The sequence below is a fragment of the Oryctolagus cuniculus genome, chromosome 7 (assembly GCF_051225735.1).
Source record: "Oryctolagus cuniculus isolate XC-2025 breed Fujian yellow rabbit chromosome 7, ASM5122573v1, whole genome shotgun sequence".
Lineage (NCBI taxonomy): Eukaryota > Metazoa > Chordata > Mammalia > Lagomorpha > Leporidae > Oryctolagus > Oryctolagus cuniculus.
Window position 1 is genome coordinate 117,462,108 of NC_142873.1, and position 144,179 is coordinate 117,606,286.

Genomic DNA, 144,179 nt, shown 5'->3' on the forward strand with positions numbered 1-144,179 from the left:
CATAGGATAACTTAGCTCCATGAGGGATTCCTCCCTCCCACGGTGCAGAATTCTGTCTGGCACGTGATATATACTCTCAACAAAAACTGGTACATAAATTAATATGCTCTTGTATTGCCCTGCCCTGTGCTGTCCCTTCATAGCACTTATATTTTATTATTAATATTTAGGAGAGAGAGAGAGAGCGAACTCTCATCTGTGGGCTCACTTCCCAAATGCCTACAACATCCAGGGCTGGGTCATGCCTGGAGCCAGGAACAAGGAACCAGGAGCCACATTCTAGGTCTCCCACATGAGAGTCAGGGTCTCAGGCAGTTCAGCCATCACTGCTGCCTCCCAGGGGGCTGCGTTGGCAAGAAGCTGGACCCAGGAGGCAGAGCCAGGAATTGAATCCAGGTACTCTGATATGGGATGTGGGCCTCTTAATATCCCATAATATTTGCTTAAGAGGCAGAGAGACAGAGGTATACAGGCAGCGCAGATCCACTGATTCACTCCTCAAGTGCCCATAATGGCTGGGTGTGGGCCAGGCCAAAGCCAGGAGCCAGGAACTCAATCCAGGTCTCCCACATGGGTGGCAGGGACCCAACCACTTGAGCCACCACCTGCTGCCTCCCAGAGTCTGCACTGGCAGGAAGCTGGAATTGGGAACTGCACCTGTGACTGGAACCCAAGCACTCTTATATGGGATGAAGGCATCTTAGCTTGCATCTTAACTGCTAAGTCAAATGTCCACCTTGTAATTTTTAATTCTGTAGTTATTAATGTCTGCCTCTGCTTCCCCAACCGCTGGACTCTAACTCCATGAACGCAAGAACTCTGCCTTGTATTTGTGTTCTTGGCATTTAGCGGTGCCCTGAATATAGTAGGCCCTTAACAAGTATTAGCTGGATAGGATTAAATGAAGGACATAGAGAGGCCGTGCATCATCCAAGGGGTGTGGTTTTCAAGTGCGTTTCCAGGTTCAGGGGAGCACGCTCTACCACATTCACTGACACTTCTGCCTTTCCCCACCAGTCTTCCCTTGGGCTGGGTGAGGCATTTACAACATCCTTGGGAGATTGTCTTGGCCTCCACATGCTCACAGTCTGGTGGAAGAGGCAGATATTGGGAGTGGGAGTAGCAGTTCTGTGTAACCAGCACTGTAACCAGAGGCAGGAGCCCAGTTCTGTGCAAGAATCCAGCCAGGCCTCAAAGGGGTCCTGGGGCAAAAATATGGAAGTCTGGATAGGAGGAAGCCCTAGAGCCAAGGCCTAGAATGTGAAAGGACAAGGCTCCTTGGAGGAGGAGCCATCAGGCTCTGCTGGGGGCTTGGGGGGAGGGTGGGGCTGGAGGTGAGGCTGGGAAGGTGGGGTGGTCCTCAGGGGGTCACTGCTGGAGGCCCTTCTGTGAAAGGAGCCAGAGAGCAGGTTGTCATTCTTATCAAGCTGCGACTCAGCTTTTGTCCCTAGCCTGGGCCCAGCTCCTTTGATCCCCAGCAAGGCCATTGTTTGTCCAGTCCCAGTCTCTCAGCTTCATGGGAGAAAATGTGGTCTTTGTTCTGCCGAGACTTTTATCCAAGTCCTGCCCTGGTGGGGCCGAGCTGGGAGCGAGCTGGGAGGGGCTCCACGGAGGACCCAGTCCCTGGCAGCCGAGGGACAAGGGCAGCCCCTGTCTCCTTCCCTCCGCCTTGCGTGGGTAGCACAAAGCGCTCAGAAATCCTCTTGCTCGGGACAAATCACGCTGTGTTGGGGGCGGGAAAGGAATTATGGGCAAACAGTTTCAGCTTCTCTATTTGCAAAAAAACTGCCTTTGTTAACATTTCCAGCTGATCATCCTATAAATCAAATGCAGCAGCGAGGCCTGGTAAAAACCTGTCTTTGAATCTTAGCTCAATCAACCAGCGGCTGACTCACCTTAAGCATAGTGTTTTACTTCTCTGCATCTCATCGCCATTTTTTAAAATATGGAAAATGATGTTTACTTCACAGCATTGCCATGAGGTTGATTGATTGATGGATTCATTCGTTCAATAGCGATCCCTTAAGCACCTCTCTGGGTCAGGCACTGTGGTAAGTGTTAAAGAAACACTGGAGAAGGGGATTGTCTTGGTGTGTCCTTCTGTGAAGCTTACCGGGAAAGAAAAGCATCACACACTACTTGCAAATGTGAGTACTTTAGGAAGAAACAGATCACTAAGGGAGCGTGTAGCAGGACTTCCTTGAGTCTGGGGTTGGGGGAGGGGGCTCAGCCCAGGGGTCCCTGAAAAAGTGATGCTTATGCCGAGATTGGAAAGAAAGACATTCAAGGAGACAGAGCCCTGCATGGGAGGCAGTCAGTGAATTCTGGTGCCTGGCCCCTTCTGCCTTGTGGATCAGCAGCACCTACAGATCTGCAGGGCTTTAAGAAACTGCCAGCCCCCTCCAGGAAACTTACTCTGCTGAAATGCAGTTGTGGCTGGGAGCTGCTTCCAGGGGCCTGGAAATGGATGAAGACGCACACAAGGCAAGGAACGCGGGGCCAGCTGTGTCGTTTGCTGCGTGCAGTAATGAGAAGTGCTGGGGCTGTTCTTCTCTGGAGCTGAACTCTTGGCCCAGCTCACCGGGCTGCAGGGGAAGGGGGAGTCGCCCCAGACTTCAGCGCTTTGTAAGGGGAAAACAAATGGGTCTGTAACTCGATCCAGGCAGCCAGGGGAGGCTGCTGGAGCTGTGAGGATGAAGAATAGCTTTTCACAGGCTGTTGTGGGGAGGAGGCAGCCTCTTTCTCTCAGGGGAGGGGATGTGCAGAGCAGAGCAGAGTGCTCCCAGCCTGGACAGGTGGATGGCACAGCTCTGGGCATGTTTGGGCTGCACTGGTTACCTGTACCAAGACTTGCCATGGGCCAGGGATGTTTCCAGAAGGCATCAGAGTTAGTCCTAGCAGCAACCCTATCTGATGAGGGGGAGGCGGGACTTTAACCCCCGTTTTGCAGGTGAGAAAGCTAAGGCACAAGGAAGTTGAGCAACTTGTCGGAGGCCACGCGGTGGTGATGGTGAAGGTGGGCTCTGTAGCCAGTCCTGTGTGACTTCAAATGCAAGTGTGCTCTTCCCACAAGATCATGCTGGGAAGCATTTTTTTCAGAGCGCATCTCCAGCTGAATTTTCTACATAGGTAATGATCACAAGAGTCCCTTTTATGGCATTTTACCAAGCACCAGTGCAGGTGCCATCTCATGGGGCTTCATGGCACCTGCCCTCTGGAGTGACGTGTTCTTATCCTTGGATTAGAGATGAGGAACTGGAAGTGAAGCCAATGGGTCCCTAATGGCACACAGCAAGGAAGCCAGGGAGCTGGGGGAGGTGCCGGTCCCCTGTACTTCCCACCATTGTCTCCAGGCCCAGGTGGGCTCCGTGGCCTCTGCTGGAATCTAGACCATCTTCTGCTCCCTGAATGTAAAGGCCCAAGTGCAAACAGTTTGCTTTTCCAACTAGCTCAGAGCCTTTCCTTTGGTTCTGAAGCTAGATAAAAGCAGCTGGCAAAATCCCCTTTACTGGGGCCCCTCTTTCTGAGAAAGGGATGGGAGGGCCATGTGTCTTTTTCACTGGGGCTCCCACAGAGTGCTGTGTGTACTGTGAAACATGTGCCGCTGGTGTTTGCCAGAGTGCCTTCACCTGTGACCTTGCGTGCACAGCTGGGAGCCCCTTCTGCAGGAGCCCTGGCCGGGTGGATAGAGCCACACCTACCTGGACAGGCCCCTCCCTTACTGGCTGACTCCCCAAGGCAGAGCTGGGCACTCTCGCCTTGCTCCTCTGCTAGAGTCCTTGCCCTACCGTCTTCATTCTTGGCAAAGCATGGTGGAGGTGGGACTCAAAATAGACGTGCCTGAGGTCAAACCTGAAACAGAGATAGCATGTGCTGCATACAAAGCAGTGTGGTCGGTGAGAGAATGTCTCTGCCCGGCAGGTGCACTGTGATGTCTGTTGGAGGAAAGAGCTGGCACACTGTGATAGGGACAGTTGCACTGAGTGTGCGTGGTTTCAGGTTCGTCCTTTCCCTTCTTAGGAGGTCACATTGTCAGGGCCACGGTTCTCGAACTTGAGTACGCATTAACGTCACTTGGAGGGCTTGGTAAAGCACACAGGTGGGCCCCACCTTCTGTTCCTGATTCCAGAGGCTAAGCAGTGGGAGTTGATGTGATACTATTGGCCTAGGGCCACACTTTGGTAAGTGCTGGTCTGCAGGAAGAGAGATGGGAGAGAGGGAGAATAGGAAATGAGAGTATACTGTGCTCAGAGTCACCTGTGGAAAACTGAAACATGCGATTAACAAGCTCCGCCGCCCCCAGGGCTTTCCACCCCAGGATCAGCACTCAGCAGCTCCACCTGGCCTGCAAGGCCCTTCTCAGTCAGGCCGTGTCTCCTGTTCGGGGTTTACAGCCTCCACTCTCCTCCTGGACTCCACGCTCTCACGACACCGGCTTCCCCCTTTCACCTGGACCAACTTTGTCCTCTCTACTGAACCTGGAAAACTCCTCCTTGTCCGACAACACCCACCAACTGCCGCCTCCTTTCAGAAGTCTCTCCTGGTAGTCCCAGATAAAGTTTCATCTTCCTTCCCTGCACTGCGAGAGCAATGGGCTTGTCTCTCTACACCTGCTTCATCCTGCCACACGGCCACTGTCCCTTGCTTCCGTTAGCCTGCAATCTTCTTGAGAATGGAGATTTGAATCTTGTCTGTCATTCTATCCCAGGGTCTAGCTTGGTGCCTGACTCATAGCAGGCACTGGATAAATGCTGGACTAAAGGGACTGGTGCACCTGTTATAGGCTGTTATAGGCTGTTATAGGCTGTGGAGGGCAGGGTAGTATATGGTAGATCATTCAGGCATCTGCCTTTGGTAGACACTAGGCTGGGTGCTGGGGATAAAACTTTGAAAAAGTGTGTGTGTGGCCGGGGACAAGTCCTGGGTCTCCCACAGTTTCCTGTCTGATGAGGAGAAAGGCATGCACTGGTTCATTTCAGCAGTGACAAATCAGTAAAGGGGAAACACAGGGAGTGCACTGCAGGGGGTTGGAGGAAGGGACAAGAGAGATGACATCTGAACCGAGGCCTGAAAGCTAAAGACGGGGAAAGTGAACCGGAGCACGGCCCATTTGGGGAACTGAAATAGTCCTGTTAGAGAGCACAGATGCAGGGGCCTTGACTGGGGTGAGAAAGTGAGGCCCGATGGGAGCAGATGAGGGAGGGGCAGAGGGAGGGCCCTCGGTGAGGGCTGGTGCAGGGGAAGTGAGAGACAAGGTGGTCCTTGCTGAACAGGTGAGAAAGCACCAGAATAGACAAAAAAGAAAAAAAGAAAAAGAAGAGAGAGCCAGATGGTCTCATGGCAGGTCCAGACTGAAGACACGGTGAGAGCATCCTCAGGAGGGCCTTGGACAAGCAGGTGCAGGGTGGGGAGGGTATGGATGTGAAAGGAAGAAGGGAAGAGCCTAGGGTACAGGGGACCTGAAAGCAAGCGTGGAGGCGGTGCTGAGAGTGGCCTGGAGGTGAGGCTGGCCTGACAGGACTTGATGGACAGAAACAGCTTCCTTCATCAGCAGCCTGGACTTTGTAACCCACCGACGCCTGCAAGCCCAGGCGCTCGGCCCACACAGGACTGCCAGGGCCGGGGTCCCCTCCCCGTTTCCCAGCAGGAAAGCAGCGCAGGCAGTCATGGGAATTAGAGGAGGGAGGTCATAGGCCCACAGGTTTGGCGCTTTGTTCCCTGTGAGGGGCTTGACCTTTCCCTTGCTTTTCAAACTCCCTGCCAGTGACTTCGGGGACAGACAATGCAGCCCACTCCCTGCCAGGCGTTTGTGGTTTCTCTCTCACCTGTTTTTTTTTTTTCTTTCTTTCTGAGTCGGTGCTTATAACCATCAACACAGAAACCCCTCTTAAGTCACTCACCCGTGGCTGAGTCCTCTTCCAGGCTCCCTGCAATGCACCAGCCTGGCCCAGCAGCCACCTGGGAAGTCGGGAGGGCTAAAGCTCCCAGTGTGTGGGGCCTGCCGGACATGTCCATACAAGACCTCTCACAGAAACCTTCCTGCCAACAGCTGGGGACCTTTGTAGAGGACGCTGATGCTCGCTGAGCCCTGCCTGAGCTCACATGCTTGGGTGACAGGCAGGGCTGCAGGCCCAGATCTGTCTGACTTCAAGTGAGCAGAATGAACAGTACTCATCTGCAGGAATTGCTTAGAGAGCAGAACCTCTTCCTGAGGATCCGTGTTGGGTGGGAAGATGATTCCAGAACGTGATGTACCCTCTGTGGTCACACTAGTTTCCAGCTTCCTCTGCCTGCAAACTCCTGTTCATTTTTTTTTTTTAAGATGTATTTGATTACAGAGAGAGGGGGAGTGGGAGAGAGAGGAGATGTTCCACCTGCTGGTTTATGCCCCAAATGGCCACAATAGCTAGGTCTGGGCCAGGCTGCAGCCAGGAGCCAGGAGCTGCTTCTGGGTTTCCCAGGCAGGTGCAGGGGCCCAAGCACTTGGGCCATTTTCCGCTGCTTTCCCAGAAGCATTGACAGGGAGCTGAATCAGAAGTGGAGCAGCAAGGTCTCAAACCGGCGCCCATCTGGCAGGCGGTGGCTAAACCCCGTACCCCACAACACCGGCTCCTCTGTTCATCCTTGAGCATCCTGCTGATGCCTTGAAGGATCCCTGCCTGTGTCAGTGCTCCTCTTCCAACCGCCCATCTCTTTGTACTTTTCCTTTGTGGAGAATTGATCACAAGCTCTTACCACCAATCTCCCAAGGTTTTCCCTTGGCTTTTCAACGGACTACAAACTGCAGAGGCAGGGTATTTGTGAATCTCTGGATCCATGATGCCTGCCACAGCCCTTGGCAGACAGAAAGTGCCTCTGTGGATTCCTGTTGAATAAAAGAACGAACAAAAGAAAGAATCTTCTCTTGGATTGATTAATTTCACTGCAGTTGTTCTGGTGGTCCTACCCTTTGTGTTAGCTCTGAGGAGACTCAGAAAGGAGAAGGGAGAGGCCCAGAGTCCCAGAGGCAGCCAGATGAAAGTCCACTGTCCTGCCACACTTTGTAATGGTTAGCTTCCTGGACTGTTTATCCAGAACTCGTTTTACTTATAACCATGGGCCCTGGAATTGCAAGAGAGACTGCTGGCTGCCTATCTGTGTCCTTTCTCTTCTTCATACTTACTAATTCAGATGAGTTGGAGGTTGTCAGATGCACTCTTTAAAAGTGTGTTTTCCAGACTCCTTAGAAGCAAGCTGTGGCTACTGTGACCAAGGTTTCGAGTTATGAGGGTACTTCTAAAAGTTTGTAGAAAAACAGAATGAAGAGGTAAGTTTATTGTGGAGAAAAACATGAAATGTATGCTGTTTTTTCATAGTACTGATTTTTCATGAACTTTTTGAAGACCCACCGTATGTGTGGATCTCAAGAACTTGTGGGGTGACATGCGAGGGAAAGCTTTTAAGAAAGGGGATGGGCCAGCGCCGTGGCTCACTAGGCTAATCCTCTGCCTTGCGGCGCTGGCACACCGGGTTCTAGTCCCGGTCAGGGCACCGGATTCTGTCCTGGTTGCCCCTCTTCCAGGCCAGCTCTCTGCTGTGTCCCGGGAGTGCAGTGGAGGATGGCCCAAGTGCTTGGGCCCTGCACCCCATGGGAGACCAGGATAAGCACCTGGCTCCTGCCATCGGATCAACGCGGTATGCCGGCCGCAGCGAGCGTACAATGGCTGCGGCAGCCATTGGAGGGTGAACCAATGGCAAAGGAAGACCTTTCTCTCTTTCTCTCTCTCTCACTGTCCACTCTGCCTGTCAAAATAAATAAATAAATAAATAAAAATAAAAAAAAAGAAAGGGGATGAAGTATGGCAGATACGTCTTCTTTAAAAGGTTTTATTCATTTATTTGAGAAGCAGAGTTACATGTACACACGCATACACATATGCACGCATGTGCACACACACACACACACACACAGGTCTTCCATCCACTGGTTCACTCCCCAAATGGCCACAACTGCTGGAGCTGGGCTGATCTGAAGCCAGGAGTCAGGAGCTTCTTCCGGGTCTCCCACGTGGCTGCAGGGGCCCAAGCACTTGGACCACTTTCCACTGCTTTCCCAGGCCATAAGCAGGGAGCTAGGTGAGAAGAGTAGCTGGGACACAAACTGGCACCCATATGGGATGCTCGCACCACAGTCGGAGGCTTAGTCTGCTATGCCACAGTGCTGCCCTCCAAGCATTTTTTTTTTTAACTTTTCCCTCTTCCCTTTAGAGTAGGGGATATGATAAGATGACACTGTTGGCCGGCGCTGCGGCTCACTAGGCTAATCCTCTGCCTGTGGCGCCGTCACCCTGGGTTCTAGTCCTGGTTGGGGCGCCAGTTCTGTCCCGGTTGCTCCTCTTCCAGTCCAGCTCTCTGCTGTGGCCCGGGAAGGCAGTGAAGAATGGCCCAGGTGCTTTGGGCCCTGCACCCGCATGGAAGACCAGGAGGAAGCACCTTGCTCCTGGCTTCGGATTGGCGTAGTGCGCTGGCAGCAGCGGCCATTTTGGGGGAGTGAACCAATGGAAGGAAGACCTTTCTCTCTGTCTCTCTCTCACTGTCTATACCTCTCTGTCTCTCTCTCACTGTCTAACTCTGCCTGGCCAAAAAAAAAAAAAAAAAATGACACCGTTGTGAAAGTAAGGTTGGACTGAGCTAACCTTGCAAGTGGACATGTCCTGAGGGTGGAGGGATGGAGATAGAAGGGATTCGGCTTTCAGAAGCCCTAGATAGCTCACTTCTAGACTTTGTAAATGAGAAGAAATGATGACTTGTGTCTTGTTTACATCACTCTCATTGGTTTCTGTTTATTTATCAGAAGGTACAGGAAGGAAAGCAAGTGATCATTAGCCCAGGGCCCGGCAGACTAGGATATGTTTAGAAACACAGTCCCAAGCGTTGCCAGGAGTGCGGTCTGGCCGGTGGGGTGTCCTGCAGGTCAGAAAATGACTCAGGGCTGTGGAGTTCCTGCTTCATCAGCACCACCCAGCACCCAGCTCCACCCAGCGGGAGCAGGACAGAGCCTGCAGACGGGCTGGGAGGAGGGGTGGAGGATGCTGGTGTCTCTGTTCTTTCCATGATGACCTGAGACCTCAGTCTGAGCTCGCTCAGTGCATGTGGGGGTTACGTGGACCTTAGAGAACCCAGAGTGTATTACACACCCAGAGTTCCTCACAGGAGTTGTTGTTTATATTTTTTCTTGTCTTTTTTTTTAAGATCAGAACACCAATTTTATTTTATTTTATATTTTTTTCTGATGACAGCTCCTTTTCTCTTTCCCTAGTTTGTTTAGGTCAGAGCATGTGGTGACTCTTGCCCCTGACCCTGTATCCATTATGAAACATAAGGGGTGCATCTGGGAAAGATTTCTTTATTCTTAGGAAGAATCCCAGAACACTCACCTCTTCTTGCCTTTGGGGCATTACTGAGTGAGGATGTTAAGTCTGGGGCCATGGGAACCATTTTGCTACCATTAAAAATTCGTAGTTGGGAATGGGTTTGGTGCAGAGGTTCAGGTGCCGCTTGGGACACCTGCTTCCCACACTGGAGTGTCTGAGTTTGAGTCCCAGCGCTGTTCCCAATCCCAGCTCCCTGCTAACGTGCACCTGGGAAGCATCAGGTGATGGCTTAAGTAGTTGGGTCCTTGCTACCTTTGTGGAGACCTTGGTTGAGTTCTTGGATCTTAGCCCTGGCCGTTTGAGGTGGGGACTTAGGGAATGAACCAGCAGATGAAAATCTCTGTCTTTGTCTCAGACTGTCTGCCTTTCAAATAAATAAAATAAATAAAAAGAAAAGAAAATCACATAGAGACTGACTTGTGGCCCTGACACCTTTGAGACACTGGAATGCTCATTCTGGGCTCCTTACACCTGGAATTCTTGCTATAAAATAATAGATATTGTTGTTGATTATCCCTTCTCCCCTTTTTCCTTGCAGCCATATGTATCCTAACTTAAGCAGGACCTAAGCAGTTAATACATAGGGAAAATGATCTGCCCAAGGTCACACTGCAGATTCAACAGCAACAACCTGGAATCCTTCTCCCCAGTCTTCCTCAACAATAATGGGAGAAATTTTCTGTGCAGTACAGAGGGTCACCAAGTGACAGTCCACGTGTGTTTGTGCTGAATGGAGGCCACTTCAGTTGTTCTTCCCTGTTGTCTCCATCCGTTTGGGTTGCTATATCAAAATGCTGTGGACGGTCATTTATAAATAATAGACAATGATGGCTCACAGTCCTGGGGGCTGGGACATCTAAGACCCAGCCAGGCACCAGCAGATTCAAGGTCTTCCTGCTGAGTCTGTGCAGGGTGGGAAAAGCCTCTATGTTAGGGGACTTAATTCCACTCATGAAGGCTCCACTTGCGAGACTTTGTTACCCCCTAGACGCCCACCTGCTGACACCACTGCACTGGGGGTTAAGTTTTACATGTACATTGATGGGGGAGAGGGATATTCAGACGAAAGCACCTTTCATTCTAGATGGAGAATCAGAGAAAGGGGGTCAAGTCCAGTTCTACCACAATGAGCAGCATCCCTCTTGAAGACAAAGGAGTTCCTGCTCCTCAGAGGAGCAGTGCCCACTGCAGTAGATGTAGCATTTGACGATGCTGGCATTTGGTGGGTTTCAGATTCATGATGTCATTCAACTCTCACTACAATGTGGGGTGGCCTGGGCAAGGCTTATCATTCCCATTTTTCAAATGAAGACATTGGGGATCAGAGGGGCCAAGTGAACCACCTGAGGAAGAGTCAGCCTTGAGACTGAGGTGTGAGAAGGTTAAGTTCCAGCCTGGATTAGACAACACCAGTGTCATTGCTTTTGACAGTTTACACAGCCCTTCCTCCGTCCATGGTCCAAGTGAAGACCCCCAGTGACTCTGTGAGGTATGCTAAGTGGGAGCTGCTGTCTCCAGTCTGCCGATGAAGAGGTAGAGATTTGGACAGGTGCAGGTATGCTAAGGGTCACAGAGCCAACAAGCCGTCAGCTTCCCATGACTCCATAGCGTTTTCTGTACTCATTCTCAGTATGAATTTCGGAGCCTGTGGTGGGCAGGGCAGATATGGCCATGTCTGGGTAAGCAAATGTGTCACAGACAGGGAGCGACTAGGTGATTTGGTTGAGATGATGGCAAAAATAAGAATTGAGGGGGCTAGCACTGTGGCTTAGCAGGCAAAGCTGCTGCTTGCAGTGCCAGCATCCCATATGGGCACCAGTTCAACTGCTGGCTGCTCCACTTCCAATTCAGCTCTCTGCTGTGGCCTGAGAAAGTAGCAGAGGATGTCTCAAGTCCTTGGGCCCCTGCACCTGCATGGGAGACCTGGGAGAAGCTCCTGGCTCCTGTTTTCACATTTGCCCAGTTCTGGCCATTGAGGACATTTAGGGAATGAGCCAGTGGATGGAAGACCTCTCTGTTTCCTTGCTTCTGCCTTTCTGTAACTCTGCCTTTCAAATAAATAAATGCATCTTTTAAAAAAAATGGAATTGGGGCACATCAATTCCTTGTCATTGCTCCTGCTCTTTCCTCTTCCTGTTTCCACAGCCATAAGTGAACTGTGTCACCTCTCATCATATAATCCCAAAACTTCTTGTCTCTCTCAGAAATATGCCTATCTTAAGCATCGCTCTACCTCATTGCCTAACACAGTGTCTGGTACATTTGTTAGTTGAATGAATGTGTCTATGAATTCCAACCCTGTATTTATTGATGACCAACCAGCTTGTAGAAACTGGGAGGGAGGGAGAAGGGCAGACTTAGCTGTGGGACATCCTAAGCATGGTTTAGACCTGAGCCACTCTCGGAGCTCCATTTCCAACCCTAGCAGGACATGGAATAGGCTTTTCTGTCAACGTAGCCGAAAGGCTATTCTTTCATTCTATTCCTTCATGCACTTACTCAAGCCACTAATATTTTCACTCAAGCAACAAACAGCCCAAGTGTTGGGCCGTGGGGATAACAAGAGAGGGAGAGTTCCTGTCTAAGAGTTTCCTATAGTCTAGTAGTGCCACGTTAATAGACAGATATCAAGACAATGAGACAGATGATGAGCGCAGGAGTCAGCACAGTGTATCACAGGAGTAAATGAGGGACACCTGAACCAGTCTGGGGCTTAGGGAATATTTCATACATAAGTACATACATAAGTTTCATACAGCTGCCACTCATTCAGAGCAGTCAGTGCCAAGGGCTGTGCTGAGCTTCCTACATTCATTAACCAGTTCACTTCTTTTTTTTTTTTTTAACTTTTATTTAATGAATATAAATTTCCAAAGTACAACTTATGGATTACAATGGCTTCCCCCCCCATAACGTCCCTCCCACCCGCAACCCTCCCCTTTCCCACTCCCTCTCCCCTTCCATTCACATCAAGATTCATTTTCGATCCTCTTTATATACAGAAGATCAGTTTAGCATACATTAAGTAAAGATTTCAACAGTTTGCTCCCACACAGAAACAGAAAGTGAACAATACTGTTTGAGTACTAGTTCTAGCATTAAATCTCAATGTACAGCACACTAAGGACAAAGATCCTACATGAGGAGTAAGTGCACAGTGACTCCTGTTGTTGACTTAACAAATTGACACTCTTGTTTATGGCATCAGTAATCACCCTAGGCTCTTGTCATGAGCTGCCAAGGCTATGGAAGCCCCCTGAGTTCACTGACTCTGATCATTTTTAGACAAGGCCATGGTCAAAGTGGAAGTTCTCTCCTCCCTTCAGAGAAAGGTACCTCCTTCTTTGATGACCCGTTCTTTCCACTGGGATCTCACTTGCAGAGATCTTTCATTTAGGGTTTTTTTTTTTTTTTTTTTTTTTTTTTTTTTTTTTCCAGACCCATAGAATGGCAGATGTCCTAAACAGCACTCTGGCCTCAGAATCAGCCCTTAAGGCATGCGGATCCAGCTGAAAAGCCCATGAGAGTATTTCAGGCATGGAAAGCCAAGACACTCTGGAAAAAAAAAAAAAAAAAAAAAAAAAAAAAAAAACAGTTCACTTCTTACAACACATCTGTGGAGGTGTTGTCATTTCCATCTTACAGATGAGCAAACTGAGGCTGCGAGATGGAAGTCACTTTCCAAGGCCACAGAGCTCATGTGTGCTGGTGATGAGGTTTGCCTCTGGTGCCTGGGCTCCTGGTAACCCTGCTGCTTGCCTGCATGCCTGCCTGCCAACAACCTCCCGTGCTAGTAAGCTTACACTTGAGTTGCATGTTATTTGTTTATTTTTAAAAAGATTTATGTATTTGAAAGGCAAAGTGACACACACACACACACAGAAAGAGAGGAGAGAAACAGAGACAGAGAGAGAGAGAGAGAGGAATCTTCCTTTTGCTGATTCACCCCTCAAATGCCTGCAATAGCCACAGCTAGGCCAGACCAAAGCCTGGAGCCCAGAACTCCTTCTGGATCTCCCACATGGGTGGCAGGGGCTCAAGCACTTGCACTATTATCTGCTGTCTCCAAACATGCATTAGCAGGAAGCAGGATTGGAAGCATGGAGTAGCTGGGACCCAAACCAGGTACTCCAATAGGGAGCTGCAGCTTACCTTGCTATGCCATGGCCCACCCCTTGAATTGCCTTTTAAGGTTAAGTATGAGTCAACCAGGCGAACTGGCTGTTGCCAGATGGTGATGGGAGGAATCACACAGTGTGAGGGTATGGTTTAGAGTATGGGTACGGATAATCCAGATGAAAGGGGATGGCCTGGGGAGACGCATGGGTTGCAAACAGCATGTTATGTCTAGGTGCAAGCGAATAGAAGGCAGGCGCTTCTCAGGCAACTCGTTGGAGAGATTCTACATGGGATCCTTCTCTCAGCACCAGCAGCCCCACAGCAGCCATCACCCAGAATGGCTGGTTGAGTCATCAAACATCACACAGGAAAGTCCTGGTGACAAGAAAGGCCATAGCTGGGTTTTTTGGTGAGTTTTGTGGAGTTTCTGGCCAGGTGAGAGGAGTGAGAGTGTGGGCCTGCCAGTGGCCCAGTGGGCTGCCCTGCCTGGATTAACTGCTGCTGTTGGGGGAGGGGCTTTGCTTTCTTTCTCTCCCTTTCCCATCTTTCTTCTTGTCTCACATAGACCCACTGAATACCGAGTATGTATCTGCTTTGGGGCATACTGATAGATGGCCTGGCTGAAGACCAGAGAGGCTGCGAGGTTACAGAATGCTTTTGGGTGGTTGTGCATGCCCAGGAATGCACGTGTGGCCAGGTGTAGGCATGCAGTGATAAGTACTAGAGAACCCCTGTGATGGCGGAACCCAGTGGAGTTAGAGGAGAGGATTGAAATGGTGGGACATGCCGAGTGCTGTGGGCCACAGAGGGAGACGAAGAACTGGGGAACCCACAGACGTGTCTCAACTTTTGAGCCAGGCCAGGCCTTATCCCCGAAACAGTCGCATTCAGGTATCACCCACAGGCTCTGCAAGGAAACCACATTTTGATTTCTTATCTTCATGAAACCCATACACTGAGCTGTTTTTCTTTTCTTTTCTTCTTCTTTTTTTTTAATATTTATTTATATATTTGAAAGGCAGAGTTACAGAGGCAGAAGCAGAGAGAGAGAGAGAGAGAGAGAGAGAGAAAGTCTTCCATCCACTGGTTCACTTCCCAAATGGCCATAATAGCCAGAGCTGGGCTGATCTAAAACCAGGAGCCAGAAGCTTCTTCTGGGTCTCCCACGTGGGTGCAGGGGCCCACGGACTTGGACCATCGTCCACTGCTTTCCCAGGCCACAGCAGAGAGCTGGATCGGAAGTGGAGCAGCTGGGACTTTAACCAGTGTCTATGTGGGATGCTGGCACTGTAAGCGGAGGCTTTACCCGCTACAACACAGCACTAGCCCCTGAGCTCTGTTTTTCTGTTGGGGGAACTGAGGTCCATAGAAGCAAAGCGACTCACCCAAGGTCACACAGCTGGCAGTGCTGGGGCAAAGCCAGGGCTTTTGCTTCATAACCTTTTCTGAGAGAGGCCATCGCCTCTACAAATAGCACAAGGGACAGAGCGCCAAGTGCCCTGTACCCGGGCACCATCCACTTTTATCTCTTTCATTGGACCAACGCCCAGAAAGTGTCATATTTGTGTGTCACATCTGCTCAGGCTGTGGGTGATCTGTGGGCTCAGGATTAATCCCATAGGAGGATTTAGTAACACAGGTTGCCTGGCCTCTCTGTGGGAGAGTGGGTTAATCCCCCAAACTCCCTGTTGTTCTTGCTCCATCCCTTAGTCATGCTGATCACTAATCACTCGGGGTGGGGCTCTGAGCCCCATTTTGGGGTCTTTGAAAGTGAATGGCAGCAGTCACCCTGAAGCAGTCCCCGAAGATGCGCTGAGTTTTGCAGCTTTGGTGGCGCACGGGGCAAAGCTGCCTTGTCCCAGGCAGTGAAGCATGCAAAAGTGGGTGGGGACTCTTTGAAGCCTTTGCAAGAAAAGGGAAGGAAAGGGCACGGCCCCGGGCCGAGTTAGCACCGGAGCTAGATGTTTGACACACATCTGAGAGCAAGCACTCACCCCCAGATGGGCCGCAGGCCTCTGCAGGCCTCCGAGGGCCAGACTCAATGATCCCGTCACCTCCTTGTCAATTTCCCTGCTGGAGCAGCCAGCTCCTTCAAATGGCACAGGTCAAAGTACGGCGTGCAGCCCACCTGCGTCCTGTTCCTCCCGCCTTGCTGATGAGAGGGAGGCGGCTCTGAGAGGTCAAGCAAGGTCACAGAATTGGTCATTGTGCAGCAGAGACTTTCCTTTAGGTCTTGTGCTTCTGGGGGGGGGCGGCATGTGGGACCAGGGGGGGGTGCATTTTCAGGGCCCTGGATCCTAGGGAGGAAGATGGAGTCATGGGAGTGGGGAGGTTCACACCTGACACAATGTGACTGTGTGCAGAAGGTGTGAAACCCCAGGGGGATGCGTGGAGGGTGTAGAGGCTCCTCTGCCCAGCGCTGTGCTCTGAAAGCCGCCTCTCAGAGCCACGCCTGGGCCCCTAATCTTCCCACAGCAACCAGGCAGCTCCCAGCTCGAGGGCAGAGGCCGCTCCACATGACCCCTTCTCTCATGAAGCTGCCTCTTTCACAACTGTGGCGTCCCAGCCCCAGCCATCGAAAGCCACTGCACCAGGAAAGCAATGGTTCTCACGGCCGGGGAGATGCTGCCACTCAGTTTAATTTGGTATAATTATAAGTTCTCTCAATATGTTTTATTGTGAGCATTGCTGTCTCAGCAAAAAAATGTTTGAGTCTAGAAAGTTTTTTTCTTACTGAAAAAAAAAGGTATTTGTTTTTCAAGTTTATTTATTTATTTTTTATTGTCGCCCTAAGCCTGGTTTTTTCCCACACACTTCAGTGAGAGGCGCATCCTGGGGTGGCTTTTTCTCTTTCTCCAGTGGATGCTTTGGGGGAAGAGGGAAGCCTAAATTACATAGTGTGATTCAGAGGCTGCGAAGTTCAGGTCAAGGGAGAGGGAGGCGGGAGCCTCTCTGAAGTGGAGATGACCTCAGCCTCCCTGAGCCAAGCTGTCCCTGGCCAGGGGCACCAGCACACACGCTGTGCCCTGAAAGCTCCCTGCACCACTGGCTTTGGAGTCTGCCACCCGCCAGCTGTGCGACATTGGACAAAGGATGGAACCTTGCCCTTTCCAGCAGCCCAGTTTGCTTCCCAAACTGAGGTTCAGGTATTCCTGGAAGGAGCATGTCACTGGGGGGAGGGTATAAATTTACCAATCAACAAAGACGACCTTGCTAATAAATACCAGTTTTATCCAAACATTAATGATGATGGGGTGTGTGTGTGTGTGTACTTCGGCAACAATAACATAATATTTCTATTAAAATGGACGTAGCTGTGCTCATGAATTCTAAGGCTGATGGGGACTTTGAAGCCATGAGTGTTTGTCATGACATGCTTTTGTCCATACATTCTCTCTTGATTCTTAACCATTCTCCCTGTTTGCCTGTTTAAAGATAGTTTAACAGTTTTCTTTTTTGATACAATTTGTTGAACTATTTACTTAGTATAATCTTCTGTGTATAAAGTTAATTGAAAATAGATTTTAGTAAAAAATAAGACTGGGAATAGGAGAGGGAGGAGGAGGAGTGGTGGGAATGTGGGTGGGAGGGCAGATACGGTGAGAAGAATCACTATGTTCCTAAAGTTGTATTTATGAAATGCATGAAGTTTGTATTCCTTAAATAAAAGGTTTCTTTGGGGGAAAAAATAAAGGTAGTTCAAAAGAAAAATGTGACCGGCACTAGAGATGATATCCCTTTCATAATGTAATGATTAAATAGAAATGCATTCTTAAAATCATTCAAATTTGGTAAGGAAGTATTTGATACAACACCAAATGCATAATTCATGCAACAAAAAGCTGGCTGTACTTGGTTTGTAGAACATATGCTCAAAAGTTCGAATGGTGCAGAGACGATGTACATGGCCCCTAAATAAGGATAACATGCCAATTCATGAAGTGTTACACAGTTTTAACAGAAGGAAAAAATCCTGGAAGATAAGATTATGGATATTTTTGCCACAAAGACATGTTAAATGCTTGAGGAGATAGATATATTTATTCTGATTGAACATTATACAATGTATACATAAAACAAAAACAGCACATGGCACTCCATAAATGTGTCCAATTTTTATGTCTTTTTAAAAATATTTATCCTAAAGTACAAATAAAATTGTCAATAAAAATATCACACACAAAATTGATGCTAAAATTCATATGGAAACACAGATGCCTTATAGCTAAATCAATCTTAAGCAACAAAAACAAAGTCAGGGGCATCACAATAGCAGATTTCAAGATCTATTATAGGGCAGTTATTATCAAAACAACCTGGTACTGGCACAAAAATAGACATGTAGTACAGCAGAATAGAATAGAAACCTCAGAAATTCATCCACACGTATACAACCAGCTAATCTTGATTTAGCTTAATAGCTAAAATCACTCCCTGGAGAAAGGACAGTCATTTCAACAAATTGTGTTGGGAAAATTGGATATATGTATGAAGAAATGTGAAAGACTCCTATCTTAAATATTTTATGAAAATCAATTCACAATGGGTCAAGGATCTAAATCTACAACATGATACCCTAAAATTATTAGAGGAAGACTTTGGGAAAACTGCAAGATGTTGGCACAGGCAAAGACTTCTTGGATAAGACCCTAGAAGCATAGGCAATAAAAGCAAAAATAGACAAATGGGATTACCTCAATCAAGAAGCTTCTGCATAGCAAAGGAAACACTCAGCAAAGAAAAGAGTCAACCAATAGAATGGGAGAAAATATTTGCAAACTATGCATCTGACAAAGGATTAATAGTCAGCATCTATAAAAAGCTTAAGAAACTCAACAGCAACAAAGTAAACAATCCAGCCAAGAAATGGGCAAAGGACAGGAACAGGCATTTTTCAAAAGATGAAATCCAGATGGTTTACAGACACATGAAAAAAATGATCAGGATCACTAGCAATCAGGGAAATACAAATAAAAACCATAATAAGGTTTTACCTCACTCCCATGATAGAATGGCTATCATCCAAAAATAAAAAAATAATAAATGCAGGCAAGGATGTGGGGAAAAAGGTACCCTAATCCATTGCTAGTGGGAATATAAACTAGTACAACTATTATGGAAGACAGTATGGAGGTTCCTCAGAAATCTGAAAATAGATCTACCATATGACCTAGCCATCTACTCCTGGAAATTTGTCTAAAAGAAATGAAATCAACATATAATTAAGAAAGTTATTGGGGGGCTGGTGCTGTGGCACAGTGGGTTAATGCCCTGGCCTGAAGCACTGGCATCCTATATGGGCGCCAGTTCAAGACTGGCTGCTCCACTTCCAATCTAGCTCTTTGCTATGGCCTGGGACAGCAGTGGAGGATGGCCCAAGTCCTTGAGCCCCTGCACCTGCGAGGGAGACCTGGAAGAAGCTCCCAGCTCCTGGCTTTGGATGGGTGCAGCCCCGGCCATTGCGGCCATTTGGGGAGTGAACCAGTGGATGGAAGACCTTTCCTTCTGTCTCTCCCTCTTACTGTCTGTAACTCTACCTCTCAAATAAATAAATAAATCTTTTAAAAAAGAGTTATTGGTATCCCCAACATTTATTCCAGCTCAATTCACAATAGCTGAGATATGGAATCAACACAGATATCCATCAACTGATGATGGATAAAGAAAATGTGATATATATACACAATGGAATACTACTCAGTGGTAGAAAAAAATTGAAATCCTGTCTTTAGCAACAAAATGGATGCAGTTTGAGACCATTTTGTTTAGTGAAATAAGCCAGTCCCATATGTTTTCTCTGATATGTGGTAGTTAATTTAGAATACAAAAAAAGTATAAAATGAAATTGACATCTTATGATTTGATTATTGTTTATAACCCTTGTCTCTATTCCTATGGAACAGTGGTCTTTCTATTGTTTACCTGTTGAACATTATGGGTAGTGGTGCATTAAGCATGTGGTTATAAAGCAAATTGAAATTACGTTATTGCAAAAAATTAAAGGAAAAATAGAAAAAAGAAAAGAGGGAAGGTTGAGGGAGGGATGGAAGTATAGTTATCTTTGAATTGTGTTTATGAAATACATGAAATACATTTTGTTTATATTAATAAAAATTAACCAAAATAAAAACAGACAAAATAACAAGAAATATACTAAGAAAAAATAATTAATAAAAAGGTAAAACCTTCTGCTCTGTGAATGACACAGTGAAAATAGTTCAAAGACAAGCCACAGAGTGAAAGTATTTGTACAAGATATGTCTGGTAAAGCAGTTATGTACAACATATATGAAGAACATGTAAAACTGAACAAGAAGAAAACAACAACCCAAATAGAAAGCGAGCAACTGCCCTAATCAAACACTTCAGTGAGATGTGCAGAAGGCAAATAATTACTTGAAAAGATGACTCACATAAGTTGTCATTAGGGAAATACAATCAAAACAACAATGAGACATCACTACATGCCTATTTGTAGAACCAAAAGCCCAAGCACTGACAACACTAAATGCTGACAGAATGCAGAGCCATAGTCATGGTTGATGGGAATGCAAAAAGGATTTTAGAAGGCAGCATGGCAATTTCTTAAAAAACTAAACATGATGTTACTACATGACTCAGCAATTGCTGTCCTACATGCTTGGAAAACTAAGTCCAAATAAAAAGTTGCACACTGATGTTTATTGCAACTTTATTTTCATAATTTCCAAAAACACGAAAAAGATTCCCTTCAATTAGTGAATGGATGAGCAAATTTTGGTACCCTGAAATACTGTTTTATGTTTTAAAAATAAGGAGCTATCAAACTATAAAAAGATGTGAATGGATCTTAAGTGCTTGTCACTAAATGAAAGAAGCCAATTTGAAAGGCTACCTACTAGATGATTCTAACTATATGCCCTTGTAGAAAAGGCAAAACTGTATCAACAGTAAAAAGACCAGTGATTCCCAAATTCAAAGGGTGGATTGAATAGGTGAAGAATAGGGTTGTCTTTGGAGTGGTGAACTTCTGTATGATGCTGTAATTTTGTATATAGCACAATATGCATTTATGAAAATGCATAGACTTTTACAGCACAGAGTGAACCTTCCTGTATTCAAACTAAGAAATATATGTATTATAAAAACACACAAATATAATTTAGAAGGTCAAGGAATCCAAGGATGGAATACATATGTGACAAAACCATCTAATTGTATTACAAATGTATGAAACGCCACAGTGAAGGAAATGCTGCAAAACATTGTTGATCTAAGTAACTTTGGGAATGAATGGGTCTATAAAATTCAAGGCAAAACAAGCCATGTTTAAATACTGTGTCCTAGTTGAAATATTGTTTCCCACAGGGATACGGGTTAGCAATTCTGACATTGCTATATAGATAGCTGGACCTGAACAATGAATGGCTGATGAGAGCCAGGTTTTGTACTCTTGGAGTGGGAGTGTATGGCTAAACCAGAGGAGGAAGCTAGAATGTTCCATGTCGTAATGGATTAGAGTTGGAGAGCTCGTATGAGCCACATTTAGCTTAGACAGACACAGATGTGTCCATTTGGACATTTTATAGATATCTGTGTGTGTACAAGTTAGCACACATGCATCTGTTTCCTTGCTCTGTCAGTTGAGACAGCCTAGAAGCAAGCAATGACATTTCAGTAACATCAAACAGACCCGCTTTCCAGATCGTGACTTGATTCCATCCTGCAACAAGGGAAGCAGCAATCTTTAGAGAAATGGCTGAATCCATGCCTGCAGCAAGACATTCATAAAGATGAGCCAAGAACATTTTCATAGTACCAGCAAATAAAAAATCTCTCAAAATACCCAAAACTAAAACAACGCAAGGGATACGTCAAGGTGATGCAGGAATCAATTAAAAGATCTCTCTATGGTCAAAGCTAGAAAAATTTGAATGACAAAATAAACAAGGCAATAATGGATTATAACACAAAGTGTAACATAAATATCCATGAGTTTGTATGATAAAAATCCATAACTGAAGAAACCCAAGGGGGAGAATATCCAAATTTTCCATGCCACAGAGTTCTAGTGGTGTAGGTGTTCCTCAAGGAGAGGGAGCGCTCCTTACTTGGGGCTGGGCATAGCGATCGCCCTCCAAAGTACATAGCAAGAAAAGAGGGGGAAATAGAGTGACTTTGCAGTGCAGAAATCTGAAAACACTACCTCTGCCAGGTGGCCAAGGTCCACATCCACAGTAGTAGGTCATGCTGATCGGACGTCCTCTCCACGGACACGTGAGCCAATGGCACCACCCTCAACCCCAGACTATCCAACTGTGAGAAGAACATCAAAGCCTGACCGAGAGACATTCAACAAAATGCCTGCCAAGGTCGTAAAAGACAAGGACAGGCTTGAGCAACTGTCCAGCTCACAGGGGCCTGAAGAAGCTTGATGGGATTCTGGAAGAGAAAAAGAACATTAGGTAAGAGCTGAGGGTGCCTGTGCAAAGTATACACATTGTTAATAATACACCAACGTTGGCTCACTAAAGGGGACGAGGGCACAGCCGGCATGGACACAGGTAATATTTTCAGAGGCTGGATGTGACATATCCAGGAAGCCTGTACTACCCTGGCTACTTCTCTGTGAGTCTAAAACATTCTAAACTAGGAACTTAGTATTTAAAAATGAGATAACACAGTAAAAACCACTTGATGAGTAGTTGATATTAAATGCAGATAAATGATAATGCAATTAAGAAATTTCTATTCACTCAAATCCCCTACAAGGTAAGCGCTCAGAGCAACTCCTCATAAGGCCTGTTCCCTTAGCAGCTGAATTCCAAGGGCATGGATACTGTGTTGCCAAAGTCTCAGAGAAGGGGCACCATTATTCTTCAAGAGACAAAGAACATTTTTCCCTTCTGAAAGGGAGGAGGAAAGCAGAGTAAAACAAGACAGAACATGTACTGAAAATGAACTAGATGCTAAGTTCCATTTATCTGTTCTAAATGCTTTACCTCATTGAATCTTCCAACATGCCTCAAAGCACTGTTCCCACAAGTGGTCGAAATAGAGGCAAAAATGAGACCCAGAGGAGTCAAATGACCCATGCGGCAGGTGCAGCCAAGCAGTGGGGAGGGGTAGAAAAGGGAGCTTGCAGCAGGATCTGAATACAGGAGCCTTGGCTCCAGAGCCATAGCCCCGAGACTACTTGCTGGCAGGTAGGTTGGTGCCCAGTAATGATCCTAAACTCCGGGGATGCTCAGTGTGAGCATATTGTGTGTGTGTGTGTGTGTGTGTGTGTGTGTGTAAACCAGGAAAGGGAATAAGTTTTTTCATTGGTGATGGTGCACATAGAGAGATGGTGGGTGGAAGAGCCAGAGACAGAATAAGTCTTTGAGAACTAGACATCATGTGGACAGCAAAATACTGCCAGAGAGGAGGCATGTGTCCCAGTTTTCTACTGCACTGCTGAGGGACTGTGGCTCAGCCCACTTTACTGTATTTTTTTATGAAGAACCAGAAGAGAGGAGTTGATGGGCCCCAAACTCAGGGAACTTATAAATGCTTAAGGAGATGGAAATGGTGATCACTACACAGTGCATGCAGGAATCAAATGATCACACTGCCCCCATAAATATGGATAATGTTATGTCAACAGGGAGAGGCACAGCAAGAATGAGAGGAAGAGAAGGATCATGGGAGGACTTTGGGCTACAAAGGCAGTGAGAGTTTGTGAAGCTTCCTCAGATCTCCAGGCTCACGACGGAGGGGTGGGGTGTGGCCCTGGGCAGACAATGGAGAACCTTATTATTATTCCCACTTGTCAGCGCCTTCCTGCCCCCCTACCTGCTCACTCCCCACTCAGATACCCTAGCAGCTCCTTCAATCCGGGCCACTTCCTCAGGGGAAACAGGATGTCTTCAACAGGCGTGGGCCAGGTCCCTGGGGGCTGGGGTGGGAAGGGGCTGCCTCATTGGTTAACACGGAGCTAGGTACCAGAGAGGAAGTGGTGTTTCCGGCTGGCGAGGAAGCTGCCATTTCCTCCTCCAGCAGGAAGTGGCCTTGGCTATTCTCAGCAGCCCGAAGCCATGTGGAGCAGTGGGAATCGCAGCCTGGCAGTGTCTCTGCTTTGCCTCCTGCCGGTTAACAATCTCCAAGTCAAAATAAACCGGCTCCTTGGGTCCCCCGGGCATGGTTAAGGTAATAATTGAGAGCGAGAGAGAAGCCAGAGGCCTGGCTGTAGCACAAAGGCACGGGGAAACTTTTTGAAGTAGCAGGCTAGGATTGGCTGCTGGGGCCTCATGAAAACTGTATAATTGAAGCATTGTGAAGACAAACAAACCAGGAGATCTTGTGATGGTTTCTCAAGCAGCCAGTCTCCACCTTGCAAGAATCTGGGCTGACATGGGCAGGGGGGATTGTTGATACTTTTAGCATATGTGTAGGGAAGTGTGGGAGAAGTGTGGGATTTGGTAGAAAGGAGCATGCAGGAGGGATCAGAGAGATAGCGCTCTAACCTGAACCTCTGCGGCAGGCTGTCTTGAGGGGCTTCCGCATGATCAATGCTGCTGTCCTCATGTCTCAATGGCCTGGAAGCAAGACCTGCCCAGCTGACCTCACACAGTTCCTCTGACATCAACTTGGATGCCTTCTGGGCCTTTGTCTTCTCATGCCCACTGGTTCCAGGGCCTGGAGGGTGCACTCCCTGCATCTGTCCTGAAAATGCAGCAAAACGAGAAAGTTTGCAATTGCATAACAAAGACATGAGCTGTTTTCCGCTGTGACAAGGACTGTGACAGAAGTGAGAGTGGTTGGAGGAAGTTGGAACCACAGCAGGTGGGGTTGGGGGCTTCCCTGAGGAGCTCACGTTTGAATGGGACCAACCCATGAGACTGCCGCCTAAGGGGACAGCCTCTGAGTGGGAGGAGGCTTGTTCTTTTATTTAATGTCTGTTGGCCGGTGGATTCTCTGACATGTGGGATGTGGTCATAAATAAGGCAGTCCAAGCCCGTCTTCTCATGGGGGTAATATTTTGCAGGAAGGAACAGCGAAAAGTAAGTGACTAATAAATTCAAGCATTGATAAGTACTCTGTAGAGAATTAAGACAAAGGTCGGTCGTGAGTAGAGTTACTAGGTGATCAGGCAGAGGAAAAGGCAGTGCAGCGGGCCTGAGGCAGGAAGGAAAGAGCAGGTCAGATAAACACAAGGGGTAAACTGTTCTTCTGACCCACGGCGGGGTGTGCCCCACGCCCTACCTGCCACCCCACTGTTCCCATCCATTGCTGCCCAAATCGCAGTGGCTCAGAGGCCCCTCGCCCTTGGTGGAATTCCAGCCCCTTCCACTGGGTGTCTGGTGGTCACACATATGGCTGGACATACAGCCGACCTACCGAGGCTCCATGACAATGGTCTTCACGGTGATGGCCTCCATGAAAGCCTTGGTGTGGAAGCAGGTGGACAAGGCTGATGTCTAGCACAATGTAGCCGACGTCAGAGAAGTGGCTGCATCAGCTGATGGAACAGCACAGCTGAGGACCCCCTGCTGTCTGGAGGTGGATAACTCCCCGGAAAGAGTCCTGGGGTCACTCATTCCAAAAAATTGAAAAATTCCCAGAATTCCTGCTGTCTGCTAAAAAAAATGAATATCTAGCAGGGCCAATGAAAAACTAGCCCTCACCTCCAGCATCCATTGGTCTCTGCATTTAGTGGGCCTTTGCTACCAAGGTGAAGTGTCTGGATACGACTCCAAGTGCACCGGGAGGTGTCTCAGTCACCCGGAGACTTTCCGTGGCAAGTTCTAGTGAAGGCAACCCAGGCCGGCGTGCTCAATGGCAAGGGTTTATTGGTTCACCGTGACTGCGAGTTTGGAAGGTGGGAGGCTTCAGGTGTGGGCCGGTCAGGGCTCCCTGTCATTCCCCTGGCTCTGTCTTCCTCCTAGAGGCAGGTGCCTTCCTCTTGCTAGTTTCCCTCAAGGTCATAAGGTGGCTGCCATCAGGCACTGAGTCTGTGCTTTCTCACTCCTATTCCTGGGAGGAGAGAGGGACAGCATTATCCCCACAACCTCAAAATTCCACCCGAGCTTCCCACATCCCAGTGGCGGCTCTCCACACCCATCCAACCTCTGTGACCAAGGAAGAACACAAGCTCTGCTCCAATAGCACAGCCGGGATCAGCTTCTGTGGCTTGCCTTTGCAGCAAGGGTGGCTCCTACCCAAACTGCCAGACTGTGGGTGGCAGTGTGGATGTGGGAAAGTAGCAATGACGCCCATTACAAGAAGAGGGACTGATAGAGTTGCAGTTCCATTTCTCAAGATCGCACCAGCTGAAGACTAGGCTGAAAGAGGGCATGAGAGAAAGAAGGTAGGACCATTTGGAGCTACTCCAGGGAGTGACAATGGTGTCTAGGCCTGGGAGCGAGGCAGGGAAGTCAGAGCAAAAGGGACAGATTTGAATCCTGTCTCTGACCTTGGCAGCTGAGTGGCAATGGCAAGTCCCTTACTTCCCCACATTACCACTTGCAGATCTGTAATGCACTCGTATACAGTCTTAGCTGTCAGGAATAGAGTAGATACATGAAATGTATTGACCACGGTGTACGTCTTAGCCCGTTGGACAAGCCCCTTCCAGTGCTGGATCCTCGTGACTCTAGGAAGGAGTGCCTGTGCAGCATGTGAGAACTCTTCCTATCACAGGTGGAACCTTTCAAAATGGGAAACACTTATGCCATAGTGGCTATGAGACTTCTTTGTTCCCAGGGGATTTTTGTCCCTGGGCCCATCAGTCAATGTCCACACGTTGAGCAGCCCAGGGGGTGGTTTGTCATGCTCTTAGTCCACAAATATTGACAGAAGAACAAGGGTTGGCTTAATGAACTTACATGACACAAACCTGTTTGCTAAGTTTCCAGGAATTTCTTTGTGAACCATGTGGCAGTGTATTGTTGTCATTCTCCCTGTACCCCGACTGGAGTCTCAAGCCCAGGAAAACCCCCTGCTTATCACTTCATTCCAAAATGATTTCACCAAAATCAATGGGTTGAGTGTTTTCCCTGAGGTTAATAAGTTTGTACAGTTACAAATAGCACTTCAGCCTGCATGGAGATGCGGATTTCTGGTAGAAAGTGAGTCCACATCAAATAGAGGGGACATGGTGCATGTTCTGGGCATTGGGGAAGTGGGTGGGTAGGAGTGGCCACTGCTTTGATTTTTTTGTTAGATTTCAGCTTGGATGTTGGGAATCCTTGAATTTACAAATGAGACTTCCTGGGCTTAATCTCTCTGCTATTTATTACAGTGAGATTGTTCACTCACTCAACAGTCCAGACACAGATGAGAACTAGAGAAACTACCCCTAAGACATTACTGTCTAGTGATGGACACAGGGAAATGGACGGGAACAGGGTGTGAAGTGAGAGCAGAGAGGGGCACTGAGTCCAGTCTTGCTTGGGCTGGAGGATATTACGGACTATTTACCAGAAGAAGCAGCGAGCTTCCTCCTGGAGGCATTAGGAAGGAAGACGTGTCCTCCTGCAAGAGAAGGTGAGAGATGGCAGAGATGGTGTTCCGGGTAGAAGTTCCCAGAATGTTCTGGAAGCCCAAAGTCCAGGGTGTGTGCCAGGGAGCTGTCTGGGGCAGATAAGGCTGAGTGGTGAGCGGGTGCTGGATAATGACGGTCCTGGAAACCACTCCGAAGGACCAGGAGGAACCATGGAAGGGCGTGAGGCAGGGGAAAGGCACCCACCTTGTGTGTCCTGTAGCACTTTCCGCTGCTGTGTGAAGAATGGGCAGAAAGGAGTAAGAAGGAAGCGGGGATGAAGGAGGTCAGCACATACCATCAGTGAGAGATGATGGCGGCCTGGATGGAGGCAGTGGGTTGCTGAGAAGTATCTGGGATGTGATTACTTGATCTCCAAGACAGAATGGAATCTTATGTACCAGGTCATGATTTGTTTCCTTTTCTTTTTCATAGCATCCCTTGGAGGTAGGTATAGCTCAACAGGTTAAGTAACCGCAGGTCTATCTTCCCCAAACCCAAAACTAGTAGTGTCCAGTTTTCAACCCTAGAGCATGCCATTTTCTTACGTCAAATATAATGAGTTATTGCTCATCATATTTAAACTAACAACTAGAGACGTCTTAGCAATTCTGAGCAATTAAAGTGGAGAGAGAAATGCAGAGGGAAGCCTATGACTGGTACTCGTAGCTTTCAGGATTACCATCAACTTGTACCTCCTTCTGTCAAAACCCTAGACAGCATCCTCTCTGCAGTTTTAAGATTTATTGATTTGCAGAGAGGGAGGGAAAGACACACACACACACACACCACACACACACACACACACAGAGAGAGAGAGAGAGAGAGAGAGAGAGAGAGAGAGAGAGAGAGATCTTCCATTCACTGACTGATTCACTTCCTGAATGGTCATAATGGCTGGGCTGGGGCTGGACCAAACTAAAACCATAAGACCCAGATTCCATCTTGGTTTCCCATGTGGGGGAAAATGTGTGGCCATTTTCTGCTGCTTTCTCAGGCACATTAGCAGGGAGGTGGCTCAGAAGTGGAGCAGCCAGGAGTTGAACTGGTGCATATGGCTTGTTGGTGTCATAGGGCAGCATCTCCTTTGTATGTATTCAATGGAGGTCTTGGTTCTCTGGGTTCTTTTGCAAAAATTACATGTTCGTCCTAGCCTGGCTTTAATCATCACAACCTGGGGTCCTCATCAGACTCTCTGCCCTGTCTCAAACCAGTGCTTAAAGGACACTCTTTCCCTTAGAAGAAATGGTGCAATTTTCCTAAACATGGGTCATTTCCCCCTGGCAAAAATGTCAGTCCCAAACTGTCATTTAACAAGCTGTAGCCGTCTGAAGAAAGGCTGTTGACATGAGCACCTTTTTCCTTTTTTATAGTTCTGTGAACCTCCCCTCCCACGATATTCCTCGTGCTTTATTTACTGCAGCTTTGGGTTTATTTTGGGATGAACTTTCCTGAAGCTGAATCTTAGGATGTGATTCTTATCCCAGTCACATCCTGGGGAGTTGTTTTGTGACTTGTTTGAATGCTCCTGGCACCGAGGAAGAGGCAGGGGCCGGAGGATGTCAAGTCTTGTGTGCAGGGGGCCAACAGAGATGACAAACATGAGTTTGGGTGGAAATAGTCCCCAAAGCAACCCCCGCTGGTACCCACAGGGCTCAAGCTAATCCAGCTCAGACTTTATCAATGATCTGTTCCGGGGACTGATATGTCTCATGGTTTCCAACAGCAGAGTGATTTGTGATTATTAGCTGTTCAGACATCTGATGATTAAAACTGCCAGTGCTGGGGATTTTCTTGTTTCAGGAAATTTTGGTTGGGAGGCAAACTGGAAGCTTACCAACAGGCAGACATGAAGGCGAGGAAGTCCAGACGGGGGCCGGAACGGGACTGTGGGAATGGAACAGAGGCAGCAGAAGTGGAGCGCTTCCATGTCAGATAACCCCGAGTGGGAACCCTGCTACCTAAGCCCAGTTTCTTCACTGGCAAACTTGAGGTGATGAGACTTTAATTAGACAGTGTCACATGGGTAGAGACAGTGGAGGGTCTTGGTTCAAGTTCCTCTCCCTTTCCTCTAGGTGGGAAGTGAATTGAGGGTTGGTCTGATCTGGGGGATGCGTGGTTGTCAGTGACCTGCTGAGACCATGAGGAGGAATTCTGGGCCCTGGCTCTGACTCCTAGTGATGGGGGAGAGCTTGTGGAGGTCGTACACAGCCACATGAGGCTGTGGTTCTCAAAGTGTGGTCTGAGGGCCCCTTTTGAGGGGGTCAATTTCAGAGGTCCATGAGGTCAAAATCATTTTTGTAACACTGTTCCTTGTCCTCTTCAGTGGATGAAGTTTTAACTGATGGCGCAAAAGCAGCAGTGGGTACCGGTGCCAGTCCATTAGTCTGAACCAAGGTGGTGCTGCCAGACCATAGGAGTTAGTGTATTATTCACTAAAACATGTGCCCAGTTTTAAAAACAAAAAGCCTGTTTCACATAAGAATGTCCATGACGGGAGTCAGCATTGTGACATAGTAGGTTAAACCTCCACCTGTGGTGTTGGCATCCCATATGGGTGTCGGTTAGTGTCCTGGTGCTCCACTTCCAATTCCAGCTTTCTGCTATGGCCTGGGAAAGTCGTAGAAGATGGCCCAATTACTTGGGTCCCTACACCTGCATAGGAGACCAAGAAGAAGCTCCTGGCTCCCGGCTTCGGATCAGCTCAGCTTCAGCCATTGCTGGAGTGAACAAGTGGAAGAAATACCTTTCCCTCTGTCTCTCCCTCTCTCTGTCTGTAACTCTGCCTCTCAAATAATTGATAAATAAATCTTTTAAAAAAAGAATGTACACAATGAAAAAGTAAAATGATTAAAATTATTATATTTCTATCTTTTTAATGATGTGTGTGGCAAAATGGGAAGTTGCTGTAGCATCTTTGCTGCCTACCAAAATCCGATGGGCATCTTGAGGAAGAGTACTGCCACAACCGACCGAGCTAGGAGTTCTGCTGGCCAGGGTTTTTCCTGAAGGTCATTTTCCTTTGGAAAAAAAGAACTGACAAGACATTGTGGTTGTTCAGCCTTCGTATATATATTCGTGTGTGTGTATGTGTGTGTGTGTGTGTGTGTATGTGTATGTCTTCCTGTCTTTCTAGCTGTCTCTACCTTCAATGATGAAGGCAAGGCTGTCACTTCAAGGAAAAAACTGGACAATACTTGCAGCCAGTAATCAAGTAGGAGTGTTGAAACGACAAACTGGAAAACTTGTGTCCTCCGCTGGAAGCTGCGGTCTATGAGTTGTTTCTGTTGCTACAGCAAATGACCTCAGATGGGCCACACCAATGTACTTCTCCCAGCTCTGGAGGCTGAGACGTCCTGGGTCAAGATGGCGGCATGCTTGGTGTCGGGCGAGGGCTGCTCTCCGCTTCCGAGGTGGCACCTTGACCGTGGTGTCGTCACCCGAGGAAGGGGAGGGGTGACAGAGTGCAGGAGGCCTCCTCCAGCTCTTTCTTCAAGGCTCTAATTCCTTTCACGATGCAGAGCCCTCATGATGGGATCATCTCTTAAAGTCCCAGCCACTCAATAGGATTGGAAATTAAGTTTCAGTATGAATTTTGGCGGGGACTCATTCAAATCACCGCAGCTGGTTTCAGATCCCACAGTGCAGTGTGCCTTTAAGAAGCCATTACTTGTTAACTTCTGTTGTACTGTCAAAGACGAACATCAGCAACTATGTGAGTAGGTATTAGAATTCTCCTGTCTTGTCCAAGTCATTGTCTGCAGAGACCAGATTTCTGCACATACTTCAACCAGATAATGTGTAACCATAGACTGGATGCATTGGAGATATGAGAATCCATTTTGTTTGCTAGTAAGTAAGATACTAAAGAAACTTGTAAATACATAAACAATGCCATCCTCACTTTTTTAAGGTTTATTTAATTTATTTGAAAAGTTAGAGTTACAGATAGATGGGGGAGGGGAAGGGAGGAAGAGAGAGGGAGGGGGAGGGAGGGAGGGAGAGAGAAAGAGAAAGAGAAAGAGAAAGAGAAAGAGAGAGAGAGAGAGAGAGAGAGAGAGAGAGAGAATCTTCCATCTGCTGGTGAAATGGCTGCAATGGCCAGGCCAAAGCCAGGAGTCAGGAGCTTCTTCCTGTCTCCCACGTGGGAGCAGCGGTCCAAGCACTTAGGCCATCTTCTGCTGCTTTCCCAGGCACATTAACAGGGAGTTTGATCAGAAGTGGAGCAGCAGGGACTCAAACTGGTGCCCACATGGGACGCTGGTATCACAGGTGGAGGACTTAACCGCTGTGCACAATGCCAGCCTCATTTATTGTTATACACACTTTTTCCATGAAGAATGTTATTTAGATTAACATGTGGTAGATTTATTATTGCTATTTTTAAACTTAAAAAATAAAAATTCTGAAAAGTTCTAAATTTTAATCTCTAATATGGCAAGTATCACAAAATATGATCCCAAGAAACACAAGCAATAGCTCTTTGGAGTCCTCAGTCATTTTCAAGAAAGTAAAAAAATCCTTGATTCAAATCTTGGTTCTGTGATTTGCCAACTGTGCTACCTAAGACAAGTTATGCAACTCTGTTGTGCCTCAGTTTCTTCACTTGTAACACAGAGGTCATTTTAGTCAATCTCATAAAGGTAGGCTGTGAGAATTAAGTGAAGTTTAACATATGTAAAGAGGATAAATAGTCCTGACACGTTAACAAGTGCTATATTGGTATTATGACAATTATAGTTGTTACAACACAGTAATATAGCCTAAGAATCCATCTTTCTGTTTTTTTTTTTTTTTTTTTTTTTTTTTTTCTCTACCAGGCTATGACATATCCAGAGTAGGATTTGTCCTTGACTCATTTCTGTCTCCTACCACAAAGTGTAGCACCCCGGAGCCAGTCACAGAACTTGGTGGCTAGCATTGTGGTGTAACTGGTGACGTTACTGCCTGCAATGCTGGTATCCCATAGGAGAACAGATTCAAGTCCCAAATGCACCACTTCCAATCCAGCTCCCTGCTGATGGCTTTGGAAAAATCATGGAAGATGGCCCAAGTATGGGCCCCTACACCTACTTGGGAGACCCTGATCAAACTCTGGGCTTCTGGCTTCAACCTGGTCCAGTCCTAGCTGCTACGTTGAACTGAGGAGTGAACCAACGGATGGAAGATCTCTCTCCATCTCTGTTACTCCTTCTCTGAACCTGATTTCCAAATAAACAAATAAATAAATCTTTGAAAAAAATTTAGTGAATGAATGAGTGAGAAACAGGGAGAAGGTAGAGCACATTCCAGCCAAATCCTTGATAGAAGAGTGAAGACGCTCAAGTCCGAAATGCGAAGAGTGAGACTGTAAATGGGTGCCCAGGGCGGAAGCAGGGAGGAGCAGCCAACAGAAACTAGACTGAGGTAGGAACAGGTAAGGGTGAGGGAGGAGCATCCCAGGAGTTTGCACTGAATTCTGGTGTGAGGTCTCCATGTGGTGCTGTCTGGTGCCTGGCAAGCAGTGTGTCAGGTTGTATGAAGACACAGGGTGGAGACCGGCCCCACCTGCTGGTGGGGCTGAGTAAAACAGTCTTCCTGATTGTGGGACTTTCTGGTCAGCCCCCGGCTGAGTGGGGTTGGGGAGATCAGAGATCAGGAATTAAGGCTGCAGCATTAACAACAAGGCTCTCCTTATTTTTCAGATCTACGTTTCACTTGATTAGGTGTATGTCTGACCATCTTGTCCTTGTGAATTGTTATTCTGAGGTATTTTTGGACATCCAGGAAGGAAGGGAAAAAAATGGCATTCAGTGTCTGCTGTGCGCCAGGCACTTTATTTATGCTTCCCCACTGGAACCTCACTGCCTCCCTGTGAGCAAGGCACTGTGATCTCCACTCTGGACAGGAGAAAACTGAGGCATGGGAACCCAATAGCGTTTCCATGATTAATCTGTGGCCTAGACAGGATTTGAACCCTCATCTGTGTGATCACCAAGTCTGTACCTTTTGAAAAAGCAGATATTACGTTTCATTATACAATTTCTACATATTGATGGTTTACAATTGAGAAACTACTGATAAACAAGTTTTACAAGTTACTTATAAATTCCATCATTTAGATATAGAAACTATGATTATATGGTATGTTTTTTCAGGTAATTTTTTCCATGTATGAGCTTATAACCATCCTTTTTATTTAATGATATATTGTAAGTATCTTTTTGAATCTGTGAATATATTTATATACATTTTATTATATGAACATGCTGGTTGTCTAACCAATCTCTGTTGTTAATTTTTTAATTTGTATCTAGATTTTCACTAATGTTAAAAAGAATGCTGCAGTAAACAACCTTGCCACTTCATCTCTTTGTGTATCTTTACTTCTATAAGATAAATTCCAGGAGATGGAATTGGAGATTTAACATACATTTTGGCTTTAAAGACGTTACAATATGCAATATTGCCAAATTGCCCCCAGGAGACTTGTGAAAATTTTAATTCCCACCAGCAGAGTGGTGAATATTCCCATTACTTTGCATCATGAACAACAAGTGAGGATGGATTTTAGTAAATCTAGAAAAGAAAAAAGATCTTTGCCAGTTGGATAGCCAAGCACACGATATTTGTTTTAGTAAATTTGTGTTCTTTCAATTCCACCTTCCAGCTTCTTGATCCAGGTTGAAGAATGCTCTGCAGCAGACTATGGCACATGCTCACATGTTAGCTGCCCAAGGAGATCCTGTGCCCTGTCTGAGCTGGCTGGGTGGGAGTGGCCAGGGGGTCCCATAGGAGGCAGATACGGGTCTGGGTTTGGTTGGGCAGTGGGACAGTTGGATGGTAACCATCAGGGTGCTGGGCATCCCCCTGCCACAGTAGGCTTTCTCACAGGGAACTGTGAGGTTATTCTAGACAAACAGCAGGTGCCACAAAGTCTGCCAGGGCCAGTGAGGCCTCTGGTGAGAGGGAGGTGTGGGTGGATGGATCTGGCAGTGGAGCTGGGACTCAGGGCCGGACACCTGGGCTGGAGGATGCTCAAGAAACCGAAGGCTGTCCCAGGGTTCAAGCTGTTCACTTGCGTATCCAGGTTGCAGCTCTTGACTTCTCCAATGCCACAGGCAGCCCATGCTCTCCCTGAAGGCAGATCTGTTGGGAAAGCTACATGCAAAATGCAAGGTTCTGGGGTGAGCACAAACGGGAACCATCAGAGATGAGTGTATGAAATGCTCAATGACATCCGAATGAAACATTTCGATTATCCCATCGTAGGGACAGTCCTACCAGTGAGGCTATAAATACTGCAAGTTGTTTGGGTAAATCTTCTCCATGTGCAGTGCTCCTGGGTTTGACTCTGTGGCTTTCCCCCTTTTCAACTGAAATGATTCATCAATTTTCCTGTAGTGTGACTCAACTTTCCTTGGAAATGCTAACATAGTCATGGAAGTGAATTCAGGTTATTCTTCCTGGGAGCCCTGCTGGATTCTTCCTATCTCTGTCTGACCCACTGTTTTCAAAGGTCCACTCTGTGTGCGACCTTGGCCTTTCAACTTCCAAGTTTGTGGCTGATTTCTAAAGTACACTCTGTGTGCGACCTTGGCCTTCTAACTTCCAAGTTTGTGGCTGATTTCTCTGGTCCGGAACTTTGTGTTCCTTTCCTGCCCCAACTACAGGTGTTTGGGTTGGCTAGGGTTCCAGGCTCTAGAAGAAGAAAGCTTAGTTGGGAGGGAGGGGGGAACTATGGAGATGGGACTGAAAATCTCAGCAGAGAGGCACAGGGACAAATGCAGACGAGACCTCTCTGACAGGTCCTGAGCCATGGCCTGGCAGAAGCTCTGTGTGTAACTTCCCTGAAATGAAGACCATCCTTGGAGTGGCCCCAGCAGGCTGACTTACTTGTTCCTGTGAGTTCCAGCTGCCCACATCAGATTCCTCCACGGCCCTAAATAGTGAAATTTGGGTGCCATGGGAGAGGGTAGTGGTTGCAACTGCAAGAATGAGAGGGCTTTGAAGGCATGGGGGTGATGGAATGTAAGGATGGAAACCAGCCATTGGCCAAGCAGCGCTTACTCCAACTGCCTGTCTACACTTAGGGATGGGGGCATCAGGGAGCTATTCTGTGAATTATGTATTGACTTATCCTCTACTTGGATCACAAAGTATTTGAAGACAGCTGATTTTTCAGGACTTGAAAGAGCAAGACAAAATGCACTTCAAGAAAAACTATGCAGCAAAGAGGAGATAAAGTTAGGAAAGAAGGAAAAAGCTACGGGCAGATGAGGTAAGGACACATTCCAGCGATGTCAACTGGTCAGTTATATGTGTCACCAGGGAGCTACAAATGTGATCTGCTTTTTCAAGAAGTTATGAACAAAAAGGGAATGTACCAAACCCATTCTTCTAAGCGCAGCCCACAGGTTTCATCTCCTCTTCTAGCAATCAGGGGGTGAAACAAATACTTTCAGATACAAAAATCACTTCTCACCTCCAGAACCTGGGTTCAGTAAAGGCAGAGATTGATGCCTCTCCTTCTTCTATTTTTTTTTTTTTAAAGATTTGCTTATTTGTTTGAAAGGGAGAATTACACAGAGAGAAGGAGAGGCAGAGAGAGAAAGAAGTCTTCCATCCACTGGTTCACTCCTCAGATGGCTGCAATGGCTGGAGCTGGGCTGATTCAAAGCCAGGAGCCACGAGCTTCTTTCCAGTCTCCCACGTGGGTACAGGGGCCTAAGGACTTGGGCCATCTTCTACTGCTTTCCCAGACCATAGCAGAGAGAAGATTGGAAGTGGAACAGCAGAGACTCGAACTGGTGTCCATATGGGATGCTGGTGCTTCAGGCTGTGGCTTTGCCTGCTATGCCACAGTACTGGCCCCGATGCCCCTTCTTATTTCACTTTAGAATCCTGAGTCTTGGGAGATGTGATTTGGGATTTGATAGAACTGGGCTCTGTCAAAGTTCTGCAGGTAGAACTGCACTCACTGCAAGTCCTATCCAGTAGCTGAATGACCTCAGACAGCTGCTGAGAAGATTCAAGTGAGACTTGCTCTCCTTTGGGTGGATGAGGAGCCTGGTGGTCAAGTCACAATTTATCTGCCCTCTACTTGCTAACTCATGGCAGATTTGTATCTTCCTGACTTCACGGACTCCTGGCAGAGGAGGCTCAGAAAAGTTCAACGACTTGTCAAGGATCCATCGCCAGTTGCAAGAACTGAAACTTCTGGTTTCATAGTCCCTGCTGTTTCGCCCTCACAGAGTAACTTCCCCCAACACCATCATTCCAGCTGTCAGCCAGAGAAGTCTCCCTTTATAAAGGCTTATATATTAGCAGAAATATTACCGCGTTGAGGAGACAAGTGCTTGTTTGTCCTTGGTGTGACTGAGCTTTGCTTCCTATGACCCTTTCTGGGCAATTTGAGCCTGGAGGAGAGAAGTGAGGGGGGTCTGTGGCGAGGGGGCCACTGCACCGATGCCTCACACAGCACTGAACCCTTCTGCAGAGTGCACTCAACGATCCTGGCTTTGCTGGACAGCAGAGGATTCCCTCCCACGTGGAAGAAAACTTAGAAGTAGCAAGCTTTCCATGAGGCATTCTAGAATGAAGGCAAGTGGGAACAGAAGCTAGACGGACTCCAGGAGACCTCATTGTTGTGGAACGTGGAAGAGGAAGTGGGTGTCAGACCACCAGGCCTTGGGCAGTAAGACAGGGGTGGGCTTGGTGCTAGGGTGGCCTCCGTGGGGAGTCAGGTTCCTTTGCAAGCGGACGTTTACTTGTCCTCAGGATCTCTTGGGATTGTCTGGGAGTGCAGGTTCAGACTAGAAAAACATCTCCCTGGCTGCAGGCGTGCAGTGGTTCCTTGTTGTTTCCCACTTGTGCAGCCAGGGCAGGTCCGGTTTTCAAGGCTCTCAGCCACGCAGGCACTGATGTGGGAGGGAGCTTGAGCAGCAGATTCTAGCAAGTCAGGGGATGAATTGGGCAAGGTCCAGGGCCATGGAGGGGGCTGAAAACCTGACTATTTTTTTCTCACAGATGAGAGCTGAAATCAACAGGATTGGGTTCCAACCAGGAGCACCTCAAGTGTGACACTGACCACGTAGTCCATTGTTGCCACCAGCACTGGCAGTGACCATGGGTGTTGGGAAGGTGCTCAGTGACTGGGACACACAGAAAGGAAGAGGTAGCCCCTGTTTTCAGGGATCTGGTGGTCTTGGGATGGTGATGGAGATCTACCAAGACCAGTGGGCAGGGCCTGGTCCTACAGGGCCTGTGTGCAGGATGAAGCGCTGGTGCTTCACCGTGTAGGTGATGGAAAGCCATGGAAGGTTCTCGGCAGGCAAGCAGCGAGGTCTCTGGCTGCTTTGGAGGGATGAGCCTGCAAGCAAGGAGAACCCAGGTTTCAGAACCATTTGAGGATCGAAGCAATGTACACAATGTAGGCAATTCTGGAAGCACTGGCTAACAATTAACCTAAGGAGAACCTGTATTGACTCTTTGCTCAACTCTTGATGAAATATAGAGACGTTTTCAAAGGTTTGTGAAAAACACCAATTATGAAAAGCCATGCTTGAATTTCAAAATACTTTGCACCCAAAAGAGTTTACCTTCTTTAAAATTTTGATGTAGTTCCCTGTTAATCCTTTGAAACGTAGAGAATGAAAGAGACAGAGAAACAAGTAGGGAAACAGATGGAAAAAGAGAGATCTCTTCCATCACTGACTGATTCACACCCCAAATGGCTGCAACGGCCATGGCTGGGCCAAGCTGAAGCCAGGAGCCTGGAACTCCATCCAAGTCTCCCACATGGGAGGCAAGGACTCAAGTGCTTGAGCTGCTCTCTAGGGGGCATATTAGCAGGAAGTTGAAATCAGCAAAACAAGGATTCAACTTGGGCGCTGTGGGTGTCCTGAATGGCATCTTAACTGCTACACCAACACCTGCCTCCATACTGATCTTCCAATTTCATTCTTCCACAAGCTTTGGAAGTTCCCTTATATCCATGTCTCTCTCGAACCTGCATAATCTCTTCTCAGTCATCACCAGATTCTCTCCACCAGCCTACTCCTAGTGTGGCGTTCACGTGGTCTTTCTCCCCAGCCGGGAAGGCTATGGGTTCTACCCTTACCAGCGAGGGTGCCTTCCAGCTCCTTCCAAGTTTCTCTAAGATTTCCCCCTCAGCCCTCCACCCTCTCTTCCTATTTGCAGGGGTGGGTGGCCTTCTAGGCAAATAACCCAAGGGAGGATGGGGCTGCTGAGGGTGTGAGGCTTCTGGGGCACAGCCACACTGGGAGACACGTTTATGCAAACAAGATCAGGCTGGGAGGAGAGACCCAGAATGTTGTTAGCTGCAAAGGGACCTCCATATCTGTAGCTGGAGGAAGGTGTAGAACATCAAGTTCATTAGGCAAGTTGGGGGTGGTGGAAGGATGTGAACGGAATATGGGCAGTGAAGTCCAGATCTAGGAGGCCAAGAGTGAGGTGGAGTGAGGCTGGAGGAAGAGATAAGCACAAATAGTTCAGGACTCACTGCACCAACATCCAGATTGTGCTGTGAGCTCCTTTCTTGTGGTTCCACTTACTAGGTTCAGGCACCATGGCCTAATGGAAATACCCAGGGCATTGTGGGAAATTATACATTTGGATATGAATAGAGCTCTATGCGTTTTACACAAAGATGGAAGCAAAAGGAAGGAATGAAAGAAAAATAGATGTTTAGCAAAAAGGAGAAAAGGGGCCAGTGGATTTAGTGCTCACTGGTGTTAGTAGGTTCTAGTACCTGGGAGCATGCAGCTCTTACACAGCTCTCATGTAAAACCCCTACCCACATGCAATAGGCATGGTAATGGGGGTAACAGTAAGTACATGTCTGACAGAGTGAGACCCAGGAAGGAAGCACCAGAGGGGGTGTTGCAACAATATGTAAATTTGATGAAACCAGCCAGCTTGAAGCTTCTAAAGGACTATGTGTTTCCTTGATGGTGCAGGAGTTTCCATCTAAGTATATCAGTGTAGGCTGTGACTGTCTCCTTAGCTTTTTGCGTGGATTCGAGGGTGGGTTTCTAAGGGTGAGAACTCTGTCCAGCCAATGGTTTTTAACCTGAACTGGGGTGGTGGTGGTTATGGCTGCCTTGACTACTCTCTTTGCCTCTTGCAATCACCAAGGCTGATTGAGACCACTCCCGAGCTTCTGTAATTGGGCAGATTCACATTGTTTATAAAGGGCACACCATGACCCAGGGGCCACCATGAAGACTGGGGAGGTGTTCCCTGTCATTAAAATAATTACACGGGAGGCCATTAGACTTAGGTGGCTCTGGTGCCCGGGTTTCTAGGTAAGCAAACTGAAATCTAAGTCAAAATTAAAAAAAAAAAAAAAAGAAGTTATGGTTAGCCAACCACAGGCAGCTTACTGGACTATAGTTACATTGTGTTCAATTTCCTACCAGGATGGGGTAAATAGACAATTGCTTAAACTTTAACCAATCAAAATATTTCTTTGCTTTGCCTCCACATTCACTCCATGAAAGCCTTGTCTTCCTGTTCCTTTCTACAGAGCTTCCCAACCCTTGGTGTTCTAGCCATGGACACCATTTACTCAAACTTCCCAGTATTTTAGGCACCTCACTTTTTCTTTTAACACTATACAAGGTTGCCCACCTATGGGGTGTAAGCCATCCACAATCAACTTTTGGAGATATGTAGGAGGGGCTACCTTCCACTAATTCAAGTTCAAGCACCATGCACACCAGTGGGGGCCTCATTCTGGCCAACAGCTAAACCTCACCTGTGGTATTCACAACCGCTCTCTGCTACAGCAGTCTCATGTTCCAGACAGCTATGGAAGGATTATGTTCCCAGCTCCAGTGGAGGCGATGCAAAGACAAATGGTCCAACTGACTTACCTGGGGTGGCTTCTTGGTGTGTCAGGACCAGAGGTTGTATTCACAGAGGTGTCATCGTAAGTTCAATGTTCTTTCCACTGCACTTCCCCCCATCATGGTTTTCTCTCCAGACTCTCATTATGGGAGCAAGAAAACTGTGATTCAGAGGGGCTGCTAGGCTTCTATTCTAAGATAGGCCCAGGACAGGGACCTCAGCTCAGCTGCACACAGAGCAGCATCTGTTGGAAAGGCCTTCTTCTTGGCAACGCAGTACTGTACCTTGGCTAGCATCTGTGTGGGAAGTTCTCACTGAATGTCTAACCCCATCTTTCTCAAGTTCAGTCTCAACTCGAGGCTTTTCCATTGAAGATGAGTAAGGTGGTAGGGTGGGGGTGGGGTAGGTGGGTTTGCAAAACATTAATGAATGTCATCTGTGTTTTTTCCCTGACCCAGCTTGGCCAACTGCACTGGGTTGAAATTCCACATTCCATTGTCCTCCTTCTAAGAAAACAGAACTGACTCTATTTAGCCCTAGGAATGGTCTGGGTAGACTGGCTTGGGAGAATTTGCAAACCAGATGAATTCACTGTTTACCATATCTCCTCTCGTCAAAAGCAAAATATTTCTGAAGGCCATTAGCAGTATGTTCTAAAAGGTTTCCCAGCCTTTATTCACCTGCATTGTGGTCAGTTTGATGATCAGTAGAACTTTCTTACTCATTTGTATATGTATCTTTAGGTACTCCAGCCATAGCAGTCAGCTATTTGGTTACTACTCAATTTCTTTCTCCATCTACCACCCTTCTTTGTCAATCTGGATGGTCACCATAGGACTCTGGTAGCCATTTACAGCATGCCATACACATCAGTATTCTGTTAACAGATGACTAGACCAGGAATGTGCAGCAAATTCAAGTCAGTCTCTTGGAATTGGAACTGGGATACCGAGAGAGTCTTGGTAATTTGTTCAGCCATTGACTCTGAAAGGAACAACCTTCGAGGATACTGCTAGTCTTGTTGGTTATTACTGGAGAGGAGGGAAGCTTCTGAAGCAAATGTGAGCAGAGGGAGAAGAATTAAGCAAGTTTCAGAGAGAAACAGGTGAAAGACAGAGCCAGAGACCTATCTCTGCCTCCAGACCTATTAGAAACCCCATTAGGACCCTTTCTTTGAGTTTCAGAGCCTGCCCCTATATCATTGTCATACAGTGCTCCCTTTTGCTCAACATATTTCTAGTTGGTTCCTATTAACTGCAATTCATAGTCCTTTATGGCACTTTATCCAAATGGTTCTCAAAGTGTGACACCAGCACAAGCATCGTCACTGTCACCGAGGAACTTGTTAGAAACACAGATTCTCCTTTCCAACTCAGATCTCCTGAATCAGAAAATATGAGGGTGAGGAAAAGAAAGCCTCCAGATATTTTTAAATTTGAGAACCACTGATCTGGTCATCTTAATAGTGGGTGGGAAGAGCGTGGGCAGGCCTGGATTTGAACCATGGATCCATGAATGAATGACGTGACTCTGAGCAAATCACATCACCACTGGGGATTCAGCTTTTTCAGCGGTAGAATGAAGGAGAGACATTTACTTCATGTGGCAGCTGGAAGGAAAGCCCACGCCCCAGGCACTTACAAACCATCAGTTTTGTTTTTGTCTCTGTAGACCCTGTTCTGACAAATAGAAGAAAAATGGCATTGACTCAAGTCATTCGTTAAGGGGGCACAATCTTGGTTTTTGACAAACAACCCATTATCTTACTGAAGAGGTTACTGTTCAGAGTTCACCCTGATCAGCACACCTAGACATCAGCCTCCTGGGACCAGGCTCCCGACGTGGTCATGGGGAAGTTGTGAGTACAATAAATCTAAGCTCATTTTGATCATTCGTGTTGTAGTGATAGATTGTCTGGACCATTCTAGAGTAGAATGAAGAAGTCCACTAGGTCATCTTTGGGGAAGAAAAGTACAGGTTTCCATGTATTCATTTTCATTCACAAACTCATCCATTCATTTGTCTACTTATCTTGTGTTCATTCATGAATCATTCATTCATCCACCCAATACTTATTGAACTACTTCTTGTGTGGATACCATGCTAGATACTGTGAATCTATAGATATGATCCTCCATGATTTCCCTCCCTTCGCTGCCAAATGTTCACAAATAATAGCATGAGTGCAGACACAGAGATAGGATGTGGTCTGGGCATGAGGAGATTCCAGTTAGAACATTTATTGTTTGGAGCAAAAGGCAGACAGTAGGAAGTATGAAGCAGGAGAATCAAGGCTGGTAACAGAATGAGAAAGCTAAAAGACAACATCTGCTTTGGTTTCGAGAGCATACCGTTCTGTAATTAACAGCAGCGGATGTTTTGCAAGGACCTCCCAGTTCTCTGGGGCACCAGGGGGCTGACCCCGGATGGATGGCCCTCCAGGTAGACACATTTGCCAAATACTGTTCATGCTGGTCATACTCTGCAAGGGGAGGGCTGGCTAGCTCTCACTGAGAAGGAATCCTTGTGTCTGCCCCTGCTTGACAGCTGAATCAACGCAACCCCAAGTCAACTCCTTCTGGTATCCAGAAAGCCTGGCTATTTTCTGTATGAATCTCCACCCAGTCCTTGGCGTTTATTCACTGGAACTTCCAGTTACGTGCAAGATGGGGCGAAAACATTGAACCTCTCCCCAGACGGCTCTTCAGGAAATTGGTTCAATTGGATGCTTCCTCAGACGTGTCCTTTAGGGAAGTCTGGGGCCACTATTTCAAACGCACAAGAGATGGGGATGGCCTGGGAGAGAAGACAGCTACCTAACGAGTTAAGTGTTCAGTCTTGCCTCTTATATAAAGGGTGGCTTTTCTGTTTGCTTCAATTACAAACTCCCTTAATGAGAGTCAAACTGTGACTTTCTTCTTCCCAGACCTTATATAAGAAGAGCAGAAATAATGAGTAACACATTGCATGGAGTCGATAACACCCTTAACCTCCCTTGACCCTTGCCACTGCACTGCAGAAGTTAGTAACACTTCACTCCCATTGAATAGATGAGATGAGGTTCGTCTCATTCAAGTGTCTGGACTCCTTTTTAACCCCAGCTTCCTGTCTGTAGATTTTATGCTTATTCCACTGAAGCAGGCTTTTTTCAAGGAAAACCATTGTTCCCAATACACACGACCAGGAGACACTTCCCAGGAGAACTTGGAAATGTGGAGACAAGATTATCCTCAAAGAGTTAAAGTTTAAGATAGACACAAGAGGATTAGTGAGGAGACAGGATGGCTCGCAGGACTCCGAGAGTCAGCTGATCTTAATCCAAGCCCAGATCTTAAATATATTTGAAGAGGGAAGGAGGGAAATTGAGGTGCTTTGTCCGTGCTGTGTGCTAGGGGTCACATGAGGTTATCTTAATTGGGTGCTGTTAGATGGTTGATTCTGCTAACTCCTCTTGTGCTGATCCTTAGCTCACCTGGCAACTTGCAGAGTGATGTGCCATCCAAAGCAGGGTGGCCAGCAGAGAGAAAATGTCCTGGCTGAGCTAGTGTGAGCCTTCCACTTCCATGTGATGGTAGCTTCCTACTCTCACTGTACGGTAACGTACGAGTAACACAGCTTCTAGGAGATCAGCCCTTCGTGTGCAGAAGAGAGGGGTCAGCTCCGGAAGGGGAGTACGGGGGATAATCAAACCAGGTTTCTCAGCTCCTGGAGCTGTAGGATCAATCCCAAAGTTGTGCAAACTCAGCAAGGAAGGAAATAAACCAGTGTGCTGGAAGGCCCCTTGAAGACTGAGTCATCTACAGCTTTCTGTGGCAGTGTGTTTTCTCCGCCTTGCAGACGCGAGGCTGAATCAGAGCTCACTGCGGTTCCTAGAGCCTTGGCCTCGTTCTTGTAAGAGGCCAGTGGTGTGGGTGCATCCATGCCTTACGTCAATTCCCGTCCACAGTCATTTGCCGAGTGCCCACACCGTGCAGGCCTGTTACTTAGGAAGGTGATGAGGCAGGCATGGCGAGTGAGACACTGTCCCTCCAATTCAAGTGCCCAATCTAGCAAGAGCCAGGCTGCATGTTAAGCTCTTTTAATGATTTCAGAGGTTGCCTGAGCTCCTTGCATCCACCAGCCAATAGTGTACGAAATGCTTTATCATTTCACATATTTTTCACAACGAACTTCTGAGCTGATGAAAACGAGGAGTCTTGGAAAGTTACATAGTTTGCTCCGTTTCACAGAGCTAGTAAATGACAGAATACAGATTCAACCCCTGAGACTTAAGCTGCTGGAAACACTATCATTGAGGTTCTAAATAGGTGCCTGAAATAATTCGCCTGGTAATTTCCACTCATTACCTAGCTTTGCCCTGGAGGGTGCATCAAAATGAGAAAGCTTGGGCAATTTGGAGACCAGTGACTTCCTCTTTGGTATAAAAGTGAGTGGAATGAATGAATGAATTCATTAACTTAACAAATCCCAATCTGGAGTTCTAATCAGAATTGACAAAGAAGGTCTAAGGACCATTTTCAGAACCAAAATTGTACCTTTTATCTCAGATAATGCTGCACACACCAGATAAACTTGGCTAGGATTTTATGAGCCGGGTTGTAGTTATATGAGGTTTTCCACTATTCTTTGTGAGCTCTGATTGACCATCACTGACAGTTCATTGACCTTCAATACACATGTGTTGAGGACTTATCTCCTACATGTATGGCAATGAACTTTGTTCTAGGCATAGGGAGACAAACAAGACACTCTTCCTCTTTTAAGCAACTTACCGGCTAGGGAAGGAGACACACTTGAAGACGCATTTCAAACCATCTTCTTTCCAAGTACAACAGAAGTATGTTCTCAATGGAAACGATTCAGTCTGGAGGCATTTGTTTGGCGGGTGTAGAGAGCTGCTGAAGGATTTTATGCTGGGGACTCGTGTAAGAGGATTGGCATCTACAAAGCTCTTCCTGGCCCCGGGTGGAGGCTGGGAGACCAGCACGGAGGCCACTGGTGGTTTTCAGCCAGAGATGGGGAGGCCTGAAGCAGGACAGAGGGTGTGTCTGAGAGGTGAGTGGGAGGAAAAGTCCTTGTCACTTTTTCTCAAGAATGGGGAAAATAAGTGACTTTGACTTAAGAAGGGCCTTGCTCCACAAACCCTTTCACAAGCTGGTCTCCTGGAAAGGGCCCTGGGGCACAGCTAAGCAAACAACCATCCTTCCCGGGCAGGGCACCCCACCAGGTGAGTGGTTTGCCATATTTCCGATTCCAGGAACTGGCTGGAATAACACTTATGCAATGGGAATGCATGAGGCCCACCTCCAGGAGCCTGGCTCGCGGAGGACTTGGCAAGACTGGAGTCTTGTGTGGAGTGGCAAGTCCTGCCGTTCTGCTTCAAGTGCGCTTCCCTTGGATGGCTTCGGGGAAGGCAGAACAGGCTGTGTGGAAGGCTGCATGGGCTGTGCTGGTGGCTGCTGGCAGGGACGAGTGGGGGACGTGCAGGCAGAGACGTGATCACGCTTCCCGGGCACTTCTGTGGTGGGAAGCTGTGCTGTCCTTCTCAGGCAGTGGGTAGAGTCAGGGCCTAGGAGCTCAAACAAGTGGCTAAGTGACCCTGGACAGGTCACTTAACCTCTTTGAGCCTGTGTCCTTGCATGTAAAATGAGGGCATGCATAGCACTTCCTTCCTAGAGTTGTTACAAGTCTAATTCATGATGTATAAAAGTTGCTAGTACTTTACCCAGCACCTTGTAGAAAGTCAATAAGTGGGGGCTGGTGCTGTGGTGCAGCAGGTTAACGCCCTGACCTGAAGTGCCAGCATCCCATATGGGTGCCGGTTCAAGTCCCCACTGCTTCACTTCTGATCCAGCTCTCTGCAATGCCTGGGAAAGCAGTAGAAGATGGCCCAAGTCCTTGGGCCCCTGCACCCACGTGGGAGACCTGGAAGAAGCTCCTGGCTTCAGATCAGCCCAGCTCCAGCCATTGCAGCCATCTGAGGAGTGAACCAGTAAATGGAAGACCTCTCTTTCTGCTTCTCCTTCTTTCTCTGTGTAACTTTAATTTTAAAGTAAATAAATACATCTTTAAAAAAAAAGAAAGTCAGTAAATGATAGTTACTGGTTGAAGGGTCATGGATTTCTAATAAATATAGCCCCCAGCAGGTTGAGGAGATGAAGCGGAGGCAGAAGCAAACCTGTAAAGCAAAGGGCAGGTACAGAATCATTTTACTGTAATAAAGGGACACTCACTTTGTGCTTCCAGAGGGCTAGGGGGAATGTAGCTTCTGAACGTTTGCAAAACAAATACATGCAGATCAAACCCTTCTCAAAGCCTCAAGGAGGCTTTGTAGTTACTGGCATCTCAGAGGTGGTCTTTTCATAAAGGTGATGCTGCTACTGTATTATAATTCACACTACTATCTCACCAGGGGATCTCAGAGGGAAGAGAAAATTAATTGTATCATCAGTAACCATTTGAATATTCCTGTCTTTTTTTTTTTAAGATTTACTTATTTATTTGAAAGTCAGAGTATCAGAGAGATAGAGAGATCTTCCATCCTCTGGTTCACTCCCCAGATGGCTACAACGGCCAAGGGTGGACCAGGCTGAAACCAGGAGCCAGGAGGTCCACCTGGGTCTCCTTCATGGGTGCAGGGGCCCAACCTCCTGGGTCATCTTCTGCTGCTTTCCCCAGGGCATCAACAGGGAGCTAGATTGGAAGTGAAGCAGCCTGGGCGCAAACCAGCGCCCATATGGGATGCCATCATTACAGCCAATTGCTTTAACCCACTATGCCAAAACACCAGGCTCTCTAATTTTTGTTTATATTTATTTATTTGAAAGGCAGAGTGACAGAGAGAGAGAGAGAGAAAGAGATAGAGAAAGAGATAGAGTTAGAGATAGAGATAGAGATAAAGAGAGAGAGAGAGAGAGGAATAGACACAGAGAGAGAGAGAGACAGTTCTTCCATCTGCTAATTCACTCCCCAAATGGCAGCAATGGCTAGGCTTTGCCAGACCAAAGCCAGGAACCAGGAGCTTCTTCCAGGTCTTCCATCCTCTGCTTTCTTCCCAGGCATATTAGCAATGAGCTGGATTGGAAGCGGAGCAGCTGGGACTCAAACTGGCATCCATAAAGGATTCTGGCATCCCACATTGGTGACTTTTACCTGCTATGCCACAATGCCAGTGCCTCTCTTATTTTTTTTAAAAGATTTCATTTATTTTTATCTTAAATTAGATTTCTTTTATTTATTTTTAATCTGTAATATTTGTTAAATTTCAATTATTTTCTTTTAAAATTTTTGGTAAATATTGCAGGTATTATAGATATTAGAAAAATTTAAAAATTGTTTTTATGATGATTAGTTGTAAATTTTTCTAACAACTGATTCCTGTAGTTTTTTTTTTTTGTCATTTGCAGATTTAATTAATGCATTTATACCTGCAAGGTTCTTAAAACAGTGGGTAAAGATGCTTAATAAATAACAATAAACAGTTGTTACTTAGTAGTGCGGTTACAGCAGTGATACGAAGTGCAAAAAACCAATCCATCAAGCAATTCCTAAGTGTGGCAAATTAACTTTTTAAACTTATACTCTGTATGCTATAGGCAAAAACTTGTTTTTTTTTCTCTATGATTCACACCAACACTTCTAGGCACCAAATGTATGGCATTTTCCCCACAATTCAATTTAATTTTCCAGCAGATGCCAACTGTTTGTCCTAAAATTTGACTCCATTGCGACATTGTCTATGGCCATCTTCATTCAGGAGCATATTGTTCAGTCTCCATGTATTTGTAGACATTTTTTTTTAAGATTTATTTATTTATTTGATAGGCAGAGTTACAGAGAGGCAGAGGCAGAGGCAGAGGCAGAGGCAGAGAGAGAGAGAGAGATGAAGAGAGAGAAAGAGAGGTCTTCCATCTGCTTGTTCACTCCCCATATGGCTGCGACAGCCAGAGCTGTGTTGATCTGAAGCCAGGAGCCAAGAGCTCCATCTGGGTCTCCCATGTGGGAGCAGGGGCCCAAGACTTGGGGCTATCTTCTGCTGCTTTTCCTGGCCATAGCAGAGAGCTGGATGGGAAGTGGAGCAGCCGGGACTTGAACCAGTGCCCATATGGGATGCTGGCACTGCAGTGCCAGCCCCATATATTCTTTTTTTTTAAGATTTTATTTATTTATTTGAAAGACAGAGTTACAGAGAGAGATAAAGACAGAGAGAGAGGTCTTCCATATGCTGGTTCACTCCCCAGATGGCCACAACAGTTGGAGCTGTGCCGATCTGGAGCCAGGAGCCAGGAGCTTCTTCCAGGTTTCCCATGCAGGTGCAGGGGCCCAAGGACCTGGGCTATCCTCCAGCACTCTCCCAGGCCCTAGCAGAGAACTGAATCAGAAGAGGAACAGCCGGGAATAGAACCAGCGCACATATGGGATGCTGGTACCATAGGCAAATTAACCTACTGTGCCACAGTAGCCCCACTCCCCCCCACCCCCAGTATGTTCTTTATTTTTAAAAAATATATTTTGCTGTGTCCCGCTTCCCATGTTGGATTGTTCTCTCCTTTTAAATTCTATCAGTTAGTATTAGCAGACACTAGTCTTGTTTATGTGATCCCTTTGACTCTTAATCCTATCATTATGGTCAATTATGAACTGAAACTGATCACCTGGACTAGTGAGATGGCATTGGTACATGCCACCTTGATGGGATTGCATTGGAATCCCCTGGTACGTTTCTAACTCTACTGTTTGGGGCAAGTCCGATTGAGCATGTCCCATATTGTACATATCCTTCCTCTCTTATTCCCACTCTTATATTTAACAGGGATCTTTTTCAGTTAAATTTAAACACCTAAGAATAATTGTGTGTTAACTAAAGAGTTCAACCAATACTATTAAGTAGAACAAAAAATATATTAAAAGGGATAAAGTACTAAGTTGTTCATCAACAGTCCTGACTGACTCATAGAATGGCAGATGTCCTAAACAGCACTCTGGCTTTAGAATCAGCCCTTAAGGCATTCAGATCTGGCTAAATAGCCCATGAGAGTATTTCAGGCATGGAAAGCCAAGACACTGTGGCAAAAAACAAAACAAAACAAAACCTAAATCAAAGATCTCTGTGAATGAGATCCCAACAGAAAGAATGTGCCATCAAAGAAAGAGGTACCTCTCTCTGAAGGGAGGAGAGAACTTCCACTTTGCTTATGACCTTGTCTAAATAAGATTGGAGTTGGTGAACTCAAAAGGCTTCCATAGCCTTGGCAACTCATGACAAGAAACTAGGGTGATTATTGACACCATAAAAAAGAGTGTCGATTGTTAAATCAACAACAGGAGTCACTGTGAACTTACTCCCCATGTAGGATCTCTGTCCTTATTGTGTTGTACAATGTGATTAATGCTATAACTAGTACTGAAACAGTACTTTACACTTTGTGTTTCTGTGTGGGTGCAAACTGTTGAAATATTTACTTAATATACACTAAATTTATCTGTATATAAAGAGAATTGAAAATGAATCTTGATGTGAATGGGATAGGAGAGGCAGTGAGAGATGGGAGGGTTGCAGATGGGAGGGAATTTATGGGGGTGGGGGAAGCCACTGTAATCCAAAAGGTATACTTTGGAAATTTATATTTATTAAATAAAAAAAGGTGGAAAAAATAAAAAATGTATTTTGGTGGCTGGCATTGTGGCATAGCAGGTAAAGCCACTAGCTATTCCACTTCCAATCCAGCTCCTTGCCTGGGAAAAGCAGCAGAAGATGGCCCAAATGTTTGGGCTCCTGCCACCCATGTAGGAGAGCTGGATGAAGCTCCTGCCTTGGGCCTGGCTCAGCCCTGGCCATTGCATTGTGGCCATCTGGAGAGTGAACCAGCAGATAGATTCTCTCTCTCTCTCTCTCTCTCTCTCTCTCTCCCCCCCCCCCTCTGGCTCTCTCTCTTTCTGTGCAACTCTTTCAAATAAATAAAGAAATCTTCAAAAATAATAATAAAATAAAATTTCAAATAAATAAAGAAATCTTCAAAAATAATAATAAAATAAAATAAAATTTATTTTTATTTGAAAGGCAGGGTGACAGAGATAGAGAGAGAAATGGCTCTTTTGTCTGCTATTTCACTCCCTAGATGGCTATAATGGCCAGGGCTGGGCCGGGCCGAAGCCAGGGATGAGGAACTCCATCTGGGTCTCCCAAGTGAGTTTAAGGGCCCCAACTTCTTGGACCATCTTCTGCTTCTTTCCCAGGCATATTAGCAGGCAACTGGATTCAAGTGGACCGGCGGGCACTTGAACTGGTGCTTATATGGGATGCTGGCATCACAGGTAGTAGCTTAACCCACTGTGACACAGTACTGGATCCATTTTCTTCCTTATTAAGCAGATTGTTCCTTGAATCCCATATTTCTGTAGCACTTTATAGACTACTGGACATTTGAATATCTCATTTGTCCTTTGAGTCATCTAGAATTAGAGGTTAAGTTTGGATTCAAGTCCCTGTTTTACAAGTGGGAGAGTAGAAGCGCAGAGGGATGATGGGATTTGCTAAGATCTAGAAAGGAGTGGATTGAGAATCTGAACCTGGCTGCTCGAAGTCTCACTGCAGTGTCACTCCTCTCAGCTGTTAGCGCTCCCAAGGGCTTTGAAGATCGCCCTCCCCTCTGCACTGCTAGAAAAGGCGTGGCCGGGAAGACCTCTGCATCATGCCACTGAGCATGGGGGATGTTTTGTGTCTGAGTGCAAGTATGTAGGATAAATACTCAGACAAGGAAACTCCCTTCCCTGCCTCCTCACTCTGGCTGTGTGGGAAGGGATTCTGGGTCACAGCCACCATTAGAAAATTAACTGCCATTCATCAGAGGACAGCCTAAAAGTCCTCCCACTCAACACATCACCAAGGTCTGGCCCTGGACAAAGGGTTCAAGCGGGGATAAGGGAGAACATTCCTCCCAAGTCTCCTCCAGTGGCCTCTCCATCTGTTCCTTGCACTGTTGGGGTGGAGCACCTGCAGAGCCCTAACCCAATTCCCTTTCCCCATTCAAGAGTAGGACTTGGTTTACCCATTGAAGTCATACCCACGGCTAAGTTAGGTCACCATGGATGATGCATTCTCAAATGTTTGTGACAAGGTGACTGCGAAATTCACTCACATCTTCTTTTCTAAGACCAAAAAGGATTAAAAGCAGTTTTCTTCTTGGTCCTCTCAGGAATGGTCTAGCTCTGAATTTTGGCGATTTTATCTCAAGGAAGCACGGCTGTCAGAGGCAGGGTGCACACGAAAGGTTCTATGAGAGGTGGTGTTTGAGCTGAGGCCTAAGTGAGGAGAAGGCACAGCAGCTACAGAAGTAGCTGGGAAAGCACATTCCAGAAGCAGGAATGGTGGTTGTCAAGGCCTTGCAATGCGAGTGAGCTGGGGTGTTCAACGACAGCTAAGTCAGTGCTGCTGGAGCCTCTGGGTGTCTAGCGAGTGAGGGCAAGTGCATGCCAAAGGAGGCTGGAGAGGCGACTGTCGGACAGCTTAGTTCTCTCCATCGCTAGGTGCAGCTCACCTCCCACTGGGACACCAGAAGGGTGAAAAGAACCCTTCGAGTCTGCGTCACTTTCATCTCATGCTGCCGTTTTTCCAAGAACTCATGCAATGATCTGGACAAAAGCATAACTGTGGGCAGCAGCGGCTTTCTGATTTCCCCACAGGCAGGTGAGCACCGAGCAAGACCAAAGGCTTCCCGTTTGGCCAGAGCACCTTTCTTGTGGCCACCAGACATTTAGGGCTGAGCTTTGAGTGAGAAGCACAGTCCACAACATGACCACTGCCTTTCTCTGCAGCGCTGGCTCAGAAGCTGCAGTCAGAGGTAGGGGATGAGAGCTTAGCCTGTCACAGGGCGCTTCTCTGAGCGTGTCTTCGCCCCATACTCTGAGCGTGTCCCAGCCCCATACTCTGCAGATGGTTCCAAGCCATCACCTTTGCAGCATTTCGGGCCAGGATGTATCCACTGACCACGGCACAGCACACTTAGCTCTGTCCAACTTTTTTTTTTTTTTTTTTTTTTTGACAGGCAGAGTGGACAGTGAGAGAGAGAGACAGAGAGAAAGGTCTTCCTTTGCCGTTGGTTCACCCTCCAATGGCCGCCGCGGCTGGCGCGCTGCGGCCGGCGCACCGCGCTGATCCGATGGCAGGAGCCAGGAGCCAGGTGCTTTTCCTGGTCTCCCATGGGGTGCAGGGCCCAAGCACCTGGGCCATCCTCCACTGCACTCCCTGACCACAGCAGAGAGCTGGCCTGGAAGAGGGGCAACCGGGACAGAATCCGGCGCCCCAACCGGGACTAGAACCCGGTGTGCCGGCGCCGCTAGGCGGAGGATTAGCCTAGTGAGCCGCGGCGCCGGCCTCTGTCCAACTTTTCAAAACCATGCAAGAGATCCCTTTTCGGGGAAAATCTAGGGCAAGACCTAAAGCTTGCTTTCCTGTCTTTGAGGCTGAGTAGGGACAGAATTATCTAAGATGAAAAGTATGAGTACCACTGGCTGGCTTTGTCCTTATCCCCAGAGCTTATAGTTGGGCAATCATCTCTGAGCCCTGGTTTAAGGTCTGGTGCATGTATCTCACGTAATAATTAAAGGCGTGTTTCAGAAATATGCTAGGTATCTCCCATGTGGTCTCTCTAAGCTACGAGCACTGCTTTACCTGGGAAACTTAACTGTTTGCTTCTTCATTGAGGACTGGTTCCAGGCCACTTGCTGTGGCCCATTCTGTGCAGTTTGTTGTATGGCTTCTGGCTCACGCCACCTCCAGACCCGTGGCTTCCACTTGGCTTTCAAGGCTTGCCTTGCTCTTCGACTCGGATAATCAGCTTTAGTTGGTTGCTACTCCCAGGGCTTCCTCTCAACCTGTCATTTTGATCTCTTGTGCCTGGGACCCCGTCTGCTTTGGCATACTTCCCTGGTGGGCTATCTCACTTCCCTGGGTGAGGAACTCAGGAGCTGGAATCAACATGGAGAATAATACAGTAAGCACACTGTCCTCTATGTTCATACATGCTGCTGCCAAGGAAAGAACTGCCCTTGTAATCAAGGCTGAACGCTATCCATGCACATTTTCTTTCTTCATTCGCCCATTCGATGGGCACTCAGGTTCTTTCCCTACCTTGGCTTTTGCAATTAGTGCTGCATACCAGAACTAAATTTAAGACATTCTCATCACAAAGAAAAGATAAATATATACGGTGATGGATACATTAATTAGCCTTATTTAATCATTCTACAATAAATACATGTAGTCTAACATCACCTTGTACCCCATAAACATGTTATTATTATTTATTAATGAAAAAATTAAAAAGAATAACACAATTGGCTGGCTGGTGTTTTCTATTTATTCCACACTCCAGAGGCTGGTGTCTTCTTCCAGCTCTAAGGAAATGTATGCACCCAACATCACCAGCTACTTCCCAGTGCTCACAGTGTAACTGGCGCGGTGCTAACCCAGGCTTATAAGGAAAGGGCTGAGCTTGTCATGGCAGAGAGGAAGTAGACTTTGGAGTTAGAGAAAATTAGAGAACTGTGAGTTTGGAATAAAGTAGCATCGATCAGTCATGTGACCTTGGGTAGCTGATTTGACTCTGCGCCTCAATTTTCTCATTAGTACAATGGAGACAATCATTACCACCTTCCATGGTGATGGGTGATTGAGAATATCCAGTGGGATGGTGCATTTAGATATGTAGTGTCGAACAGGTGCTGCAGGAATGATAGCTTTGGACATAGTCACAGGCACAGGCATGCTGGTATGTTTTTATTTTTATTTTTTCAGAAGAAGAGGGAAAGAGAGGGAGAGAGGGAGATAGAGGGAAAGAGAGGGAGAGAGAAAAATATGAATCGATCTTATTTGCTGGTTCATTCCCCATTACCTACAATGGCCAGGGCTAGGCCAAGCTGAAGCCTGGGAAGCAGAAAGTCAATCCAGGTCTCCTCTGTGTGTGGCAGGGACCCAAGTACTTGAGCCATCACCTGCTGCTCCCCAGAGTGAACATTAGCAGAAAGCTGGAATTGCAAGTGGAGATGGACTCGATCCCAGGCCCTGACATTGGATGCTGACACCTTAACCCCTAGACCAAATGCCTGCTCCTGGTAGATTGTAAAAATAAAACTCAACAACAACAACAACAACATTGTCTTCAAGTCCTGAGGAATTGTCTGATTTCAATTTTCCACTATCTTCTTTCCCTACCTGTTTGTGTGTGACTTGATATGCTTTTCAAATGAGCATAGGATTAGTTATTGGAAGCAAGCATCCCCATTTGGGCTCTAGTGTGCTGGCTTATGGGTACTCTTGGTACCTATGGGTGTGTGTGTGCTCGTGTGAACGTCATGTTATGTAGTTAGTATGTTCAGGACACTAGGCAGAGCCCTTGTGAGTGTTTTTTTCTGTTTCTCCCTCAGGAGTACCCTATGAGATATGCTTTATTATTTTCACAGGTAAGGACACACAGTCCCCTAAGGATGAAAGGAATTGTCCAATGTCACATAGCACATGAAACCGGGCTCCTGGTTTCACGGTGGAGTCTATGGGATCATAGCTGAAGATGCTTCACAAAGTTTGTGGAAAATAGAATTGAAAGGTAATTTTAATTTGCTACAGAACTTTTGAAACCCATGCATCGATTTTTTTCATAATACACATTTTCATGAATGGTTTGAAGAACTCTAGTATAAATCTATGTAAATGTCTATTTCTAAATGTGTCACTATATGTGGCATCATCTTAAAGAGGAAAGAACTGCTTGCTGCCAAATTTGTCTTGTGTGGTTGTTATGAGAATTACAAATAGGGGATATAAACATGCCCAGCATGTACTGCCTTCCGGCAGTGTGTCTGGGGAAAGCCACGTGGCGGACGGAAAGCGTTGTGGGGGGGGGGCAGGGCTTGGGTGAGGGGCAGCTGTGACTCTACTTACCAAGTGCATCTCAGGAAGCTCCTTCAGCTTCCTCTCCCTATCCTGGGTTCTGAAGAAGATGATGCGTTTCCCTGCTGTCCCTCCCTCCCTCTCCTCCTCCCTCCCTTCCCTTCTTCCTTTCTTCCTCCTTCTTTCCCCCACTCCTCCCTCTCTTCCTTCCTTCTTCCCTTCCATGGGGGAAATTCACTAAGGGGCTAATTCCAAGTCTGGGTGCCTGCAGATCTGCCGCTGCTGTCAGGAGGCTCCTGGGCCTTTAATGAGGGGAGAATTTGATCCTGGGACTCCTTGTTAAGATAAAGACCTGGTTGGTTTATTAACTCCATCCAGCTGGGGCACAGACTCACAGAGAAATAATTAAACACTCCCAGCCCCGGAATGGCCGGCGTGACAGAGAAAACCTGGTCTGGATCTCGTGGAAATAGGGAGAGGGGTGAGCCTCACTCCTCTGCCAAGAAGACTTCTGGACAGTGTGGAGCTGGCGGGTCTTTTCCTCTCTGGAAGAACGCTCTTGCTCTGCCTTCCCCATGGCAGGATCTTGCCTTAAAGAGCATCTTACAGCATCAGAGTTCATTTACTTGGCCAGAAATATTTACTGCGCACCTACTATGTGCTAGGCACTTGGCTGGGCTAGCAGACATCCATCCCATCCACTCCATGTTATGCAGCGAGAGGCCACGGTCCAGCAGGCCTGACCCTCCTCTTGCTTCCCATGCCCTTCCTAATCTTTCTAGAAGTCGCTGGACTCTCCTGGGGTTGGTCCCTTCCAGTTCTAGTAGCAAGAGGGTAATAAGCCTCTGGAAGGTGGAGCCATGGCTGTTACTTCATTGGCTGGCCCTGTAGCAGGTCAGGCATATGAGTACCTGGTTTTACATCTGCATGGATTCATTCGAATACCACTACCTAGTCATAAAAGTGGATGGAGTCTTGTCATACGCAACAACATGGCTAGAACTGGAGATCATTTATATTAAATGAAATGAGCCAAGCCCAGAAAGACAAATATTACACAATCTAACTCACACATGGAGCCTAAAACAAAAGCTGATCTCTCAGAAGTTAAAAATACAATGATAGGGGCCGACGCAGTGGCATAGCAGGCAAAGCCACTGCCTACAGTGCCAGCATCACATATGGGCACTGGTTCAAGTCCCAGCTGCTCCACTTCCAATCCAGCTCTCTGTTGTGGCCTGGGAAAGCAGTAGAAGATGGCCCAAGTCCTTAGACCCCTGCACCTGCATGGGAGACCTGGAAGAAGCTGCTGGATCCAGGCGTCAGATCAGTGGAACTCAGGCCGTTGCAGCCATCAGGGGGATGAACCAGCAAATGAAAACCTCTCTCTCTCTCTCTCTCTCTCTCTCTCTCTCTCTCCTTCTGTCTCTCTGTAACTCTGCCTTTCAAACAAACAAACAAACAAGCAAATAAATAAATAAATCTTTTTTAAAAAATACAATGATGGTGACCAGAGGCTGGAGGGGTGAACAGGGAAAAGATGGAGAAAGGTTGATTGACAGGTACTAGGTTATAGCAGGATAGGAGTATGAAATTCTGGGGTTTCATTGCACAGTAGGGTGACTGTAGATAATGTTAATGTCTGTGCATTTCTCTATGAGAAAACCCAGAAGATAGAATTTTCAGTGTTTTCACTTTAAAGACATTTTAACTGTTTGGAGAAATAAATATATTTACCCTGATTGGCCATTATACAATGTATATATGTATTAAAACGTCACATATACATATACATAAATATGTATAATTTTTATGTCTCTTAAAATTTTTTAAAAAATAAATGTTAAATAGCTAAAGAAAAGACACATTTAAATGAGAATTTTAATTCAATATAAATTTCATAGGTACAACTTTTGGAATTTAGCAGTTCTTCCCTCCATGCTTGCCCTCCCACCCCCACTCCTGTCCCACCTCCTATTCCCTCTCCCATCCCATTCTTCATTAAGATTCATTTTTAAATTATCTTTATATACAGAAGATCAACTCTATACTAAAGATTTCAACAGTTTGCACCCATATAGACACACAAAGTATAAAGTACTGTTTGAAGACTAGTTTTACTGTTAATTCTCACAGTATAACTCATTAAGAAAAGAGGTCCTACATGGGGAGTAAGTGCACAGTGACTCCTGTTGTTGATTTAACAATTGAAACTCTTATTTATGAAGACAATGATCACCTGAGGCTCTTGTCATGAGCCGCCAAGGCCATGGAAGCCTTTTGAGTCCAGAAACTCCATCAGTATTTAGACAAGGCCATAAGCAAAGTGGAAGTTCTCTCCTCCCTTCAGAAAAAGGTACCTCCTTCTTTTTTTTTTTTTAAAGATTTATTTTTTTTATTTGAAAGTCAGAGTTACACAGAGAGGGACAGAGAGGCAAAGAGAGAGAGAAAGAGAGGTCTTCCATCCACTGGTTCACTACCCAGTTGGCCACAATGGCTGGAGCTGCGCCAATCTGAAGCCAGGATCCTGGAGCTTCCTCCGGATCTTCCCATGTGGGTACAGGGGCCCAAGGACTTGGGCCATCTTCTACTGCTTTTCTAGGCCATAGCAGAGAGCTGGATCAGAAGTGGAGCATCCAGGTCTCAAACTGGCACCCATATGGGATGCCGGCACTGCTACTCCAAAGCGCCAGTCCCAGTACCTCATTCTTTGATGGTCTCTTCTTTCCACTGGGATCTCACTCACAGAGATCTTTCATGTAGGCCATTTTTTGCCACAGTGTCTTGGCTTTCCATGCCTGAAATGCTCTCATGGGCTTTGTAGCCAGATCCAAATGCCTTAAGGGCTGACTCTGAGGCCAGAGTGTTATTTAGTGCATTTGTCATTTTATGAGTCTGCTGTGTGTCCTGCTTCTCATGTTGGATCATTCTCTCCTTTTTAATTCTATTTATTGTTATTAGCAGACACTTGATCTTATTTATGTGATCCTTTTGACACTTATTCCTACCTTTATGATCAGTTATGCACTTAAAATGATCACTTTAACTAGTAAGATGGCATTAGTACCTGACAACTTAATGAGATTTGGAGTCCCATGGCACATTTTTAGCTTTACCTTCAGGTGTAAGTCCATGGGAACGTGTGCTGAACTGTACATCTCCTTCTTCTCTTATTCCCATTTTTATTTTTTATAGGGATCAATTTTCAATTAGATTTAAACACCTAAGAATAATCATGTGTTAAGTAAAGAGTTCAACCAATGGTATTAAGTAGAAACAAATAGTAAAAAGAATAAAATAATAAACTGTTCCTTGACAGGACAAGGGCTGATCAAGTCATTGCTTTTCATAGTGTCAGTTTCGCTTCTACAGGTTGCCTTTTAGGTGCTCAGTTAGTTGTCACAGATCAGGGAGAACATGATATTTGTCCCTTTGGGGCTGGCTTATTTCACTCAGTATGATGTTTTTCAGATTTCTTCAATTTTGTTGCAAATGACTGGATTTTTTTTAACCACTGTGTAGTATTCCATAAAGTACATATTCCATAATTCAAAGACTCTGTTCTGATAGTAGTAGTAATTTAATATTTGAGTAATTCATTAAGACTTCTACTTTGAGAAATATTTCAACCTCTCTGCATGTCAATTTGCTCTCATGGTTGTCTTGGCATTAAGTAATATTATTTCCAGTTATGTTTTAAGTTAGGGACTCGAGGCTCATAAAGAACTCCCTCAAATTCTTTAAGCAGATAGCAGAATTGGGGACTTGAATACTGAGTGTCATTTTGTGACCGTCCTACTGGATTGAACTAATGTGAACAAGTGAAAGTAAGGGAGCCCACTGCAGGTAACCCACTTATTAAAGCACATGGAATTTCATGAACAAGATAGGGTAAGAGAAGACTTTATGTAAGAGGAAGGAGGCACTCAGAATTGTTCCAGGCGAGAAGGGTTAAGGATTAGGTATGTGTGTGTAGGCCATTCCAGAAGGAAGCAACAACCCAAGTGGGTCTTGGACAAAGCATGGTATGTTTTCAAAATGCAGCATTTGAAGGCCTTAGCTAGAAGTTGTATTTGTAAGGCAGGTGAATGGGGAGGAAGGTGAAAGGAGATCTGCTGGTTCACTCTCCAAATGGCTGCAAAGGCTTGAGCTGAGCTGATCCAAAGCCAGGAGCCAAGAGCTTCTTCTGGGTCTCCCACATGGGTGCAGGGGCCCAAGCACTTGGATCATCTTCGACTGCTTTCCCAGAAAGCTGGATCGGAAGTGGAGCAGCTGGGACAGGAACTGGCACTCATATAGGACGCCCATGCAGCAGGAGAAGGCTTAGCCCACTGCACAACAGTGCCGGCCCCCCTCCACTCCATTTACCTTTCAAATAAATTACCTTTTATTCCTAAAGAAGTATGCTCATATAACAAATGATTAAAGGGAGATATTTAGCTCCACTGCTCTTTGATATCCAATGTGAGCGTGTTGGTGTGTGTCTTGTTAGAATGTTCTGCAGTGTTTCACCTACTCCTTATAGTGATTGCAGTCATGGGTGCATTTCTGTATTTCCTGATTGTCCTACTCCTTGTCTTCATGTCTTCATGGTGGTTTAACATGTTATTGACTGAATTAAAAATTAAAACAGAGTTTTTTTTTTTTTCGATGCTGATGTAACATCTTGGGACATAAATCAACTCTTATGTCTTAAAAATACACTTCCTGAAGCTGAATTACTAAATAAAATAGAGTAATTTCACGGATCATCATTCATACTGCCAATTTGCCCTCCCCACTGGGCTGATCATTTTCACATTGTCCCAAACAATGTAGGCTATCAATTTCACTACATAATTGCCAGCATTGCATATTATTAGTATTTTTGGTAAATTTATTAGGTAAATATGGTAGCTCACATTAAATTTAATTTGCAGCTCTCATTAATAAAAGGATTTATCATTTTCTGCCACATGGGATTGATACTTGGAGTTCCTCCTTAATGATTTGTGTGTGTGTGTGTGGGTGAAATAATTTTTTAAAAGCCAAAATTTTAATGTTAGATTGAGTAAGATACTTGAAGGGATGGGCAGAGGTGCAAAGTTGAGGAACTAGGAGCAAGGAGACTAGAGAACTAGGAGAAAGGTCATCCTTTGGCATCCACAAATACAGGGAAGCTGCAACCCTTTTCAGTGCTGTCCAGAAAGTGGTGAAGATTGCAATCTTCTGGTTGATATCTTATTTTTCTCCTTTTTATCACAAAAATGCACTTACTGCAGAAAAGTATAAAGACAAGAATGAAAGAGATAATATACTTATTATCATTCAAAGAGAAATCCTTGACCATTTTATTGTATGTTCTGTCTGTGTGTACAAAACATTATGTAACCTGCATGCCCAGTGCACATCCTCCCCCTACCCCTTCATAATAGGATCAATTTTGGGCTTTTTTCTCCCAACATTGTATTTCCCACTCTGTCTCCCTATCTTCCTTTTCTTTATAAACTCTTATTAAAATGCCTTTGATCTTGCAGTTGTTTGCATTTCCTTATTCAGAATTGCTTGAGTGGCCTGAGACCTTGCCACACATTTTCAAGGTCCTAAGGAAATCTCATATCTGAGTCTGAACCAAGCAATACAGTTGGCTTTATTCCTGTGACTTAAAAACAACAACAACAACAACAACCTGAATCTATTTGTTGCCTTGTCCTTTTGACTGATCAAGAGCAACTGTGCTAGATCTGGATAAATCTAGGCATATGTGCATAGTCAGAATCACTTTTTGAAGAAAATCTACACAATCTGCAAAGAAGTGATGAAAAAGTCCTGTTAGGCTGACCTCCTTACTTCTTTGACTAAATAATTAAAGTTTTGAGGCAGATGTCTTCATAAGCCCAATTTATGGAAGAGGAGCCCCATTTTGCTCTGATCGCTCCTTAATATCTTCTTAGGCTTTTCAAATTTGGTCTATAGGGATGAGTTCCAGTGAGGCCCGCTTGGCCACCAGCCCCTAAATTCTCAGCCAGAGGCAGAATTTTGGATGGAATCCCTATGACAAATACGCTCTTTCATGTAAAGTTTGTTTATCTCAATTCTCTAACCTTTCCAAACTTTAGTTTCTGCAATTGTGAAATTAGGAATGATAACATCTGTTTTGCATTCTCAGTGGGAGTAGGTGATACAGAGAAGGTGAAAGCTTGATGCGGGAACTGGTACAGAGAGCACCCCTCACACATTGGTTATGTGAGTATAGGGACTGGGATGGGATTTTCACTGTATCACTTGTAATGGCTGACAGCCAGGTCAGAAGCTCCCTCTGAAAAGGACAGGATGCAATATGTTTGTTTTTGGGACAAACAAAATCTTATTAGAATTATATATACATAACACAAAATGATAAATACAGAGAAATGTTTTTAGTATCAGATCTTAAAAATACTTCCATTCAATTTCTAAAACTTTGAATATAATAATTTAGCAGGTAGGAACATTAGGTATAATCTAATTAGGAACAATCTATAAAGTGGTAGAGATATTAAGATTCAATCTGTGAAGAACATGGGGTTTTTTAAAATTTTTTTTTTATTTGACAGGTAGAGTTACAGACAGTGAGAGAGACAGAGAGAGAGAGAGAGAGAAAGGTCTTCCTTCCGTTGGTTCACTCCCTAAATGGCCGCTATAGCCAGCGCTGCACCGATCTGAAGCCAGGAGCCAGGTGCTTCCTCCTGGTCTCCCATGTGGGTTCAGGGGCCCAAGGGCCATCCTCCACTGCTCTCCCGGGCCTCCTGGAAGAGGAGCAACCGGGACTAGAAACCAGCGCCCATATGGGATGCCTGCGCTGCAGGGGGAGGATTAACCAAGTGAGTCACGGCGCTGGCCCCAAACATGAGGTTTTTTGTTATAACCTATAATGGATTCTAATACCTCATCTATGATACTAATTTGTTTTCACAGAATCAGAATAATAAATTGAATAGTATATTTGCCTAAGTCATTAATATTTTGGTCTTTAAAGGTTAATTTCCAAGAAAACCTACATCATCAGAATCCATTATCAGCCAAAGCAAAGCCTCTACTAGTGATGGAATAGGTGTGTTCTAAATTTACATATGCCAATAAACAAAAAACTAAATAGCTTCCTTTCCTGCTTGCCATTCACTTCACTTTGTGTGTCTCAAGGTCCTCTCAGGAGTCCTCTTGGGGGTGGGGATATGCATGCCCTCTGCCGGTGCTGCTGCAGGTGCCTTCAGAGCCAGGGAGGCCACAGAGGCAGGACCTCCATAGCGGGGCTGGCTAAGATGAGAACCGGTACTGTCAGTGATTCTCTCTGGAGCCTAGATGAGTCCACCTGGCTAAGTAAGTCTCAGGGGGGATGAACAGCTCCGATCGAAGGGTGCACCTGTCAGGATTGTTCAAAGCAAGTTTCTCCTTCTACCAACAGTTGATACAGAGCAAGGTCTTACTGGACCTTTTAATCTTAAAACCTTGTCCTCTCCAATGTAGCCTGATACCATTATGAGACACTTTTCTTTTTCTGAATTCCTAAAAAAAAAAAGATGGTCACCTGTGTATCTTCTTTGTTGCTGCATCATGTTGTACATGATTAATAGCAATTATTATTAATTATTATTAATTGCAATTATTAACTTAATGATATACTTTTAAATTTTTATGAATTAATTATTTATGAATTTTCTTCAACTGTGAGGTCCCCAAGGGTCGCCTTAATGTGTTCCTTCTCTATGGAACGTTCTCAAGTGCCCCAGTTCTCGTTAACTTTTCTCTTTTGCTATCTTCAATATAAGATTGCTATCTTCAATACAAGGAATTTGACAGCAACGTGCACTGCCCTACCTATGTGGCTAATTCCATTTTGAGCATTCTCTTCCCAACCAGAACCCAAAAGCTCTTTAGAATGGAGGCTATACATTTTACTTCTTTGCAAAAGTATTTCGCAATGCTGATGGCTAGTCAATATTTGGTAAATAACAGCCAGACTGTCTGCAGCAAAGTCCTCCTAATGTTGCTGTCAGAATGATATAAGGCTGACAGTCTGGCCAGGATATTTAGACAATTAAAATGATTTTTTAAAGCCAAAACATTAACTGTGGTTCAGTTATCCTCAGTGCTTTAAATCCAGCATGGCTATAAGGACATCACAAACACCCTTGGTATTCTCTAGCATCCATATCCTCCTTCTGGGGTTTCCCCATAAATACCCACCAAATGTCCCTATACCCTAAAACAACAGAAAACTTTCTCTTCCTTTTCCTGAGAAACAGTTTGTGAATGAAAGGCCAATGCCAGTGTTTAGAACGAAAGCTTAGCAGCAAGGCCCTCCCACTGTAACTCAAGCAGAAGCAGAGTTCATTCTATGCCCATCCGGGCTGGGAGGCAGTTCCTTCTCTCCACATTTGCCCAGTACCTGAAATTCAAGATGCTGGTGAATAGCTTGAGAGGGCTCAGGTGCTACCCTGGGAGGCACTGTCCTCTGTCCCTCGAGGGCTTTCTTGCTGTGTGGTTGGTTTGGCTCTATCAGCCACAGCCCTGACCACAGTCATTCCAGCTGATACTTTCACAGCCCTGTGAGGAACCACAAACGTCAAAAGTGAAGCCCCAAGGTTGGTGGTATTTATCTTTATACCTGAAAGGTTTTTTTTTTTTTCTTTTGAAGATTGAGTTGAGAACTGGATTATGGCCATTTGCCTCAGTTTCACCACAGCTATTAGGAGAAGAAATCTTGTCCTTCTAAGAATTCTAATTGGTTGATTAAGTTATTTTTAGTGCCCTAGACTGGGCATTCTCTTTTAAGGCTCACTCCCTGGTTCTAACTATATATGCTTACAAATATCTCTTTAAATTCTTCAGTTAAGGTCAGGCCTTAGATCAGAAGAAAAGAAACCAGAAGCAGCATCTCATCTGTTCATCTCACCTGTCTCCCTAAGGCATTACTACTACACTATCATATATGCATATGTATGTGTACTTTATCTATGTATTTACTTTGTAAAAATGTTCTTTTCACTCTTCTTTGTCTGACATAGGTACCCAGGTATGTAGCTAGAAATTAATTAAAGGCCACAAAAACTTCCCTAGGAAGATCATTACAAAGAAAATTCCTTTCTTCCTCTCATATCTTACAGCTGGCCTTTGAGGCATGCCAGCTTAGAAATAAGGCATCCATGGTGACAGGAAGTCAGGAAGCTGGGTGGCAGCTGAAATGTTTATCAGAAGGCCTAATACAACAAGTATCTCTTCTTTTGCTCCAAGCAATATTTTCTTCAGCTTTCCTTCAAAAAATATCTTTAATCTCCCATTAAAATATGAAGATTTGGAGATTTTGAACAGCAAAGTTATGGGTGGGCATTGTCACTTAAGTCATGCATTGGCTATGTAGAGAGAGGGAAAGGTATGGTAGAACCGTAGGGGAGGAGGGCTAGAGAGATGTATCTTCTTTTTTATTTTTTAAGATTTATTTATTTATTTAAAAGTCAGAGTGACGATGTCGAAGCCCAGCCCTAGGGTCCTCTGCTAAGATTGATTTCATCCTCGGTGATCAAATAGTTCACTCTTCCATTCACCTTTCACTGCTCCCATTTGGCTCAGCCAGGCTCTGCCCAGGTGAAGGTGAACCAGTCTCCATGCGGTGTCAGGATGTAATGTTTTGCTCAATCTCTCCATTATTCTGCCAGGTGAGCAATCACTCTCTGTTTTACGAATTCTTTCATTCACCCAACAAACCTTTATAAAGCACAGCTTGTGATTCAGATACTATTTTAGCCATTGGAGACACAGCACTGAGCAAAGACCCCGCTCTCATGCCCCTTACATTCAGGTTGAAGGCCATAGGCAACCACTAACTGAGTGAATATTTCAAACAGTTAACAGATTGGGAAGGAGAATGAAGCACAGTATAGAGGATAACAATGCAGGACAGGTGGATCAGCAGAGACCACTCTAACGTGTGACCTCTGTTTAGGGACCTGCAGAGGTATGGCTAAGCAAGGGGAAGGCATTCCATGCAGAGGGACCAGCATCTGCAAGGATTTTGAGCTGGAACTCTGCTGGTTGGTGGCCTGGCAAAGAGGGCAGTGTGGTTATGAAGGTGTGAGTGAGAGGCAGCGTGGTGGGAAAAGAGGAGGGGACAAGTGCTGGCCGTGGGAAGACATTTTGTAGAGTCCTGTAGGACATTCCAAGGGCTTCAGCTTTTCCTGAGAAAAAAGGGAAGTCATTGAAGGATTTGGAGTGGAGGAGGGACATGGGAGCTGATGTTATAAAGTATCACCATGGCTATGAATGAGGAAAGTCTGTAAGAGGATCAGGGTGGGAGCAGGGAGACCAGAGAGGTGACCATTACAACAATTCAAGCAGGGATAATGGGAATTTGGATCTCAGTGGGGCTGGGGTGGGTGGGAAGAAGAGGGTGGGCTGTGGGAGGTAGAGCTGTCAGGCTTTGCTGATGGACTGCTGTGTGGGATTGGGGTTGGGGTGAAAGCACAATATGATGACTTTGGACCCCAGCACCTTGTAAAGTGGAACGGCTGTGCACTGTGATGGGGAACACAGGGTGAGCAGGAAGCACAAGGCTAGTTTGGGTCTGTTAAATATGAAATGTCCATTAGGTGGTACAGCACAGATGCTAGGTATGTAGTGAGATATTTGAGGTGAGGGTTCTGGGGAGGAGACTGGACTAGTTACACACTTGGGAGTCTTTGGCATATCAGTAGCATTTAAAGCTATGAGTAGGATTTCCAAGGACATGAACATACATCAGAGGAAGTGTCCCGAGGACAAAGTTTGCCAGATGAGGGGAACCTGTTACAGGTGAGGGGTGATTTGCTTCACAGTGAGAGAAATCCAAGCTTTGCGGGTCTGACCCTGAAGTCTGTGTTATTGACTCTTTAGCAACACTCCAAATGCTGGGGCAAGGAGGGCTTTTCCTGGAGACATAAAACATGGGTGGTTTGCCAGGGTCTCACCCCTGCAGATGTGGGGCTGGCAAGCCAGGTCCTCAGCTTTGAGCAAACAAGACACTTCATTTGCTGATGGAACCACACTGTACATCCATCAGCTCCACCTGGTACAGTATTCAGGGACCTCAGGGGAGCAGGAAAGGGCTGGTAATTAAGAAAGATTCCTTTCCTGAGCTGCAGTGGGTCACTGTGACTGTCAGGGTTCAAAGATTGATGGCTTAATAAAGACCACCTGAAAAGGCAATTGACCAGCAAGGGGAAAACAGTCCTCACCACCCACCCACTGTCGGCAGAGTCACCATTCAGAGACCCGGAAACCATCTGCACTGGATACCTGTTGGCCTAGTTTTATAATTGTCATCCAACTATTGGATGCCTCCCCTCAATCACGGGTAAGCAGCTGCTCTCTGCTCAGCTCCTGGGCTGGGTATGTTGGATGAAGGAGGCCCCGTTCTCCTGCTCCTAGGAGTTCAGAATATCACAAGGCCATGAATACATACAAGGTTCCAACCAGCCAACCTTTTCAGTTTTGTAATGCTGCATTATGCACGTTTGAATCTTTGAAAATTCATGTTGTTTAGAGTCCAGCAGATAGTAAATGCTCACTGAGATATTGACTGATTTGGAGCATGTATGGAGTCACAGGGAAAGGGCCCAGAATCAAGAATGAACAGGGGCTGGCGTTACAGTGTGTAAAGCCGCTGCCTGCTACACCGGCATCCTAAGTGGGCCCTGGTTTTTGCCCCAGCTGCTCTAATTCTGATCCAGTTCTCTGTTTATGGCCTGGGAGAGGCAGAGGAAGATGGCCTAAGTACTTGGGCCCCTGCACCCATGTGGGAGACCCTGATGAAGTGCCTGGCTCAGCACTGGCTATTGTGGTCACTTGGAGAGTGAACCAGAAGATGGAAGATTCTCTCTCAAATAAATAATACATAAATCTTTCTTTTTTTTTTTTTTTTTTTTTAAAGAGAACAGCATTTCCAAAAATAGTTCTTTGACCTTCGGTCACTCTTCTGATGGTCTTAGTTTGCCCATCTGTCCAAAGGAGGCTTGGATTAAATTATTCTTGGAGATATTTTATTTTTATTTTGAATTCAGATTTATTGATTTTCACTGTGTTAACTTTACAAATGATATGAAGCTGGCCGGCGCCACAGCTCACTAGGCTAAACCTCCGCCTGCGGCGCTGGCACCCCGGGTTCTAGTCCCGGATTCTGTCCCAGTTGCTCCTCTTCCAGGCCAGCTCTCTGCTGTGACCCGGGAGTGCAGTGGAGGTTGGCCCAAGTCCTTGGGCCCTGCACCCGCATGGGAGACCAGGAGGAGGCACCTGGCTCCTGGCTTCGGATCGGTGTAGCTCCAGCCGTAGCGGCCATTTGTGGGGTGAACCAACGGAAGGAAGACCTTTCTCTCTCTCACTAACTCTGCCTGTCCAAAAAAAAAAAAAAAAAAAAAAAAAAAAAAAGATAGGAAGCTGACTGCAGGAAAGGGAATGGTGATTTCAAGTTAACGTTAAGCTAATGGTGAAAGGACATCACCTCTGGCTGCCGTCACCGCATCACCTTGGATTGAATATAGATTTTTTTTTTTTTTAACAAAGTTGCACAGCTCTGAAATCCGGGGATGCTGCAGACCTCTCGCAGCAGTGCCCTCCCCCTGGGGTCAGTCTCCTGGGCCAGAGGTAAAGTGCTTCCAAAACTACTGCTGTTTGTCCGGCATGGCGTCTGACTGCATCCACATAGTGGATTGGAACCCAGTATGCCTGTTGCAAGAGGCTTCTCTGGGGCCCGACTGGAATGCCGTTCTGTGGTAGCCTTTGTGTCCTTCCATAGATTCATGGCAGCGCACGGGCAATTTCTCAGTCCGCTCTCTGCTGCCGATCTGTAGCTGGCCTTGGTCCAGCTTATAGGCGAGTCTCAGGTTTCCTGGGGACTTACTGTACAAGCTGGACAAAGGGACTGTTGGCAGGGGCTCCCGAGCACCCCTAACAGATGGGTCACATCTTTGGGATTTCCTTTATCCAAGACTTTCCTGTATTGATTGAGCCTACACAGAGGCTCCTTTTGTTCTCTGTCTTGCTGTACAGCGTCTTTGGGTGTGTTTCCCGTTAAAACATCCTTTATCGGGAACAGATCACCATGATCTTGGCTCCACTGGTCACTTTTATTTCTCTCAATGTCTCATCCTTAGGAACAACCCCCATATGCATGACTTTCTGCATGGTAGGTGGGAGACCTGGATTCAAGTGGATCTTCTGTTCCAGCTCAGAGCCTACGCTGTCCAGTGGGAACTTCACATCTTGCTCCGTCTTGTTCCAGATGATCCGCAGGTCCTCCAGCTCCTTGCCCAAGCCGCAGCCTGTGTCCTCGCCGTTGCTGACTGAAGCCTGGGCTGTAGGGTCCTCAGGGGGCCTGGGCTGGGGCCGGTGCAGGAGTCCCTGGCTGTTGCCCCAGCTGCCATTTCTCTCTTTACGCAGGTAAGGGGCCACACAGGCACCTCAGTGGCCATGGTCTCGGCCTCTGTGTCCTTGCCAGGTTGCCCCAAATCATTTCTATAGCAGCCCAACATAGGCAAGGCGGAAAATATGTGAGCTACTGTTACCCACTGTAGCACCTGCAAGCATAAAATATCTATACAGGCCAGGAATATGACCCCTATAGAGCATCCTCACGCTTCAAGCCAAATGGTTCATGGATCTGGGGTGCCTGTGCCCAGAATTCATGGAGATGGTATCCACATTGCCTAAAGGAGAGGAGTTCATTTCAATGGCCATCTCCTGAAAGAGATCTTACTGTGTATTTGCACGATGTACAGGGAGTTTCTGCAGTGGAGCTTCTGCTGTAGAATGTTCTGCAGATTGTCCTGGGGTTGCTTACTTTATCCTTGTTGTCAGCACATTAGTTCTGAACCTGGCTTTTTCTCAACAGAACACTATACAGTCTGCTTTTGAAGTGAGGGTCTGCCTACCGTCTCCTTCCAGTCCATTTTCTACTAAGCAACTAGAATTATCTTTTTGGAAAAAAAAAAACTGGAAAAGCAAACACCCCAAACAAACTGGGCCATGTCACGCCTCCTGCTGATGAGCCCTCTGAGGCTCCCCCTCCACTTAGCCTCAGTTCAGACACGACCGTGACCCTCAAGATGCAGGGTCTACTCTTGCAGGGTCTTCTCGTCAATTGTGTCGATGTCCTTTTGCTTTCTCATTCCATGCGCATTTGGTTTGTTGAATTTGCCACATCTCTGTGCACCTCAGGGTTTTGCATGATCTTCTCTCTCTGTCTACCATACTCTTCTTCCTCCTCCTCCTCTCTTCTTCCTTTGATTATTTTGCCTCCAGAGCCCTCTTGGCCATTTGAAACTCACTCTTTCTGGGTTAGCTACTGATATATCACAGTAGGCAAATTTTTTTTTATCTCTTTGTGTTTCCTCCATCTTCCTAACTAAACTATAAACCATAAACCCCAGGAGAGCAGGAAGAATTTCTTGTTACTTACTATTGTCCCTGTCTGCAGCGTTAAAGTCTGCTAAGCACATACTAGATGCTCAATGAAGTGTTTTCTAAATGACTGACCTGGTGCTGATCACCTTTGAAGCATTGCCCCCTACCCAACCTAACATCTGCCCCATTATAGCAGGGTCTGGAAGTTCCCCCCGTGTGCAACAGTGTTCCTAACCTCTGTTCTCATGCCTGCACCCCATTTTCCTCCTGAACGATGAACTCATCCTTCCAGATTCAGTTCAAATGTCATCCCCTGTTTGATGCTTGTTGCCAACCCCATGCAAAATTAGAAGCATGTGCTCTATGTGTGTGCACACCTGGATTGTAGCCTTCGTCACGCTATATTGTCCTGCAGGGACTGACCTTTTGGCAGTAAAAAAGGTACCCAATCCATCATACATCCTCGCTTCTTTATTTTAATGTTTGTTTATTTTTTGTCTACTTGAAAGGCAGAGTGAGCGAGAGCGAGAGCGAGAGAGAGAGAGAGAGCGCGCTTCCATCTGCTAGTTCATACCCCGAATACTTGCTGGGGCCAGGATGGAGCCAGGAACCAGAGACTTTATCTCAATCCCCCACACAGGGTTCAGGAGTCCAAGTGTTTGACTTCTGCTGCTTTGACATCTGCTGCTTCTCAGGATGCATCAGCAGGAACCTGGATCAGAAACGGGGCAGCTGGGACTTGAACCAGCACCCTGATACAGGCACCAGGTGGTGGCTTAGCCTGCTGTTCCGTAACTCCTGCCCTGCATCTTCACTTCTTAGCAGTGGAGGTCACATAGTCAGTGTTTGGTAAGTTTGTGGAGGGACATTCACACATTAATATGTGAAGGAACTTCTTATGTGAAAGGGGCTTGTGGTATCTTCTATCTGAGAAACGGGCATGTGCATACCTGCTGTTTGGATATCCCCTCTCAGAAATCCTCTCTGGGGACCTTGCTTCAGGGAGACCATCTCTCTGTTCTGTTTCTTCTAGGATTAGGGAGTTGGTTTGGTTTAGAAACCCAAGTTTGGGGCAGGCATTTGGCAAAGTGGTTGCGATGCCACTTTCGACGTCCACATCCCATATCAGAATGCCTGGGTTCGAGACCCAGTTCCTCTCCAAATTCCAGTTTCCTCGTGATGTTCATGCTGGCAGGCAGCAGGTGATGGCTCAAGTGGCTGTGTCTTTGCCACCCAGCTGGGAATCCCAGATTGAGTTCTTGGCTCCTGTCTTTGGCTTGGCCCAGTCCCAGGCATTGTGACCATTTGGGGAGTGAACCAGTGAGTAGAAGGTTTCTGCCTATCTGCATTTCACACAAGTAAAGTATATAAATCAAAACATAAAAGAAAACAGTTAGCCATTGCTTGTTTTAGAAGAGAGCTAGCCATGAGTAATGAACCCATGAGGGAAAAAGAAGGATGCTGGTGAGGCGCAGGCCCTGTCCCAGATACTTTGTTCACTACTCTGCCCATCTGTGGAACCAGTTCACAAGTCATGTGTTTGTTCATCCATCCACTCACTGCCCTCAGTTCTCCTGCCATGTGCCAGGCTGTGTTTGTGCAGTTGCTATAGAGATGCACAAGCTGCAGCGAGGTCCTGTTTCCTGTAGGTGACGGAGCACAGGCAGACAGGTGGTGTAGGGTGATCAGGGCTCGGATGGGGGTGTGTACATGCAGGGTCACATGGCAACAGAGGGAAAAGAGGGCTTTTACCTACCCAAGTGCAGGGCCTCTGGGTGAGTAGACTTGTTCTGTGGATACAGGAGGTGAGAAAGAGAGGAAGAAGCAATTAGGGAAGGTGGGGAGAGCAGCATACACAAAAGCATGAAACAAGGAGTGATAGGTGTGCCTGGGGAATTCCAGGGAGTCTGTAAATCACTGTTGCCCGAAGTTTTGCTCCTCAAAGTTTGGTGTATGGACTAGCAGCCCTGATATCCTCTGGGAACTTGCTGGAACACCAGAATCTTGAACTCCACCCTGGATCAACTAAATCAGAGTCTACATTTTAACAAGATCTCCAAGTGAGTTCTGTAAACCTTAAACCTTAAGAAGAACTGGCAAAGAGGTGGTTTTCAAACTCTAGCTCTGGGCTTCACCTAAGATTTTCTGAATTAGTAGCTGTGGGGAGGGGTCTGAGGGTTCACAGTTCTCCAAAGTTCCCAGGTGATGTGGATGTCGAGGACCACAAAGAGAGCTACTACAATGGCATACCCTAGAATGAGAGATTTCCGGGACATGAGCTTGGGAGGACAGCAGGATTCAGATCTGGGAGGACCCTGCTGGGAAGGGGCTTGGTCTTTTTTTTTTTTTTTTTTTTTTTTTTTTTTTTTTTACAGGCAGAGTGGACAGTGAGAGAGAGAGAGACAGAGAGAAAGGTCTTCCTTTGCCATTGGTTCACCCTCCAATGGCCACCGCGGCCAGCGCGCTGCGGCCGGCGCACCGGGCTGATCTGATGGCAGGAGCCAGGTGCTTCTCCTGGTCTCCCATGGGGTGCAGGGCCCAAGTACTTGGGCCATCCTCCACTGCACTCCCTGGCCACAGCAGAGAGCTGGCCTGGAAGAGGGGCAACCGGGACAGAATCCGGTGCCCCAACCGGGACTAGAACCCGGTGTGCCGGCGCCGCAAGGCGGAGGATTAGCCTAGTGAGCCGCCGCACCAGCCGGGGCTCGGTCTTTATGCTGGAGTGTTGTGGAACCCTATGGAGCCATTTCACCAGAGAGGGACATCTCAGAGCTTTATGTTGGGCAGCATGGACCAGACAGTGCAAGGTGACAGATGATACTGCATTCCAGTTGAGATGGGCCAACTGTGAAGCAAGTCAGTGGTGGTAGGCGTGGATTCAAAATAAACTGGGGGGTCTGAATCTATAGGAGTCTGCAGCTGATGGACCCAACGTGAGAGTGGGAATGGCAAACCTCTGCCTGCCTGGGGCCCTGGGTGCTGGGGGGACAGCTGCTTGCCCACCCCCTTCCCATGGCTGTTGCCTTTCATGCCCAGAGAGCCACCCCACTTTATTTGCCTTCTCTTCGCAAGTCTGCCTCTGGCCCCCTCTGACAGGTCTCAGCCTGCAGTGTTTGCAGAAAGACATGCAGTAAACCATTCAGAAATAGGATTTATTAATGGGAGGCATGTAATTACTGCCAGACACAGCAATCTGAGGAGTTTATGGCCGAAGTGTTTGGTGTCATTCATTAAAACAAAGTGGGCTCTTGGCATGGACGCCATCACCCTGTGACCAGACCCGTCTGCTTCTGAGAAAGCCCCTCCCCCCAGGTCTGCAAGGGGAGCCTGGCTGAAGAAGCATAGGCAGATCAATCAGTAGGGCGGGGTGTCTGGCTCTGGGGCCTGACCTGGCCGGGACCCCTGGGAAGAATGGGTCTTGCTACCAGAGCAGGGTCCTGGGAGGGGCTCAGGGCCTGTGTGCTTGTCTCCGGGACCTCTGATTTTGCAGTCACCAGTGGCAGCAGCCCTTTACTAACAATGAACTTGCACGCTCGTGTCTTCTCCAAAGGCTTCCCTTCGATTTCACATCTCACCAGCCTCTCACAGAAGCAAGGATGCAGATGGCACAGGTTAACACCGCCTCTTGACAAACGAGAAACAGAGGCCCACAGAGGCTTGGCGGGTCTCCCCAAGTAATCTGGGCAGAGGACAAAGCATGAAGCCATTCAGGCCTCTCCACAGGGTGGCCAGGGCCTTCCCAGCTGGGTGAGGACAGGGCTGGCTTGTTCGGAGGGCAGACCTGGCTGGCTGAGGTGCTGGCTGCTGCAGGACTTGAGGTCAAACCCAGAACTTCTCAGCCTCGCTCTATGGACCTGGGAGAGCTGCTCAGAGCCCGTGTCATCACACAGGAGGTGGGGACAGGGAACTAGGTTGCCTCCTTGACATGGTGTTGTGAGGGTTAAAAGGGGGTGCAGGTCTGGTCCCCTGACATGTGGTCCTCTCTGGACCTCCCTGCCCAGAAGTGGCCTGCACAGTACAGGACAGGGACGCAGCACTCAGATGAGATAATGGAGGGAATAGGCTTTGGAAAATCCTTGCGCACCATTCAAATGTGAGGTAATAATAGGAAAATGGATCTGCCACAGCCCTGCCAAGAACCCAGCAACTTCTGAGACAAAAAGCAGACCTGAAGTCTAGAATCTTCATCAGTGTGATTGGTTTTGAACAGAAGAACTTTCTGCCCTTTCAAGCATCTATCTGAAAATCAAATATCTGTCTCATGTTACTCTGAGGACTGGAGAGAATATCTACCCAGCACCACGAGGAACCCATAGCAGAGGCTGCGTGTCTGTAAGCATTTGTATGCTAGGACATTGTACCATTTAACCATCAGCTCTTCCAAGGGGGACTGACAGCTTGTGGATCTCAGTATCCCCGAGTGCCTAGCACAGAGTCTGGCACATGGCAGGTGCTCAGCCAGGATTTAAACTAAACCAAATTGGATTCTGTCATATTCCATGGGTCCTGTGAAAGCAGAGCCTATGTTTTATTCATCTCTCTCCTTCCAGAGCCAAGCCTAATGTCTGGCACAGACTAGGTGGTTAGTAAGTTCAGGTTGGATGGAAATTAAGAGCTATGAAAAAAAAAAGAGACTTATCTAATGTCTGCACTGAGCCACGAGGGGAGCCCAGGGTTCCAGGAACTCCAGGGAAGGAGTCTGGGATTTGAAGTGTGAGAGGTACCATCAAAGAACAGGCTCACTTCAAAGGCAGGGGGTGGGTGGAGGAGGGAGGAGGATGTGGTTTCTCTAATGCCTTTTTGGCTGGGTGGGAGTCTCAGTTGGCAGCCAGGGTGGGGCAGGAGGAGGTGGGCAGCACAGCAGAGGCCCCAGCCTGGGCCACAGAGACAGAGCAAAGAGCCAGAGAAAAGGAGGCAACTCAGATGTCGACGAATCGTGCTTAAAATCTTCCTCCCTTCTCTGCATCCCCGGGAAGAGACGTGGCAGCCGTGTGTGTGTTGGAAAGGAAAACAGGCTTTGCAGTCCAATAAATCTGTGTGCAGTGGCTCCCAGCGCGAGCCAGGGCTGTGGGATCGTTCGTGTGATGCTTTATTTTTCTGAATCTCCATTTCCTCCTCTAAAAATATGGCATCGGTGATTCTTCCCTTACATGGTTTGTTGTGGATATCAAACGAGTGTTTTGTAAGCAATAAAACAACCATTTATTAAGCACCTGCTCTCTACGAGGCACTGAGCCTAGTCGCTGTATGGATTTAATTTGTAATCCCCCAATCATCTGGCGAGGTAGTCATTAGCATCTCCAGTCTCCACTTCAGAGCCCGGGACACTCAAGTTCAGGGGGTGTTGAGCAATTTGCTCAAGCGATAGAGCCAGAATTCCAACGGAGCGCTTCCTCTAGCGAGTGTGCTGTGGCTCTGTACATGATGATTAGATTTCATGAGCCTAAGTCAAGCCGAAAACCCTCCCACAGCAGCCCTTTTCCTTCATTGTCAGCACTTTTTCTCCTCCACCTCCTCTTTTATAAAACAGCCAAACCTTTGGCTAACCTGGCAGCCCACGGAGACGGGTAAGCTGTCCTAAGTGATTTAAACACGATTCCACGCTCTCGCTCCAGGTGCTCCTTAGATTCCTTGGGCTGTGGATCAGGAAATGATGTCTCAGTGTTTGTATGAGTGAAGAGGAAAAGTTGCTGAGAGCCCAACTTTGGGGTGATCCAACAACCTCTGAAATATCACACCCACCCTTGCAAAAGAAAACTGTCAACTCTTCTGACATTAAAAAAAAATCTTCCTTTGAAGCTTTAGCCAAAGATGAGATAAATGTGAAAGGTATGGGAAAGCAGATTAACTTTGATTGAAATCTGCCCTGTGCCTGGGTCTTGATGTGCTGTCTTGATTCCTCATAGCAACCTTGTAGGGTGGGTATCATCGGATCCATTTTCCACATAAGGATGCTAATAAAGGTAAACATTTGTCAGAGTTCACACAGCAACTACACATCAAAGCTGGTGTTACACCTTAGCCTATTTGCTCCTAAAGCCCAGGCTCTCTTTTCTACTGCTCTCTGCTTCTGAGTCTGCTTATCAACTGGTGGGAGCTGTTGCCTCCTCTAAACCTCTCTGTCTCTCAGGAGCCCACGCTTTTGTCCTGTGGAGCTCTAGAGAGACACTGCAATTCAGAAGAAATAGGACCTTTCCCTCTGAGATGGCACAGACCCCCAAGGGTAGCAGCAGCAAGCGTAGGCACGCACACTTTTGGAAGGTGCGCTAGTGTGAAATGGGCACCGGTTGACAGTTCCATAAACAACCAGTGAATGCTTTCACCTGTTAAAAAAGAACAAAACATTTACACTTAAAAAATGGGATAAGGTGGGCTTCCCTCCTTAAAAATATTTCTAGAGCTACTAAAAAAGCTTGCATTTACAAAATAGTTGATAAAAATATCCCTCTGCATTGAACAAGAAGGGAGACAGGGACCACCGCTAACACATGGTGTATCAGTTCTCATTTCTCTGTATTCTGCGGACAAGTCTTCTTAGCTTCTTGGTGAGCCACCTCAGCCTGTTTTCCCTTGGCTCCTCGCTTCCCCACTGCTTGCACTTTTTTTGTCTGATGACTTACCCTTCCCGGAGGCCTTCTCGGGCTTTGCTTCCCCTTAGTGGCCCGGCTTCTGCAAGGCAAAGGCAGCTCTGAGGCTCCCCACCGACCAGCCAGGCCCCAACATCTCCCCGAGAGGAGCGGGGTTGGGGGGGTGGGGAACCAACACCCGGGGACGCACCCTACTCACCTGGACAACCGCGCTGGCCTCCCCTTGGGCTCCTCCTTCGCTGCCCCTTCTGCAGAGCTGCCCTTCCTCTCGGGCATCTTGGAGGCCGGGAGGACACGTGCTGGGTGCCTGCGGGTCGCAGCGCAGAGCCTTCCCGCTCGCCTCGCTGGATTCTTAATGCACTCGTGAATTGCGATCCTAAAAAAATGGAAATGAATGTACGGAACTCTGGGCTCACATGCCTTCCCCTGGGTCCTCCTTCATGGGTAATGGAAAGCTCACAGGCTTTGGAGTTTATAAGATAAAGGCTTGATGATCAGCTTGGGTAAGCCATCTATCACCTGTGATCTTAGTTTCCTCATCTGTAAAACGATGATCAGAACTCCTGCCTTGTAAGGTTGTCTTCATTGTGAAGTGTTGGGCCCTTGGCGGACGCTGATTAAACGTTGCCTTTTCTTCTTGTATCTCAAAGTGCAAAGTCTGTAAGTATATTCTCTTAGGTAGGGAGGTAGGCACAAATGATGGCTACTATTTTTTTAGGACAGTTTGGATCTATTCAGATTGTTGGCAAGGATTATCAGCCATGGTTTAAGACTTAAGCCAATGCTCATTATGTCGTAATGGAGCCTGCAAAAGTGATTACTAATGTGACTTTTCCCATCCACTGTGCAACAGCGAGGGGAGTTTTTCACACTGCCGGCGTTTGGTTTGGAGCAGGACGATACAAATCACAGATGGCTTCTCCGGCAGATGTGGCTGTGGAGAGCCGAAGTACTGGTTTACAAGGGGTTTAATGAAAACCTGGCATCTATCCAGACTTGAATCGAAGTCCTCTGGGGCTCTCAGCTTCTGCACGTACAGACCAATTTGCACACGTCCACCCTATTGGGCTGGGGTGAAACATTTTTTACCTAGGAAACAAAGCCAGACCTATCTGGCTGAGTTCACAGGCGTGGGGCCTGGGAGGTGGAACAGTGATGTGGAAGGGAAGTTGGTAGGAGGAGAGTGGCTACACCTGGAGGATGTCCAGGTGGCAGCTGCCCAGGTGGGGGTGATCTGGGCTCAGGCTAGAAAGATGGCTTTCCCAGCTGCTTGGAGCTCACCGAGTTTTCTTCCTGGCCATGGGTTAGGTTAATAAGAGTGAACAGGAGCCACAAGTAGGTGTGTGGAATAACAAAACAGTTTCAGTTTTGTTGCCAGTATAGACAGGAACTGGGCTTGCCTGTTATTGCTCTGCTTTAGAGGTTCTCAGGCTTCCAGGGGTCAGCTTGCTATTTCTTGTCTTTTTGAATTTGGCATCAGTATCAATCATCTCCTTGGAGAGGGCTTCCTTGACTGCCTCCCTGAAAAAGAGCCTCCAACCTCTTTGGCATTTGGATCTTATTTATGCATGTGTTTCAAAGTAGAGCACAAAATTCATTTGCCTGTTCCTTTTCTGTTTGTTTTTGTCTTTTAGTAGAATGTAAGCTAATTGAGGGCAGGGACTCCATCCATCTCACTAAGCAATGCAGCCCAGTGCCTGGCGGAGTACTGGGCATGCAGCAGACATTCCATAAATACTGTTGGACCATCAGGTTAAAGTTCAGGACAAGAGTAAGATAGACCAGTGCTTACAGTTTAACACCACCATTTATAAACTGTACAACTGTCCAGAGTATTTTGTCTGTCTTAGTCTTAGATTCCTCACCTGTCAAAAAGGAATAAAAATACAATAGAGGTTACCAGTTGATGCAGGCTAGCATCCAGCACATAAGGAATGATTAATAAATTGAAGCTACGATTATGCAGTTACTGGGAAATTAAGTAAGGCACCAATAAATATCTACCCATGTGTCTGTTCAGCTGGTATCTACCAAGTATCCAGCATATGCCATGCCCGTGCTGAGCACTTCTTCATGCATTATTTTATGTGATTTGTCACAGGCTAGTGAGATGTTCTTTCCATTTTTGGAGCAGAGGAAAGAGACTTGGAGAGACTGAGTGGCTTAAATAAGCTTACAGAGTTACTCAGTGGCAAAGGCAGTATTAGCTCAATTAATATTTTGAAAGCCATGATTTCACCCTCCACCCGTAATTCCAGGCTGCTTCCTGTTAACACTCACTCTGAGCAAATAAGTATGGGAAAGCTGCATTCCCTGTCCTCTGGGGCTTTGGTTTAGGTGATAAGACACATGTAAGAATAAAATGTGCACTAACAAGGAACAGTTTTTTGTGCTGCTTTGAAATATACAAAAACTTGTTTCAATATACATTCATGTTTTAAAAGATTATTATCCAGGATATATAAATAACTCATACATGTCAATAAGAAAATGACAAACAACTCTGGGAAAATGGACAGATCATGAACAGGCAGCTTGAACGGCCAAGAGTCACGTGGAAAGATTGGGCATTATTAGCCATCTGGGAAATCCAAGAGAGCAATGAGATACCATTTCTCATCCCTCAGGTTGGCAAAAATATCAGAGAAGCCCTGAGGTTGAGGAGGATGAGGAGAAATGGGAGCTGTTGTTGCCAAGCTGGTGGGAATAATGAATTGATAAAATCAGTTTTGGGGGAGGGACTGGCCATACTGAGAAGGGGAAAGTAAGAACACATCTCTGGAACCAGGACGTACTCCAGATGGGAGCTGAAACCTTAGAGAAACTCTTGCACATATGCAGAAGGAGATGGGAAAACATTAATTTCAGCATTTTATAAATGAGTGGAATATTGGAGAGTCTAAATGTACATTGCTAGGGGAATGGTAAGTTAACAGGTCATTTGTAGATGGAATATGAAACAGCAGGTGAAAGAAGAAATGAGAGCTATACTTTGCAATGTGGGCAAACAGCAGAAGCATACTGTTGAATAAGAAGAGCCAGTTTCAGGAAGGCACAGACAGGAAATCACTTACGTACATTTTAAAAACATACCAAACAAGGCCACATGTTTAAAATTAAGTCTGTGTACCTAAAGAGCTGGGGAAAACAGTGCATGTGGCAGGATGGTCATAATTACTCTGGGGAGGAGATGGGGATGGATCAGCGAAGCTCAACTTTTAACAGGTCATCAACTGCATGTTTTATTTTAAAAAAGACATCTGAGGAAAATACGGAAAAATGCTAACATGGTTAGAGCCAGGTGGTGGGTTCAATGTGTTTGTTATACCCATCTTTGAACTTTTCTGTGTGCATGGGATATTCTATGAAGCAAACAACTAACCCAGACTCTCTGGCCTAAACCTTTTCTATTTTGTTTCTCATTAAGGTCCTGGAGGCATAATGAAAGGGAAAATGCTGAAGTCCCCCATTCCAAGCCTTCCTGACGCCTGCACCTGCTGTATATCATGCTGATGGGTGCTGCTGTGCAGGTGAATTGATTGTCATTGGAAGGACCTGTAGCTGTGGGAGGGAGTAGGGTGGAGGTGAAGGAAAAGTGACAGGACCAGGAGAGCAAGAGTGTTGAAGTGTTAAGAAAAATTTGAAGAAATTAGAGATTGGAGAAGAAGAGTATTTTATTCAATGTCCTATAGAAGCAGAGCTGGACTCTGCCTCTGCCTACTTAACCCCATATTCAGATTGAAGGCAAGTATGTGCTGAGGCAGGAACATGGACACTATATTTGGACAGAGCTTGGTCAGATACCAACTCAGCTCCCCTCAGGATCTCCATGGCCTTAGGTACCCCACCTAACACTCTGATTTGGGGTCATTATTACCTCTCTTAGAGTGTCATTGGGAGGAACAAATAACAATGGAGTTTTTTTAAAAATGCAAAACAATGCCACATGTTTAAAATTAACTACTGGAACAAGTGCTGTGTCTAAGTCTTGGTGTTTTCTCCACAAAGAATGCTATGATTATCAACATTCCAGTTTGATTGAGCCATTCTTCAATAACTTGTTTTGCTACCTTCCCTGTTCTCCCCCCTCCTCCCTCCAACCCAAATCAGCGCAGTTTCCTTTGGGCAAGCATCTAGTTTATTTGTGCTTAAGTATCAGTCTCAGCATTCTACTGAAGTCTACCAAACTCAGAGAGCAATGGATCACCTCCCTCTTCTCTGGAGTCCTGGCCTCTTATGAGTCTCAGGTCTCATCAGTTTTGGAGGCATCCAAGTCACACATTTCTATTGAACTAGTAACTAAAACCCCTGACTCATCTTGTATAATCATGGTTTAAATATGGCTCTTATCTATATGGTTGGGTTTTCTGACTCAATTGGAGGATCTTACATAGGAAAATGAGGAGGAGAGACCAAGATAACAAAAAAGAAGGATGGTATGGTGCCACAGAGGAGGTAAGTTGTTCTTATTTGTGAGAATTATAGGCTGGCCTGTTTTTGCCCTTTCGGAGTTCTGTGACATTAAAACCTGGATATCACAGACTTGAACCTAATATTCTTCCTTCTCCTTTTCCTAGTAGCAACTATTCTAAGGAGTAGCACTCTCCTTCTCAACCATGCAGCCTTTTAATTTTGTGATTTTATGGTCTTAAGAATTCTTTCTTAAAATTTTATTTAAGATTTTATTTATTTATTTGAAAGGTGGAGTTAGGGAGAGGCAGAGGGACAGACCTTCCATCTGCTGGTTCACTCCCCCAGTGGCCAGCCAGGCCAAAATCAGGATTCTGGAGCTCCATCTGGCTCTCCCATGTGGGTGTCAGGGGCTCAAGTACCTGGGCCCCACCTTCAGCTGTCTTCCCAGACACATTTTCAGGGAGCTGGATCAAACATGGAACACTGGGGACTTGAACCAGAGCGCATATGGGATGCCAGTGTCTCCAGGTGGTGACTTGGCCCACTGAGCTACAACACCAGTCCCAAGAACTCTTTCTTAAGTATTGCTAAATATGCTAAAGATCATTGCCTTGATGATTATTCTTGATTTCCCAATTAATTCAGCCAACAGAAATTCCTTCAAAAAAATTCCTATGTTCTTCCCTTCACTCCCCAGTTTCTTTGTTTCTTTCTTTTTTTATTTGAGAGGCAGAGATAGAGGGAGAGGGAGAGGAAGAGCTCTCATTGGCTGGTTCATTCCCCCAGTAACTACAACAACTGGGGCTGGGTGGTACAAAAGCTGGGAGCCAGGAATTCAATCCAGATCTCCTATGTGAGTGACAGGGGCCCAATTACTTGAACCATCACTGCTACCCCCTAAGGTGCGCATTCACAGGAAGCTGTGACGAGGATGTGAATCCCAAGGACTTCAATATGGGACAAGGATGTCCTAGCCACCAGTTAACCCACTTGGCCAAATTTCCATCCCCATACATCTTTGAGTATCTCCATAAATGTTTGAGTATATACTATTCTCTGGCACAACAAGATATCCTACACTACTTGTGCTTTCTTTGCCCCAGAGCTGGAAGAAGCTCTTTTTCCAAGAAGCGCTGTTTTTGTTTTGTTTTGTGTTTTAGTGGAGAGTAGTGTTTATAAACTCTGATTTGGACACTGTGTTTATGAGCATCATTACTTCTGGGCCTTTTAGTGCAGAGATAAGGTAAACAAACATGTGTGTGTCTCTATCTTTTAGAGTTTCTGATGGTTAGTTTATGTGTCTGCTCAGCTACATCACAGTGCCCAGATATTCTGGACATTTCTATGAGAGTATTTTGGGATTAGATGAACATTTAAGTCAGTGGACTTTGAGTAACAGACACTGTTGTCCATATACAAATGAGCCTCATTTAATCACGTGAAGGACTGAACAGACCAAAGCCTGACATTGCTACCCTGACCCTGACCTGAGCTAAAGGCAGCTCCCCAAGAGATAACCTCAGACTTGAACCACATCCTCAGCTCTTTCCTTGGTCTCCTGCCTGCCAGCTTGTCCTTCGGATTTTGACTTGGCAGTCTCTATACTCTATGAGCCAATTGCTCAAGTGAATCTCTTACTATGTATCCACAGATCCTATTGGTTCTTTTTTTTTATTTAAACTTTTTTTTTCTTTGACAGGCAGAGTTAGACAGTGAGAGAGAGACAGAGAGAAAGGTCTTCCTTCTGTTGGTTCACCCCCCGAAATGGCTGCCATGGCCAGCGCGCTGCGCCAATCCGAAGCCAGGAGCCAGATGCTTCCTCCTGGTCTCCCATGCAGGTGAGGGCCCAAGCACTTGGGCCATCCTCCACTGCCTTCCCAGGCCATAGCAGAGAGCTGGACTGGAAGAGGAGCAACTGGGACAGAACCGGCACCCTGACTGGGACTAGAACCTGGTGTGCCAGTGCCGCAGGTGGAGGATTAGCCTAATGAGCTGCAGCACTGGCCCCTATTGGTTCTGTTCCTCTGGAGAATGCTGATTAATATTGAGTCTGCTATTGCCAATCCAAATCCAATATTATATTGTTCTTACTCATCTTATTCATATTTGTATCAACTGTCTTTTACAATGACAATCATGGTTTCTAGACAAACAAACATAAAAACTCACAACAAAACCCAGTAGTGTATTTACTTATTTGTTCTAACCCAAATACCCATCACAAGACAATTGCCCTAGACTCTTAAAAAAGTCAATGTCATGAAATGAAAGAAAGTGAAAAGGCAGAAGGGACATTCTGGATTACAACCATTCTGGATTGACAACCAAATGCAGTGCTGGGTGTGGGGAGCAACCCGGACTAGACTAAGTTACTGGAATTAAGACTTATTCTATGCATCTGCTCTCCCACAATATGGTGCTGAGAAGGGAGAAACAGCTTCTACACAGCTGCCTCCAGTTCAACCAATAAACTGTAGGACCTACTCCTGATTGGAGGAGAGCAGCGCACTCGGCGTGTGGGTAGCAGAGTTGGGATTGGTGGAAGAGGACTATAAAGGAGGAGAGAGACAACATGCACGAGGAACATCTGAGGGAACATCTATCTGAAGGAACACCTGTGCAGCCCCCGAGAGAGCCGGCCGGCGGTGTGCCGCTCCCCTGCGGAAGTGGGGAATGTGGCAGGGGGAACCGCCCGTCCACGGAGGTGGAAGGGACAGTAGCCAACCCGGGAAGAACCAGCAGCAAACCCAGGGAGGGCCGAGCAGACAAAAGAACAGCGCAGGGTCCTGTGTCGTTCCTCCACAAAGACGGGGAGCGACACTGGGTACTTGTTTGGATTATTTGTCAAGACTGGGGAATTTTAAATATGAACTGCATATTACAGAATACCTTATAAAATTAAGTTGCTTGGGTCTGATAATGATATCATATGGAAAAATGCAATTGTTTGTAAGAGATATGAGATGCATGTTGAATTATTTAGGAGTGTTGTGATTTGATGTTGGAAAATCACTCTTAAATGGTCACAAAAAATATCAATGTAAGTACAAGTATAGATAGGGAGAGATAAAGACTATGTGTGTGTGTGTGTGTGTGTGAGAGAGAGAGAGAGAGAGGGAGACAGAGACAGAGAGAGAGAAGACATGCAGATGCACAAGCATGGTAAAATGCTAATAGTTGATAAATCTATAAATCTAAATTTAAGATAAATAGGAGTTAATCAGATTATTCTTTCAACTTTTCTACTGAAATTTTCCTGTTCAAAACTTTCAAAAATAAGAGAGATGAGCAAAATAGTGGTAAATAATTTACATCTACCAGCAAGTATTAGATATCAAGGGTTGACTTTGTGCCGGAGACGTGTTCAGGATTTTAAGTACATCACTGACTTGTTTAATCCTCACCACAGTCCTCTGGGCAGGGCAACATTATTTCCCTACTTTACAGTTGAGGAATCGGAGGCTCAGAGAGGTACAGAAACGTACCTAAGTCCTCCCAGCTAGCAGGTTGGGAGACTGAGGCCCAGAGAGGGTAGTGGCCTGCCAAGGCCACCAGTTAGGTAGAAGCCACAGCAGGACTGGGATACAGACTTCTGATTCTTAATGCCGGCCTCAAGCCATTGCCTGAGGAAGATCTGTGTTCATTGTTGTCTTGCTCACTGGGGACCCACTTAGAGAAAGATTTCTGCCAACTCTGCCGGCCTCATTCCAAGTAGAAAGGATTCCATTTCTCCATTCCCCTTTGAAAAAGATAAGCATCCAGCTTCCTGTCCTGTGCTTTTTATCCAGGCCATTTCTACTCATGATTCTCAGCATGCATGAGCTCTGTGGTTATTGGGTCACAGCTTTCTCAGATACCAGAGACGTGAAAACCCAAGCAGGCACCGAGGCTTCAGACCAAGGGCAAGCGTTCCCGTTCATTGACAGAGGGAAGGTGCTTCCTTGTCTGCGTCTGGTTCCTTGCAGGCTTTTCTCATTCCACGCACACATCGGGTTAGTCTAGCACAGTGTTCTGCACACTGAGGGTTAGGACCCATTAGTGGGTCCAGAATCCATTTAGATGGTGGCTGTCAGCATCCAAAAAGTAATTTAGAGTCAAATTGGATAGAACCAATCATACTGGAAATGTAGACGTTGTTTTGGGAGTGCACACACATGCACAGATACACCCGTAATATGTTTGTTCTTGGTGATGGTGGGAAATTCATTTCTTATTATGAGTCACATTTAAAATGATTCCAAAGTTACTGTTCTAAGGTAGCAATTGGCAAATGTTCATTTTTGTGAACAAAATTTGCTGGCACTTAGCTATGTCCACTTGTGTGTGTCTTCTCCTTGGCGTCTTCCACACTGCATGACAGAGTTTAGTAGTTGTGACACATCATATGGCCTGCATGACATCAAGTATTTACTATTTAGCCCTTAAAGAAAAAGTTGCTGTCCCCTTATGGTCTACAGTATTGAGGCAAAACCTCCCAATTCAAGGTCACAGCTCCTGTTGTATGCAATCTCCAGAATTTCTGTCTCTTGTATTTCTCTCCAATAACCATCTAAGTAGTAGGATTCACACAGATTTCAGATAATTACAGGTATAACTACAAAAATGTAGATATAACAAGAAGCATCAGTTGCCTAGGAAACCAGGAATGTTCAGATGCAATGTTCTTCCAGCACGTAGCAAACAGGATGATCTTTCATCCTAGGAAAATATTGTGATGTTTAACCTCACTGCACTCAACCAGACGTTTCCTTGCACACATTTTCAAGGGAAGGAGTTCAATCTCGCATTCATCTTAGGGGCCACGTGTCTTATCCAAGTTAAATATTTCCAGAAAATAAATGTCTAGACACCATCTCATATAAATTAAGCATCCAGTTTTTAAAAGATTCTTAGCAGACTTTGCTTTTGGTATAGGGGTGAGTGTAACTTTACTCCTGTGACAAATGTTAGGTAAAATCTGATGTGCCTAAGTCAGTACACCTGCAGGTGACTAATGAGTGCTGTCATTAGTGGACAATGTGTATGTGTGTGCGTGTCAGTACATGTGTGTGCCTGCCTGCCTCTGTGGGCATGTATGTGCAAATATACATATGTGTGTGTTTGCGTGTTGAGGGACAGGATGGGGAAGACAATGCTGAAAGAGTGTCTATCATAGGAGAGCTCTCTGTTCTTTGAGATTATCATTTATTAGAGTAGGGATGAAAAAGCACATGTATATTGGCATAAATCTCAGGTTGCCATATTTGTTGAATTCTCTTCAGAGATTAAGGATTATATGAATGAAGTATAGGGAGAGAAAATTCTTCTGTACCTCTTTGAATTTTCATTCTATTCATATTTGAGACTTTTCAAACAAATGGGCTTTATTTAATATAAGTAAGCCAGTTTCAGTGCTTTTGACATTTATATTTTCATTAATATAGACTTCTGTTCATTGTGATGTAAATTAGGCTTTTCATGAAAAAATTCTTTAAGATAAAATGCTTAAAATAAGAACATTTTAAGCTACTCTCATTTTTATAAGATACATTTATTTCATATTAAATTTCATATGAATATAAACCTTACAGATTATTATTATAAATACCAGAAATCATTTATATTTTACATAAGTATAATAAATATATAATTTTATATACATATTAAAACAGGATAAATATAGAGCATAATATAACAGATATGAATTCTATTTTATTATATATTCTAATTATGTATTTTAACTACACTTATGATAAAGAAAATAATTCAGAATGAAGGAATTTGTAGTGAAATATATTGAACCATCTGAACTTCTATGGAGGAGAGGGACCATTTAAAAAGTTGTCATTATATTTTCCTTTCCTGGATTTTTGCAAATCATTCACAGCACTCTTTTATGAATCATATTATTATTTTTTAAATAAGGACAAAGCTTGAGAGAGAATTTAGAAAGTGCAGAGAAAGAAAGAAATTTTACATTGTGGTGAGATCCATTTTGAAGTTCTTTGTTTTCCTTATCCAGATTCCTGCCAATATGAAACAAAAAGAAAACCTAGACAGGGCACCACTTGCCATTTCTTTATTCAATGATAATGTAATGGCTGTCTATTGTGTGCCAGGCACTGGGCAAGGTGCCAAGAACAGAAGCCACGAGGGCTATGCTCTACTGGGACCTGGGATGCTGAGGGAATGAGATGGAGAAAAGACAAGATAAGCTCAGATGTAGGAATAGGAGGGCTAGAAAGACCCCATGCAGTGTGCAGGAAGGAGTGGGCACTTCTGCCTGGGTAATCTTGGAAGGGGGTGATGTTTGAGTTGAGCCTCAAATGGAGAGAAGCTCAGCCTTGTAAAAAGACCAAGGGAAGAACATTCAAACAACGGCAAGGGCAGGGGCAGGGGCAGGGGCAGGGGCAGGGGCAGGGGCAGTCTTGTATGATCCTGTACTAGGAGATATATGTATATGCTTGTCTGTATAGGGCACACACACATATATAGCATATCTATAGTAAGAATGTGTGTTTGTGTATTTTTTTCTTCCTTAAAGCCCTTGCTCCCCTCAATATTGCACTCATTGTATTATAGTCACATGGTATTAACATTCTTTATCCACTACCCTGCACTCTCATTAATATGGGTGAAGCAGGTCTTAGTCACAGTCACTTTGTCTTTTACTTTTAAAGATTTATTTATTTTATTTGAAAGACAGAGTTACAGAGAGTCAGAGGCAGAGAGAGGAGGGAGGTTGGGGTTGACTTGCAAGGCCCGTGCACTGCCGGCATGGTGGGGTGATGGCGTTCGTCCACAAGAAGCACCGGAGACAAGTTTTGGTGAACATGTCCGCTTTATTAATGACCATGTGCACTTTGTAAAGGGTGGGCAGAAGGGGGATAACTAATTCAGGGCAACACTGATTCTATAGAATACAGCCGATATTGGTGCCGCTATGCTCCTCCAATCAGCTTGAAGGTCACCTAGATAGGATAGCTTTCCAGGTGGTCCTAATGGGCCTGGGGCACACCCAGGAGCAGTTTACTTGATTGTCAATTACGCCCTTCAATGGGGGGGCAGGATTTGGGGAAAAGTGCCTGGGGCTCCCACCACCTCCCAGCAGTCAGGTTGTGGGGTCCTTCCCGGGAGGCATAGTGTGCCATGTTCTCAACCTTCTGCATGGGCAGGGCAGGCAGACTGCCTGCCAGGTACAGTATCACCCACAGGAGGTCTTCTATTAGTTGGTTCACTCCTCAAATGATTGCAACATCTGGAGCTGTGCCTATCTGAAGCCAGAAGCCAAGAACTTCTTTAGGGTCTCCCACATGACAGCAGGGGCCCAAAGACTTGGGCCATCTTCTACTGCTTTCCTAGGCCATAGCAGAGAGCTGATTTGGAAGTGGAGCAGCCAGGACTCGAACTGGCATCCATATTGGATGCTGGCACTGCAGGCAGTGACTTTACTTGCTATGCCACAGCGCTGGCCCCAATCACTTTGTCTTGGAAAGCAGTGTAGTGATTTGCCTCCTGCAGGATAGGCCACATCTTCCTTACTTCAAAGACATCTGAATCCAGTCCAGTTAAAGATTTATAAATACTGCTCGATTTAATGAATGGTTAAGTGATCCATCTGGAACGTGCCAGTAGGATGTGCAGCAATCAATTTTTTTTCCCATGAGCTCTTGGACCGCCCCTAATCTCAGATGGCAGAAGGTCTGAGACAAGCCCCAGGGATCTGCCATGTCAGCCTCCAAGAGGGAGCCAAGGTCAGAGAAATTTGAGTGGGTCATTAAACACGAAGGGAGGGCTAAAGCAACAAGAGCTTTTACTGTGCTGTGACATCACCTCCCATCCATTTATATGGGTGAAAACGGGTTACCAGTGGTCCAGGGAGTCTCAAAAAAAAAATCCACCTCACCCTCTTCATGCAGTTCAGAATGTAAACGGCCCCAGGAAATGACTTGGGTGCTGAGGTAATTTCCTAGATGGGCCTGCAAGTTTCATTTGTCGGCAATTTTAAGGCAAGTGCAAAGAAACTGGAAACTCGGGTGTGAATGGAACTGGGAAGTGAGAGGGACGTGGACACCAGATTTAACACCCATGGCCTGGGCAGGGACTTTTGAAACAAGACACCATGAACCTGGGACAGGTCAGGCAGCAGCACTGAGGCCCTGGGGTGTGGAACACACAAGGAGGAAACCTCTCGGGTGGAGCAGAGATGTGCGGTCAGGCAGATGCGTGCTCATTTGAATGTTAAATACACACCCTTCACAGGCCATGCTGAGGCCACAGAGACGAATACAGTCCCTGTTTTCAAGACACTCACAATCTCACATGAGGGAGCAGCCAGTCTCCAGGAGTGCAGCAGAGGGAGGCAGAGCTGCTGGATTGCAGCGGCTGCCATGAACAGTTACTGCCAGCGGTGGGAGTGGGTGCTTCATGTGCCTGCTAGGGATCTTTTCTTTCTTTCTTCCTTTCTTTCTTTCTTTCTTTCTTTCTTTCTTTCTTTCTTTCTTTCTTTCTTTCTTTCTTTCTTTCTTTCTTTCTTTCTTTCTTTCTCTCTTTTTTTGTTTGTTTGTTTTTGACAGGCAGAGTGGACAGTGAGAGAGAGAGACAGAGAGAAAGGTCTTCCATTTTCCGTTGGTTCACTCCCCAGATGGCCACCACGGCTGGCGTGCTGCGCCAATCTGAAGCCAGGAGCCAGGTGCTTCCTCCCGGTCTCCCATGCGGGTGCAGGGCCCAAGCACTTGGGCCATCCTCCACTGCCTTCCCTGGTCACAGCAGAGAGCTGGACTGGAAGAGAAGCAATTGGGACAGAATCCGGCGCCCCGACCGGGACTAGAACCTGGAGTGCTGGCACCGCAGGCAGAGGATTAGCCTAGTGAGCCACGGTGCCGGCATAGGGGATCTTTCTGACTGTACTATTTCCTTCCTATAATGCCTTCTTATGATAATTCCTGAAATGGACTCAATGTCTGTATCTCCCCAAGTTCACATTGAAGCCCTAATCCCCAGCCTTGGGGTGGTGTTTAGCTGAGCATGAGTGAGAAGCCTTCTGGTGCGATTCGGGTCCTCATGAGAAGAGCCATCCCAGCATCATCACTGTCCCTCCCCTGCCCCCCACGGTGGGAGGACAGAGCAAGAAGACAGCTGTGTGTAACCGAAGAAGGGGCTCCTCCCAGGACCCAGTCTTCATCTCAAGCTTCCAGACTCCAGAACCATGAGAAATAAATTTCTATTGTTTGTAGGCCACTCCAACTATGATACTTGTGAGAGCAGCTCAAGCTAAGACAGTGATTAAAATAATAGTAGCTAACCTTAATCAAGGACTTGAAGTGCTCAACTTTCTGTTTTCAATGTTTTGCGCTTGTTTTGCTGTTGACAAACATTGCATCCCCAGCTGTCTTGCCTGCTCTGTTGATGAGTCGTCCTTCAAGGCTCTGTTGCTTGGTCACTTCCTCTCTGAAGCTCTTCCTTGCTCTCCAGGGAAGAATTCACCAAACTGCGCTCTAGGTCTTACCATGCGGCCTTAGTGGCCTGAAATGCTCTGTTTTTGTTGTTGTCATCAACTTATGTTTCAAAATGCATTTCCAGAATGACCCCAAGAATGAAGTCTGTGCTGACTCACCTGAGAGAGCTGACAGTTCCCTCCACGATGCTCACACGTGATTGGCAGCTCTTGTTCCATCTGTGGCACTGAACTGACCCTCTTGCGTGCAGGGCTGTGATTCTGTCTCCAAGCCCTCAACCCTCAGTAAGTATTGGGGAATGAATGGCTGTACACATTTTGCACATTGTACCATCATTTGTATACCGCTGTATCTCCTGAGCCCTTTGGATTCATTCTCCTCTCTTCTGTGTTGTCTTTTTCCATGTTTTCTCTAGCAGTGCTATTTACTGAGTACGTGGAGGCGGTGCTTGTTAGATGGGGGAGAAAAGACTCAGCTCCTCTGCCTGCATTTGGCTTAGTTTTCAACTTCAAGCTAAGTGAAGTGACACAAGAGTCCACAGTGGACTCAAAAGAATGCCTTACAGGAAGCCCTAAGCTCTGGGCTTTAGGCCTACAATATTTAGAGTGCCCTTGGTCAGTCACTTCTTTAATTTGAATCTACTTTCGATATTACTTGTCAGCTAGACTAATAATAGCTAACACACAAGGTAGTTTTGAAGATGAAACAAGACAGTATACATAAAATGCTTGGCACTTCAAGGTGTTCAACCAGTGCTAATTTCCTTTTACTTGATTGGTGTCATAACATGGCTATAATTTGGTTAGTTCCTTAAAAGCAAAATTCTGTAGGTCTTTGAGTATTTTACACACAAGGCTAGGTTATGTCCCTCGGTTCCTTTGCTGTTAAATGGTGCCCTTGAAGCCTGACACTGGACTTTGCCAGGAAGATATTAGCTTTCTCCCAGCTTAGGCTATTTTGGGATTTGATGGCTTTGGAAAGAAGATAACAGCTGACTTTTATGCAGATAGAGGATGGCTGTGCTCTGGAAGAAAGTGCCAAAACCTCAACTAATGCCACTTGGACAGAACTCAGCACTCTCTGAAGTTGGGCATTCAAAGGCTATTATTTTTATGCCAACATAAAAGTTTACTCAGGAAGTTGCAAAAAAATAAAATCACATAGTGAACTCCAAGGGAACTGGAAAATTCTCTAGCCCTGCTGCTTGTATGTCTTCAACAGTCATGAAGACAGAAAGTCAAAATAGTCTAGGTAACAGTATAGTTACAAATAACTTTAAAATTCCAGTGATGTAAAACAGCAAAGACATATTTTTAAATTATGCCACATGTTGATTGTGTGTAAGCTGGGTTCTTGGCTGATGGGAACTCCACCAGATGTAATGCTTCCAGTCCTTGTGGCAGGAGCTGTGACTGTGGTCTGTCATACAGAGTGTCAGAACTCTTGCCTGATGGAGACAGATGTCATATCTGCACGCATTTTACTGGACAAGAAATCACATGGCCTTACTGACTTCATGGAATCAGGAGGTGAAGTCTTCCTATCAGTTTTGAAGGAGGGGCACGAGAAGTATCTGTGAACCAGGATAGACAGAGGGGGTAGATTCAAGAGGTATTTGGGAAGGAAGATGAAGAATGAGGAGGTATTTGGGAAATGGAATGAACAGAATTGGACTACTGATGGGATACAGGATAAAAGGGAAGGGAAGAAGCCCAGGGAAGTGCTTTAGTTTCTCATTTGATGATGGGGTAAAGATGCAACAGTACATTGAAGAAGAGTGCTCACTTTAGAACTTGATACATTTGCTTTTCTTAGAGACAACCAAAAGGAGACATTAAGTGAGCAATCAAATATATGGATCTGGAGTTTGGAAGGAATATAAAAACTGGAGAAAAATATTTGGTAGTTATCAGCTCAAGGATAGTGGAGAGAGTATAAAATAAATCAGAAAACTATGACAATATCAAATGTGGGTAAGATTCAAACGACTGGAATATTTACGCAATGATGTCAAAATTCAAATTGATACAATTATTTTGAAAAGCAAATTGTAATTACATAGTAAAATAAAATGTGCATGCCCTCTCACCCATAAATACCAGTCAATGATACATATCCTAGGAAAATTTTAGAGATGATATATAAAAGTTCATCGAAGCAGTGCTGTGCTAGCAAAAGGTTGGAAATAACCAGGTATTCATTAACATAGAAAACTAAATTGATTAGGAGAATTCACGCAATGGAATGATGCAGCAATAAAAAGTAATGAAGCAGAGCTTTGGAAACAACACTGTCCAATCTCAAGAACATAAAGTTAAGTGGGAAAACAAAGTTGCAGAAGAGAACACTAAGTATGATTCTTTTATATGAAATTCAAATGCTTGCCGAACTAAACATAAGTGATAAAACTTAAAAAAAAAAAGTGAGGAAATGATAAACAGAAAAATCAGGATAATGGTTGTCTCTGTGGGCACACAGGTTTCAGAGGTGGTTATAGTACCCTGTTTCTTCCACATAATGGTAGGAACAGGAGTGTATATTGGACTTGCTTTCTTTTTACACTGTATTGATTTAATAAATGTTCCTTTGTTTCAACTTGAGACATTTTAATATACTTTAAAATAATAATCTAAAATGTAAAAGCAAAACAAAAGCAGAATAAAGGAGGCTTCAGCCCTGTGCCATAGTCTGAAAGGATAATCGGAGGACAAAGAACCTTAGAGGTGACTCATCCAATGGCCAGAGACAGCATGGAGAGAACAGTGCCATGGAAGTTAGAAGAGAGGTTATAATCATAGCTAACATGTATGAACATCTGTGTTCCAAGCACTGGCCTAACCCCATTATGAATATATGTCAGTCACTATTTCAACAATATTATGGGGAAGATATTATTATGCTTTTTTAACATATGATAGAAAAAGTCCAGAGTAAGCCAAGTCATTAATCCAAGGTTTTACATCCTTATAACTGGAAGGACTTGGGTTAGAATAAAGTCATGTTGACTAAAAGTCCAAGTTCTTCATCACAATTTATATATCCTCTCCTACAAGAAATATGAGCATTTTGAGGCAGAAAGAACCAATAATAGTAAAATGATGCAGAGGACTCAAATAATAGTGAATGTACTTCCACTGGATCATTTGGGACTGAGAAGATTATTGGTTTCTATACACATGGTCAGAGTGACCAGGGGTGGTGTTGGTGAAATTCAAATGATCAATTTTGTTCAGTGGAATACACCAGACCCAAAAAGACAAATATCACATATTTTCTCTTATGGTAGTTAATATATAGAGTGTAAACGTGTGTAGATGTCATATCATTCAGTATAGAGTTATAAGTAATGTTTCCCTGAGGCATGCCATATAAATGAAAATATAGTCACATATCACACTTTTTAGGAAAAGAAATAGAAAGGGAACAGGAAAGACTTCTGATACCTTTAGTACTTTGTTCTTAATTTGAGTGTTAGTTATGACTGTGATCAGATGACAAAAAACCTCATTTATCTGTACACTTATATGTATTTCTTGGTATGTATACTGTATACATATTATTTTAAAATATGTATACATATATAATATATATTATATATACATATATATGTATATATATATATATACATATATATATACATATTATATATACATATATATAATATATAATATGTATACATATACATATTATTTTAAAAAATTTATTGTTATAAAAAACAGATTTTATGCATTCCATAAGTACAGTTCAAGAAGACAATCACATTGCTCTCACCCCCTACTTCCCCCTCCCTCCCTTACTCCATCCCCTGTCTTCATCGGTTTTTGCAAATAAATAATTTTGAGCCACTCTATCTTCATAGCCTTAATTTGCAGTTTATCATAATATTCAACATGTAAAAAGTAGGAAGATCACAGTTCCACAGGAGTGTAAACAAGGGCTAAAAATGACAATCATATCCCAAAATGACCATTTCATTCTTATACATCTTTTAATATTCTATATTAACTGGCACATATCAGAGAAAACATATATTTGTCTTTTTGAGACTGGCTTATTTCTCTAAGCATAATAATTTCCAGTTGCATCTATTTTGTTGCAAAAAATAGGATTTCTGTTGATGGGCATTTAGGTTGGTTCCAGGTCTTAGCTATTGTGAATTGAGCTGCAATAAACATTGAACAGCTCTTTTATTTGCCAATTTAATTTCCTTTGGGTAAATTCCAAGGAGTGGGATGGCTGGGTTGTATGGTAGGGCTATATTCAGGTTTCTGAGCAATCTCCAAACTGACTTCCATAGTGGCTTTACCAGTTTGCAATCCCACCAACAGTAGGTTAGTGTCCCTTTTTCCCTACATCCTCGCCAGCATCTGTTGCTAGTTGATTTCTGTATGTAAGCCAATCTAACTGGGGTGAGGTGAAACCTCATTGTGGTTTTGATTTGCATTTCCCTGATTGCTAGTGATCCTGAACATTTTTTCATGTGTCTGTTGGCCATTTGGATTTCCTCTTTTGAAAAATGTCTATTGAGGTCCTTGGCCCATCTCTTAAGTGGGTTGTTTGTTTTGATGTTGTGGAGTTCCTTGATCTCTTTGTAGATTCTGGTTATTAATCCTTTATCGGTTGCATAATTTACAAATATTTTTTCCCATTCTGTTGGTTGCCTATTCACTTTCCTGACTGTTTCTTTTGTAGTACAGAAACTTCTCAATTTGATGTAATCCCAATTGTTAATTTTGGCTTTGACTGCCTGTGCCTCCGGGGTCTTTTCCAAGAAGTCTTTGCCTGTGCCTATGTCTTGCAGGGTTTCTCTGATGTTCTCTAATAATTTGATGGTATCGGGTCGTAGATTTAGATATTTAATCCATGTTGAGTGGATTTTTGTGTAATGTGTAAGGTAGGAGTCTTGCTTCATGCCTCTGCACATGGAAATCCAGTTTTCCCAGCACCATTTGTTGAATAGACTGTCCTTGCTCCAAGAATTGGTTTTAGATCCTTAATTGAATATAAATTGGTTGTAGATGTTTGGATAAATAAATTATGGGATATGTACTCTATACAACAGTAAAAAAAAAATGAAATCCGATCATTTGCAACAAAATGGAGGAATCTGGAAAACATCATGCTGAGTGAAATAAGTCAGTCCCAAAGGAACAAATATCATATGTTCTCCCTGATCGGTGATGACTAACTGAGCACCTAAAAGGAAACCTGTTGAAGTGAAATGGACACTATGAGAAATAAGGTCTTGATCAGCCCTTATCCTGACTGTCAAAGAACAATTTGCTATTTTATTCCTTTAGTATTTTTTTTTGTTCTACTTAATACCATTGGTTGAACTCTTTAATTAACACACAATTATTCTTAAGCATTTAAAATCAACTGAAAAGTGATCCCTTTTAAATATAAGAGTGGGAATAAGAGAGGGAGGAGATGTACAGTTTGGCACATGCTCACTCGGACTTACCCCTAATGGTAGAGCTAGAAACATGCCAGGGGATTTCAATTCAATCCCATCAAAGTGGCATGTACCAATGCCATCTTACTTGTTAAAGAGATAAGTTTAAGTTCATAATTAATCAAAAAGATAGGATTAAGTGTCAAAAGGATTACATAAATAAGGCCAGTGTCTGAAAATAATAATTGATAGAATTAAAAATGAGAGAATGATCCTACATGGGAAGCAGGATACACAGCAGATTCTTAGAATGGCAGATTCCCTAAACAGCACTCGGCCTCAGAATCAGCCCTTAAGGCATGCGGATCTGGCTGAAAAGCCCATGAGAGTATTTCAGGCATGGAAAACCAGCCACTGTGGAAAAAAAAATGACCTAAATGAAAGATCTCTGCGAGTGAGATCCCAGTGGAAAGAACAGGCCATTGAAGAAGGAAGTACTTTTCTCTGAATGGAGGAGAGAACTTCCACTTTGAATATGGCCTTGTCTAAATAAGATTGGAGTTGGTGAACTCCAGAGACTTCCATAGCCTTGGCAGCTCATGACAAGAGCCTCAGGTGATTACTGACGTTATAAATAAGAGTGTCAATTGTTAAATCAACAACGGGAGTCACTATGCACCTGCTCCCCATGTAGGACCTCTGTCTTTAATGTGCTGTACTATGCAAATTAATGGTAAAAGTACTACTCAAAGAGTACTCTATACTTTGTGTATCTTTGTGGGTGCAGTCTGTTGAAATCTTTACTTAGTATATACTAAGTTGATCTTCTGTATATAAAGATAATTGAAAATGAATCTTGATGAAGAATGGGATGGGAGAGGGGGTGGGAGATGGGATGGTTGTGGGTGGGAGGGAAGTTATGGAAGTTCTGGGGGGAAAAGCCACTATAATTCAAAAGTTGTTCTTTGGATATTTATATTTATTAAATAAAAGTTAAAAAAATAGGATTTCATTCTTTTTATGGCTGAGCAATATTCCATACTGTATATATACCACTTTTTTTTATCCAGTCATCAGTTGATGGACATCTGAGTTGATTCCATATCTTAGCTATTGTGAATTGAGCTGCAGTAAACTCTTTCATATGCTGCTTTTATTTCCTTTGGGTAAATTCCATATTAACTTTAGCATCATTTTCTGTATATGTGAGAAGAATGTCATTGTTATTTTGAATAGGACTGCATTGAACCTGTAAATTGCTTTTGGTAGTGTGGACATCTTGATCATATTAATTCTTCCAATCCATGAACATGGGAAATTTTTCCTTTTTTGTGTCTTCTTTTACTTCATTCTTTAATGTCTTATAATTTTCATCATGGATATCTTTCACCTCCTTGATTAAATTTATTCCTAGACGTTTAAGTGATTTTTGTAGTTATTGTGAATGGAGCTGATCTTACAAGTTCTTTCTCAGCCATGGTATTGTCTGTATACATAGGCTATTGATTTTTGTGTGCTTTTTAAAAAAATATGTATTTATTTATTTGAAATTCAGAGTTACACAGAGAGAGGAGAGGCAGAGAGAGAGGGAGGTCTTCCATTCGATGGTTCACTCTCCAGTTGGCCACAAAGGCCTAAGCTGCGCTGTTCCAAAGCCAGGAGCCAAGAGCTTCTTCTGGGTCTCCCACGTGGGTGCAGGGGCCCAAAGGCTTGGGCCATCCTCCACTGCCTTCTCAGGCCATAACAGAGCGCCAGATCAGAAATGGAGCAGCTGGGACTAGAACTGGCACCCATATGGGATGCCAGTACTTCAGGCCAGAGTGTTAACCCGCTGAACCACAGTGCCGGCCCCTGTGTGCTTATTTTATATTGTGCAACTTTACCAAACTCTCTTATGAGTTCCAACAGTCTCTTAGTGGATCTTTTGGCTCCCCTATATATAGAGTCATGTCATCTGCAAACAGGGATAACTTGACTTCCATTTAGTATCCCTTTGATTTCTTTTTCTTGCATAATGGCTCTGGCTAAAACTTTCAGAACTATATTGAATAGCAGTGGTGAAAGTGGGAATCCTTGTCTGGTTCTGAATCTTAGTGGAAATGCTTCCAACTTAAGAAGAATTGTGTATTGATTACAGTATTCAACCAAAAGTATTAAGTAGAACAAACAAACAAAAAATACTAACAGGGATAACATATTAAGTTGCTCATCAACAGTCAGGGTGAGGGCTGATCAAGTCACTGTTTCTCATAGTGTTCATTTCACTTTAACAGGTTTCCTTTTTGGTGCTCAGTTAGTTGTCACCGATCAGGGAGAACATATGGTATTTGTCCCTTTGGGATTTGGCTGTTTGTAGTAGTACCTGATGATTCTTTTAATTTCTGTGGTGTCTATTGATACATTTTCTTTTCATCTCTGATTTTTTTGATGTGGGTCTTCTCCCTCCTTTTGGTTAGTTGGGCCAATAGTGCATCATTTTGCTTATTTTTTTTAAACAGCTCTTTATCTTTTTTTTTTTAATTTTTTTTTTTTGACAGGCAGAGTGGACAGTGAGAGAGAGAGACAGAGAGAAAGGTCTTCCTTTTTGCCGTTGGTTCATCCTCCAATGGCCGCTGCGGCCAGCGCGCCATGGCCAGCGCGCTGCAGCTGGCATGCTGCAGCCGGCGCACTGCGCTGATCCGATGGCAGGAGCCAGGTACTAATCCTGGTCTCCCATGGGGTGCAGGGCCCAGGTGCTTGGGCCATCCTCCACTGCACTCCCTGGCCACAGCAGAGAGCTGGCCTGGAAGAGGGACAACCGGGACAGAATCCGGCGCCCCGACCGGGACTAGAACCTGGTGTGCGGGCGCCGCAAGGCAAAGGATTAGCCTAGTGAGCTGCGGCGCCGGCCTGAACTGATCTTTTTTAAAAATTATTTTTAGTTTCAATTTTCTTTATTCTCTAATTTTAATTATTTCTTTCCTCCTACACTTTTTTTTTTGTTGTTGTTGTTCTTTTTCCATTTCTTTGAGATTCATTGATAGCTTATTTACTTGATGCCTTTCCAATTTTTTGATGTAGGCACTAATTGCTAAAAACTCCCTTCTTAACACTGTTTTTGTTATATCCCATGTTTTGATATGTTGTGTTGTCATTTTCATTCATTTCTAGGAATATCTTATTTCTCTTTTGTCTTCTTCTGTGACCCACCAGTCATTTAGGAGTCTGTTGTTCAGTCTCCATGTGACTGTACATTTTCTTTTTTGCTGAGATATTTCCAAGGATTTTCTTGCTCCTCTTCCAGGCCAGCTCTCTGCTGTGGCCTGGGAAGGCAGAGGAGGATGGCCCAAGTGCTTGGACCCTGCACCCTCATGGGAGACTAAGAGGAGGCACCTGGCTCCTGGCTTTGGGTTGATGCAGCACACTGGCCATAGTGGCCATTTTGGGGTGAACCAACGGAAAATGGAAGACCTTTCTCTCTGTCTCTCTTTCTCTCTCACTGTCTAACTCTGCCTGTCAAGAAAATATTTCCAAGGATTTCTTCTTTCTTCTGCCTAAGTCTTTTGTTGAGACTTTCTACTGTATTTTTTATTTAACATATTTTTTTCATTGCTAATATTTCAGTTTGCTTTCTCTTCAACATCTCTATCTCTCAGCAAAATTTTTCATCTATGTCATGTGTTCATTTCTTTATCTCATGAATTTGTTTCTCTGTGTCTCTGAATAATCTTTTTTTAAAGATTTATTTATTTTTTGAAAGTCAGAGTTCCACAGAGAGAGAAGGAGAGGCAGAGAGAGAGAGGTCTTCCATCACTCCCTAATTGGCCCCAATGGCTGGAGTTGTGCCAATCCAAAGGCAGGAGCCAGGAGCTTCTTCCAGGTCTCCCACGTGGGTGCAGGAGCTCAAGAACTTGGGCCATCTTCTACTGCTTTCCCTGGCCAAAGCAGAGAGCTGGATGGGAAGTGGAGCAACCAGAACTCAAACTGGTGCCCATATGGGATGCCTGCACTGCAGACGGCAGTGGCTTTACCCACTACGCCACAGCACCGGCCTTCTGAGTAATCTTATGATCATTATTTTGAATTCATTTTCAGGAATTTCATCAATTTCTTCATCTTCAAATTCTAGTATTGAAGTGTTGTGTTCATTTTGGGTAGTTATATTGTATTCTTTGTTTATGTTTCTTGTATTCCTACATTCATTTTTAGTCATTTATGCAAACAGCTGTTAGTTTTCTTCTCTCATGGCATTTACCTTTGAATGATGCCTCTGTGGCTTAGTGGAATGTCTTGTTTGTTCCTTCAGTGGATATCCAGAGGGATGAGTTGGGTGGGGCCAAGGACCTCTGGTCAGTGCTCAAGGGTGGGGTGAGAGTCCAGAGTGACACCCAATTTGGAATAGATCGCTATTGTCAGCAGGGTAGAGGATATGATCAAGTCTGTTGGCATAATCGCAACTCTTCTCTCTTCCAAATTGGTCAATACCCTGGGTTAACCAACAGTGGCTACAAACCCCACCCACACAAGCACATGTATTGCACAAAGCATCTGTTCAGTCATCAGTGTGAGCATGAAACCCTCTGCAATTACCCACCCCACGTGATCAGGTATCTCTGAGCCTCTGAGGCCAGACACAGTGATTGCCCAGAGGCCCAGATCCACCCCATGCCCTATTGTGCAGTCACAGAATTCCTGAAGTCATAGTGTGCAAGGCTCCCACATTTACAGGGTTTAGGGGACCCACCTCCAGCTCTGCATGCCTACCCGGTCCATGGAGAAAGCAAAGGCGTTTTCAGAGCAAGCTGACTGTGCATGCTTAAAGTCTTGGCTGGAAGCCCGTGACAAGACGGGGGAAATGGGAATGTCTTACAGCCCTAAGTGGGTATCCAGCCCCCTGCCAACCCTCCGTGGAGTCCAGACTCAAAGTCAATGGAGAGTCCAGATTTTTCCTTCTGATAAAATTCCCGTAGTCACACACGGGAGAACTGTAGCAGCCTCCACTGGTGTTTAAGGCGGCACTTTCTCTCTGCAGATCATTGGGTGCCCTTGTGTGTGGGGGGGGGCAGGGGGGTGGGTGGAGAGAAAAATATACCTTTTTGTTCACGGGGACCCAAGCAGGGCTCCAGGCCAGACTCAAAGACAGTGTAGGCTGCAAGGTTCTTCCTCAGGCAGTATCACCAGTGCTGGGGCTTGCATTTCCTCCAGCCCCTGGCTACAGAAGTTGCGGGTTGTGCTCTCACTTGGTGCTGTGTGTTCATACTCCCCACACTGCTCCACAGTGTCTCTCTTTCTGTAGATTTCCACTGTAAACCTCATTCCAACTCTCCCCTGGTAATGCACTTTCCCCACTTTTTTTTTCTGTTATCTTCCCAATGTCAAAATCAGCACATCTTTCCCAGTTCAGCCATCTTGGAATCCAAATAAATAAATTAAATATAAATAAAATAAATTGATTTTAAAAAAGTGTGTTAGATCAAAGCCTGAATTGAAAATGAGAAAATAGAAACATAGAGGGTAGACTATTCTTTATAGGAGAAAAAAAAAACCCTAAGCAAAAGTTATTCACATTGATGATAGCTACACATTGTGGTAAGGAGGAGATTGGGACAAGGATTGCAGCATTAGGAACTTGAATTTAGTCAGGGAAAGTGAGAAATGGGAGTTCTGAGAAGAGGACCAGGGAGTAGGAGACCAGGGTGGAGTCTTTTCATGTTCAGTCATGACGGGGTAATAAGGCATTGACTAAACTTCCTCATAAACAATAAGCTACAAGACAAATTACGTAAAAGAACTGCTTTCCAACGTTGGACTATGGACAGTCCAGGGCTGTGATCCCTGGAAAAAGTTAAACTAGTAAATTGAGTTCTAAAATTGCTCCAACTTTCTGCCTGAAGGGAATATCTGGACTGTGAGCTCAAAGGGAAATCTGAAAGGAGCCTGGAGATGTTGTGGCTTGTGGACAACATCAGGGAGGTGGAAGTTGAGTGATCATAAATTCTCAGAGCGGAACTGTAGATAAAGGGGAGCTATATGGAAACAAGATCTCCAGAGATCCTCATAAGGGCTTTGTAATTTTGCTGAGAAAAACAAAAAGCAATTTCCAGAGCTCACAGAAGGTAGGGAAACATTCTAGCTAGAACTGGTAAAAATGGAAAGGACTTAGTGCTCAACCATGTCTTTCACTGAAAACTAGTGAGGCTTCTACCTTGGTCAGGGGATAAACCAGGTCTGCCATAAAGTCTGTTCTGTAACCGCCCCACAAAAATTAAAAATACATCTCTAAGGACTCAAACTCACCCACAGATGATATACATGTATTCCAAATAAATTCAAGAACTCTTAAAGGAAATAATAAGCCCCAGAACCAATGATGTAATAGTCAAAATGTCCAGAATGTAATAAAGTATTATAAGAATAATAAGATGGAAGAAAATATGATGTTGAGCCAAGAGAAAATAAATGAACACTAATCCATTAGTAGAAGCAGACCTAGAGATGACAGAAATGATTATGATTTAGCAGACAAGGGCATTAAAACAGCTATTATAAGTATTTACAGGTATTGAAGTAAGAACATAGAGTAAGAAGAGAAATGGAAGATTTAAAACAAAACCAAATGGAACTTTGAAATGTTAAAAAAATCTGATTGTGGATCTCAGTGGACAAGAATAGCAGGTTAAATATGATAGAAGAAAAGATATGAACATGGAATAAACTTGAAGATATAGCAGCAGAATTGAGGTTGAATCACAGAAAGAAAAACATTGGGGAACAAAAGGCAGAGTGTTAGTGAACTGGAATAATATCAAATAGACCAGTAAATGTCTAAGTGTAGTCCTAGAATAAAAAAAATGTTTGGAAGAGGGACAGACAAAAATATTTGATGGAAAATGGCTAAATTTTTCTAAGTTTGACAAAATCTAAATGTCCAAATCCAAGCTCAGAGAACCACAGCATGCACACACACACACACACACAATCACACCAAGATACGTTACGATCAGATTGCTCAAAACCAAAGATAGAGAAAAAAGTCTTAAAATCACTGAAAAAATTATGTATATGGGAACAAGGGTAAGAACGGTAGCATACTTGTTTTTAACAGTTTGAAATATAGTGCAATTCTTTCAAGTGCCAAAAGGAAAAAATTCTAGGGGCCAGAGCTGTGGCATAGCGGGTAAAACTGCCTCTTGCAGTGCCAGTACCTCATATGGGCACCAGTTGGAGTCCCGGCTGCTCCTCTTCTGATCCAGCTCTCTGCTATTGACTGAGAAAGCAGTAGAAGATGGTCTAAGTCCTTGGGCCCCTGTACCCACGTGAGAGACCCAGAAGAAGCTCCAGGCTCCTGGCTTTGGATGTGCAGCTCCAGCCATTGTGGCCAACTGGGGAGTGAACCAGCGGATGGAAGACCTCTCTCTCTCTCTCTCTCTCTCACTCTGCCTCGCCTTCTCTCTGTGTGTAACTCTGCCCTTCTCTCTGTGTGTAACTCTGCCTTTCAAATAAATAAATGAATCTTTTAAAAAAGGAAAAAAATTACAAACCTAGAATTTTATATTTAAATTGAAAATATCTTTCAAAAATGAAGGTAAAATTTAAAAATTTGAGACAAAAACAGAGACAATTTATTACCAATTGACATGTACTATAAAATCAGTTTAAGGATGATCTTTAGAATAAAGTTCTCAGATGATAACACAAATCTATGTAAAGAAATTATAGATGCCAGAAATAGTGAATATATATATATGAATATTAAAGTAATTGAAGAAAAAAATTCTCATTTTAAAATTTCTTTAAAGCACTATTAATTGTTTGTTAGTATTTTAAGTATTTGAAAGTCACAGAAAGAGTGAAACGAGCATTCCCATCTACTGATTCACTTCCCAAAAGCTCACTATGGCTAGCAGTAGGCAAGTCCAAAGTGAGGAGCTGGGAACTCAACCTGGGTTTCTCATGTGGGTGGTTTGGATCCAGCTACTTAGGCATCACCTGCTGCTCTCAGGGGCATGTTAACAGGGAACTGGATTCAGAGACTCCAACCCAGGCATTCCAACATAGGATGCAGGGCAACCTAGTTGTGTCTTAAATGTTATACCAAATGCCTATCCCAAAACTGATTGCTTAAAACAAATAACAACAATGTATTGTGAGCTTATAATACATGAAAAAAAAATAAAAATATTTAACAGTAATACCATAAAGGGCTGGGGAAGGAGGAAGAAACTAAAAGATTTGAACTATGTTATACATGAAGTTGTATATAGCTTGCATATAGACTGTGATATTTTGGAAATCCTAGCTAAACCACTAAAAATGAAGAGGTTTAGCTAAAAAAACAATAGGGAGATAGAATGCAAAAAATATACTGACATTCAAATAAGATAGAAAAACAGGGGAAGTTGAACAAAGAACAGAGAAAACCAGTAAAAATGATAAAATGGTAGATTTAAAACTATATGAAAATTGCATTGAATGTAAATGGTATAAATACTATAATTAAAAGGCAGTGATTGCCAGACTAAAAAAAAAAAAATCAAGACACAGCTATATGCTGTTCACAGAAATGCACTTTAAACACCAAACTAGCTTAAGACAAACAAATAAAAAAGCAAACAAACAAAAACAGTTGCCATGCAAAAACTGAGTACAAGAATTTTGGAATAGCTATTTAGTAGTAAGTAAAGGAGACTCCAGAACAAATACTGTTGCTGGGGCAAAAGTGAATATTTGTGACCTCCCCACATTTTTATGTTGAAATCTAATCCCCAGTGTCATTGTATTTGGAGATGGGGCCTTCAGGAGTTAAGTAGGTTAGGAAAACGAGGCCCAATGAATGGGATAAGTGCCCCTATTAGAGAAAGCCAGAGGCAAGCTCTCTTTTTATGTAATGTGAAGTTATAATGAGAATTCAGCAATTGTAACTTGGAAGAAGCCCTTCATTAGAACCTGATCATGCTAGCACCTTGACCTCAGATTTTCAGTCTCCATAATTGAGAGCTAAATTTCTGTTTTTTATAAGCCTCTCAACCTGTGCTGTGCTACTTCTTTATAGCAACTCAAACTGACCAAGTAAAGGCACATAAGGAAAACTTACAGCGAGTATATTTAAAAAGGAAAGACTGAATGCTTTCCTCCCAAGACTGGGAATACATGGTGACCCACTCTTACCAGTTATATTCGGCCTTAGACTGGAATTTCTATCCAGTGCAGTAAGGCAAGGAAAAGAAATAAAAGGCATACAGGTTGTACAATAAAACATAAATATGTCCTAAATCACACAATACTTGATTGTCTATGTAGAAAAATCCAAGGAATCTACAGATGAAGTAAAATGCAAATTCATCAAAGTCACACTTAAGAACAATATAAAAAAGAGTATTATAATAAGCTAGCAATGAATTAATAAAACTAAAGTTAATCATTTGCCACTAAATTAAAGAAGCATGAAATACTTATGGACAAAGTTAGCAAAATATGGGCAAGTCTTGAATAGTGAAAGCAAATATTATTGAAAAATTTAAAGAAGACTAAGTAAAGGGAAACTTATGTCAAGGTTCTAAACTTCAGGGAAGTTCAGTCTTTCTGAATGTTTGGTAATTGAGTCTACTGACAGTATAGATTAATAGGAGGAAAGGTATAAATATTAATGTACACATATGTATGAAGTCATACAAAATATGGAGGTCACATGGCTGAGGTTTAAATCTCCTCTTCATAGAGTACAGGGATGTGGGAGGCTGTAGGCATTTTTAGAATGGGAGTAAATGATTTTTAGGGGATTGGGAATGAGACTAGAAAATAGACAACGGCCTGGGAGGTGATGTGTATTAGGTGGGGAGTATAGGGAGGTCGGAGCGATCATAGCTCTGAGACTTTCTCCAGCCCAGCCTGTGGGAGCACTAAACTTTGAGGAATGGTTCTCTGAGCCCCAACAGAATGGACATCTCTATGTTGTTAAGATGTTTCTTTGTCACAAATTGGTCTTCTAATGAATAACCTACCTGCATTTTTTTGGAGAGGCTGATAAGCTGAATTTAAATATATATGGAAATGCATAGGACCTAGAATAGTGAAAAAAGCTCTAATAAGATGAGCAAAATTAGAGGACTTCCAATTTCATGATCTAACGATTTGTCTGGTAGTGGGATATGGAAAGACCCATAGGTTAAAGGAGCAGAGTAGAGAATTCAGAAACTGGTGTGGTCAAAGGAATTTTTATAGAGATATCAAGGAAAATCAATAAGACAAAAATAAACTTGACTACAGATGATGCTGAAATAGTTGGATACCCATATGGGAAAAATTAACCTGACCTCTTCATTATACCATACATGATAGTGAATTAAAATGCATCTAACACATAAATATAAAACCACAAACTACCAAAATTCTAGACAAAGACAATTTAGTCTTCACAACAATAGAGTACACAATGATTTCTTAAGGCACAAAAAGCATGAAATTTAAAAATAAAAATTACTGGGGCCGGCACTGTGGTGCAGCAGGTTAAAGCCCTGGCCTGAAGCGCCGGCATCCCATATGGGCACTGGTTCTAGTCCCAGCTGCTCCACTTCCGATCCAGCTCTCTGTTGTGGCCTGGGAAGGCAGTAGAGGATGGCCCAAGTCCTTGGGCCCCTGCACCCATGTGGGAGACCTGGAAGAAGCTCCTGGATCCTGGCTTTGGATGGGCGCAGCTCCGGCTGTTGTGATCATCTGGGTAGTGAACCAGTGGATGGAAGACCTCTCTCTCTGTCTCTACTTTTCTCTGTAACTCTTTCTTTTAAATAAATAAAATAAATCTTAAAAAAAAAATTACTGAGTTGAAATTCACCAAAATGAAAATTTGTGTTCTGAAAGCACTGTTAAGAAAGGAAAATGCAAGCCGTAGATTGAGAGAAAATTACTGCAAAACATGGACTTAGTAAAATCTTGTACCCAGAAAAAGTAAATGGTGCAATTCACTATTATTACCAATTCAGTCACACAGGCGAGAAAAAAGATGAGAGGTGGCCTTTCAGAAAACGAGACATACACATGCATCAGAAGCACACAGAGGATGCTCTGCCTCAGCGTGACTTTTGTGCCATCCTCCATGTGGGCTTTACAGGTCATCCTGTGTATTCCCGTCTATGCCACAAGCTTGCAAAAACACCACATGAAGAAAGCAATGAAATTTGATTACTGACTGAGCTGTCGCGGTAGACTCCACTTATGTACTTAACTAAGAAAACGTTCTTTTGTCCCATGTGGTGGTTAAAATAGTTAAAATAATTAGCAATTTGGAAGACATAAAATAAAACCACAATTATATTAACAAATCTGGAGTGATGTGAAGAGGTTGACCACTAGCTCTGATTTTGCTTTTTGGTAATTGTTCCTTTTAATTATTAAAACATCAAAAATTTCCCCTCTGACAATTCAGTTGTGACTTTGGGATCCATTATGGAGATGAAAGAATTTTCAGAAATACATTATGATTGAAGAAGAAAACTATCTCAGATTAAAACATTATGTGTTTCTCAGCCTTTGTTTATGTAATTATACACTAGGATAATGAAAACATCCACTTCTCAGGTCAATTTTACTCTGTGGCTTAAAACCCTTCCATATTTTTCTGTTATCGTTGTGACAAAGTCCAGAGCGCCTGGCCTGGCTCTTCAGATCCTTGATGATCCAACTCTTGTCTTTCCATCCGGTCTCCTCTCTTATTCTTTCTCTGTTACCCATGAGCAGCACTCTGTCAGCACCTTTCTTACTCCTTAGAATTTCCTTTACTCATATGTTAATTAAGCTTAGTTTTTCTTGCCTTTGAAAACTTAAGCCACATGAAAACTCAAACTCTTCCCACAAGTCTTTTGGTCTCCTTCCTGCAGTCTCCCGTTCCCTGGTCTGCCTTAACATGAGGCTTGTCTGTGCTCCCATTGACCTTGTTGACCTTGACCACAGCATTTATTTAATCACATGGGACAATTTCCATCTGATGGCTCTTCTTCGTCTTGAAGTACTGACTTATTATTACTTAAATATTTATTTACTTAAGAGGCAGAGCAACACAGAGAGAAGAGAGAGCTGCTATCTGCTGGTTCAGTCCCCATATGCCTACAACAGTTCCTGGTTGGGGCCAGAGCTTGGAGTCAGGAACTCAAGCCAAGTATCCACAGGAATCCAGTCACTTGAACCACCACTGCTGTCTCTCTGGGTCTGCAGAGCAGGAAGTTGCAATCAGGAGAGGAGCTGGCTGTTGAACATAGGCATTCCAATGGGTGGTGTGGGAATCTCAGCTACTAGGTCAAAAGTCTGCCCCAGGGGCATGGATTATTTAGCTCCAGGTTTTCACGCCCAGGTCATTATTTGGCACCAAAAAGTGGATATCATTACATATTTGTTGAATGGGAGGGCCTGAGAATGATGTAAGTCCCAGCTTATGAAGGTAACTTCTCCGCAAACTCTTTCTCAATAGAGGGAAATAGTCCTCTGTGCCCTTGTTTTGCCTGCAATGCCCAGTGAGGAAACTGGAACACAGAAGACATTTAATTGATGTCAGCATCCTTGTTGAAATGTTCATGTAAAACAGGCTGCTTTTAATACTTCTTTTAATTTTTTAATTTTTTTTAATATTTTCAATTGTGAGGTAGTATACAAAGAATTCCCATATACCCCTCATTCCTCATCCTCTATTATTAACATCTCATATAATATTTTGTTATAATTCCTTTTATTTTATAACCAAATGACTTTAGTTCTAGTTTGGTTCTGCTTAACCTTGTGAATTTAGATAAGAACATCACCTCTTTTGGCTTTACTTCCTATATCTAAATAATGGGAACAGTAAAATTTACCACATGGATTATTTTGAAAATTAAATGGTATGAGGGTACTTCAAAAAGTTCATGAAGATAGAATTAAATCCATGCAAAATTCATAGATAATGCTTAGTATGAAAAAAACTATGTGTGGATTTCAAATTTCTGTACCAACATAAACTTATGTTTTCATTCTGCCGTTCCATGAAATTGTGGAGGTACCCTCACGTACCATCTAGATTATGAACGGCTGCACTTGAAGTCAGGCAGGCCCTTCCCAAAGTGTGATACATCTGTGGAAAAACCATAACGCTGTTTTAGGAAGGTTGCATGGGCTGCATAGTCGGTTTTGGAGTCCACGACTGACAGAGAATCCTGAAAACACAGAATGGGTTGTGGCACAGCAGGGAAAGACCATCATCTTCTCTCTCTCTCTCTTTTTTTTTTTTTGACAGAGTTAGACAGTGAGAGAGAGACAGAGAGAAAGGCCTTCCATTTTCCGTTGGTTCACCCCCAAGTGGCTGCTACGGCCGGCGCGCTGTGCAGATCTGAAACCAGGAACCAGGTGCTTCTCCTGGTCTCCCATGCGGGTGCAGGGCCCAAGCACCTGGGCCATCCTCCACTGCCTTCCAGGGCTACAGCAGAGAGCTGGACTGGAAGAGGAGCAACCGGGACAGAATCTGGCACCCCAACTGGGACTAGAACCAGGAGTGCTGGCGCCGCAGGCAGAGGATTAGCCAAGTGAGCCGCGGCGCCGGCCATCTCTCCTCTTCTTTCCTTTGGAGATTCTCTCCACATCTGGCTTAGGTCATAAGACAAAATTAACTTGTTGGTTTCACCCTGTTGACATCTGTCTCTGTCAATGCAAGACCCAGGCAGCGCAAATGTCAGTCTTCTCCCAGGGAGCCTAGAGAATGTGCCCACATCACGACAGGGATTGGGGGGCAAGTATAAAACCATTCCAGGGTGTCTTCTGGAAATATTTTGGGGATATGCACTGACAAAATCGGGGAAGGACTACCTCTGGATTTTATGACACGTGTCAAATCTTTTGCTTTGCAAATAGTAACAAAACGAACAAAATCTGCTTTGTTTTCTTTCTCTTTTAAAGTGGAAAAAGTTGCAAAACAGACTATCATAATAGTAAGGATTGTATTGTAAGTGCACATCCTGGGGCTGGCACTGTGAGTTAGTGGGTTAAACCACCACCTGCAGTGCCGGCATCCCATATGGGTGCCAGTTCGAGCCCCTGTTGCTCCACTTCCTATCCAGCTCTCTGCTATGGCCTGGGAAAGCAGTAGAAGATGGCCCAAGTCCTTGGGCCCCTGCACTCACATGGGAGGCCCAGAAGAAGTTCCAGGCTCCTGGCTTCTGATTGGCTCAGCTCTGCTGTTGCAGCTGTTGCAGCCATGTGGGGAGTGAACCAGCAGATGGAAGACCCACCCCCACCCCCGCCTCTGTCTCTCTGCAACTCTGCCTTTCAAATAAAACAAATAAAAAAATTTTTTTTAAAAAGTGCACATGCTATGATTTGGATTTGCTTTGAGTGTGTCTCACAATGGTTCATGTCTTGAAAGCTTGGTTTCCAGTGTGCTGATGCTGAAATCTGGGGCCTGGAGAGAGGTTTGGGTCATGGGGCTGGCAAGTGTTTTTCTCCTAAGGGATTCATCTGGTTCTCCCAGGATCCGGGTTGGCTCCAGAGATGGTGAGTTGTTAGAAAAACAGTGAGTCTTGCTCCTGAGCATCTCCGACTTCCTGTCTCTTTTGTATGCATTCCTGTCATTGTGACACCACCTACCACAAGGCCCTCACCAGAGGCTGAACAGACAAGAGCACTTGATCTTGGGCTGACAGCCTCCAAAACTGTGAGCTAACTAAACTTTTTTTTTTTTTTTTTACCTGTCCAAGGTCACTAGCTAAGAAGTAGGGGGCATAAGACTTGAACCCCAGTCTCTGGATTTGAAATCCTCATTGAAAGGCAAAGTCTGTTTCTCTCTTCCATGACTGCTTGTATTGTCACCTGTGACTGAAACAGCATACAGGACAGAAAGATCTGGTAGTCAAGTTATCCAAAGAAAAAGTGAAGAAATAAGCCCCTCATTGCAGGAGAAGGACAAGCAGAGGCTTAATGAGTGGTAGGGATATTGTAGATGGGATCCAGCTATTGGCTGGGACATGGGACTGGACAGTTGGCGACTCAGAATCATTAACATGAAAGCACTGGGGCTGGCATATAATCCTTGGACATGGAAGCCAGAATGGGAGAGTCTATGTGTGAAGTGGATTCTGAGACAGAGGAGACCTTTCAACTCTCAGGATCCCAGTGCATCATGGCCAGAGGAGGCCTTGGTCCAGGGAATGAGGCCAACTACAAAACTCTACCATCCATTCTTAGTAGCATGGATCTGGTAACCCGAAAAAGGATTCCAAGGTCTGTTTTGACTTAGAGTCTCCCAAAAAGTGCACCATGATGGCCTCTGGAGTAGACCTGGTCTGCAGTCTGGAAGGGGTTCCTTTGGAGACCGGCTGTACCAGACTTCCTTCTGACCCAGAGAACCGAAGATGATCGACTTGAAGTTTTGGTAGCCTAACAGGACCCTAACTACAATGGATCAAGAGTGACAACTCAACCAGCCAATGAAACACATACATATTATTAACAGGGAAGCAAGCGACCAAACCAATTCCCCTCACTGATTCTTGAGACAGATACGATGGACAGAACATAGACTGACCCTATTTCAGAGTTGCGCAGTTTTGAATTGAAATTCTGGTTCTGTCACTATCTTGTGAGGTGACTTGGCTTTTCCTTGTTTCCTTACCTATAACTTGGGAAACATTTATGTCCACTTTGGAGAGAAATGAATATACCTATCCATTTGTAATAAACTAGATGTTTCATAAATTCCAGTTTTCCCCCCTTCCCAGATAGAAACAGAAAGTCCCATTATTGAAAAGCAAAGTATTGGATGTCACCAGCAGTTGATACAAATGTTAAAGACAGAATTTCCAAAATTGTCTACACTTTTTCTTAGAGTGACTATGTGAGTGAGGACTGAAACCTAATGTTTACCATTCATCAGTCGGTGCAATTTGAAACAAAAACCAGCACTCTGTGGGTCATTAATCTGGCTCAAGAGGTCACCCTGCCCAAGGCCAAACCAGTTGTTTTTCACAGCTTTGCCCTACACAGGGTTTTCTCCTGCACTCTGGGAGTGCCTTCCCCCACCCCATGCCCCCTGTCAACATGACGGATGAATTCAATATCCCTCTGCCCCTGGCTGACAGCTCAGCAAGCTGACTCCAATCAGCAGGACCCCCTGGTCGCCTGATTCAGCCTCCCCAATCAGCAGCAGAGTCTGCCCTGGACAGACAGACAGGTCTGGAGAGCCTGGTAAGTAAGAACTCCCTGCGCGCCCCTGGTGAGAACGCATTTGATGAGGCTGCCACTCACCCTGTCAGTCCGCGTGTGGGATGCATCAAGACCCAGCCTGTTCTCCCCTGCGTTCCCATTGATGTGCCCTAAAGGATTTTTCTTTCAATCTAATTGTTCCGAAGGCATTGGAAGGCCGTTGGTTTGCGATTCATCAATCTATGGCAGCCCGGTTATGCCAGAAGAGTTTAGGCCCTGAACCAGGAGAGTGGGAAGGGTTTCTTGGTGCCATAATGGGACAGAGGTTCACTGGTTTGTTGATTCATCCCACAAATGTTTACTCTCCCTGGTGTTTAACTGTGGGGATGAACTGAGGAGGCAGTTTGCTGGTGGGCCTCGCTCAGAGAAATTCCACTCAATAAATGGAATCCAGATATTCAGGCTTAAGGTCTATTAATATTCAATTAATATTGAACACACAAATCAGATTATTTTATGTACATTTCCTCATTGAGCCGTTGATGTCCCTGTATGTAATTCTAGTAGTTCCATTTTATGGATGAGAAGAATTGGTCTTGGAAGGATCCAATGACTTAGTCAAGTTCCATAGTTAGAAAGCAGCTGAAACGTAATAACCTTTTTCTACATTGTTTGTTTCCACACCTCTTTGCAGGTGTTTATAGGATAAAAGAAAGACGGAGCTGTTTATGGAGGCACATAAAGCTTTCTGCTGTAAGAGTTTGTACGCTTTCTGAGTTATCTGGAATTGCACTGGGTGTAATTTTCAGTGGACAATGGAGCGTTTGGTCGGCTGACCTCGCTTCCAAGTTCAGGAGGCCTCTCGGGTTTCAGTCATCAAGGCTGCCGTGGAGCCCTGGGATTCTGAACTATTTCCTGATGTGCTTCTCTTAGGCTCAGACTCTTGAGTGTGGCCTGAACCTCGTGGTGTTCTTTCGCCACATACAGAGATGAGGTCGGCCTGGATGCTGCCTGGGGTTTTAATCTAAATAACCACTGGAATAGGCTATTTTCAATGTGGTAAAAATGTTTATTTCCTACCGCTACTCGAAGTAAGCTCCTTTTCCAAAGGGCCTCCCTGAAAGAGGAGGTAAGGAGGTGCTGAAGGCTTTTCTATCCTCAGAGAAATTTCCCTTGCATTTCTTAGCTGTTGGCTTTAGAGGCTCAGTTGTTTACAGCCAGAAGACATGGAACTAGCATATTAAGATACAATATAGGGGCCGGCTTCATGGTGGCGCAGTAAGTTAATCCTCTGCCTGCAATGCAGGCATCCCATATGGGCGCCAGTTCTAGTCCCAGCGGCTCCTCTTCCAGTCCAGCTCTCTGCTGTGGCCTGGGAAAGCAGAAGTTGGCCCAAGTCTTCGTGCCCCTGCACCCGCATGGGAGACCGGGAAGAAGCTCCTGGCTCTTGGCTTCAGATTGGTGCAGCTCCGGCTGTAACAGCCATTTGGGGAGTGAACCAACGGAAGGAAGACCTTTCTCTCTGTCTCTCCCTTTCACTGTCTCTAAGTCTACCTCTCAAATAAACAAATAAAATATTTTAAAAGAAGATACAAATTTGGGGCATGCTCGGGAATTTGGGGCATGCTCGGGCTGACTTGCCCCAATTGGTAGAGTTAGAAACATACCAAGGGATTCCAGTTCAATCCCATCAAGGTGGCATGTGCCAATGCCATCTCACTATTCCAAGTGATCAATTTCAGTTCACAATTGATCATAATGAAAGGACTAAGAGTCAAAGGGAGCACATAAACAAGTCTAGTACCTGCTAACACTAACCGATAGAATAAATAAAGGGGAGAGTGATCCAACATGGGAAGTGAGATACTCAGCAGACTCATAGAATGGCGGATGTCCTAAATAGCACTCTGGCCTCAGAATCAGCCCTAAAGGCACTCGGATCTGGCTGAAAAGCCCATGAGAGTATTTCAGGCATGGAAAGCCAAGACACTCTGGCAAAAAGATCTCTGTGAGTGAGATCCCAGTGGAAAGAACAGGTCTTCAAAGAGGGAGGTGCCTTTCTCTGAAGGGAGGAGAGAACCTCCACTTTGACTATGACCGTGTCTAAACAAGATAAGAGTCGGAGAACTCAAGGGGCTTCCATAGCCTTGGAAACTCATGACTGGTGCATAGGGAGATTACTGATGCCATAAACAGGAGTGTCAATTGGTAAAGTCAACAACAGGAGTCACTGTGCACTTACTCCTCATGTAGGATCTCTGTCCTTAATGTGCTGTACATTGAGGCTTAATGCTATAACGAGTACTCAAACAATATATTTCACTTTGTGTTTCTATGGGGGTGCAAACTGTTGAAATCTTTACTTAATGTACACTAAACTGATCTTCTGTAAAAAAAAAAAAAAGAAAGAAAGAAATTATCAATTCCCAACTTGACTCTCATTGGGATTAAACATGACAATAGGTCTGATCTGATTTCATCATCATTTAAAAAAAAATCATCTATTATTTTTCACTTTATGTTTCTGTGTGGGAACAACCTGTTGAAATCCTTACTTAAGGTATACTAAGCTGATCTTCTGTATATTAAGATAATCGAAAATGAATCTTGATGTGAATGGAAGGGGAGAGGGAGTGGGAAAGGGGAGGGTTGTGGGTAGGAGGGACGGTATGGGGGGGGAAGCCATTGTAACCCATGAGTCGTACTTTGGAAATTTATATTCATTAAATAAAAGAAAAAAAAAGATACAATATAAAGTAGCGGGAAATACACTGACCAAGGAGTCTTATTTTTGAGTCAAAATCCTTCTTATGAGTCCGATTCACCTTTGGAAAACTCTGGACACGTTTCTGCCCTTCTTTTTTTCCATCCATAATTTGGAGATGGTTTTTTTTTTTCATCTTACAGAATTATTGTGCAGGTCACATGTGATAATAATTTTATTTACTTATACTTTCATTCATTCAGTAACTGCTAGGGACATGTGATAGAGTGGTAAGACAGCCATGACCTATGAAGTTTGTGGTCCTTTGGGAGAAATAGACATAAATCAGTTTTGATAGGGCTAATATTTAGAAGTCATGAGATGCGCTATGAGAAAGAAATGCAGAGTGATGTGAGGGTTTGTGACTGGACTTAGCAAAGAAGATAAAACTTGAAGGTTGAGAAGTAGATGGAAATGGAGTGAAGGGGGAGGGAGGGACATGTGGTTGAGTACCACCGCATGCATGAAGCTGCAAAGGAGTTTGACACAAACCAGGACTGGAAAGAAGGTCAATGTCAGGGTGCCCATGTGTCCCTGTTTTCTGGGGAACAGTTCCTGTGTATGTACCCATTAATGCAACCTCCTTACACTCCATGAGGTGTCTGCGTTGGATGGGAATTATAAAGTCCTCTCACTCACGTAGCTGATAGATAGTGAGCAAAGAAGAATGTCAGGTTACACTGGGAAACAAAGACAGACGCAGGCTTTGCAGGCTATGTTAAGGAGTCTGGTGTTTAAGAGCAGTCAGCACCAACTGTAGGGTAAGAAATAGATGTAAATGCTACTTAACATTTGCTCAAGAATTCCACATCACGCTGTGCATTTTAGAAGAGGTGGATGCTGTTACTATCCTCACTATTTGCGTAAGCAAACTGAGCCTTAAATAGATCAAGAGACTCTTCTAGGATCATGTAGCTGTGAAGTGGCAGGATCAGATGGAAAGCCAGACCCCCTTCCAAGGACTTGACTGACACCTGGCATTGCCTCCCAAAGTCTTAAGTCTTTCCCCGTAAATGTATTCTGTTCAAGGGTTGAACATTCAGCCAACTTTGGAACATGGTTGTTGAAATGAATTGAGGCTCTCACAGCAGCATCTCCTTACTCTACTCCAAGGCACAGGAGAACTGAGTGTCGGAAGGGATGTGAGACTAGTTGCAGTAATACCCACCGTGCTTTCCGGATTCAGAATTCAGGCCCTGTTTCTACCAGCTGTGACCAAGCAGGGCCACCTCGCTTTTCAGCATCCAATCCTCAACCCTTCAACAGGAGCAGCTGGCCCCTTACCTGCAGTGTCCAGGGAAGAACACACAGTGTGAGAGGGCTCTGTAAGCTGGAAGTTGTCATAATGATGCCAACAGCCAAACACATAGCAAATGTTTGTTACCAAATTCTTTCTCACCCAAAACACTGAGCTCAGTGATCTACCTAATTTTTAAATGTACCCTTTAAAATTATCCACAGACGTTATGGGGGGGGGAAGCCATTGTAATCCATAAGCCGTACTTTGGAAATTTATATTCATTAAATAAAAGTTAAAAAAAATTACCCACAGACTAGGTACTATAATTGTCACCATTTAATACATGTGTAAATGGAGGTCCAGAGAAATTAAGTAAGTTATAACTTATTAAATGGTTTTATCTACTCTGAAAAAGGTACTGTGCATAAATGACTCTGAACTATAGCTCTTAAGAGGTTAAGAGGTAAAGTTGCGCTGATGAAATTTGTACTCATTACATAAAAGGTTTCTTTGGTTAAAAAAAAAAGGTTAAGAGCTCCAGGAGAGGATGAAGATGTGTAAGAGGGTGGCAAGGTGACTCCAAGTCCTTCACGCGAAGGCACTGACGCTGTCGCATGACCCTCGCATGTCTGACTGGAGACCGCTCACTCTGCCTTCAATCTCAGCTCAGAGACTCCCCTGACTTCTAGGCAGATAGTGCATTCTTTTTATTTTGATTCCTCTGCATGTTACTAACTCACAATTGTCCTGTTTCATTTTGTTTTTATATTTGTGTCTCCCAGCAGACTCTGAAACTCTGAGTTGGAAGTTATCCCTCCTTTGTTCGCTGTAGTATCACTGGAACCTGGGACAATTCCTGGAACTGTTAGTGAACAAGCAGCTGTTTTTGAATACATCAATGAATGGGTATTGGAATATGAGGTAAAGTGATGTATATGAAGAACTTGGACATAGTAGGCGTTTTCTCATTTTTCTTCCCTTGTGCCTCCCTGAGCATTCAGGGGTTTAATGTTGTCTTCCCAATCTCTGTATATTCACTCTGATCTGTTGCCACAGAGTGTAGCAGGGGTTTAGTAGATGCTGGCTGAATGAACAAATAAATATGCCTCCGTACTTAGTTGCTTTATCTGTTGCATGAAATGGAGTAGATTTGATAGTCGCTCAACTATTTCTGAGCCTTTGCCATGTAACAGGCAATGAGTGTGTATCGGTCATGGAAAAAGCCCTCAAGAGGCCTGCAGAACTGCAGACTTGAGACAGGGACTATTGTGCGAGGTAGAAAGTCACATCCAAGATTGACAGGTCATATATGAAGCATAAACCCAGTCTTGCCTTGTAGGCTGGGCAAGTTCTCAGTGGGTGGCAAAGCTGCAGTTATAAATCTAGACTCAGATGTCTCCTACTCCATATCCCTTAGACAGAAGTTGCCTTTCTCTCATTCAGAGTGCTCTGGCCCTCCATCTGAACCCCTCTTAGAACAACAATTAAGGTGTGATGTTTGCTGTGTCAACTTAACCGAGCTATGGGGTACCCAGACATTTGGGAAAACATTTTTCTGGGTGGGGCTGTGAGGGTGTTTCTGGATGAGATGAACACACAAAACAGTCTGAGTGAAGCTATCTTTAATGTGGGTGAGTATCATCCAATAAATTGAAGACCTGGATCAAAGAAAGCTCTGAGTAACACAGAACTCCCTTGCCTGGCTGCTGGAGTTACAACATTGGTCTTTTCCTGCTTTCAGGAGTTACAACATTGGTCTTTTCCTGCTTTTCCTGCTTTTCAAATCGAAAAACAGGTGCTTTTGGGGATCTTGAAGTGACTTTCAGATTGGAACTTACACTCTCAGCTTCCTTGTTCTCAGGCCTTCAGATGTGGACTAGAACCACACCACTGGATTTTGTGCCTCTCTCAATTGCTGACTTCAGATTTTGGGATTTCTCAGCCTCCATAATCACATGGACCAGCTCTTTATAATAAGTCTTCTTATACTATAAATACTACGCGTGAATTGTGTATCTATCCATCTATCTATCTATTATCTATCTCCTTTCGGTTCTCTCTCTCTCTCTCTCTCTCTCTCTCTGTAGAAACTTGACTAATACACAGCATTAAAGGAAACTTCCCTTTCTGGCACCTGCATGTGACAGCAGCTGGGCTAAGTGCTTTATATCCATTGCCCCATTCATTCCTCCATCCACTCCTCTGAGGGTGGATATGATTTCCAGCTTACAGATGAGGACATCCAGGCATGGAGAAGTAAAACACCATTCCCAAAGTCACACGAACAAGAAATGGCAAAGTCAGGTTAAAATTTCATTTTTGCCATATCCCCTACTCTTCTCCTGCACTCAACCATATCCTTCTCTGCATATTTCACTTCTCCATTAGAAAGTAAGTTCAGTGCCTAACACAGTATCTGGTACATAGAGGTGCCAGAATTTATTGCATGCTCTATCTGAGTCATAGAAATTTCCCTGCATAAAAGAACTTCAGAGACTTCCTGACCTCCTCCATCTCTCTCTCTCTCTACCCCTGGTCTAGTCCAATTCCTTTTCTTCTAAATGATGCTGATAACTGTTACCTGCACATTTATCCCCTAGGAATTGCAGGGCACCCTGATGCTTGCACTGCAAGGCTGGGGAGCTAACCTCCTCAGGAAACACTTCCACAAGGCTCCTTTGGCACCTTGGCTATCCTGCACCACCTGGGCCTGGAGCCAGATCTGCACTCGGGCTGGAGCAGAGAGGACAGGGTGCGAGCTGAAGAGGACACAGAGACCCTGACAGGCTCACTGGGCCCCTGGTGGTTGAACACCAGCTATAAATAGAAGGAATATGAAGCAGAATGTCTTTTTAATATGCACATGGAATTCATTTATTTAATAAAGAATTTTCCTGGAACAGAGAGCTTGCCGTCAGAGCCGAGCTATTTTTGAATAGGACGTGAAGGAAAAACTCAAGAGAATTATTTACTGTTTGGATTTATGCTTTTAAAATAGGTTGCAATAAAAAGCAAAACTATAGGGGCAGAAATTAGACCAGTGTTTGCCAAAGGCAAGAGGATGGCGGGAAAAGGGACGTGGAGGAGCTTCCGGAGCAATGGTGGTATTCTTTCCTTCATTGTGGTGGTGGTTGTATGGCTGTGCATGTTTGTCAAACCTTGTAGAACTGCTCACCCAAAATAAATGAACTTTACTGAATATAAATTATACTTCAACCACCCTGGCTTACAAACAGCACACTACAATGTGCCTTTTTTTAAAAAAAAAATATTTATTTATTTGTAAGGCAGAGTTACAGAGAGAGGATAGGCGAGGAGAGGAGAGAAGAGAGAGAGAGAAAGAGAGATATCTTCCATCTGCTGGCTCACTCCCCAAATGGCCACAATGGCCATAGCTGGGCCAGTCTGAAGCCAGGAGCCTGGAGGTTCTTCTGGGTCTTCCATGTGGGTGCAGGGCCCAAGTACTTGGGCCATCTTCTGCTGTTTTCTCAGGCCCATTAGCAGAGAGCTGGATCAAAGTGGAGTAGCTGGGACTCAAACCATCACCTATATTGGAGGCCAGCTTCACAGGTGGAGGCTTAGCTTGCTATGTGTCAATGCTGGGCCCCTACAATGCACCTCTTGGAGGAGGGAGAAGGGGGAGGGATGGGAAAATAATGCTTTCAGACATTCACTTTGGATGGGATTCTCTGAGATTTCTTTCCATGATTAGTCTCATTTTTTAAGGCCTGCATAGCACTGTGATTAGAGGTTACTATCCACTTTTTACAGGTGGGGAACTTGAGGTTTGGAGAGCCTCAGTTAATTGCCCAAGGTCATATATCAGGTCCTGCCACATTTCTGGAGGAGGTTGTAGAATTCTATAATGATCCTTGCCCCTTTAAGGGAAATGAAGGCCAGAACTGATGGCTGGAGAATAGTCAGAAATGAGCTTTTGCCCTTAAATAAAATGCTTCAGGCAGTTCCATTCTTTCTTTCCAAAGTGTTTCTCCATTCTGTATTTGGCTGTTCCGTGCTGTACCTTGGGAGAAGGTCCTAATAAGGTGCTAATGGTCTTTACCAGTTTTATTTAGTAGCCTTGGATCTATCCTTTTATCAAGTGTGCTTGGCTTTGGGCAGACTTTGCAAACTTAAAAAGGTGGTGGTGTGCTGTGTAGGGCCTGCCGTCACTCCTGATTCCTTTCCATGGCTGATGTCATTAATCAGCTGTGATTCTCTATAAGCCTTGACTCACCCTTGCAATAGTGTGCTAGGTAGTGAGGGTTGAACAGATTTAAACTAGTCTCCAGATCAGAAGCCCATTTACCATTCTACCTGTGTTGTTGGGCCTATCCTGGGTACATTGATAAATTGAGGTTGGGATTATATCCTTTCCACTCCTTGAACCAAAAGAGTTAATGTCTGGCTCTAGAGGCAGTAGTAGAAAGAGCAAGGGATTAGACGATGCAGTTGGGCATAGGGAAGTGAATCAGTTGATGAAGATATCTCTGTGTCTCTCCTTCTCTCTGTCACCTTTCAAATAAACAAACATACATTGGAATTTGGCTAACAGCTCTGTATAACTTCTTCCATCTTCCCCAACACTCATTATCTTCATGTGTAAGATGGGAATAATAAAAAAGCTTTCCAAGGCCGGCGCCGCGGCTCACTAGGCTAATCCTCTGCCTTGCGGTGCCAGCACACCGGGTTCTAATCCTGGTCGGGGCGCTGGATTCTGTCCTGGTTGCCCCTCTTCCAGGTCAGCTCTCTGACCTGGGTGCAGGGCCCAAGGACTTGGGCCATCCTCCACTGCACTCCATGGGAGACCAGGATAAGCACCTGGCTCCCGCCATTGGATAAGCACGGTGCGCCGGCCACAGTGCGCTGGCCGCAGCGGCCATTGGAGGGTGAACCAACGGCAAAAGGAAGACCTTTCTCTCTGTCTCTCACTCTCACTGTCCACTCTGCCTGTCAAAAAAAAAAAAAAAAAAGCTTTCCAAGTACGTTAATTGTCCAGATGAGATAACACAAAGGAAATACAAGCTCCCTATGTCCCAGGCTCTGTGCTAAGAACCTTTACACACATTATCGTCTTTAATTTTACAACAAAATTATGCACAAGGAACTAAACTCTGCATTCTATGGGTAGTATTTAGTTTGTTCAAATCCCAGGATAAAGTTGAGACTTGAACTCGGGTTTCACTCCAAAGTCATCAGAAGCTACACTGACTCTTGTTTCAAGCGTGGAGCAAATAGTATTGGGGGTGGTGCACCATTTATTATGGGACTGAGATGACTGGCAAGGACTTGGACGTTGGGATTAACTCACAAATTAGACTAGTGCAGGTGCCAAAGAGATGGAAGAAGTCTGGTGTGGTAAGGACATCTGAGAGTGGTAATAAGAGTCACTACCCGTAGGCACTTGTGAGAAAGCGGGGCCTTATGTCTGAATATGTTTCTTCTGGAGGTTCTGAAGGTCTGTATGTTCCTTTGCACGAATTAGAAAAATTCCCACTCTGGGAAGGTCAATTACAAAAAAATCCTTTCCTGTGGGAATATATAGCTTAGAAAAATTGAGGCGAAGAGCATTTGGATGGAAAAAAAATTGGGTCCTTTCCTCTGAGTGGAGGAATTCATATGCTGTGGGCTGTATCTCAGCAAGAATTCAGCCCCTTGGCTGATGTGCTTGTGTAGTATAAAACTTGGACAACCATGCAAGGTGGTCCTGGGTCCTGAGGATTCTTGGAGTAAGTAAAAGAGAGCCAATAGCAATGCTGTCTGTGAAGTAATGCTATAACTAGTACTGAAACAGTATTTTACACCATTGGCCTGAGGCAGAATTGGAATCCAACCCTGAAAGAGTCCAAAGCCAGTGTCACTGATTATTAGAATCACTAGAGGAGAGCATGTGTGTGTGTGTGTGTGTGTGTGTGTGTGTATGAGAAAGAGAGAGAGAGAGAGAGAGAGAAACACTTGTATTTTATTTTTTTTATTTAGTAAATATAAATTTCCAAAGTACAGTTTATGGATTACAATGGCTTCCCCCACCCCATAATTTCCCTCCCACTCGCACCCCTCCCATCTCCCACTCCCTCTCCCATTCCATTCACATCAAGATTCATTTTCAATTATCTTTATATACAGAAGATCGATTCAGTATATATTAAGTAACGATTTCATCAGTTTGCACCCACACAGAAACACAAAGTGTAAAATACTGTTTGAGTACTAGCTATAGCATTACTTCACATTGGACAACACACTAAGGACAGATCCCACATGAGAAGTAAGTACACAGTGACTCCTGTTGTTGACTTAACAATTTGACACTCTTGTTTATGGCGTCAGTAATCTCCCTAGGCTCTAGTCATGAGTTGCCAAGGCTATGGAAGCCTTTTGGGTTCGCCGACTTCGATCTTATTCAGACAGGGTCATAGTCAAAGTGGAAGTTCTCTCCTCCCTTCAGAGAAAGGTACCTCCTTTTTTTATGGCTCCATTCTTTCCACTGGGATCTCACTCACAGAGATCTTTCATTTAGGTTTTTTTTTTTTTTTTTTTCAGAGTGTCTTGGCTTTCCACACCTAAAATACTCTCATGGGTTCTTCAGCCATATCCGAATGCCATAAGGGCTGATTCTGAGGCCAGAGTGCTATTTAGGACATCTGCCATTCTATGAGTCTACTGTGTATCCCGCTTCCCATGATGGATCGTTCTCTCCCTTTTTGATTCCATCAGCTAGTGTTAGCAGACACTAGTCTTGTTTGTGTGATCCCTTTGACTCTTAGACCTATCAGTGTGATCAACTGTGAACTGAAATTGATCACTTGGACTAGTGAGATGGCGTTGGTACATGCCACCTTGATGGGATTGTATTGGAATCCCCTGGCACGGAGAAACACTTTTAGTAAAAATGCAGATTACCGGGCCACTCCTAGAATAACTTCAGTAAGTCTGAGGTGGGTAATTCTAGCAATCAGAAAAGTTTAGGAAATATTTATCCTGTGCTTATTACACTGTGTGATACCATCTCTAGTAGCAGCCATGGTTACCATCTGGTCCACTAGACTGTGAGTCGTCCAGTGGGCAGGGCCATGTCTGATTCAATTCCAGATCCATAGCTTATAAAACAAGATCTGGCACAGAAAATGAAAATAGACTCAGTCAACAAAGAATCAATCCATTAATCGAATGACTTCATAGTCCACCTAAGAATTCTGACTTAATTCCGGCTTACTTGGATACTTGCTTGGTATTCTATCTGCCAAACAAACTAAAACTACGTGTGTCCTTTCTGCATCCTCACCTCTTTCTAGTATCCTAACCATCATCTGTTTCTCAGTCTTCCACCAGAAGGACAGGGTCTGCCATTCTAGATGATTCCTCCAGACTTAAATCTAGAGCTTGGCATGTTTCTCAATATCCACACCTACTTTTAGGTCTGGGCTGTGTCTCTAACTCGTTGTCTGTGGTTGTGCACATTTGGGTCTCATTTCCTCCTCTCTTAAGTGAAACAATTTTGCAGCATGATTTCAGAGATCTCTTCCAACTTTGTCATGTTAAAAATCCTCTAGAATCTAGAGTTGTTGGCAAATTCTGTAGGATGTCAAGGTCTTTCTCAAGGTCTTCATGTTGGCATCCTTTAGCTTACTGGTTGGATGAACAGCTGCAGTCTGGGATTTTCCTGAGGTCTGCTTTGCTGGTGGGTCCAACAGGCTCTGGGCACCCCCACGGGCAGCTCTATAAATGCTGGCCGCCTGATGGATGTGTTGGATGGAAAGCCAGCTGGACGAGGATGCATGGGGAGCCTTGGAAAACACAGCAGTTCAAAGGCAGAGGGCCGTGCTGAGTAGGTGTCCAAATGCACTTAACCCTCTTAGGCTTTGAATTCAAGCTCCTTCGGAAAAACATAAGTGTCTGATTCCAAGGGAATGGCTTCTAGTAATAATAATAATAGTAAAAGGGGGCTTTGAAGGCTTCTTGGAAATCTGTTTCTATAAAATAGTGTTTTGAGAATTTGAGTGCAAGTCAAGCAGAAACACGAGTTGAAATTCTTCCCTTTCATACTCATTCTTTTTCTAAATTTGAAAATAATGTATTCATATGGTTAGAGAATGCAAACAGTACAGAAAAGTACAAAATAAAAAGTATAAACCTCACTTCCTTCTTCTTTGCTCATCCCTAGTCTTACACCTTGTATTTGTGGCTGATTGTTATGTGAATTAAAAAGAAAAACAATAAAATTATTGTGGTAAGATGTGCATAGCAAACTTACTATTTTCAGTATTTTTCCAGTGTGCAATTCAGTGGATTTCAATATATTCACACTGTTATACAAGCACCACCACCACACATCTCTACAATTTTTTTCATCTCTTTAAACTTGAACTGTGAACCTATTAAACAGTAGCTCCCTATTCCCCCTTCTATTGACCTGTACCCAACCACCATTTTACTTTCTGCTTCTATGAATTTGGCTACCCTGAATTCCTAGTAGCAGTGGAATCACACAATATTTGTCATTCTGTTTTTAGTTTATTTCATTTAGCGTAATTTCTTTTTTTCTAGTAGTTTGCTATAACTCTAACTTATATGCTTACTGAGTGTTATTTGATTTCTCAAACTTAAGTAGGATTAGCCACTTCCTTGTAGTGACCAGTCTAGCACAACTGCTCCACTTCCAAAGTCCTGTGGCACTCTCCATTTCTCATGTGATTATTTTTAGGTCTTTAAGTTGAGATCTTTTTCTTTTAAACCCAAACTCATGCCCACAGACTGCTTGATATTTTTACCGGGTTGAAGAATAAACAACTCAAAGTGTCCAAAACTAAATTCTGGTCTTTGGCCCCATCTACTATTTTGTGAGCGTACTTCAAAAAGTTCATAGAAAACGGAAATAAAGGAGAAGTTTATGTTGGTGCAACGAAACTTGAAATCCTGCACCATTTTTCTTACTGTTCATTTTACACAAACTCTTTGAACACCCCATGTATCCATGAATTTAAACATTCAAAAAATGTTTAAATGCATGAATTTTGAGAAGTGCTCTCACACGTTCACAGTGTCAGCTTCATTCTAGTAGTTGTTAAGGTCCCAAATCATCCTCCACATTCAAACTGATGGCAACTCCTGTTGACATCATGTCAAAAGGACTCGGACTACTTACTCACGTGCCCTAACCATTGTCTCCTCTCACCTGGATTGTTGAAATGTTCCTACTTGCTTCCTCTAGTCACACAAGGATAGCCCCTAGTAATTCATTTAAGCAAAGGTCAAATCGTGTCCCACCTCTGCTCAGAAGCAGCCAATGACTTTCTATCTCATTCGGAATAAAAGTGACAGTCCTCGTGATATATCAGGAGGATCCATGCTGGCAGCTTTCAAATGTAAACAAACACACTGGAGAGTCATCTGGGGATGTTGTTGAAGTGCAGGTTGTGATCTCAGGTGATCTAATGCTGCTGCTTGGGGGGCCATAATTTTGTTGCAAGACTGCTCTATCTCCAGACCTGGCCACATTCTCGCCATACCTCTCAGCCTGCCTCCTATTACTCTTCTCTTCTCTGGTTTGGCTCCAACCTCAGCTGCTTTGTTGTACTCTCCCACTTGCTGCTTCCTCTGCCTAGAATACCTTACCCAAAGGCACATGATATAAAGTTCACTCCCTCCCCCTTCTTCAGCTTCTTGCCCTTGTATCTGTGTCTTCTGAGGTCTATCTCATTTCCCTGTTTAACATACAACCCTTCTCCCTGTGGCTGTCCCTTGTCCCATCCCTACTTTATCTTTCTTTATAGCAAGGGTGTAAAACCATGGCCTGTGCTCTCTGGGTCAAAGTATGCCCACAACTTGTTTTTGTAAATAAAGTTTTATTGAGACAAAGTCACAAACGTTTTAAAATGTATCATTTAGGGATGCTTTCCAACCACAAGGGCAGGGTTAAATGTCTGGGACAGAGGACTTACAGAGCATTATAAAACCCAAAATATTTACTATCTGCTCTTTACAGAAAAAATCTGCTGACTTCAGATTTGTAGCATTGATCACCATCTAGATAAGGCACTCTTTTATTTGTTTAGACTCTGTTTTGCTTCAGTAGAATGTAAACTGTGATAAAAGGGCTTGTTTGTTTTGTTTACTGTTATATTCCTTATTTGTAGAATGACATCTGGTTTAGAGTCACTCAGTGCATTTTTCTAAGTGAATGATTTATTTAAAGATCAGTTTTTTATTTTAAGATTTACTTATTTATTTGAAAGGCAGAGTTACAGAGAGAGGAAAGAGGAGAGAGAGAGAGAGAGAGAGAGAGAGAGAGAGAGATGGAGAAGAGTTCTTCCATCCACAGTTTCTCTACCCAGATGGAGGCAATGGCTAGGGCTGGGTGAGGCCAAAGCTAGGAACCTAGAAGTCCATCCGGGTCTCCCATGTGGATGGCAAGGGTCCACCACGTGGACAATCTTCTGCGACTTTCCCAGGCACATTAGTAGGGAGCTGGATTGGAAGTGGAGCAGCTGGGACTTGAACTGGCGCCCATATGGGATGCCAGTGTCTCAAATAGTGGCTTAGCCCTCTGTATCACAATACTGGTCCTGGTTGATTATAAGTTAAAAATACTCATAATTAGATTTTATTTTGTCAGCCACACAATATTTACCGATTTATGTAAAAGGACACTACTGGACTATAAGTTCTTGCCTGACCCCTAACCTTCTTTCCTGACTTCTAATGGCCAACTTCATTTTCATATTGTCAATGTTGATAACAGCTGCATTCTGTACTATAATTATTATGAAATATGAATTGCCTTGTTTACCAGTTGATTGCAAAAGGGCCCAATGAAAAATAAGAAGCCATTTTAGACAGTTGTTATTGGGTAAACAATATTTACTATGGAATCTGGGGATGTAATTGAGTCCATGGAGAGAAATCATAATTCTAAAGCAGAATGTGTAAGGGGGAGTATTCCTGCTATTGCAGTAAATGGATTCTCTTTTTCCCATCTCTATCAATTGCTTAAAATCATACACATTTGGGTCATGACTTCCATATACAGACTCCAGCTCTTCCCACAGTTCCTAATCATTCTTTCTAATGTCTACGTCAAATATTTAAAATCATCTTGCCTCTCAATTCTTTGTTTTTGAAACAGAATTCATGGTTTTTTTTTAACTTTTATTTAATGAATATAAATTTCCAGAGTACGATTTATGGATTACAATGGCTTCCCCCCCAAAACCGTCCCTCCCACCCACAGCCCTCCCCTTTCCCACTCCCTCTCCCCTTCCATTCACATCAAGATTCATTTTCGATTATCTTAATATACAGAAGATCAGCTTAGTATACATTAAGTAAGGATTTCAACCGTTTGCTCCCACACAGAAACATAAAGTGAGGAATAATAGATGATTTTTTTTAAATGATGATGAAATCAGATCAGACCTATTGTCATGTTTAATCCCAGTGAGAGTCAAGTTGGGAGTTGATAATTTTTTTTTTTTTACAGAGGATCAGTTTAGTATGCATTAAGTAAAGATTTCAACAGTTTGCACCCCCATAGAAACACAAAGTGAAATATATTGTTTGAGTACTCGTTATAGCATTAAATCTCAATGCACAGCACATTAAGGACAGAGATCCTACATGAGGAGTAAGTGCACAGTGACTCCTGTTGTTGACTTTACCAATTGACACTCCTGTCTATGGCATCAGTAATCTCCCTATGCTCCAGTCATGAGTTCCCAAGGCTATGGAAGCCCCTTGAGTTCTCCGACTCTTATCTTGTTTAGACAAGGTCATAGTCAAAGTGGAGGTTCTCTCCTCCCTTCAGAGAAAGGTACCTCCCTCTTTGAAGACCTGTTCTTTCCACTGGGATCTCACTCACAGAGATCTTTTGCCAGAGTGTCTTGGCTTTCCATGCCTGAAATACTCTCATGGGCTTTTCAGCCAGATCCGAGTGCCTTTAGGGCTGATTCTGAGGCCAGAGTGCTATTTAGGACATCCGCCATTCTATGAGTCTGCTGAGTATCTCACTTCCCATGTTGGATCACTCTCCCCTTTATTTATTCTATCGGTTAGTGTTAGCAGGTACTAGACTTGTTTATGTGCTCCCTTTGACTCTTAGTCCTTTCATTATGATCAATTGTGAACTGAAATTGATCACTTGGAATAGTGAGATGGCATTGGTACATGCCACCTTGATGGGATTAAATTGGAGTCCCCTGGTATGTTTCTAACTCTACCATTTGGGGCAAGTCAGCTTGAGCATGTCCCAAATTATATATCTCTTCCCTCTCTTATTCCTACTCTTATGTTTAACAGGGATCATATTTCAGTTAAATTTCAACACTTAAGAATAACTGTGTATTAATTACAGAATTAAACCAGTCATATTAAGTAGAACAGACAAAAAAAACTACTAAGAGGGATAATGTATTAAGTTGTTCATTAACAGTCAGGGCTATGCTGATCAAGTCACCGTTTCCCATAGTGTCCATTCCACTTCAACAGGTTTCCTTTTTGGTGTTCAGTCAGTTGTCACCGATCAGGGAGAACATATGGTATTTGTCCCTTTGGGACTGGCTTATTTCACTCAGCATGATGTGTTCCAGATTCCTCCATTTTGTTGCAAATGACTGGATTTCGTTGTTTCTTACTGTGGTATAGTAAACCTTCTATCCTCACTTTGCCAGAATGCTCACTAGATCGGCTGCATAGCCATCAGACTGTTCTATACATTTTATTTCTGAATGACTTCCATGTTATCTTGAATCATGTGAGGGTACTTAAGAATATGGTAAAATGGAATTAAAAGATAGGTTTGTTTTGGTGCAAAAATGTTTTGAAATCCATGCATAATTTTTTGGTCTGTATTTTCTATGAACTTTTTGAAGATATCTGGTATAGGATATTTTAAAAATATTTTTAATTTATTTTTATTTGAAAGGCAGAGATAGAGACACACACAGAAAAAGAGAGAGAAAGAACCCCCATCTTCTGGTTGATTCTCTAAATGACCCAATCACTTGTGGGATGGGGTGGGCTGAGACCAGGACAAAGCCAGGAACCAGGAATTAACCCAGGTCACCTCTGTGGCTGGCAGGGATTCAAGTAGATGAACCACCATCTGCTGATTCCCAGAGTGCCCGTTAGTAGGAAGCTAGAATTGGAAGCAGAACCGGGGACTTGAACCCAGTCACTCTCATATAGGATGTGTAGTATCTTAAACTACTCCGACAAATGCTTACCACTATTTCATTTTCTTATCTTCCATTTTAGTTTTTCTAGATCATATCTTTAAGTAAATATTTTCAGAAGAGGAATGTTGGAAGTAAATACCATTTCTTACTGCTCTAAACACATTTATTGGCTTAAAACCACCCAAAGTTATTATTTTACAGTTCTGTAGGTCAGATATCTGACATGGGTCTCATTTGGATCAAATCAGGTATCAGCAAGGCTGAGTGCCTTTCTGGAGGCTCTTGGTCTCTTTGCATTTTCCAGCATTTAAAGGTTGCTTGTAGCCCTTGGCAAGTGGCCCCGTTTTTCCATCTTCAAAGCAAATGACAACACATGTTATAGAGAGAGAAAGAGAAAGAGAAAGGGGGAGAGAGAGAGAGAGAGAGAGAGAGAGAGAGAGAGTTCTTCCTTCTGCTGGTTTACTCCCCAAATGCCTGCAATAGCCAGTTTTGAGGCATTCCAAAACCAGGAGCTGGGACTCCATCCAGGTCTCCCACATGGTGCAGGAAGCCAAGCACTTGAGCCGTCATCTGGTCCTTCCCAGGATGCACATGATCAGGAAGCTGTATCAGAAGCAGAGGTGAGACTTGTGCCCAGGCACTTTGGGCATCCCAAGCAGCAACTTAAGCACTGCGCCAAACGCCTGCTCCTCTGGTCATTCTTCTGTAGTCACTCCTCCCTCTACCTTGTCACAGTGTGAAGTCACCTGCATTAAACACAAAAAAAAACTTACCTACTTTTTAAATAGACAAATTGAAATTGTGTATATTTGTGGTGCGCACTATGATGTTTTGGAATATGTATAAATTGAGAATGGCTGAATCAGGCTAATGAGGTACGTGAAGATTTCCTGCTTTGTAGGATTCATGTCAAGGCTCTTAATTTGATCCATCTGCAAAGTCTCTTGTGCCTGTAAAGTATCATAGTCATAGGATTCTGGAATTAGAATGTGGACACCTTTGGCAGGGGAAAGAGTGGATCATTGTTTTGCCTACCATATACTTTTTTGGGATCTTCCCAAATGCTGGAACTTCTTTAATTAGCCTCACAGTGTTTCTGGAAGTCTAGGCTCAAAATATGTTTCCTTATAACTTTGCTGACGCTCCTCTGTGACCCAATGTTTAGGACTGTTGGCATCAGACGGAGGACAGGCTGAGCTGTGTCCCTTGGGAATATGAATACTGTCATCTCCTCTAGCAACTTCTAAGATTGTTGGCTTGAAGATTTCACCATCTTATAAGTGGAAGTGGGGATTTTGTGTCAGCTTTGCTTTTTCATCCATCATTGATCTCTCTGGAATGGTTCTCTCAGCCTGAAGAGTTGACTCTCTAGAGACCACGAGAAATAGTTTTTCATCTTTCTTCAGTACCATCCTATATATTTTTCTTCTGCACCCCTGAGGTGTTCACTCACTTTTGCACCTATTGTCTTCATGTCTGAAACTCATATTCTAGGACTGCTGAGCCTTCTGGATCTATTTTCCATGTAGATTAACTATTAATTGTCTTATATCTGTCTCTTCCTCACTGTTTGCTAAGTGTTCCTTGATTTCATCTTTCAGATTACCAATTTAGTCTTTAACCATGGCCTATCTATTATAGAAACTTTCTATTAAAATTTTTCTGTTTAAGGTTTATTTTATTTCTTTGAAATGCAGAGTTACACAGAGAAAGAGAGGGACACACACACACACACACACACACACAGAGAAAGAGAGAGAGAGAGAGATTTTCCATCCTCTAGTTTACTCCTAATATGGTCACAGCAGCCATCACAGGACCAGGCTAAAGCCAGGAGCCAGGAGCCAGGAGCCAGGAGCCAGGAGCCAGGAGCCAGGAGCCTCATCCTGGTCTCCCATGTGGGTGCAGGGACCCAAGGACTTGGGCCATCCTCCATTGCTTTCTCAGGCACATTAGCAGAGAGCTGGATTGGAAGTGGAGCAGCTGGGGCTTGAATCAGTGCCAGTTTGGGATGTGGGTATTGCAATTAGCAGCTTAACCAGCTGTGCCACAGCACTGGACTCCCCCATTAAAAATTTTTTTAATGTTGACAAACAGAGCTTATATTTCCTTGACTGCTTGTTTCTCATAGTAATGATGACTTCTCAAATGTCTTAGAGGTTACTGATTCAATTTACTTTGAAATTTCTCTTCTGATCTCTTGGTTATTTTTATTCCTTTTAGATATTTGTTGTTTTAGAATCTTTGTCTTTTTCTTTATCATCAGTTTTCCTCACATCTTGACCCCACTGGTCTTTTGTTCATAGACCTCCTGTTTGTTAGCATCGGTGGCTGGCTTGGGCTCCCTATGTAATGCAGCGGGTTGATTTTCCCAGCAGGCTTTTTCTACAGACGGGAGAGCTGGTGGGGAGCTCTGTGCAGATTGGCAGGTTTTACCGAATGGCAGGCTGGAGTTTATTGTGCACGGTGGGGAGCAGAAGAGTTTGCTTGAGCCCTCACGATTTCCCACCGTGAGTGGATTCTGGGTTTGGAGCACTGTGGCATGCTCCCCTCTAGATAGAAGCATACTTCTCCCCTTTGTTTCTAGTCCTGATGGGCCTGTGGACTTACACTGAACTCTTCTCTGCTTCCACCCACACTATGGACCACCCCAAGGCTGGCCTTGACACTATCAGCACGGCCATCTCTGCTTTCTTTGATCCCCATGCAGAGTTCTCTCTGCGACTCCATCGGTGATGCACATCACACACCACTGTAGCCTTCGTTTTGTATCTTTCACTGTGACCTTGTACTCTTGCTTCTACCTCAGTGGTCCCATGTGCTTTCCACAGGCCTGCCAGAAATCTGTGTAAATCTCTGGCTTGTAGATTCCTTCACATTCATATTCTCTCTCTCTCTCTCTCTCTCTCTCTCTCCCACCCCACCCCATCTTGTTCTCTCTCTCATCAGAACTGCCAATGATTTATGTATTCTATATTGTACAACTGTGTTGTCTGTTCTATAGGATCTTATCTGGGTGGGATGCCGAGTCTGCCATATTGGATCACAAACCTGAAGTTCTAAAAGCCTGAACACAATTCAACTTTAAAGGAAATAACTTTTGTTGTCTCCATTTGGGAGCTCTTTCTCTCCTCCCTTCTCATCCTTATGGGACATGGCCTCTCCTTGGGGTTCCAGTAAGAGTATCTTGTGCTTCCTTTTATTACGCCACACTACATTATTATTTTTAATTTTAATTTAAATTAATTAATTTATTTATTTATTTTACAAGTAGAATTACAGACAGTGAGAGAGAGACAGAGAGAAAGGTCTTCCTTCTGTTGGTTCACTCCCCAAGTGGCCGCAACAGCCGAAGCTGTGCCGATCCGAAGCCAGGAGCCAGGAGTTTCTTCCTGGTCTCCCATGTGGGTGCAGACGCCCAAGCACCTGGGCCATCTTCTACTGCTTTTCCACAGCAGAGAGCTGGACTGGAAGAAGAACAACCAGGACTAGAACTGTCGCCCATATGGGATGCCGGCGCCGCAGGCAGAGGATTAATCTAGTGCACCATGGCGCCCGCCCCTGTATTATTATTTGACTCTCTGTGTTAGCTCCTTGCCAGGTTGTAAGGCATTTGAGCGTAGGGTGTATGTTTGTATTTAGAGCCTCAGCACTAGGAGATGTTCAGTGACTGTCTCCACTCCACTTGAAGATGATATGGCATAGCTTTAGCTTTGAAGGATTCAAAGTACAGTGGGAAAAACAGACATGCAAAAAAAAAATCACTCCAAGACAGTGGAAAGCCAGTGGGTATAAAATATGTGGGCAAAGACAAGGGGGAAGCTAACTGTGCCTGGGAGTGGACAGAGAGGTCAGGGAAATCCTACAGAGGAGCTTGACATTTGCCTATTTTCAAGAGCACATAATGATTTTCAGGGAGTTCCAGGTGTAGTAGAGCCTTCCAGAAACAAAAGAGACACCCACTCCAACCTAACTATGACTGGGGTATAGGGTATACTTGGGACAATGACAGGGTGCAGATAGATGAAGGTAAGAACACACTAAGAGCGTCATTGACCAAGATGAGATTTTTCTTTTCCCCTATCCTGAAGGGAGCCTCTGGTGTGGGGGTGGGGCTAAGCAGGAAGTGGTATGATCATACTTACAGAGTTTAAAGCTGTTGACTGTAACATAGAGGGTGGACAGGTAGATTTCTGAGATTTAGGTCATGCATGCAATTGTCTAGTAGAGAAGGGATAAAAGTTTGGCCGGGGAAGTAAAAGCTGGGTTGAAGAGAAAGACAGACTTGGGAAATAGCAAGAGGGTAGAACGGCTAGGATTTGGTGGCTGGTTAATGGGAGAGAAGAGGCAAGCTTTCTGAGGGCCTGCTAGTGCTGGGGTTCTAGGATCCCATGAGCGCAGGAAAGGACATGAATTATTTTGTGTACAGTAAATCTCAAGTGAAAGGCAGAGAGGCTATGGCAGGAGTAATTTATGAGATTCAACTGGGCTGTTTCTGAAGTCGCAGTTTTGTTTTTGACAGTCAGGCGAGCCACTTCCTTCCCAGGAAATCGACTGGGAGTAGGATGTCCTGGAAAGATCCATGAGATCAGCCTCTTGTCAAGTTTGGATCAGTTTTTAAAAGCTGGATTAGCCTGCAACTGAATTGGATGTCAACTGTTGAGAATGCATCTTTGGATCTGAATGATTTTGATATGAAACAAATGTGATCGTCTGGTGAGGTTTTTATTTACACAGAATCTTCCTGATGTCCCAACCACATTCCAAATTTAACTCCTAGAGACCCTGCAAAGAAAGGGATACATTTCACCTGTTTTGCCTTTGTGGCTTTCTACTTTATCTTCATGCTCCTTTCCTGTTCCTAACCATGACAACACAACACAGAAATAAATGTTCAGGAAAAGGGAGGGAATACACCCTGTGCTGAACGCTTCTGTGTGTTAGGCACGTTCACCGATGTTGTCGCACGCACACTCACGACCACATTAAGATAAGAATTTTGGGGGCTGGCTTTGTGGCACAGTGGGTTAAGCTACTGCCTACGACTCTGGCATCCTATATGGGTGCCAATTTGTGTTCCAGTTGCTCCACTTCTGATTCAGCTCCCTGTTAATGGCCCAGGAAAGCAGTGGAAGATGGTCTAAGTGGTATGGGCCCCTCTTCCCACATGGGACACCTGGAAGAAGCTCATGGTTCCTGGCTTTGGCCTGGCTCAGCCCTGGCCATTGTAGTCATTTGGGAAATGAATAGAAGCAATTTGGGAAGTGGATAGAAGGTTCTCCTTCTCTCTGTAACTCTGACTTTTAAATCAATCAATCAATCCTTTTTTATAAAGATAAGAATTATCTCCAATGACAGATGTGGAAACTAGGTCTCTAAAGAGATCTCTAAGTTATTAAATAAGAGAGGGGGATTGAAATCCAGACCTATATAATATATCCGGTATCTATTACAGTCTGGCATTATACTTGCATTGCTTCATTTAATCCCTGCAGCAATGCAAAATGTAAAGGCTTGGAGAGGCTTAATTAAAAGAGGCTTAGCAAGATTGAATAACTCCCCCAAATCACTCACCAGAGAGACCTGGGGTTTCTTTTTCTGTTTTAATTTGTCAGCTAAAGGTAAACATGATATGCCTGAAGGTGTTTGAGGAAATATGTGGGAAATATATGCCATTGCTAGGAAAACCATGATGCTATTTGGATAAAGAGAGAGAAGACTTTCAGTTCCAGAAACTAAAATCTCTGCTTGATGGCCATTCTCACAGCCTTCAGAGATGGGGACTGGAAGAGGGGAGTAAGTGGTTCCAGGCCCTGTGCTAACCTGCTCCATATGCCACATGGAATTCCTCTTAAAAACTGTATTTTTGTATTTATTGGAGAGTGAGAGTGAGAGCAAGCGAGTGAGAGAGAGAGAGAGCGAGAGTGAGAGCGAGAATAAATGAATGAATGAGGGAGTTCCCATGAGGTGGTATACTCCCCAAATGCCCACAATAACTGGGGGGTAGGCAGGTGGGCTGGGGTAAAGCTGAGAGCTGGGAACTCAGTTCAGATCCCACATGAGTGGCAGTAATTCAGACACTTGAGCCATCACTGTTGCGTCTGGGTTCCGTGTTAGCAGGAAGCTGGAATCTGGAGCCATAGTCAGAGCCAAGCATTAAATGCAGACAGTCTGATGTGGGATGTGGGCATCCTGATCAGGGGCCTAACTGCTAGGCCAAATGCCTGCCCTGCTCCATGGAATTCTAATACTCCAAACAATCCTTTAAGGGTGGGTGTAATTATTCCTGCTTCCCACATGGAGAAGCTGAAGTTCAAAAAGGTTATGTGAAGGTTAAGTAACTTCCCCAAAGTTCCTACCCAAGCATGTCTAACCCCAAGCCACAGGTTTTCAGGATAGTGCTAACCCACTTTGAGGGCAGTTATTTAGAGAAACATGTGAAAAGGAAGAAGGTGATCAGAATGCAAATGCTGCCATTGGTATTTCACTTGGCTCCTGATGCTTCCCTGGGTAGGAGGTGAATAAGCGCCCTTTGATGAGATTTGCAGATGATTCTAAATCGGGCCCTTGATAAACATGAGCAGCAAAAATGCAACACAAATGATCCCAAATGAGGGAGGTTAGAAGTGCAGGCAGGAAATAACATGATGGGACAGATTACTACACGGGAAATTCTGAATGAAAGCATCTGGGCGATGTGAAACAGGAGACTGATAGAAGCACCTTTCAGGAGCTCTAAGATCTGTCGTTGGGAAGGGTGTGCATGCTCACTGTATCCAACTCCTCCATCTGCGGATGAGGAAGCTCAGGCAGCAGATGGAAATTCTCCAAGACCAGAGTCAATGCAGTCGCAGGGAGAAACTCCTTATCTCTTGTCTCCTAGTTGACTTCCCTTTCCACTACAGCTCATTGGTTTGGGAGCCAAAGGGACTTAAACCTAACACCGCCCTTTAGATGTTGTATGTCTTCAGGCATGCTACCTAGCTTGCTTCAAACCCAGTTTCCTTATCTGAAAAAAAAAAATGGTAAGGTAATACATATTCCTTAGGGTTATTTTGGAAAATAAGTGGAATAAGGATCGGCACCTGGCAAGTAGGGGTTCAAGAAAGATTAATTTCCTCACTTATTAACAGCAGAGAAATGCCTTAAAGGCAATAGCTATGGCCCAGGGTGGCTTGTGTCCATCATGCTATGCATGAATGGATGCTGAAGGCTTTGGAGAAAGATTGGCAGTGGATGTAAGGGGAGTAGGTAATGTGTTACAGCTGCAATTGACAGTCTCTTTAAGTCAGTGACTCAAAAATCAACCACAGAGGCCCTGCTATATGCAGGGTAGATTTTGTGTCACTGGCATAGCACAGACAATAAGGGACGTAGGAGGGAGGGGTAGTGACAGCAGTATGGGTCGAGGCTGTCCCGGGGGGTCTGGTGGGACTAGAACTAGCTCTAGTCTAGAACCAGTCTAGTGAGACTAGAACTGGAGAGAATTGTTTTCAGAGCTAGTTTGGGAAATGATTTATGCATTGTATGCTGGCTAATATGAGAAGTGGGGGCACACTTAACTTGTCTATGGGGTGAGTTGTTCAGATGAAAGCATTGGCCTTGGAATCAAGTTTCCATAGAAGCTGCATTCACTGAATGTGGAATTTACAAAGGAGATGAGCCAAAATTGATCCTGTAGCTCTTAACCCCCACATCCACATTGAAGATACAAAAGATTACAGGTAAGCTAAATGGTAGGAGGGACAAAGAAGATTCGTGAGCAGCTTCCTTGATGCAAGGTATGCTTTGACTCCCACACTTCCAAGTTTTGGGTAGGGAGCATGATGTAAGCTCCTTCTTTCAAAACAAGAGTGAGAGTTTCCACGGGTGCTACTGGGAGAGGTAGGCTCAGGTCCTTTCAAACAAGGGTGACAGCTGGGCTGGCTCTGACTCTAGGAAAGTGACCAGCAGAGGCAGCCTAGCTGGGCTGGGGGAGAGGCGGCCGCATTGCATTACCCTGCCTCTGAGAGGTTTTCAGGTCAAAGGTGCATGTGTCTGTATCCTGAAGAGTAGACAGAGACTATGTGGGGTGCAGAGTGGGCCTGGAGCCTCTGCCAGTTTGTATTAGACGGTTTCCATGACTAGAACAAAATGCCTGAGGCTAAACACTTATTTAAAAAGAGGTCTGCTTATCTCACAGCTCTGAAGGTGTAAGAGCATGGTGCCAGCCTCAGCCCAGCTTTGGTGAGGACCATGATGGTGGGGGCACTTATAGAAAGGAATGATCTCACGAGCAGACAGAAAGCCAGAGTGACTTAGAGATCATGCTTGCTCTTCTGACAACTCATTTTCACAGGAACTAACCCAGGGTCCCATGAGAACCATCTTAATCCCTTCTGAAAACCATGCCCCAGTAACCCAAGGAGCTCCCACCACCTCCCAATACCACCACACCGAGGACTAAGCTCCTCCCAGTTACACACTCTTGGGGGCCAAACAAACTGCTGTGGGCTGTGGGTCTCTTTGCTCAGCTTCTTGCAGGGCCTTCCCTCTACATGTGGAAGAAGAGTCAAAGGTGGAGACATAAAGATGTACAGGGGAGCAGGGCTTATTCCAAGCAAACAGAAGTGTGGACTCAACACCCAAGTAGGGTGTGAATAAACAGTCAAAGACACATGAAGCCCTGAACCAGGAAAACACCACTTTCCTTTATACTTTATACTCTCCAGGGGCATAGAGGGTGATGCGTCGGGTAGAGTCCAGCTGAATAGTCAAAAGGGGGCGGAGCACCACCTATTTCCATGCCCTTTGTCAGAAATATTGGCAGTGTCATGGCATCAGACACAGCATGGGAGTGGGAGTGCCTTCCATAATAATTTTGTTATAATGACCTAAAAGTCATCAAGGGGACAAATCCTGCAGCCACTTTGTATATTTCCAGCTGGTGCTAGATAGAAGTTGGCAACATTGAGAAACCTGTGGTTTCTGCTACATGAAAGGGGAGGGGACTTATTGGTGCACGGACCTGCATGGTGCCTAGAAAGGGAGAATAGGGTTGTGCAGAGAAAGGGAAGGGAATTTGGATAGTACACAGAAGGAGACTTGTCATGCAGGTTGGACAAGGCTGTCATATGGGCAGGTGGCAGCTGTCCGGGGTGTGGCAGCTGCAGCTGTCAAACTTCGAATTGTTGGATCTGTCAATCAACAACCCACGCAGGTCATTGAGGAGCTGTGAGAGAGACCTTAGCTCCTCTCCTAGCTATCTACATTCCCATAACAAAACCATATCCAAATCACAGCAAATGTCTACCCACATCAACACTGGGCTGGGATATGTGACTCGGATTGTTCTGTGCAGACTGGATTGCTGGAAAAATGGGACTGAACAGGGAGAAGGGCAGCCAGCTGAAAGGAAACCCATTATTCATCGCATGGAAGTGGCATTAAGTGACAACAATGGGAACCTTTGCAAATCCAGAGATCCCAGCCCCTGCCCCAATTTTACTCATCTTTAATCAGGTACCAGGACCAAAGAGTCAGCACTAGTTCATGAAGAAATCTGTGAGGTAAACAGTTTCCTGTCTCTTTGTTTATGAATGTCTCTTTTCTATTCCTGTAGCAGTCTAGAACTTGGAAGTAGTCAGAAATCAGAGTTGGCAATTGAAGGAGTAAGATCTGAGTGACAAAAGAGTGAAGAATGGGTCTGTACCCCTTGCCCAGGCTGTGGTAGATGGAGGAGGAAGTGCACATCTTAAATGGATTGGAAGCTTTGGTCATTACACTGACTCTCCTTTCTAATTCTGGCCTTGAGTGTGCACTTCTGAACTTTAAGTGGCTGACAAACTCCTGATTACCCAAGAGCCAGTGGGTAAGTCGGGAGACTTACCTGAGCTTTCATCCAGGAATCCAGGAACCCCACTGTGCAGTTTAGAAGGATAGGAGGTATTCGCAGATATTACTTTGTAAAAAAAAAAAAATCCAAATTTCCCTGCCCTCCAGGCTTTGGTAATCAGCCTTTCCTTCCCTGCTCCTGTAAGTGAGGAGTGAGATCACGTGCCTTGTGGTCTTCTGGGTCTGGCTTACTTCACTTGCCATAATGTCCTCCAGGAGCATCCATGTTGCTGCAAATGGGAAGATTCCCTTCCTTTTAAAGACTGAATGCTGGGCCAGCGCCGCAGCTCAGTAGGCTAATCCTCCACCTTGCGGCGCCGGCACACCAGGTTCTAGTCCCGGTCGGGGCGCCGGATTCTGTCCCGGTTGCCCCTCTTCCAGGCCAGCTCTCTGCTGTGACCAGGGAGTGCAGTGGAGGATGGCCCAAGTGCTTGGGCCCTGCACCCCATGGGAGACCAGGAGAAGTACCTGGCTCCTGCCATCGGATCAGCGCGGTGCCATTGGAGGGTGAACCAACGGCAAAGGAAGACCTTTCTCTCTGTCTCTCTCTCTCACTGTCCACTCTGCCTGTCAAAAAAAAAAAAAAAAAAAGAATATTTATTTGAAAAGCAGAGAGATGGAAGGGGAGAGGGAAGAGACAGACAGATACAGAGAGCTCCCATTTGATAGGTTTACTCCCAAGTATCCTCAGTAGCCAGGGCTGGACTGGGATGAAGCTGGGAGCTATGAACACAGTCCAGGTCTCCTATGTGGGTCACAGGAAACCAATCACTGCTGCTCCCTGGGGTCTGCAGTTGTTGGAAAGCTGGAGTCAGGAGTTGAATCTGGAAATCAAACCCAAACACTGCAAAATGGGCTGTGGCACCTTACCTGCCAGCCTACATGATCACTCGCGCAGTTACTGTTTTGATTGCAGCCCGAGAGTGTCAGTGTGAGCTGCCTGCTCAGGTGTGATTCATTGGGTTGTACTCTTCACGTTGACTTGATTTATTTCTTACTAGATTTTGAGTTCTCTGGTGCACATGAGATTTATGGCTGGGCACTGAGCACACAGTTGGTGCACGTCGTAGGGTGCTGGTAGGATGGTAGAGCACACAGAGACTGCTCTCCGGTTGCTGACCTTTCTTTTTGAATACCCAGATTTATCTCAGTTGTTTCATTCATTCACTGAGTACTTATTGGTTGCCTCTTCTGTTGCAAGTGGGTGAGTGTTTCTGCATTATAACCAGTTCAGCTTTGGAGCTCATGGTAAGTGCGCTTCTCTTGTCCTGTGTCACGGCTTGCCTTTGTGTGGTCTTACACATATCCCTGCATTCTCAGCATGGTATCCAGCTCGCAGATGCTGCTGAGAAACTGTGGAACAAAGGAGACGAACACACCAAATGTGAGAGGCCTGATTTGATCAACATTTTTATTTTTAAAACTACTTTTTAAAATCTGCTTGAAAGGCACAGAGACAGACAGGTAGAGAGAGACCTTTCTTCTGGAGGTTCCTTTCCCAAATGCCCAGAATAGACGAGCTGGGCCAGACCAAAGCCAGGAGCTGGGAACTCTATTCAGGTCTCCCACCTGGCTGGCAGGAACTCAATGACTTGACCTATTACCGGTAGCACCTTGGGGTGAGTGTCGTCAGGAAGCTGAGATCTGGTACTGAGCCAGAACTTGAACCAGGCACTGTGGCATGTGCTGTGGGCATCTCAAGTGGTGTCTTAACTGCTGGGCCAAATGCTTGTTCCACCCCTGATAGCTTTTGAATGAGGGAGTTAAGCTTAGAAGCTATGACTCAAGGAAGGGCGTGAATCCAAGATCCTGCAGCTACTTGGAAAGTGTCTCATTTTTTTCCCTTAAGACTTAGTTTTCTGAGAAGAATAATAAAGGCCCTACAGAAAACTCATCAAACATGACAAATTTTCAAGTCCTTAGTAAAACCACCTTTAGCCTGGTGTCTGACAAGAGAATTCTTTCTCTCACACATACATATTACATGTGTGTGTAGATAAATTATTTTCTTTGCTCTCTTTATCTCTTTATCTTTATCTTCCATACTTGAAACCCAAGCAGCATCTGGGGATGAGAACCATAGAAAAAGGCTTTTTGGTCAATGCCAAGGATATGATCATACTGGAGAAGAATTGAAATAAAGCAACACTATCTGATATCGAAGTATAAAGATCATAGGGATTGGAATAAGATTTGGACTTGAGTGCTTTCTTTGTCACATACCAGCTGAGAATCTTGGCAAAAATCAATGAATTCCCTGAGCCTTTTTCCATTTGCCTTCAAATTATGTCAATAGAATGCTCATACACATTTTGGGAGCTTAATCTGTATCTTCACGTCAATGTCTTTAACACCTGCCATAGCATTTGGTATGCAACAAAAATATAAATCATCATAAATGATTCTCTTCCAAATATTTGAATGTAACAATTCACTAAATTATTTTTTAAAAAATTTCTTTAAGATATACAAGCTTCATGCATTTCATATATATAAATTTAGGAACATAGTAATTTTTCTCACCCTATGAGATGAATTACTCCCTCTCTCCCCACTCCCACCCTTCTTCCTCCTCTCTCTCCTATTCCTCTCAATCTTTTCAAAGATCTATTTTCAGTTTTCTTTATACTGATAAGATTAACCCTATAGTATGTAAAGAGTTCAACAAATAGTATGAGGACAAAAGACCACTGTTTCTCAACGGTAGAGACAAGGGCTGTAACCAATCATTGAACCTCAAAATGTCAATTTCACTCCTATACATTACATTTTAGATACTCTACTAGCTACCACAGATCAGGGAAAACATATGGTATTTGTATTTTTGGGAATGAGTAATTTCATTAAGTATAATGGTTTCCAGTTGCATCCATTTTGTTATAAAAGATAGGATTTCATTATACTGCTGAGTAGTATTCCATAGTGTATATATGCCATAATTTCTTTATCCAGTCATCATTTGATGGGCATCCGGGTTGGTTCCATATAAATTCCATATAAGAATTTTGACTAAATTCTTATAGAAACATTATGAGGTTGGTGCTCTTAAATTTGAGGAAGGACTTGGGGAATGGAAAGCCACTAGCGTATCAGCAAACAAATCAGAGTGACCATGTGCCATAAAAAGATAAGGTGTAGTTTGGTTTATGACATCTCATTTCATCTTCACGAGAGCTCTTTGAGGAAGACGTAACCATCACAGTTTATAGATTTGGAAACTAAATTCAGGTAAATTCAGTAATTTAGTAAGTTGCTTAGTAGTCATCCACCTATTAAGTGGCAAATATATGGTCTCAACCCAAGTTGACTGTCTGCAAAACCTGGTGCTTCCAGAATTGGTGAGGGAAGGGAAAAGGGGAGGAAAACAGAGGAGCATGAGGAGCCTCCTGAGGAATATACAATGCTCCAGGCAGAAAAAGTGTGGCCTTGCACCCCTCTGCATCCAGCACCATTTCAAATGCTTGCTTACTCTGAGTCAGAAGCAGGTGTCCCCAAAGTATCTTTGTTCTGGGAAAGGTCCATGAGAGCAGGAGAGGATAAGGAGACAGTTTCCAGAGAAATCTGAGAGGGCAGGAGGAGGGCAAAGCATGAGATATGTACCTGTGGACTCTTTCCAACATGGCCTTGATGATAACTCAGAATCTTGCTGGTAGAGTCCTGATGTGACACAGAGCATCACATGCTGAGAGACAGGGAGTGTCTGTTTGCATCCCCTTGTCTCTCTCCCTTTTCTTACAAAGCTACTTGTATTCAGTTATGAGGACTCCACCCTGATAGCTTTATCTAACCCTAATCACCCCAAACACCCTACTTGTAAATATTATAGTTGGATTAAGTTTCCATGCTTTTTAAAATTGAGAATTTTAATTTATTTGAAAGGCAAAGAGAGATAGACAGAGACAGAGACAGACAGAGAGACAGCTTCTATTCACTGATTCACTATTCACATTCCTCAAATGCCCAACAGCTGAGGCTGGGCCAACCTGAAGCCAGGAACCCAGAACTGAATCTGGGTTTCCCATGTGGGTGTCAGGGACCCAAGTCACCCTCCTAATACCCTCAAAATTGGGATTAAATTCTAATGAGTGTAGAAGGGACACACCATACTGGAACCATGGCATGAACTTGGGTGACAGCACCTGGAACCAGAACCTGGCCCTAATCTGTTTTTTGAGCTTGGACCTGCCCACATCCTCCCCTTCAAGACTGTGTATTGCTCAACTGAACAATCAGGAAACTGGGTCGGCTGACCTTCACAAGCCCTTCCTGCTCTATATCCTGTGGTCTTAATTTGTAATTTTTAATTTTAGCTTCCCACACCTTAGGGAGGGTGATCCAGGTCCAACTTTGGGAGAGGAGAGGATTCTGGACTGAAGTTTCAGAAGCCTCTGTTTATGCCACATCTCTGCTGAGCTCCCTACTGTGGTAGCGCTGCAGTCTTCCCACACCATGTGTCTCAGGCAGTGTACGAAATACTTCAGACGCTTACTGATCTAATTAGATGGCCTAAGGTGGTCCATGGGGCTAGAGAGGGGTACCTCAAAGGTTGATTTGAAATGCCTGGCCCAGCCAGGCCTGACCATGAAATCTTCAATGAGTGAGTTACTAACCTCCCCACAAGGCAGTTCTGTCCTCTCTAACAGATGGTAGGAGCAGTGCCTACGTGACTGGGTTGGGCTGAAGAGTAAATGTGGCAGATTTTATAGAGCACTTAGAGGACTACCTGGCTTATAGTATGCACTCAATGATAAAAGTTACTTTTGTAACTTTAACCAACACTCTCATCTTACACATTTTAAGAATATGAACCCTAAGGAAGTTTAAACGACTTGTTCAGGGTCCTGGGATAAACATGTACTAGGAAGAGGGGTGAGAGTTTTAGGATATTTGGGTTGTCTTCCAGCTCAGGACATGGAAGTCCCCGGATCATGCCTGACCTGCTCATTGCTTCTTCTCAACCATGGTCATTTTTCTGCTCCATATCTGATGCAGGTTGGTAAGACCAGAAGCAAGGTCAAGCATGTTGGCCCCTAAGGTGCTATCCCCAACCCAAGTCCAGCACAACCTATGACTAGTAAGGTATCTCACCATCACACTGATGACTCTTCCCAGGAGCCTGGAGATTGGTGGGCAGAGGGCAGATGCATGGGGGGGAAGGTGGCCTTTCTCCAACAGCATCTCCAACTGCATCTGGGGTTGTGTCCAAACTGACCACACTCTAACTTCCCTGTGTAGCGCACAGGCATTCCTAGAGGAAGCATAGTCCTTGGCCTCCCTCCACCCTCACTAAAAATTTGTTTCTTAAATTTATTTTCTTTATATTTGAAATCTGGATGGAGAGAGAGAGAGAGAGAGAGAACGAAAGAAAGAAAGAATATCTTCCATTGACTGGTTTAAACCTCAAATGTCCACAACATCCAAGGCTTGGCCAGGCCTAAGAAGCCAGGATCTCATTCTGGGTCACCTGTACTGGTGAACACAGGGACCCAAGTACCTGAGTTATCACCTGCTGCCTCCCAGGATGCACATTAGCGGGAAGCTGGATTGGAAGCAGGGGAGCCAGGACTCAAACCAGGAACTCCCTTAGAAGACGCAGAAGACAAAGTGACAATTTAAGCTGCTGTGCCAAATGCCCACCACACCTCACCCTCATTTTTTTCTGTTGTAACAGAAAAAACCTGATTTAAAATTTCCATCCTCTTGTTAATTTGGATGCAAGTCTGGTCATCATAGTGTGCTAATCTCATTGGAATTTGAAATATCTTTTCCTAGAGTACACTGAACATAGATGAAGCCATGACTGAAAAACAAACTGGCAATGACTCAAACTCCAGATACTAGTCTATGTTGTTGATGTAGCTCCGCCCCCACCATATGATGAAATAGTCACTGTGTCTTGCCAAAATTAGATCTGCATTATTTGATGTAAAAAAATGTATTTGGTAGAAGTAATGGCCACAAAAGAAAATTCACAATAATGAAAGCTGTAATTAATAAAATGGGA

At 44.6% G+C, this 144,179-nt stretch overlaps 2 long non-coding RNA genes, 1 other non-coding gene and 1 pseudogene across 7 annotated transcripts; 2 read left to right on the forward strand and 2 right to left on the reverse strand.

Annotated features, from left to right (window-relative positions):
• The first annotated feature begins 17,380 nt into the window (after positions 1-17,380).
• LOC127493807 (U6 spliceosomal RNA) lies at positions 17,381-17,488 on the forward strand. Its single transcript, XR_007924348.1, has one exon. It is a non-coding gene; the product is annotated as a U6 spliceosomal RNA (small nuclear RNA).
• A 49,827-nt stretch (positions 17,489-67,315) lies between these two features.
• Positions 67,316-69,607, reverse strand: LOC149125700 (ubiquitin domain-containing protein UBFD1 pseudogene; annotated as a pseudogene).
• A 3,308-nt stretch (positions 69,608-72,915) lies between these two features.
• Positions 72,916-76,225, reverse strand: LOC149125701 (uncharacterized). Its single transcript, XR_016237350.1, has 3 exons — positions 75,950-76,225; positions 75,784-75,832; positions 72,916-75,486 (listed from the first exon to the last, which is right to left on the reverse strand). It is a non-coding gene; the product is annotated as an uncharacterized LOC149125701 (long non-coding RNA).
• Positions 76,226-76,259: 34 nt separating this feature from the next.
• Positions 76,260-118,037, forward strand: LOC149125702 (uncharacterized). Of its 5 annotated transcripts, none has more exons than XR_016237346.1 (5): positions 76,260-76,410; positions 79,178-79,280; positions 89,725-89,884; positions 115,916-116,054; positions 117,734-118,037. It is a non-coding gene; the product is annotated as an uncharacterized LOC149125702 (long non-coding RNA). The 5 variants fall into 5 exon arrangements; XR_016237347.1 differs by having other exon boundaries at positions 115,919-116,054; XR_016237345.1 differs by lacking the exon at positions 117,734-118,037 and having other exon boundaries at positions 76,261-76,410; positions 115,916-116,244.
• The last annotated feature ends 26,142 nt before the right edge of the window (positions 118,038-144,179 follow it).